Below are 144179 nucleotides of genomic sequence, written 5' to 3'. Positions count from 1 at the left end.
TGTTCATAGCAGTGTTAGTTGCTCAGTTATGTCTGACTCTTTGCGACCCCACAGACTAGCCTGCCAGGGTCCTATGTCCATGGGATTCTCCAGGCAAGGATACTGGAGTGGGTTGCCATTCCCTTCTCCAGAGGATCTACCCAACCAAGGAATCAAACCTGGGTATCCTGCGTTGCAGGCGGATTCTTTACTGTCTGAGCTACAGGAAAGTTCCCTGGCCCTCAACTGCACACCACAGCAGTCAGCCCATAACTGTCTTTTGGCCCCAGCACTTTTAGCTAGTGTCCAACCTCGCGGCTATCTGTCTCTTTGGCACAAAACGGCTGCTGGAGGACCAGCCTTGACCAGCCACCATGTCTTCATTTCTGAGGCAGGAGAAAGGACAAGTGAAGGGCAAAAGGCCCCTTCAGCTGTGTCTGCTCTAAGCAGCCTCCCCAAAATCCACACAGTTGTTTTGGTCTCTTCCAATAGGACTATAAAGAAAGCTGAGCGCCGAAGAATTGATGCTTTTGAACTGTGGGGTTGGAGAAGACTCTTGAGAGTCCCTTGGACTGCAAGGAGATCCAACCAGTCCATCCTAAAGGAAATCAGTCCTGAATATTCACTGGAAGGACTGATGATGAAGCTGAAGCTCCAATACTTTGGCCACTTGTTGTGAAGAGCTGACTCATTAGAAAAGACCCTGATGCTGGTTAAGACCGAAGGCAGGAAGAAAAGGGGACAACAGAGGATGAGATGGCTGGATGGCATCACCGACTCACTGGACATGAGTTTGGGTAAACTCGGGGAATTGGTGATGGACAGGGAGGCCTGGCATGCTGCAGTCCATGGGGTCCCAAACAGTCGGACACGACTGAGTGACTGAACTAAACTGAATTGAAGTACAAGAAATCATAAGGAATATTATGCAGCCATTAAATTCATAAATTCTAAAACTTTAAATGCATGGAATAACTACTCCTATTAAGTGACTGGTAATATAAAGTAATCCCATTTTTTAACTCTATATAAGTTTGGATGATTTTACACAGATATGTTGAGTTACAAGCTTTTAATTTTCTAAAATCTCTTATTGTTAATATAAACAAAGAAGTGCCATCAACTTCTTTAGCTGGATAAACTAATGTCTCCTCACCAGACACACAGAGCTGGGATGCAGACAAGAGAACCCAGCACGTCCCCCACCCCCTCCCACTGCAGGGCCCCTGAGACAGCAGCCTCCTGTCCTCTGCTGTGGACCCAGGGTCTGGTACTCAATCAACACTCCCTGAAATAACGCACTTGGGAAGTGGCCTATTGTGTCATAGACAAGACAATAACTTCCACTAGAAGGCACTTCCAAAACTCTGAGTCTTACAGAATTTGGTTTGCTGTAACAGCAGGACTGTGAAAGTCTGTTAAGCTTGCAAGTCGGCTTCTTTGGTAGGCAAAAAGCTGGAGCCCTGAAGCACTCATGCCATATCTCATAAGGCCACCAGAGGGCAGTGTGTAGCTGCTTACGACAAACACACCAATGCAATCCAAAAGTGGTCCTTTCCAAGTTAGCCTTCTTCAGGACATGTTTTATAAACTTACAATATTTCTTTCAGATATATCCATTTTCTTCTTCAAAGTTATTTTGAAGTTAATGAAAATCCACTATAATAACAAATGTAAAGTTAATTCAGTTCAGTCGCTCAGTCGTGTCCGACTCTGCGACCCCATGAATCGCAGCAGCCAGGCCTCCCTGTTCATCACCAACTCCCGGAGTTCACTCAAACTCATGTCCATTGAGTCGGTGATGCCATCCAACCATCTCATCCTCTGTCATCCCCTTCTCCTCCTGCCTTTAATCTTTCCCAGCATCAGAGTCTTTTTCAATGAGTCAACTCTTCACATGAGGTGGCCAAAGGATTGGAGTTTCAGCTTCTGCATCAGTCCTTCCAATGAATATGCAGGAGTGATTTCCTTTAGGATGGACTGGCTGGATCTCCTTGCAGTCCAAGGGACTCTCAAGGGTCTTCTCCAACACCACAGTTCAAAACCATCAATTGTTTGGCGCTCAGCCTTCTTCACAGTCCAACTCTCACATCCATACACGACCACTGGAAAAACCATAGCCTTGACTAGATGGACCTTTGTTGGCAAAGTAATGTCTCCGCTTTTTAATATGCTGTCTAGGTTGATCATAACTTTCCATCCAAGGAGTAAGCATCTTTTAATTTCATGGCTGCAATCACCATCTGCAGTGATTTTGCAGCCCCCCAAAATAAAATCTGCCACTGTTTCCACTGTTTCCCCATCTATTTGCCATGAAGTGATGGGACTGGATGCCATGATCTTAGTTTTTGAATGTTGAGCTTTAAGCCAACTTTTCACTCTCTTCGCTTTCATCAAGAGGCTCTTTGGTTCCTCTTCACTTTCTGCCTTAAGGGTGGTGTCATCTGCATATCTGAGGCTATTGATATTTCTCCCGGTAATCTTGATTCCATCTTGTGCTTCATCCAGCCCAGCATTTCTCATGATGTACTCTGCATATAAGTTAAATAAGCAGAGTGACAATGTACAGCCTTGATGTACTCCTTTTCCTATTTGGAACCAGTCTGTTGTTCCATGTCCAGTTAATGAAAATCCACTATAAATAACAAATGTAAGGTGACCCACTGACTGGGAATTGTCCCTTATAGCGCATAAAGATGTGGAAATGTATGCATCCAACCTCCTTCTCTGTCCTCCTTTGTCTCTCTTCTCTTCCTCCATCCATCCATAAGTATCTATCTGTGTAAAACACCTTTGACAATCTATGCATCGCATAAGATATTTTTCAATCATGTTGTCACATCTGTGTGAACTGAATTTTGGGGTGACAAGGGGTCTGCTCATAAGACAGTAGAAATGACCCTGACTCCCGAGGAGACAAAACGAAGGTGGGCAGTAGGTGTCCGAGGGAGTTGGTAAAGTGGGAGATCTGTTCGGGACAGCCAAAGTCAGGACCTCACTGTCTCCTGGCCCTAACTGCTATGGCTAAAACTACCAGGGCTATGTTGCATAGGAGTGGTGAAACCTAGCATTCTTATAAAGTTCCTGATTCTCGAAGGAACACTTGTCAGTTTTTAACCACTGAGTGCGACAGCTCTGGGTTTTACATATACGGCATTGATTATGTCAAGGTAATTTCCTTCAAACTTGTTGAGTGGTTTTTATCATGAAAGGCTGTTGAGTTTTTTCAGTTGCTTTTTCTGCACTAATTGAAATGGTAGTGTTTTTTCCCCTTCATTCTGCTAATGTGGTGTGTTACACCAAAGCGTTTTCCTAGGTTGAAGCATTCTTGCATTCCAGGAATAAACTCCACTTTTTCATGGTATATAATTCTTTATGCTATGAATAATTATTATATAAATAGCTGTAATGCACTCCCAACCTCAGCTCAGGCTTTCTGAACCCTGGTAGGTTGGCAGGTGATATTCAGGACACAACACTGAACCGCAGAGGTTTATGTCTTCTAATCAGTCGTGATTATTGTTAATAATCCCTGGTTATTTTACACAGTCAAGGACTGTCTAACTTAGCCCAGCACTCACTCCTGTCCTGCCTCCATGTCTCTATTCTGCATCCCTTCCTTATGGGATGCATTTACTTCTTCAAATACACCGTTCCTCATGCTCAGTGAGAGCGTGAGAGAGGCAAACACTCTTACTCTTTTTTATCTGAAAAGATCCTTATTTTGCTTTTATTTCTGAGTGGTTGTTTAGAATGAGAAGCATCCGTTTCCCTTGGAATCTGAAGACGCCATTCCCTGTGTCCTGCCCTGAACTGTGGCTGCTGACTGGCCTGCTGTTCGTTCTCATAGTCATCAGGCTTCCCTCCTCTGTAATAAAGTCCTCAACTGTCTTTAATATTCTACAGACCATTACTGTAGGGCAAGGGCAAGTTTGTTTTTAGTTTTTCTGCTCAGGACTGGAATCTGCAGATCCTTGTCTTTCAAACATTCTAAAAACTTCAAATTCTGTCCTTTCACCACTCCACACATTTCTCATCCTAAAATCGCATGTACATTAGACTCTCTATATACGTATTTCATGTGTCTGATTGCTCTTGCCCTCTTTTTATTTTCCATCACTGTATCTTTCTGCAATATTCTGGGTCACTGGTTCTATCTTCAACCGTGTTTAATCTGCTATCTAATCCATCCAATAGAGTTCTAATTTCCATGGCACTGGTTTTCAGTTCTAGAAATTGTTTTTAATCTTACTTTGTTTTTTCTAATTTTCCTGTTGTTGTTTTTTTCATAGTATCCAATTCACTTATGGTTCTACCACGATTTTTAGGCCTTTAACCAATTCCTAGGAATTTCTCTGATAGCTTTATCAAATTATCCTAGTTCATGATGGTCTTGGGGTTCTTATCCTCCCATTTGTAGTAACTGCTGACTCTTTTTCATGGGGAGATCAAGGCACATTTTGGTGATAGTGGATCCTTGCTGGCTTTGCGTTCAGTCATTTCTGTTGTGTCTACCTCTAATTGACCCCATGGACTGTAACTCACCAGGCTCCTCTGTTCATGGGGATTCTCCAGGTAAGAATACTGGAGCGGGTTGCCATGCCCTCTTCCAAGGGATCTTCCCAACCCAGGGATTGAACTCGTGTCTCCTGCATCTCATCTCCGGCATTACAGACGGATTCTTTACCCACTGAGTCACCTGGGAAGCCAGGTTTATATACATACATACATATATACATAAATACATACATATATATGTGAAAGTGTTAGTTGCTCAGTTAGAAGCCAGGTTTATATACATATATACATACATACATATATATGTGTTTATATATATGTGTGTGTGTGTGTGTGTGTGTGCATGTGTGAAAGTGTTAGTTGATCAGTTGTGTCTGAGTCTTTGTGACCCCGTGGATTGCAGCCCACCAGGCTCCTCTGTCCATGGGATTTTCCAGGCAAGAACACTGGAGTTGGTAGCCATTCCCTCCTCCAGAGAGTCTTCCCAACCCAGGGATCAAACCTGGGTCTCATGCATTACAGGCAGATTTTTTACTGTCTAAGCCATGAGGGAAACCCATATGTATATATGGCTGTTAAGGACATTTTGACTTATGACCATTTTTTAAAGTGCTGTTTTGGTTTTTAATCAGAAAAGGACATTGAATTTTCTCCAGTGCATTTTCAGTCCCTTTGGAAATGGACATATAGAATTCTCTGTAAATAATATTTCATTCCTGTTCCTCCCAATATAAAGACTTCACTTATCATCCAAGTTAAAACAAAGTGGCCCCCCTTCCCCACTCCATCCCTTTCCTCTGTTTCCTAATGTTGATAGCACTTAGAACCAGACACTGGCTGCCTGACTCACAGGCTTCTTATTCTGTTTGGGCAGTTGTAACAAATACCACGGACTGGGTGGCACCCAAACAACAGAGATTCCTTTCTCACAGTTGTAGGTGCTGGGAGTCCAAGATCAGGTGCGGCAGGTCCCCGTCTGGTGAGGCCCACTTTCTGGTTCACGGGTTCATACTTCTGGAGTGTCCTCCCCTGTCAGAAGGGACAAGAGGGCTCTCGGGCCTCTTTTACAAGGACACTCATCCCTTCATGACGCCTCTGCCTTCTGACCTAACCACCTCCCAAAGGCCCACCTCCTAATACCATCACCTCAGGGGTTAAGATGTCAGCGCAGGACTCTGGGGCACATAAATGTTCAGTCCACAGCACAGGCCTAGTGATTATCCCCTCAGAGGAGTCTCTTCCTCCTCACCCAGAACCTAGATGACAGTTTCCTCAGTGAGTGGAATGTTTTCTACTCAACCTTCTATTAGGGGCACAACCCACCAGCAGACTTGGCTTTATTTGTGTGTGTGTGTGTGTGTGTGTTGGGGGGGGGAGCGGTCTCCATCTCTGATCCCTACCTCCTCTCCCATCAAAAGGCAGGGAAGCTGAGTGCCTGATGAACTATGGAATGAGGTTCATGACATTGTACAGGAGACAGGGATCAAGACCATCCCCATGAAAAGGAAATGCAAAAAAGCAAAATGGCTGTCTGGGAAGGCCTTACAAATAGCTGTGAAAAGAAGAGAGGCAAAAAGCAAAGGAGAAAAGGAAAGATATAAGCATCTGAATGCAGAGTTCCAAATAATAGCAAGAAGAGATGAAAAAGGCTTCTTCAGCAATCAATGCAAAGAAATAGAGGAAAACAACAGAATGGGAAAGACTAGAGATCTCTTCAAGAAAATTAGAGATATCAAGGGAACATTTTATGCAAAGATGGGCTCGATAAAGGACAGAAATGGTATGGACATAACAGAAGCAGAAGATATTAAGAAGAGGTGGCGAGAATACATGGAAGACCTGTACAAAACAGATCTTCACGACCAAGATAATCATGATGCTGTGATCACTAATCTAGAGCCAGACATCTTGGAAAGTGAAGTCAAGTGGGCCTTAGAAAGCATCACTATGAACAAAGCTAGTGGAGGTGATGGAAATCTAGTTGAGCTCTTTCAAATCCTGAAAGATGATGCTGTGAAAGTGCTGCACTCAATATGCCAGCAAATTTGGAAAACTCAGCAGTGGCCACAGGACTGGAAAAGGCCAGTTTTCATTCCAATTCCAAAGAAAGGCAATGCAAAAGAATGCTCAAACTACCACACAATTGCACTCATCTCACACGCTAGTAAAGTAATGCTCAAAATTCTCCAAGCCAGGCTTCAACAGTATGTGAACCGTGAACTCCCTGATGTTCAAGCTGGTTTTAGAAAAGGCAGAGAAACCAGACATCAAATTGCCAACATCCGCTGGATCATGGAAAAAGCAAGAGAGTTCCAGAAAAACATCTATTTCTGCTTTATTGACTATGCCAAAGCCTTAGACTCTGTGGATCACAATAAACTGTGGAAAATTCTGAAAGAGATGGGAATACCAGACCACCTGACCTGACTCTTGAGAAACCTGTATACAGGTCAGGAAGCAACAGTTAGAACTGGACATGGAACAACAGACTGGTTCCAAATAGGAAAAGGAGTACGTCAAGGCTGTATATTGTCACCCTGCTTATTTAACTTCTATGCAGAGTACATCATGAGAAACACTGGACTGGAAGAAACACAAGCTGGAATCAAGATTGCCGGGAGAAATATCAATCACCTCAGATATGCAGATGACACCACCCTTATGGAAGAAAGTGAAGAGGAGCTAAAAAGCTTCTTGATGAAAGTGAAAGAGGAGAGTGAAAAAGCTGGCTTAAAGCTCAACATTCAGAAAACGAAGATCATGGCATCCAGTCTCATCACTTCATGGGAAATAGATGGGGAAACAGTGGAAACAGTGGCAGGCTTTATTTTTTGAGCTCCAAAATCACTGCAGATGGTGATTGCAGCCATGAAATTAAAAGACGCTTACTCCTTGGAAGAAAAGTTATGACCAACCTAGTTAGTATATTCAAAAGCAGAAACATTACTTTGCCGACTAAGGTCCGTGTAGTCAAGGCTATGGTTTTTCCAGTGGTCATGTATGGATGTGAGAGTTGGACTGTGAAGAAGGCTGAGCGCCAAACAATTGATGGTTTTGAACTGTGGTGTTGGAGAAGACTCTTGAGAGTCCCTTGGACTGCAAGGAGATCCAACCAGTCCATTCTGAAGGAGATCAGCCCTGGGATTTCTTTGGAAGGAATGATGCTAAAGCTGAAACTCCAGTACTTTGGCCACCTCATGTGAAGAGTTGATTCATTGGAAAAGACTCTGATGCTGGGAGGGATTGGGGGCAGGAGGAGAAGGGGACGACAGGGGATGAGATGGCTGGATGGCATCACGGACTCGATGGACATGAGTCTGAGTGAACTCCGGGACTTGGTGATGGACAGGGAGGGCTGGTGTGCTGCGATTCATGGGGTCACAAAGAGTCGGACACGACTGAGCGACTGAACTGAACTGAACTGAACTGAACTTCACTCACAGGCCTTTTCCATTCTCTCCTCTGAGCTTGCCCAGGTGATCACATATCTGGGTGTTTATAGCACAAGGGTATTTAGACTGCCTGGTCTACATCCTGCCTGGACCAGGAGCTGTCACCTCCCAGCAGTTACAATCTCCCTTGTCCACAGAGAGAGCATGCGTAGGCCTTGAGCAAATAGTACTCTTTCGTTGGGTTTTTTTTTTTAATGTATTTTTTAAACGCTTTCTGTACATAAAAAACAATTCTGGTCCCCCATTTTTTCTTTTAAAATATCCTTTGTAAAACAAAATAAATTTGAGAATTCTGAAAAGATGGCAGTGTTCATGGGAGTATAATTTTGTTGACCAGAAGCCCCACATAAATGTTGTTGTTGTCCAGTTACTCAGTCGTGTCTGACTCTTTGCAACCCATGGACTGCAGCACGCCAGGCTTCCCTGTCCCTCACCATCTCCTGGAGCTTGCTCAGACTTATATCCATCGAGTCGGTGATGCCATCCAACCATCTCATCCTCTGTCATCCCCTTCTCCTCCTACCTTCAATCTTTCCCATAATCAGGGTCTTTTCCAACGAGACAGTTCTTCACATCAGGTGGCCAAAGTACTGGAGCTTCAACTTCAGCATCATTCCTTCCAAAGAAATCCCAGGACTGATCTCCTTTAGGACGGACTGGTTGGATCTCCTTGCAGTCCAAGGACTCTCAAGAGTCTTCTCCAACCCCACAGTTCCAAAGCATCAATTCTTCGGTGCTCAGCCTTCTTTGCAGTCCAACTCTTACATGCATACATGATGACTGGAAAAACCACAGCTTTGACTAGACGGACTTTTGTTGGCAAATAATGTCTCTGCTTTTTAATATGCTGTCTAGGTTTGTCATAGCTTTTCTTCCAAGGAGCAAAAGCACAGATGGAGCCATGAGACATTTAAACAAAAACCCAGCAGCAGTATTCACAGCAAGACTTAATGACAGAGTATTCCCCTGATTCCACAAAGTACAAGTGGGGGCACAACAGCCGTGACCCTCCCCAGCGTCACCGTGAGTGCGGCGAAAGTTGCAAGAAGGGGCAGTGTACCGGGACCACTGAGGCCCTGCGCATGCTCAGTACGGGAGGCGAGCGAGCCCGCACCGCCCCGTTCCCAGCAGAGTCCCACGCATGCGAGGTACAAAAGCCAAATGAGCTACGGCAGAGCCTAGGTGCAGGATGCTGGCCAGGGCTTGCAACTGAGCCTGGACGGACTTTGCAAACTCCACTCTGAATGAGTCAGAGTCTAAGGTGAGGCATGAAAATCTCTGAGTTCTCACTGAGCCCTTAGGGCTTTATTGGGACTGAACCCCACAGTAGCCATGAACTATAAGGAGTGGAATCAAAATTAAGTAGGATGGGAACAGTGAAGATCACGGGCAGCAGAAGCTCCTACTCCGGGTTAGAAGCGGGAGAGGCAGGAAAGGCGCTGGCCTGCCGCACAAAATCTCATGCGCACCAAACCACTCAGTTATCAGGATAAATGAGATGTTAATGGAATAATTTTTCAAAAAGAAAATTAATGCCAGAAACCTTGATGAGCGAAATGTCAAATTTTTAGATAAAGGTAGTACTTTGGCCACCTCATGCGAAGAGTTGACTCACTGGAAAAGACTCTGATGCTGGGAGGGATTGGGAGCAGGAGGAGAAGGGGACGACAGAGGATGAGATGGCTGGATGGCATCACTGACTCGATGGACATGAGTCTGAGTGAACTCTGGGAGTTGGTGATGGACAGAGAGGCCTGGCGTGCTGCGATTCATGGGGTTGCAGAGTCGGACATGACTGAGCAACTGAACTGAACTGAGAATTAATAACAGTTTGATGCTAAACCAACCTGGAGCCTTGAAGCAAAAGGAAAAAAAAAATAATGGTCCCATCTTTATTACTGTGTTTTGGTAGAGTGTTCCAGAGCCCTTGAATCTACTAAAGAACCAGCTTCATATAGCAAAGTAACTAAAGAGACATTGCAGTAAGGATGAGTGTGTGCAGTAAATGTATAGTTATTCATAGAACTAAGATTAAATGAGAGTTAAAAAGAGATTATACTATGTAATTGAGTGTTTTGGGTCCTTGAACTCATCAATCAACAGAAATTGTTAAGACACCACAGAAGGAATTCAGGCAAGGTTTTACTGAGACTTGTGCTATAGGATGAAGGAGCAGAAACAAGTAACAGGTGCTCTTGTTTGCTCTTAGAGGAGGGCAGATTGATTCTTTAAATGGGATAAGGGTGGGGTGCATCGGTGGGTCAGGCCAGATGGCTGGCTCAGGGAGTCTGCCCGCCACCTTGGTGTTGCCACGTGCAAGGACCATACGCGGCTCTCAGCTTTTGCTCCTGACACCTCAGAGGTGGCAGTGGGCTGGCACCTTTTTGTATCTTCCTGTTCATAACGGCACGTGCATGCAGTTATTTTTGTCCCTTAGAGGTTTTTTGTGTTCTGTCGCTCCAGGAGATGTTTGTTAAGGTGCTAGTGCTCAAGTAGTGGGACCCAGGTCCTAGCCTCTCCTAATGTTCTGAGAATTGTGCAAACAAAAAATTGGAAAGGGAGAAAATAATTGAAATGCCATACGGAAAAAGTTCTGCCTGTTTTCAGAAGTCACAACTAGTTCTGATATTATATTTTTCCTAGGATATCATAGGGTCGGTTTTTTTTTTCTTGAGGTATAGTGACACATAACATTGTTAGTTTCAAATGTACAAACATAAGGATCCAATATTTGTATATATTATGAAATAATCACCAAAATAAGTCTTGGTAATATTGTCACCATACATAGGTATAAAAACATTTGTGATAACTTTTAAGGTCAGAAAATCAGTTTTCACCCCAGAATGAATTAACACTGAACGTTATCCCAGCTAACATCTCAAAAACACACACACACACACACACACACACTTGACATTATGTTCACCTCAATGAAAGTGCACATCAATACCTAAAATTTCTAAGATACCTAAGATACCAAAAATTTTCTCAAAATTTTTGATCCTGAATCTGATGAAGCCACTCAGTAGAGTTGAAAATCTGCAGGAACTGTAGAATTCTAATCTACAGTGTCTCAGGGCCACACTTGGGGGACAGAAACAAGGAAGAAACGCAAGGAGCGTAAGGAGTATAATAATCAGGACAGTGAGTCTGTTTGGAAGTAGAGAGGCAGGTGAGGTTTGGAAGAGGCACAGGGAGGGTGTTCTGGTGTGGACGGAAAAGTACAATTTCTTGGCCTGGATGGTTGTTACAAGGGTATCCTTTTTTTTTTTTTTTTAATGTAGATTTACAACTCACTTCTGGTATAAAACATAGTGATTCGAAATTTTATATGTAAAGCAATTATCCTCTAATTAAAAATAAATTATTTAAAATGTTATAGATTATACTCCATTTAAAGTTATTTAAAATATTGTCTATATTCCCTGGCTTGTAAAATATATCCTCGTTGTTTATTATTTCAATCTCAAAATATGTATACTGAGTGAAAGCAGCCAGATACAGAAATGTTATTCATATGAAATATGCACACTGCTATATTGAAAATGGATAACCAACAAGGACCTATTGTATAGCACATGGAAAAATGAATACAGTTTAACATTAGGACAAAAAAAATTTTTTTAATGCAGTGTTATTTTCAGTGGAAGAAAGCAGGTTAGTGGTTGCCTGGGGATGGGAGGGGAGGAGGGAAGCGTGGATTACAAAGGGGCATGAGGAAATTTGGGGAGGGTGATGGATATGTTTATCTTAATTAGGCTGATGCTTTTCTGGGTATATACATATGTCAAACCTCACTGAACTGTACACTTTGAGCACGTGGGTTTTTGTACCTCTTTTGTATATCCATGAATCTGTGAATTAAGAAGCACAGAGTGAACAATTATAATCAGCATTTTCCAGTCTGATAGTAAGATACCCTGGGGTGCTATGGAAAGTATATCCTCCTGGCCTCGCTGCTGAGTCCTCTGTGAAGCACTAGGTAAGTTGTGCTCAAGAATGTAGGGAAACCCTGGTATGAAGTGAGTGGTAGCTAACAAAGAAACTTCCCTCCTCTTTAACCAAACCGTCATCCGGTGAAGCCAAATGAAACTCCTATCAACAACAACCAGGGGAACACAAGTCTGTGATATCCCGGTTTCATACAAGGAAGTGATGGTTAACTAATATATAACGAGATTTTGTCATCAATCTCTCCTTGAAGAAGCTTTCTCAGCCCCCCAGCATTTTAGATCATTGGATTAATTGTGAGAAAGCTAAGCGGGTGAGTGAAATGACTCTCCATAGCATCCATGTGATTCCATTTATCCAATCAAGAGTCTGTCTCCTATTAAAGAAACACAAAGGATCTGTGCTTAGCATTTCATTTTTTTATGTTTTATTTATTTATTCATTTTTATTTTACTTTACAATACTGTATTGGTTTTGCCATACATTGACATGAATCCACCACGGGTAGCAATTCATCTTGAAGGGTATTTGCTGGTTCCTGTTGTGGAAGAGATATTTACTGCCAGGTAAAGCATGCTGACATTTTTAGATATTTGTATAAAAGTAGTGGTCTGGTTGGCACTCACTAAAATGCTCTTTTTATTATGACTAGGTAATGGCAGGGATGTCTTTTGAGATTCACTGAGCATTGCAATCCTCAGATTGAGTTTTCTGGCATGCCCTGTGTTGGGTTTTCTATTTTTCTTAATTTGTGGCATTCTTTGTATGTTATTGATTTGAACTTACTGTGTTGTCTATGTCAAAAATACATTCTTCCACTTATCACTTACTATAATCTGGTTTATGGTGTCTTTTTTGGTGTCATTTCTGGTGTCTTTTTCCCTTTATGGTAGCAGTGCTTCCCATTTTACAGTAAAAACTCGAACTTCTTTTCTTTATTTAGCAAGACTGAAACTGGACGAAGAATTGAAAGTAAAGTTTTAAACATTAGAAATGGAGGAGGAATTTAATATGGAAAGCCTACATAGCTAAATGGAAGGCAAATGCTGTGTTTAATAGATACAATGAGTAGCTAGTGTTTGGAAAGGGAAAGTGTTGTCTTTCTATTTGGAAATAGATGAACTCTGTCAAGCAATAAGAAATTAGTTTTTGAGTAAGACAAGAAATACTGTACCAAAAATGTATTATAAAAATAATGAACAGCTTCTTGCCCATATACTTGACGTGTTAGGCTACATGAATAATTTTCTGGCCAACAAAGGTAAACAAAATTCAGTCAATCAATAGAAAGAACAGAAACTCCAAACAGACCACTTTCTTAAAAGAATTTTTAAAGTGGGTCACGCGTTCACTTAGGCATGGCCTGAGATGCTGATAGCCCCAGCATCCATAAACATCCCCACAACAATACAAGGGCCTTAAGTCTAAAACATACACGTGAAATCCCTAACACATACTTACTTTATACATAGTAGTTTGTGTCTCTCCATCCTTTACCCTGCCCTGTCCCCCATATCCCTCTCCCTACTACAAACAACCGGTTTATTCCCTATATCTGTGAGTCTGTTTCTGTTTCGTCATATACTTTCGTTTGTTTTTTAGATTCCACATATAAATGACAACATACAGTATTTGGCTTTCTCTGAGTTCACTAAGCATAATATCCTGCAGGTTCATCCATGTTGTTCCAAGTGGCAAAATTTAATTCTTTTTATGGCTGAATAATATTCCCCTATATGTATAAATATATCTATTTTATCAATTCATTGTTGCTGGATGCTTAGGTTGCTGCCATATTTTGGCTCTTGTAAATAATGCGGCTGTGAGCACTGGGGAGCATGTATCTTTCTGAATTTGTGTTTTCTTTGAACATATATCCAGGACTTTAGTTTATGGTGAATGACCAAACAACTGCCCGGATTTCAGCAGCACATTGCTCTATATTCCCCACATGGTAGTGCTGCCTGGGTGGTCACACTGGGAAGACTGCACTTCTTCATGTGATCATTCAACAATCCAGAGTCTCCCATCCTGGGTCTCTTCTGTCCCTAGGACCTCATGCCCATCTACGTCCGTCAGCAGAAGGGGCCAAAATGTGAAGAAATGACTGTGGGAGGTGATAGTGGGCCCATCAGCTCCTCTCCTGCCCCATTGGCAGCGACATGGCCCTACGGCCACAAAAGAGGCTGGGAAGTCTTTCAGCTACACTCCAAGAAGGGGAGCAGACGTTCATGGACAGTTAACATTGTCAGTACTAAAGTTTCATCATCTCTCCTAGGAAAAATAAAAATGAGAGAAATCCCCTAAGGAAAGTAAGTAAAAAATGGGCCTGGTGTGGCTAACAGAGACCAGAAATAAAGTAGAGCCAAGCAGGGATGACAGACCTGGGGTTCCGTGCTGTGCTCTGAGATTTTAGAAAACCGCAAACAAAAACTCTGACTCCTGATTCTGCCTGGGGCCCCACCTGGAACAGCCCCGGAGCTGAAGCTCCAGTGACAGCCAATCTTCACAAACTGCGCTCCAGCTGCGAGGACTTGGGGCCAGGCTGCAGGGGCCAGGCAGCCCTCTCACACGTCTCCCAACTGTGTATTCTGTGGATTTTGCTTTTTAAAACTCCTCAGTCCCATCACCTTCTGGGAAACTACTTTCAGTTACAGACAAAAGATGTGTACCCCCGGATTGCAAACCTGCCAACAATAAACTAGTCTTTTGCCTCCAGACAACCTTGATGGTTTCTGACTTATTTCTAATTTTAGGAGGACATCAGCAATAGTGAGTAGCTCATTTAGATCTCTTTGTGTTTTCAAGTCTTTGCTGACTGTTTGCCGTACACCACTCACTGTGTGGAGAACGGCCTGAGAACTGGCTGAGCAGCGTCCTGGGCTGGGAGGAGCTCTGAGGGGCCATTCTCCAGGGCAGTGCGCAGGCTCCTCACTGCAGTGACGCCTCTTGTTGGGGAGCCTGCTCTGGGCACTCTCGCTTCAGTACTTGCTGCCATGGGCTCAGCACTCGCGGCTCCCGGGCTCTGGCTCAGCAGCTGTGGTGCACAGGCTTAGCTGCTCCATGGTGTGTGGGATCTTCCCGGACCAGGGATGGAACCCCTGTCTCCTGTATGGGCAGGCAGATTCTTTACCACTGAGCCACTACGGAAGCCCGCAGTTGTTACTGGATATTTACCGTGTGCAAAGTGCTGTGCTGATGGTGGCCTGAGAGTTGACTGAGCAGCATTTTGGTCTGGGAGAAGCTCTGAATCCGCAGAAGGAGAGAAGACGTAGAATGAAGTGCCTTGCTATCCTAGGAGAAAAGGATGAAGAGAACCTTCTCTGCAAGTTCAGGGAATGAGTCTAGATTAGGAAGCTTCCTGGGGATGATGGGATTTGGACTCCATTTGCAGACATGAATCAGATACAGTTGTGGAGGAAGCTGGCTGCAGGCACTATAGAAATGGGTCCTTTAAGTACAAGAGATCATAAGGAATATTATGGAGCCATTAAATTCATAAATTCTAAAACTTTAAATAGATGGAATAATTACTTGTAGTAAGTGATTGGTAATACAAAATAATCCCATTTTTTTAACTATAAATTTGGATCAATTTACACAGATATGTTGAGTTACAAGTTTTTAATTTTCTAAAATCTCTTATTGTTAATATAAACAGAGAAGTGCCATAAACTTCTTTAGTTGGATAAACTAATTTCTCCTCACCAGACACGCAGCACTGGGATGCAGACCAGGGAACCCAGCACGTCCCCCCCCCCCCCCCCAACTGCAGGGCCCCTGAGACAGCAGCCTCCTGTCCTCTGCTGTGGACCCAGGGTCTGACTCGGGGGCTCAATCAACACTCCCTGAAACAATGCACTTGGGAAGTGGCCTACTGTGTTGTGGTAAAGACAATGAGTTTCACCAGAAGGCACCCCAAACATTGAGTCTTGCAGAATTTGTTTTGCTCTAACAACAGAACTGTGGAAATGTGTAAGTTTAAAAGTTGGTTTCTTTGGGGGACACAACGCAGCCCTGAAGCACTCATGCCATATCTCACATGGCCATCAGAGGGCAGTGTGCAGCTGCTTATGACCAACACACGGCTCCATTCCAAAAGGGATCCTTTTCAAGCTAGCCTTCCTCGGAGCATGTTTTAGAAACTTATGGGCTTTCTTATATTTACTTGCTTTTCTTCTCCAGTCTCCTTTGGAAAATAGTGAAAATCCACTACAACTAATATAAGTAGAGCCACTGACTGGACATTGTCCCTCGTGATAACATTGTAAGCATTTAAAATTATGTGTCCAAACCACACCCCCATCTGTGTGTGTAAAACAGCTATTGACAAACTAAGTGATGTAGTAGAGATGTTTTTCAATCGTGTTGCTCCTTCTTTGTGATGTGAATCTTTGGGTGGCAAGTGCTCTGCTCACGAGACAGTGGGAATGGCCCTCATGCCCTAGGAGACAAAACAGGAGTCGTTTCATCCTTAGGTCTCAGTGGGAGCTGGTGAAGCGGGGAGATCTCCTGCCCAGCACAGCCAAGGTCAGGTCCACACTGTCTCCTGTTCCCAAAACACTGAGTCTGCTGCTTCCCCCCCCCCCCCACCCCGCCCCAGGAACTTTGCTAAAATCCTGTATATTCTGAAGGAGGATCATGGTCAGAATAATGAACAATGGCTATAATAATTGGGGGAGAGAGATAAGGTTATGCATTTTCAGTTCTTTATTTTGAGTTAATGTTTGTAAACATTATTTGCAGGGGAGGAGGCAATGGCAACCCACTCCAGTACTCATGCCTGGAAAATCCCATGGACGGAGGAGCCTGGTGGGCTGCAGTCCATGGGGTCGCTAAGAGTCAGACATGACTGAGCGACTTTACTTTCACTTTTCACTTTCATGCACTGGAGAAGGAAATGGCCACCCACTCCAGTGTTCTTGCCTGGAGAATCCCAGGGACGGTGGAGCCTGGTGGGCTGCTGTCTATGGGGTCGCACAGAGTCAGACATGACTGAAGAGACTTAGCAGCAGCAGCAGCCTCATTCCTCTCAACATGGATGTTACATTTCTCCCAGCACATTTTGTGGACCGTTCTGTCTTTCCCCCATTGAATTATCTGCCACTCTTATCAAAAATCATTGACCATGTACGTGAAGGCTTGTTTCTGGGTTCTGAATGCTATTCCACTGAGTGATAATGCTGTCTTTATGCCAGTACCAAGCTATTTTGGTTATTGTAGCTGTGCGATGTTCTGAAACCAGGAAGCGTGCGTCCTCCCAACATGGTTTTTCTTGCTTAACATTACTTGACTATTTGGGGGTCTATTAGAGGTAAAGTATTTTAGGATAGGCTTTTTGATTTAGGATGGAGTTTTGAAGGGATTGCATCAAATTATCAATTACAATGGGTAGTATTGAGATCTTTAGCAGTAAATTGTCTAAACCATGAAAATGCAGTTTGTCTCATATAATCAATCTCTTAACAAATTAGGCAAGCTTGTCTTGCAGTCTTCACCTCCTTGGTTAATTACTAAGTAGTTTATTCTTTCTGACGTATTTATAAATAAAATTGCCTTAATTTCCTTTTCAAGTCTATCATATTTGCATATAGAAATGCAAATGATATCCAGTGTTGACTTTCATATTATTTGCTGAATTATCATTTATAACATTATTTTTGTGGCTTCCTTAGGATTTCTAAATAGGAGATCATGTCATGTGTGAACAGAGATAATTCTGCTACTTTTAAAATTTGAATGTAAGTGATTTATTCATTGATTCTGTTATTAATGTGTTTCCTAACTGCAGTGGCTAAAACTGCCACTTCTGTGTTGCTTAAAAGTGGTCAAACTCAGCATGCTTACATGTTTCCTGATCTCAAAAGAAAAGTTTTCCGTCTTTCACCACTGACTGTGAGGTCGGCTGCGCGTATTCTATACATGGCGTTAATTACATTATGATTACCTTCAAACCTAGTGTGTTGAGTGTTCTTTTTTAATCATGAAAGTATTGTTGAATTTCTTCAATTGCTTTCTCAGCATTAATTGTGGTGATCCTGATATTTTTTTCCTGCATTCCATTAATGTGATGTATTACACCAATGCATTTCCCTAGGTTGATGCATCCTCTCAATCCAGGAATAAATTTCACTTGTTCATGATTCTAATTCTTATTATATAAATAGATTCAAGTGATTAATATCTCAATAAATATATGAGCACTCCCAGCCTCAGCTCAGGTTGTCTGAACCCTGGTATGTTGGCGGGCAGTTGCCAGGATTCAACACTGAATCACAGAGGTTTATGTCTAATTCCTGACTGCTGTTTTACACAGTCAATGACTGTCTGACTTAGACCAGCATTCACCCATTTCTTGCCTCTGTGTCTCACTCCATTCCTTCCCTCTGGGATTCATTCACTTCTTAAATACGTCCTTCCTGCCTCTTAATGAGAGCCTGAGAGATATAAACTCTCATAATCTTTTTTATCTGAAAAGTTCGTATTACATTTTTATTCTTGAGTGAGAGTCTAGAATGAAATCTATACAGACATTTGTCCTGCCCTGAACTGTGATTGCCGGCTGGTCTGCTATTTGCTCTCACTGTTGTCTGACTTCCCTCCTCGGTGATAAAGTCCTCAATTGTCTTTAATTGATTTAATTGACTGTCTTCAATTAAATCAGGAAAGGAGTACATCAAGGCTGTACATTGTCACTCTGCTTATTTAAGTTATATGCAGAGTACATCACGCAAAATGCCAGGCTGGATGAAGCACAAGCTGGAATCAAGATTGCCGGGAGACATATCAGTCACCTCAGATATGCAGATGACACCACCCTTATGGCAGAAAGTGAACAAGAACTAAAAAGCCTCTTGATGAAAGTGAAAGAGGAGAATGAAAAAGTTGGCTTAAAACTCAGCATTGAGAAAACTAAGATCATGGCATCTGGTCCCATCACTTCATGGCAAATAGATGGGGAAACAATGGAAACAGTGAGAGACTTTATTTGGGGGGGGCTCCAAAATCACTGTAGATGGTGATTGCAGCCATGAAATTAAAAGACTCTTGCTCCTTGGAAGGAAAGCTATGACCAACCTAGACAGCATATTAAAAAGCAGAGACATTACTTTGCCAGCAAAAGTCCATCTAGTCAAAGCTATAGTTTTTCCAGTGGTCATGTGTGGACGTGAGAGTTGGACTATAAAGAAAGCTGAGTGCCGAAGAGTTGATGCTTTTGAACCATGGTGTTGGAGAAGACTCTTTAGAGTCGCTTGGACTGCAAGGAGATCCAACCAGTCCATCCTAAAGGAAATCAGTCCTGAGTGTTCATTGGAAGGACTGATGCTGAAGCTGAAACTCCAATACTTTGGCTACCTGATGCCAAGAGCTGATTCATTTGAAAAGACCCTGATGCTGGATAAGATTAAGGGCGGAAGGAGAGGGGGACAACAGAGGATGAGATGGTTGGATGGCATCACCAACTCCATCGACATGAGTTTGAGTAAGCTCTGGGAGTTGGTGATGGACAGGGAAGCCTTGCATGCTGCAGTCCATGGATTAGCAAAGAGTTGGACACGACTGAGCAACTGAACTGAACTATCTTCTACAGTCCCTTACTGTAGGGCAAGGTTCGAATATATTTTTATGTTTCCTGCATAAGACTTGGATCTGCAGACGCATGTTTCCAAAAATTCTGAAATACTGAATCTGTTCCTTCACCAGCCCTCCCATTTCTCATCCTTATATCCCACTTGCATTAGACTCTCTCTGTATGTATGTGTGTGTGTGTGTGTGTGTGTGTTGTCATGTTCAGGACATTTCTACTTATTGGCACTTTTGTAAAGTGTTATTTTGGTTTTTAATCAGAAAAGGATATTAAATTTTCTCCTATGCATTTTCAGACCCTATGGAGATAAACATATAGAATTCTTCTTAAATATCATTTCCTTCATTTTCCTCCCAAAACAGAGACTTAACTTATCACCCCGGTTAAAACAAAACATCCCTCACTCTCCACCTCAACCCCCTTCCTCTGTTTACTAATATCTGTAGCACTTAGAGGCTAGTATAGTAATGCTCAAAATTCTCCAAGCCAGGCTTTAGCAATACGTGAATGGTGAACTTCCAGATGTTCAAGCTGGTTTTAGAAAAGGCAGAGGAACCAGACATCAAATTGCCAACATCTGCTGGATCATCGAAAAAGCAAGAGAGTTCCAGAAAAACATCTATTTCCTCTTTATTGACTACGACAAAGCCTTTGACTGTGTGGATCACAATAAACTGTGGAAAATTCTGAAAGAGATGGGAATACCAGACCACCTGACCTGCCTCTTGAGAAACCTATATGCAGGTCAGGAAGCAACAGTTAGAACTGGACCTGGAACAACAGACTGGTTCCAAATAGGAAAAAGAGTACATCAAGGCTGTATATTGTCACTCTGCTTATTTAACTTATATGCAGAGTACATCATGAGAAATGCTGGGCTGGAAGAAGCAGACGCTGGAATCAAGACTGCCAAGAGAAATACCAATAACGTCAGATATGCAGATGACACTACCCTTATGGCAGAAAGTGAAGAAAAACTAAAGAGCCTCTTGATGAAAGTGAAAGAGGAGAGTGAAAAAGTTGGCTTAAAGCTCAACATTGAGAAAACTAAGATCATGGCCTCTGGTCCCATCACTTCGTGACTGCAGCCATGAAATTGAAAGACGCTTACTCCTTGGAAGGAAAGTTATGACCAACCTAGATAGCATATTCAAAAGCAGAGATATTACTTTGCCAACAAAGGTCCATCTAGTCAAGGCTATGGTTTTTCCAGTGGTCATGTATGGATGTGAGAGTTGGACTGTGAAGAAAGCTGAGCACCCAAGAATTTATGCTTTTGAACTGTGGTGCTGGGGAAGACTCTTGAGAGCCTCTTGGACTGTAAGGAGCTCCAATCAGTCCATCCTAAAGAAGACCAGTCCTGAGTGTTCATTGGAAGGACTGATGCTGAAGCTGGAACTCCAATACTTTGGCCACCTCATGCGAAGAGTTGACTCATTGGAAAAGACTCTGATTCTGGGAGGGATTGAGGGCAGGAGGAGAAGGGGACAACAGAGGATGAGATGGCTGGATGGCATCACCTTACTCGATGGACTTGAGTTTGGGTGAACTCCAGGAGTTGGTGATGGACAGGGAGGCCTGGCGTGCTGCAATTCATGGGGTCGCAAAGAGTCGGACACGACTGAGCGACGGAACTGAACTGATAGCACATAGAACCAGACACTGGCTGCCTGACTCACAGGCTTCCTATTCCGTTTGGGCAGTTGTAACAAATACCACGGACTGGGTGGCACACAAACAACAGAGATTCCTTTCTCACAGTTGTAGGTGCTGGGAGTCCAAGACCAGGTGCGGCAGGTCCCCGTCTGGTGAGGCCCACTTTCTGGTTCACGGGTTCATACTTCTGGTGTATCCTCCCCTGTCAGAAGGGACAAGAGGGCTCTCAGGCCCCTTTTACAAGGACACTCATCCCTTCATGACACCTCTGCCTTCTGACCTAACTGCCTCCCAAAGGCCCACCTCCTAATACCATCACCTCAGGGGTTAAGATGTCAGTGTAGGACTCTGGGGCACATAAATGTTCAGTCCACAGCACAGGCCTAGTGATTATCGCCTCAGAGGAGTCTCTTCCTCCTCACCCAGAACCTAGATGACAGTTTCCTCAGTGAGTGGAATGTTTTCTACTCAACCTTCTATTAGGGGCACAACCCACCAGCAGACTTGGCTTTATGTGTGTGTTAGGGGAGGGTGTGTCTCTCCCCACCCCTTCCTGATCTTTGCCTCCTCTTCCATCAAAAAGCAGTGAAGCTCACTCACTCACTTCAATCCATGGACCAGCGGCAGGACCCCACCCTGGCAGCTGGGTCACAAACTTGCACCTGGTTTTCCCTTCCCCTCTTCACTCCCAGGGCCTTTTCCATTCTCTCCTCTGAGTTTGGCCAGGCCATCACACAGCTGGGTGTTTGTAACAAGGCTGTTTAGACTGCCTGGTCTACATCCTGTGGGGACCAGGAGCTGTCGCCTCCCAGCAGTTACAATCTCCCTTGCGAGCAATCGCAGCAATAGACCTTGAGCAAACAGGACTCTCTGGTGGTTTTTAATGTATTTTTGAAATGCTTTCTGTACACACACACACACACAAATTCTGGTTTTCCATTGTTTTCTTTTAAAATATTCTTTTTAAAACAAAATAAATTTAAAACAAAATAAATTCTGGAAAGATGGCAGTGTTCATGTAAGTATAGCTTTTGTTGTCCAGAATCCCCTCATAAACACAGATGGATCGATACGATATTAAAACCAAAACCCATAGGCAGTATTCACAAGACTAGATGACAAGGTATTCCCCTGTGACCACAAAATACAATGGGTGGACAACAGCCGTGACCCTGCCCAGCATCACCGTGAGCGTGGGGCAAGGAGAAGAAAGCGTGAGCGGACCCCCGAGAGCCCTGCGCATGCTCAGTACAGGAGTGCCGGGAGCCAGCGCTGCGTTCTTCCTCAGACGGCCCGAGGCCCGCGCTGCGCAGGAACTAAATGACCCACAGCAGAGCCTAGAACTTGTGCAGTGCGGGAGCCTGGCCAGGACCTGCTGCTGAGCAGGAGGAGGACTCGGCCAACTCCACACTGAATGAAACAGAGTCTAAGGTAAGGCATGAAAGTCTTTGAATTTTCACACTGCATGCTAAGTTGCTTCAGTCGTGTCCAACTCTGCAACCCCTTGGGCCATAGCCTTCCAGGGTTCTCTGTCCTTGGGATTCTCCAGGCAAGAATACTGGAGTGGGTTGCCTTGCGCTTCTCCAGGGGATCTTCCCAACACAGGGATCAAACCCGTGTCTTAGTCCCCTGCATTGGCAGGCTGGCTCTTTACCACTGGTACTACCCGGGAAGCCTGGTGCCAGAAATCCATTGGGACTGGGTTCCCACAAGGGACATCAGCTATAAGAAGTGGAATCAAAATTAAATAGGATAGGAGCAGTAAAGATAAAGGACAGCAAAGCTCCTACTCAAGGGCTAGAAGCAGGAGAGACAGGAAAGGCACTGGCAGCCTGCACAGAATTTTAGGGACTCCAAACAACTCAGATATCAAGATAAATGAGATTTTAATGTAACAAAAAAAAAATTAATGCTCAAAATCCTTGATAAGTAACATATCAAACTTTTAGATAAAGGCAGAGTTAGTAACAGTCTGAGGCTGAACCATCCTGGAGCCTTGAGGCAAAAAGAGAAATCTGTAATACCGATAACTGTCTTTACTACAGAGGAGTGTCCCAGAGCCCTCCTTGAGGAATCTAGGAAAGAAAGAACCAGCCTCAGAAACCAAAGTAACTAAAGAGACAGTGTGCAGTAAACATACAGGTATTTGTAAAATTTAGATTAAACGAGAGTAAAGATATTATACTATGCAACTGATAAGATTCGGGTCCTTGGACTTGTTCATCAACAGAAATTGATACGGTGCCACAGGAGGAATGCAGAGAAGGCTTTATTGGGATTTTAGTTTGCTGCAGCACGAGGGAGTGAATACAGGGAACAGGCACCCTTGCTCACTCTCTCAGGAGGGCGGGCCGGTTCTCTAAATGGGATAAGGGTGGGGCGGATTGTTGGCTCAGGGAGTCTGTGCACCGCCTCAGTGGTGCTGTGCGCAGGCATCATGTGCAGTCCCCTCCTTCTGCTCCTGACACCTCAGAAGTGGCAGGTGGTCTGGGCCTTTTGTATCTTATTATTCCTAATTGCATGTGAATGCAGCTATTTTTAGTCCCTTAGACGTTTTTTTGTGTGTGTGTTGTGTTGCTCCAGAAGATGTTTGTCGTGATGCAAGTGCTTAGGCTGAGGGTCCAGGTCCCAGCATTTCATGTGGCTTCATGTTCAGAGAATGTAAACACGGCACAAAGGAAAAATGAGGGAGAGGGAGGAAAGAATTGAAGTAGCACGCAAAAAGTGCTCAATGTTATCAGAAGCCACAACTGGCTCTGATAGGTTTTCCCTAGGATATCACAATGGGTTTTTTCAGGTAAGTTGACTTCTAACATGATTAGTCAGATGTACAACATAATATTTTGTTATTTGCATATATTGTGAAATAATCAGCACAGTAAGTCTAGATGAGATCTGTCACCATGCATGGGTATGAAAACTTTTCTCTTGTGAGAATTTTTAAGGTCTCTTAGCAACTTTCAAATATACAAGATAGTATTATTGACTATAGTCACCATACTGCGTCTTATAGCTCCATGATTTATTTATATTAAAACTGTTAGTACCTTTTTAAAGTGAAGTCACTCAGTCATGTCCAACTCTGCGACCCCATGGACTGTAGCCTACCAGGCTCTTCCCTCCATGGGATTCTCCAGGCAAGAGTACTGGAGTGGGTTGCCATTTCCTTCTCCAGGGGATCTTCCCCACCCAGGGGTCGAACCCAGGTCTCCCACATTCCAGGCAGACGCTTTAACCTCTGAGCCCCAGGGAAGTACCTTTTTACCTTCACTCATTTTGCCATTTCACCTCCTGCCTCTGGCAACCCCAATCTGTTCTCTGTATCTGTGACCCTGGTTTTTATTGTTGTTGGGTTTTTTGTTTTTTTGTTTTTTTGAGTGGGGAGGGATGTTGTTTTAAGATTTTGCATACAAGTGAGATCATGCAGTATTCACCTTTCTCTGAGTTATTTCACTTAGCATAATGTCCTCAAGGTCCTTCCACGTCGTCACATGGTGTGATTTCCTTCTTTCATTTGGCTGAGTAATATTTGATTGTATATTTATATCAAAGTTTCTTTATCCATTCATCTCTCATCGGACACTTGGATTGGTTCCATAGCTTGGCTATTGCAAATAATGCTTCAGTGAGCATAGGTGTGCATATATCTTTTCTAAGTTACTGTTTCCCTTTTCTTCAGATAAATACCAGAAGTAGAATTGCTATGTCTTGTGGTAGTTCTATGTTTAATTTTCTGGGTAAACTCCATACTGTTTTCCATAGTGACTGTACCAATTTACATTCCCATAAACAGTGCACAGGGTTCCTTTGTCTCAACATTCTTTCCAACAGTTGTTTGTTATCCTTTTTGATACTAACCTTTCTGATAGGTGTGAATTGGTGTTTCATTATGGTTTTGGTTACCATTTCCCAGATGATTAGTGATGTTGAGCATGCTTTCACGTACCTATTGACCATATGGATATCTTCTTCATAAAAATGTTTATTCAGACCTCTGCCCATTTTTTAATCAGAGTATTCATTTGTTTGTATGCTATTGAGTTGTATGAGTTCTTTATATATTTTGTATATTAACCACTTATCAGATACATGATTTGCAAATATTTTCTCGCATTCCGAGGGGGTCTTTTCGTATTATTGATTGTCTTCTTTGCTACGCAGAAGCTTTTTAGTTTGATATAGTCGCACTTGTTTATTTCTGCTTTTGTTTCCTTTCATTTTGGAGTAAGACCCAAAAAATCATCACCAAGACTGAGGTCAAGGGGCTTACTATCTGGTTTTTTTTTTTTTTCAGGAGTTTTATAGTTTTAGGTCTTACATGCAAGCCTTTAATCCATTTTGCATTAACTCTTGTGTATGGTGTAACACAGTGGTCCAGCTTCCTTCTTCCACATGTGGGTGTCCAGCTTCCCCATCACCATTTGCTAAAGATACTGTCCTTCCCCCATTCTGCATTCTTCACTATTTGTCGTAAACTAACTGGCCATCTATGCATGAATTTTTGTGTAGGCTCTCTGTTCTGCCCCAGTCACCAGTGTGTTTGTGTTTAGGACAATATCATACTGTTTTGATATTTGCACTTTTGTAATATAGTTTGAAATTAGGAAGTACCTCCCTATTTATCCTTCTTGCTCAAGATTGCTTTGGCTGTTGAGTGTCTTTTGTGTTTCCATACCAATTTTAGGATTGTTTGTTCTATTTCTGTGAAAAATGCCATTGGAATTTTGATAAGGATTGCATTCAGTCTGTAAATTGCTTTGGGTAGCTTGGATATTTTACCTAATTATTCCAATTCATGAGGATGGAATATCTTCCCATTTAGTCCTGTCTTCAGTTTCTTTCATCAGTGTTGGCTTTATTTATTTATTTTTGGTTGTATAGTTTTACTTATTTTTTAATTGAAGGATAATTGCTTTACAGAATTTTGTTGTATTCTGTCAAACCTCAACATGAATCAGCTATAGGTATACATATATCCCCTCCCTTTTGAACCTCCCTCCCATCTCACCCCTCTAGTTTGATACAGAGCCCCTGTTTGAGTTTTCTGAGACATAGAGGAAATCAGCAGTGTTTTTAATGGTATTATAGATATTGTTAATCTGAACTTACAATGTGCATCAGTTGAGATTAAAAAAATGACTGATTGGGTATTCTAATTCAGTTATTTCCTGTGACCTTGAGAACACAGTGTGGAAGATTTCCAGTGTGGAAGGAAGGAGACATAGATGTCACAGAAGAGATAAAGTAAAAATCTTACAGTTCTCAATTTGAATTGGATGTACCTTTATAAACTATTATTTTATCCCATATGTAATATCTAGCTCTTCCCACTGAAAAGACCTAGAAACAATGGCCAAAGTAGAAGCAAGGAGCATCCCTAACATTTCAGTGTTCAGTATTTAATATTCAGTATTATTTCCTACTAAAAGAAACCAAGGCTTCTTGGAAAAATGACTGATTCTAGTCCTGGGCAGGAAATATACAAGATGAACTTAAAACATCTTGCTAAACCAAATATCAGAAAGCATTCAGATTATTAAGGTCAGTTCAAAATGACTTAAGAGCAACATGAAGAGGTTCCAACTGGTGAAAGATGGGACAGTTTGAATATCAATGTATGTAATAACTGTAATGTATTAAAAGCCATCAAATATGTTTTAATCCTTGACTTTATCATTTTTAATTAATTTATCATCTTTGAAGGATGATAGGGTAGCAATTCATTCTCTTGATAATGGATTAAGGAAAAGTAGGAAACATCTATCCTACCCTTCCTCTATAAGCTGTTCTACCAGGTGAACAAGTAGTAGATGAAGAGAAGAATGTCTTCATAAAATTAATCCAGGTGATAAATGAAAAAAAAATGATGTAATTAGACTATTATCATTTTTCACCCCAAGTGGATTAATGAATGTAAGTATTGGATATCATCTCTGGTAGTATCTCAAAAAAAACAACAAGACACCTTGAATTATGTGCCCCTTGATAAAAGAGCATATCAAGACCTAGAATGTCATCAAAAGTCTTAATTCTGAGTTTGATCAAGCCTCTGAATACGCTTGAAAATTGCAGGAAATGTAGAGAACAGAGGGATGTGTTGAACTGCACCCTAGAATACAGTCTGTAAAATTATACTGAAAAGTTCCATAGGGAGGAGGGCTCAGGTTTTTCCATGGATACAGTGTAAAGAAAGAGAAAGGGTTGGAGAAGGAACCTACAGACTAAAAGAGATTTAAAAGACATCGACAAAATGGGCAAGTCTAAGCTATAGGTCTGGAGAGCATGATTTGGTGATTAAAAAGTATAAACTCAAGGAAAGTCATGAGTATAAAAATCAGGATAGAGAATACTTTTGGAAATAGGGAGGTGATTGAGATTGTGAAGAGGTACAGGGAGGGTGTTCTGGTACAATTTCTTGGTCTAGGTGATAGTTACAAGGGTGTTCTTTTTTATTGAGATATGTGCTCAGGATTTCATCTTGAAGGTTTGCTGGTTTATGTTGTGAAAGAGATGCATTTAATGCCAGGTAAAGCATGCTACAAATTTTTAATATTTATACAAAAGTATTGGTGTGATTGGAACTCACTGAAATGCTCCTTTTCTTACAAGATAGTAAGGTCAAGGATAGCTTTTGAGATTTAGTGAGCATTGCAGTTCCTCAGTGTGTCTGCCCTCTGATGCCCTCTTGCAACACCTACCATCTTACTTGGGTTTCTCTTACCTTGGGCTTGGGGTATCTCTTCACAGCTGCTCCAGCAAAGCCCAGCCACTGCTCCTTACCTTGGACGAGGGGTATCTCCTTACCGCTGCCCTTCCTGACCTTCAATGTGGGTTGCTCCTCCCACACCCCTGGCCTCGGGCACCACCCCTGGCATCCAGCATGGCTTAGCTCCTCTTGGCCGCCGCCCCTGGCCTGGGACGCGGGGTGTCTCCTCCCGGCCACCCCTGACCTCGGACTTGGGTAGCTCCTCTCGGCCATTCCTGCGCCGTAGCAGCCTGGCACTCTCGGTCGCTGCCCCTGACCTTGGACATGGGGTAACTCCTCTCGGCCGCGCTTAGTGCGCCGGGTCGCAGCTGCCCGGCCGCCCGCACTTAGTCAGTCTAATCACTCTAGGACCACAGCCTTGAATGAAACCAAACCATGCCTGCGGGGCAACCCAAGACGGGCGGGTCATGGTGGAGAGGTCTGACAGAATGTGGTCCACTGGAGAAGGGAATAGCAAACCACTTCAGTATTCTTGCCTTGAGAACCCCATGAACAGTATGAAAAGGCAAAATAATAGGATACTGAAAGAGGAACTCCCCAGGTCAGTAGGTGCCCAATATGCTACTGGAGATCAGTGGAGAAATAACTCCAGAAAGAATGAAGGGATGAAGCCAAAGCAAAAACAATACCCAGCTGTGGATGTGACTGATGATAGAAGCAAGGTCCGATGCTGTAAAGAGCAATATTGCATAGGAACCTGGAATGTCAGGTCCATGTATCAAGGCAAATTGGAAGTGGTCAGACAAGAGATGGCAAGAGTGAACATCGACATTCTAGGAATCAGCGAACTAAAATGGACTGGAATGGGTGAATTTAACTCAGATGACCATTATATCTACTACTGCAGGCAGGAATCCCTCAGAAGAAATGGAGTAGCCATCATGGTCAACAAAAGAGTCTGACATGCAGTACTTGGATGCAGTCTCAAAAACAACAGAATGATCTCTGTTCATCTGCAAGGCAAACCATTCAATATCACAGTAATCCAAGTCTATGCCCCAACCAGTAATGGTGAAGAAGCTGAAATTGAACGGTTCTATGAAGACCTACAAGACCTTTTAGAACTAACACCCAAAAAAGATGTCCTTTTCATTATAGGGGACTGGAATGCAAAAGTAGGAAGTCAAGAAACACCTGGAGTAACAGGCAAATTTGGCTTTGGAATGCAGAATGAAGCTGGGCAAAGACTAATAGAGTTTTGCCAAGATAATGCACTGGTCATAGCAAATACCCGCTTCCAACAACATAAGAGAAGACTCTACACATGGACATCACAAGACGGTCAACACCGAAATCAGACTGATTATATTCTTTGCAGCCAAAGATGGAGAAGCTCTATACAGTCAACAAAAACAAGACCGGGAGCTGACTGTGGCTCAGATCATGAACTCCTTATTACCAAATTCAGACTCAAATTGAAGAAAGTAGGGGAAACCGCTAGACCATTCAGGTATGACCTAAATCAAATCCCTTATGATTATACAGAGGAAGTGAGAAATAGATTTAAGGGCCTAGATCTGATAGACAGAGTGCCTGATGAACTATGGAATGAGGTTCGTGACATTGTACAGGAGACAGGGACCAAGACCATCCCCATGGAAAAGAAATGCAAAAAAGCAAAATGGCTGTCTGGGGAGGCCTTACAAATAGCTGTGAAAAGAAGAGAGGTGAAAAGCAAAGGAGAAAAGGAAAGATATAAGCATCTGAATGCAGAGTTCCAGAACAGCAAGAAGAGATAAGAAAGGCTTCTTCAGCGATCAATGCAAAGAAATAGAGGAAAACAACAGAATGGGAAAGACTAGAGATCTCTTCAAGAAAATCAGAGATACCAAGGGAACATTTCATGCAAAGATGGGCTTGATAAAGGACAGAAATGGTATGGACCTAACAGAAGCAGAAGATATTAAGAAGAGGTGGCAAGAATACACGGAAGAATTGTACAAAAAAGATCTTCACGACCCAGATAATCATGATGGTGTGATCACTCACCTAGAGCCAGACATCCTGGAATGTGATGTCAAATGGGCCTTGGAAAGCATCGCTACGAACAAAGATGGTGGAGGTGATGGAATTCCAGTTGAGCTCTTTCAAATCCTGAAAGATGATGCTGTGAAAGTGCTGCACTCAATATGCCAGCAAATTTGGAAAACTCAGCAGTGGCCACAGGACTGGAAAAGGTCAGTGTTCATTCCAATCCCAAAGAAAGGCAATGCCAAAGAATGCTCAAACTACCACACAATTGCACTCATCTCACATGCTAGTAAAGTAATGCTCAAAATTCTCCAAGCCAGGCTTCAGCAATACGTGAACCGTGAACTTCCTGATGTTCAAGCTTGTTTTAGAAAAGGCAGAGGGACCAGAGATCAAATTGCCAGCATCTGCTGGATCATGGAAAAAGCAAGAGAGTTCCAGAAAACATCTATTTCTGCTTTATTGACTATGCCAAAGCCTTTGACTGTGTGGATCACAATAAACTGTGGAACATTCTGAAAGAGATGGGAATACCAGACCACATGACCTGCCTCTTGAGAAATCTGTATGCAGGTCAGGAAGCAACAGTTAGAACTGGACATGGAACAACAGACTGGTTCCAAATAGGAAAAGGAGTACGTCAAGGCTGTATATTGTCACCCTGCTTATTTAACTTCTATGCAGAGTACATCATGAAAAACGCTGGGCTGGATGAAGCACAAGCTGGAATCAAGATGCCGGGAGAAACATCAGTCACCTCAGATATGCAGATGACACCACCCTTATGGCAGAAAGTGAAGAGGAGCTAAAAAGCCTATTGATGGAAGTGAAAGTGGAGAGTGAAAAAGTTGGCCTAAAGCTCAACATTCACAAAACGAAGATCATGGCATCTGGTCCCATCACTTCATGGGAAATAGATGGGGAAACAGTGGAAACAGTGTCAGACTTTATTTTTCTGGGCTCCAAAATCACTGCAGATGGTGACTGCAGCCATGAGATTAAAAGACACTTACTCCTTGGAAGAAAAGTTATGACCAACTTAGATAGTATATTCAAAAGCAGAGACATCACTTTGCTGACTAAGGTCCGTGTAGTCAAGGCTATGGTTTTTCCTGTGGTCATGTATGGATGTGAGAGTTGGACTGTGAAGAAGGCTGAGCACCAAAGAATTGATGCTTTTGACCTGTGGTGTTGAAGAAGACTCTTGAGAGTCCCTTGGACTGCAAGGAGATCCAACCAGTCCATTCTGAAGGAGATCAGCCCTGGGATTTCTTTGGAAGGACTGATGCTAAAGCTGAAACTCTAGTACTTTGGCCACCTCATGCGAAGAGTTGACTCACTGGAAAAGACTCTGATGCTGGGAGGGATTGGGGGCAGGAGGAGAAGGGGACGACAGAGAATGAGATGGCTGGATGGCATCACTGACTCGATGGATGTGAGTCTGAGTGAACTCCAGGAGATGGTGATGGACAGGGAGGCCTGGCGTGCTGCGATTCATGGGGTTGCAAAGAGTTGGACACGACTGAGCGACTGAACTGAACTGCAGTTCCTCAGGTGTGAGTTTTTGTTATCCCTCTGTCAGTTTTTCTATTTTTTCCCTTAATTTGTGGTATTCTTTGTATGTTATTGATTTTAGCTCTTTGTTTTATTTATGTTGAAAATATATTCTTCCACCTGTCACTCACTATTGCCTTGTTTCTGGTGTCTATTTTCTTTTAGGGCAGCTGTGCTTTTTTTTTTTTTTTTAGTAAAAACTTGTACTTTTTCTTTATTTAGCAAGATTGAAATTACATAAAGCATGCATTCAACCTAGGAGTTGAAGACAAAAATTTTAACACTTAGGGAGGAGGAATTTAATATGGAAAACTTAAAACAACCTTGCTCCTTGGAAGAAAAGTTATGACCAATTTAGAAAGCATATTAAAAAGCAGAGACATTGCCAACAAAGGTCCGTCTAGTCAAAGCTATGGTTTTTCCAGTAGTCACGTATGGATGTGAGAGTTGGGCTATAAAGAAAGCTGACTGCCAAAGAACTGATGCTTTTGAACTGTGGGGTTGGAGAGGACTCTTGAGAGTCCCTTGGACTGCAAGGAGATCCAACCATCCTAAAGGAAATCAGTCCTGAATATTCATTGGAAGGACTGCTGCTGAAGCTGAAGTACTTTGGCCACCTGATGTGAAGAACTGACTCCTTTGAAAAGACTCTGATGCTGGGAAAGATTGAAGGCAGGAGGCAAAGGGGATGACAGAGGATGAGATGGCTAGATGGCATCACTGACTCAATGGACATGAGTTTGAGTAAACTCCAGGAGTTGGGAATGGATGGGGAGGCCTGGCGTGCTACAGTCCATGGGATCACAAAGAGTTGGACACAACTGAGCAACTGAACTGAAAACCTTTCAAGCACACGTTATGCTTGATGGATACAACTAAATCCTGGTTTTTGGAAAAGGAAAGTTATGTTTCTTTTGGGAAATAGATGAACCCTGTCAAGTCAATAAAAAAAAAGTTCATTAGGAGTAAGACAAATACTGTACAAAAAAAAAATCATAAATAAGATAATGAACAACTTGATATCTATGTCATTGACACGACACATTAGGCTTCATGAATGAAAGTGAAATTCGCTCAGTCGTGTCCAACTCTTTGCGACCCCATGGACTTATAGAGTCCATTATTTTCTCCAGAGCAGAATACTAGAATGGGTAGCCTTTCCCTTCTCCAGGGGATCTGCCCAACCCAGGGATCGAACCAAGGTCTCTGGCATTGCAGGCAGATTCTTTACCAGCTGAGCCACAAGGAAAGCCCAGGCTTCATGAATAATTTTCTGGAAATCAAAAGTTACTAAAATTGAAAAAAAAAAAAAAAAAAACTTTGAACAGACCACTTTCTTAAAAGAATTTTAAAAGTTGGCCTTAGATTCACTTAGAGATGACCTGAAAACCAATTTCTTTAAGCTGTTGGAAAGTTTGCAGTTATTTTAGAAAGGTAGCTTTACCCTAGCCCCAGCATTCATTAAAAACCCCCATGACAAAACTGGGGTCTTGATTAAGTGTAAAACATATTTGTAAAAATTCCTGACAACACATAGTTTATTTTACACATAGCAGTTTGTGTCTCTCAATCTTTTTTTCCCACCTTGTCCCTCCATCCTCTCCCTACTGGTAACAACTAGTTTGTTCTCTACATCTGTGAGTCTGTTTCTCTTTATTATATAAATTCATTTGTTTCATTTTTTAGATTCCACATACAGTATTTGTCTTGCTCTGACTTATTTTACTAAGCATACCTCCCAAATCTATCCATCTTCTTGCAAATTGCAAAATTTCATTCTTTTTCATGGTTGAGTAGTGCTGTGTGTGTGTGTGTGTGGGTGTGTGTAGGTATAAGGCTTTTCTGGTGGCTCAGACTGTAAAGAATCTGTCTGCAATGCAGGAAACCCAGGTTCAATCCCTGGGTGGGAAAGAGCTCCTGGAGAAAGTATGGCTACGTATTCCAGTGTTCTTGCATAGAGAATCCCATGGACAGAGGAGCCTGGCGGGCTACTGTCCCTGAGGTTGCAGAGAGTCAGACATGACTGAGCAACTAACACACACACATATATGTATATATACACACACATACACACATATGTAGTTTACATATATTTTTTATTTATTTATCTGTTGCTGGACACTTAAATTGCTTCCATAGCTTGGCTATTGTGAATAACGCTGCTTTGAACATTGGAGTGCATGTATCTTTTCAAGTTGATATTTTTGTATTTTACAAGAGTTTCTTTTTCCCCATATCCTTGAGAACATTTGTTATTTGTTGTCTTTTTGATGATAACTATTGTTGAGCATCTTTTCGCGTGCCTATTGGCCATCTGTGTGTCTCTTTGGGAAGATATCTATTCATGTCTTATGCATATTTTTAATCAGGTTGTTTGGGTTCTTGATGTTTACTTGTATGAGCTGTTTATGTATTTTGGATATTAACCCCTTATTGATCATATTGTTTGCAAATAGTTTCTCCAGTTCAGTAGTTTGTCTTTGTTTTGTAGATGGCTGTGCAAAAGCTTTTAAGTTTAAGTAGCTCCCATTTGTTTATTTTTTGTTGTACTTCCCTGGGCTTAGGAGAGAAATTATTTTTAAATTGTTACAATTTATGTCAAAGAGTGTTCTGTTTGCTTTCTTCTAGTTTTATGGTTTCTGGTCTTACAGTTAGGTCTTTAATTCACTTTGAGTTTATTTTTTGATATAGTGATAGTGTTCTAATCATTCTTTTACATGTAGCTGTCCAGTTTTTCCCAGCACATTTATGAAGAGCCCTGTCTTTTCCCCATTGTATATTCTTGCCTCTTTTGTTGTAGATTAACTGACCATTTACTTATGGGTTTTATTTATGAGGACACTCTGTTCTGTTCCATCGATCTATTTGTCTGTTTTAGTGCCAGCATCACAGTGGTTTGATTTCTGTAGTTCTGTTGTATAAAGTCCAGGAGCATGATACCTCCGTATCTGTTCTTTTCTCTCAAGGTCGCTTTGGCTAGTTGGAGTCTTCATTTCCATACAAATTTTAGAAATATCTGCTCTAGTTCTCTGGAAAATGCTGTTGGTGTTTTGACGTGGATTGGATAGAACCTGTAGTTCGCCTTGGTAGTATGGTCGTTGTAACGATATTCATCTTTCCAATCCATGAACACAGTGTATCTCTCCATCTTTTGATATGATCTTCAGTTTCTTTCATCAGTGTCTTATTCTTTTTGATGTGATAGCAATTGGGATTGTTTTCTTAATTTCTCTTTCTGATAATTCTTAGTGTACAGAAATGTGAGAGATTTGTGTATGTTAATTTTGTATCTTGCAGCTTTACTGAATTGATTGATGAGCTATGGTAGTTTTTTGATGCTGGCTTTATGATTTTCTATGTATGGTATCATACCGTCTGTGAACAGTAACAGATTTTCTTCTTCCTTTCCATTCTGTATTCCTTCCATTTTTTCGTTTTGTTTGTTTTTTGTCTGACTGTTGTGGCTAGGATTTCCAGTACTGTGTTGAATAATAGTGGCAAGAGTGGGCATCCTTGTCTCGTTCCTGATCTTAGAGGAAACGCTTTCAGCTTTTAACTCTTGAAAACAGTGTTCAGTTCAGTTCAGTTCAGTCGCTCAGTCATGTCCGACTCTGCGACCCCATGAATCGCAGCACGCCAGGCCTCTCTGTCCATCACCATCTCCCGGAGTTCACTCAGACTCACATCCATCGAGTCAGTGATGCCATCCAGTCATCTCACCCTCTGTCGTCCCCTTCTCCTCCTGCCCCCAATCCCTCCCAGCATCAGAGTCTTTTCCAATGAGTCAACTCTTCGCATGAGGTGGCCAAAGTACTGGAGCTTCAGCTTTAGCATCATTGCTTCCAAAGAAATCCCAGGGCTGATCTCCTTCAGAATGGACTGGTTGGATCTCCTTGCAGTCCAAGGGACTCTCAAGAGTCTTCCCCAACACCACAGTTCAAAAGCATCAGTTCTTCGGCGCTCAGCCTTCTTCACAGTCCAACTCTCACTATATGTGGCCTTTATTGTGTTTAGGTATGTTCCCTTTATACTTACTTTCTGGAGAATTTTTATCATAAATGTATGTTGAATTTTGCCAGAAGTTTTTTCTGCACCTATTGAGTTGAACATATGATTTTAATCTTCAGTTTGTTAATGTGGTATATCACATTGACTCGAAGATACTGAACCATACAAGGTTATTCTTTCTGCAGTAATTCACTAAGCTTCACATTTGTTTTTGTGTCATTTTCTATATATTGGATATTTGATACAGACGAAGGTGTTGGAGAAGACTCTTGAGAGTCCCTTGGACTACAAGGAGATCCAACCAGTCCATTCTGAAGGAGATCAGCCCTGGGATTTCTTTGGAAGCAATGATGCTAAAGCTGAAACTCCAGTACTTTGGCCACCTCATGCGAAGAGTTGACTCATTGGAAAAGACTCTGATGCTGGGAGGGATTGGGGGCAGGAGAAGAAGGGGACGACAGGGGATGAGATGGCTGGATGGCATCACGGACTCAATGGACGTGAGTCTGAGTGAACTCCAGGAGATCGTGATGGACAGGGAGGCCTGGCGTGCTGCGATTCATGGGGTCGCAAAGAGTCGGACACGACTGAGCGACTGAACTGAACTGAATTAGTAGGTGGTGCTAGTGGTAAAGAACCCACTTGCCAATGCAAGAGATGTAAGGGATGGGGGTTTAATCCCTGGGTCAGGACGATCTCCTGGCGGAGGGCACGGCAATCCACTCCAGTATTCTTGCCTGGAGAATCCCATGGAAGGAGGAGCCTGGTAGGCTGCAGTCCACAGGGTTGGACATGACTGAGCTACTTCACTTTCACTGGAGCAGAATAGAGAGCCTAGAAAGCCTCAGAATAATATGAAACCTTGATATATGACAAAGGTGATGATGAAGACTGTATTAGTTCCCGCTGGCTGCTGCAACAAATTAGCAAAGGTTATGTGGCTTAAAGCAACACAAATTGTCACGTAGTTCTGGAGGTGAGAATTCTAAAGTGTGTTCATGGGGTTTTGTTCCTTTTAGAACTTCTAGGTAAGAATGTGCTGTCAGCCCTTTTCCAGTTTCTAAAGACTGCCTACCGACCTCTGCGTCCGTCCTTGCGTTTCTCTGACTGTAAGTCTGTTCCCCCCTCTTGTGAAGAGCCTTCTGACTGCACTGGATTCACCCACATAATCCAAGATAAGGTCCTTCGTCAGCACCTGCAAATTCCCTTATGCCGTAAAAGGTAACACATTCTCAGGTTCCAAGAATTAGGAAGTAGACATCTTTGAGGAACCGTTATTCAGCCTACCACAAAGACCCAATAGAGACGGAAGGGCTGTCAAGCTAGGACAATTGGTTATTCATATGGAAAAAAAAATGAAATTGATAGTGAAAGGACAAAGTCAATTCAAAATCAAACACTTAAAATACGAAAGCAAAGTTTAATACTTTTAGAAGGTAATACAGACAAATGTCTTTATCAATTTAAGTAGAGAATTGTTTACTAAATAATATTTTTGAATTCTGGGAGCTCCCTGGCTGTCCAGGGGTTAGGACTCGGTGCTTTCGCTGCTGCAGCCCCTCGTTCTGTTCCTCGATGGGAAACTAAGATCCTGCAAGCACGTGGTACGGCCACAAGAAAAAAATTCTAATCATGAAAAAGACTCATAAAGCAACTACATTAGAATCAAGAACTTCTTTTTGTTAAAAGACAGTGAAGAAAGTGAAGAGTCAGTCTACAAGCTGGGGGCACATATTCATAACATATCTAACCAACAAAGGAACACTATTGAGAATAAATAATTATAACAATAAATAAGGAAAAGATAACCCAATAGAAAAATCGACAAAAGACCAGTGGCCCATAAATATGCTCCAGCTCATTAGTAATGAAGAAAATGAAAGTTAAGATGACAATGAGATATCATTTTATACCCATCAAATTAGAAAAAAATTTAATACTTCAGTGTTAGGGGAAATGTGGAGCAATGGGATTACCTTTAATGCAGGTGGGAGTATAAATTGGTACAACCACTTGGAAAACAATTTGACAGTGTTTTGCAAAACTGAATATGACCACATCCCATGAGCTATATATTCCACTCCTTTGTATGCACCCTAGAGAGACCCTTGAACAGGTGCAGAAGAAGGTATTTGCAAGATGGATCCTAACAGCATTCTTTGAAATAAACAAGTACTGAGAACAACCTGTATTTCCATGGGTGGGATAATGCATAAATAGTGAAAAAAGATCACGTAGCAGAATGTTTTCCAGCTGTGAAAATGGATGACCTACAACTACATGCAGAAATAAAGATGAATCTTGGAAACATAAAGTGAGTAGGAGGAAAGAAAAAGAAAGCCTAAGAAGACACACAGTGTGAGACTTTTTATAAATCTCAAAAGCAAGCAAGTGGAGCAACATGTTGTTTAGAGATACATCCGTGTTAGGTAACGTTATTTTTAAAAGTATGAGAGTGATAAACACAAAATTCAAGGCAGGAATTACCTCTGAGGGAAAGGCAGGGAGGGAGTACTTGACTTCAAGGGTAAGCTGCTCCAATATAGGAATCATGTTCTAGACCTGAAATTTGGGGTGGGTTTGCAGGTATCCCTTTTATTACTATTGTAATTTATGTATACATCACATTTTTAAAAAATAACTCTTGGGTGATTAAAAATAAATATTAATGTCAAGCAAACGATTTCATTAAGAGGCAAGCCAGAAACTAGGAAAATAAATTTGTAACACATCAATCTGACAAAAGAACACCTACATAAGAAAAGTACAAAGAACTCAATGAAAAAATGGGCAAAAAACTTGAACAGGCACTTTGTAGGGCTGCCCTGGTAGTCCAGTGGTTAAGAATCTGCCTTGCAATGCAGAGGATACCAGTTCTACCCTGGTTTGGGAGGACCCCCGCACGCCTTGGAGCAACTAAGCCCGTGCTCTGGAGCCGGTGAGCCACAGCTACTGAAGCTTGCGTGCCCTAGAGCCTGCACTCCGCAACAAGAGAGGCCATTGCAATGGGAAGCCCGCGCACCCCAAGCAGAGAGAAGCGCCTGCTCGCCGCAACTGGAGAAGCCCTGAGCACAGCAGCAAAGACCCAGTGCAGCCAGAAATAATTAGTTCAAAAAAAAGGTCTGAACAGGCACATCACAAAGAGCCATCCAAGTGGTGAATAAGCATTGAAAAAGTGTTCAACCTCATCACACATGTGGGAAACGCAAATTAAAACCTCAGTGAGATACCAGCATGTACCAGACAAGACAGCTAAAACATAGAAGTCTGACAATATTAAGTGCTGAAAAGGATAGAGAGCACCTTTCACGTTCAGAGCGAGAGTAGATCACCTTATTCTCTCCTGAAAACGGTTGGACTTTGTCCACTGAAGCTAAATATATGCTCAGCCCTATCATTCAGTAATTTCATTACCAGGTATTCACCCAAGAGAAATAAATGCGTATGTCTACAAAAGATATGGATGAAAATGTTCATGGCAGCCTTATTTGTAATAGCCCCAAACTGGAAATGACCTACACGTTCATCAACAATGTATGTAAGTGTTGATATATTTGCATAATAAAAAGAACAAATTACTGACACAACATGGACAAATCTTTGACATTATGTGGAGAAAATGTCAAATACACACGTGCTGTATATTTCCGTATGTATGACGTTCAAGAGCAGGTTAGTTAATCTGTGATGGAAGAAGTCAGAGTAGTGGCTGCTTCATGGAAAATACACGAGGGAACTTTGGGATAAAAATGTTCTGGATGTTGATCCAAGTGGTGACTGTATGGTGTATACATATTCATGGGATTCCATACACATTTTATATTGTTGAACAATTAAGATTTGTGTATCTACCATATGTAGGTGATACGATTCAAAAAAATTCTTCATGTCCGCTTTTAACCCAGTTTCTCCTCCCCAGAATGCCCTGTATAAGAATTCTGGAACCCTTGACATTTTGCCTGAGGAAAGCTGCTTGAATCGCAGTGAGCAAACACAGCAAATAAACTGAGTATTATTAGGGACACAGTATGGCTCACAGATAAACAAGAAACCAGCTGAACATTCCTATCAACCAGTTGAGAGGAATGTATTTTTCTGATGGAATAGAGATAAGTAGAACAGGAAAGCTGACTGCCTCATGAATTCATTTGTTTATTCAACAAATACTTTCTGAACTTCGGCCGTGTGCAGACATAGTAGGAAGTTCTCTAAGGATCAGGCCATCTTATCTATCCCTCAGCAGCAGAACTAGCTTCATGCTACCCTAGTTTGTTCCCTCTGTACTTGCCTCATTCCTCCACCTTTTCACCCTCTTCTCTGTGGATCTGTTATGTCTCCTGACTTTAGGTTGCTTGGATTCAACCTTGGCCTATGAATCTTTGCAACTTAGGCTCTTCCTAATAAAGCTCTGTCTCAGTCAGCTATAGCTGTGTAACAAAGAATACTAAAACTTAGTAGCTTAAAACAACAGTCCTTTGTCAGTTATAATTCCGTGGGTCAGAGATTTGAGTAGGGATCAGGAGGCATGGCTTCTTCTCCATGTCAACCAGTATCATCTATGAGTGAAAGTTGCTCAGTCATGTCCAACTCTTTGGGACCCCATGGCCTATACAGTCCATGGAATTCTCCAGGCCAGAATACTGGAGTGGGTAGCCTTTCCCTTCTCCAGGGGATCTTCCCAAACCAGGGATTGAACCCAGGTCTCCTGCATTCCAGGCGGTTTCTTTACCAGCTGAGCTATGAGGGAAGCCCGGTATCATCTGGGGCAGCTCAAATAAGGGCTTCTCTCTTCTCAACATGCCTGCAGGCATTACTTTAACGCATCATTTCCTTTCCCATTGAGCTCTTGTGAAAGTTTCAGATAATGGCTTCCACTGTCCCTAAAACAAACATAAAAACATGTCAAACCACAGCCTTGGGCTTTGCACCAGTATAGGTATCCTCTGTGTGTCTAAGATAACTTGCTTAAGGAAATACACAAAGGTATCATCCGTTCTATAATTGGGAGATTAAGATTTTTTATTTCTTTTACAAAAGAAAACTTTATTTGGGGGTAAACTCATATCTGGACAATTAAGTCAGTCCTCTCTCTTGAAACTGTTCCCGGCTATACCTAGCTTTCTCTTGGATATCTCATTCCAGCTACATCTTCAAAAAAGTATCATAAAAAATGTAGATGGAGCAAAACAGAAATAAATGTGAAAGGGTGCAGATAAAATACGTCAATCAGCCTTCTAAACAAGTAGAAAATTTCAGGAAACACCCATGGAGCTCACGCAGGGCATAACTGCCCTTTAGAGCTTGCAGACTCAGGGAGCATCACTGATACAGGACAGGCTTAGAGAGCTGGGTTACAGTACTGACTTAGTCATTATCTGCTAACTGTGATCCCGGCCTTCTCCAGGCCTCAGTTCCTCCTAGTGTGGATTCATGAGGCAGTGCATAAAGCCCCGAGCACCATACAGAGCACCTTGTAGATAACACAATAGCCGATTGGCTTCTGCTGGGCCTACTGGAGCAGCGCAGCTCTGTAGACCACTGGCTGTGCCCAACAACCACTTATCAACTGTCACGTAACCATTCCCTGGTAGGCTGTCCCCACTTGGCACTGCCTCTTCCAAAAGAATTGTTCATTTTTCTACTACATGAGGCTCTACACTCTTGTGGTCCAGCACTGGTGGGTCATTTGACCACATAGATTTGATGAAAACATCATATTAACTTGATGGATAGAAGAGGGCTGCTGCTGCTGCTGCTGCTGCTAAGTCGCTTCAGTCGTGTCCGACTCTGTGCGACCCCATAGACGGCAGCCCACCAGGCTCCACCATCCCTGGGTTCTCCAGGCATATACTGTTAAATACATCATAAATAATTCATTAACTTCCAAGCAAGGCTGAAAGTAAGCCTCCAATAGCTTTTTACCTTCACAATGCCTTAAAATTTATCTAAAAATTAGCTTGTTCACACTTTGTAAATTCTTCAAGGATAGATTTAGGGCCCCAGAACTGAAACATCAGCTCTTGTGGAAGTAGCCAAACACTGACCACTGTGCCAGGCACAGCCTAGATGCCCAGTAGAGGTTAGCAGTTTACCTTAGAACATCACTCAAAACGCCACCCTAGGTTGGAGAGGCAAGATGAGGTAGTCAGTAGAAAACTAACAGGTGCTTTAAAAAGATGGTCTACTTTATTCCATTTTAGTTTCTCTTGTGTGATTTTGCCCAGTCACTTACTCCTAAAACCCTAAAAGTTAATGTTGTATTTAATATTAGCCCACTTAAGCTATTTCTGGCTGGTCGCGGTAGGTTGCGCAGTCATTCATGCTTACCATTTCAGAAACTGTTCAGTGATCCAAAGGTTAAAGGCAGGAAGTGGTTTATTCAGGGTCTGGCACAGACGCAGTGAGTGTTCAGTATAGGTGAGTTCTTTTTATGAAAACTGCTTACATTTTCATCTTGAATGACAGCGACAGAATAAGTTGAAATAGCAGACATGTGCTTAAGTAATATTTGATTTGTTATTTTCCATGATGTGCTGTATGCCAAGAGTACTAATAACCTCAGCACTGAAACCCCAAATACTTATTTTTGTTTCAGTTTAGTCACCAGAAATTATTTGATGCTCCATGTGGCTAATCATGTAGGAATTCATGCTCAAGTACTTCAGAAACTGTTCCATGCTCTAAAGGTTCAACTCAGGATGTGGGTTACACCCTGAAGACAGTGCCAGCCTCCACTCACTTTATAATTTAAGTTTTATCTCTGTCAAAGTAATATATGTACGTACCTTGAAGTCAGAAGTTTTACAATGGAAAAGTTTACAGTGAAATACAGCAGTTCCTTTGGCTCTCCTCCAACGCACCCCCACCAGTTCCCCAGAAGCACCCACTTCCTGTTCTTTCAGCTGTTTCTTCCGCCCGTTACCTCTTCATTTCTAAACAATATGCTTATACTGCTATTTCTGATTTTTTTCATCAACTAGCCACCCTGGAAGACTGAGATTCCCTCTCCCATGGCCCCCACCCGACACTTCTCCTCCCAACTTACCTATTACCACCAGTTTTGGTGAAATCAATATCAGTATTCAACATTCATAATAACTATTATGTAAATATTATTCCCAGATGACTTGTATATATCTTGATTTCAATTCTTTAATCAAGTTCCTGCACAAGACCTTTGGTAACCAAGCTAATAATTTGCTTGGTTTTCTAAATACCTATCTCTAACTTATCCCAAGTTGCCAACTGGAATGTAAATTGCTTCTCAGTACATTCAAACTAATGAGATATCCATCAGCCTAATTTTTTTCTTAACTATGTCCCTCCTAGAGTCCTACTGCTTCTAATTACCGTCTTCCTTAGAACTTTAAATGGTTTCTTCTTTGCTCTAAGAAATCAGAATTTATTTTAGAAATTGGTTGAGATATAGTTATTTTAAGCTAGTTTCATCAGGACCTTGAGCATTCAAGCTTCGTGCTCTCAATAAACTCAGTCTGGATGAGGAAACCCATGAACCAGAAAGATGCAGAGACACTTGCAGGGAATAAAAACAAGAGGTCATCCCAGGTGGAACTGGGTGGGTGCTCACCTTTGGGGTCAGGCAGATGTGGGTTTGAATCCTGATTCTGCCCCTTGTGGGACCTCTGGTAACCAACTTAACCTCCCAGAGCCTCAATTTATTTCTCAATGAAATACAGATACTACTCACCTTTCCAGAATGTTGGAGAGATTATATCAGAGAAGAGACATGGGAAATCACCTACTACTACTTTGGACCATAACAGTCCCAGGAAAACTCTCCAAATAAAACACAAGGTTCACATACCTTAGGCTTTGTGCCATCATTAATTTCATATTGCAATCATTCTCCCCCAGAGCACCATACAAACTTTGGGCTTTTACAGTTTTGTAGCTAGTGGAAGCTCAGTTAAAAACCTTTTTTCAGCCTATGCCTCGAGGCATGTAGGATCTTAGTTCCCTGACCAGATATCGAACCTGCACCCCCTGCATTGGAAGCATGGAATTTTAACCACTGGACTGCCAAGGAAGCCCAAGATGCTGTTTTACTGGAAGATAAACCCTTTGTTGCAACTCATCCCCATTTCAGAGTTCAACTCAAGTTTCGCATGTCAGAAATTTCTTGCAGTGGTTATGAGAAAAATTGCCTCAGTAAAAATTCTGATCTTTCATATTTTAAAAGAATTCTTGCCTGGAGAATTCTGTGGACAGAGGAGCCTGCCAGGCTGCAGTCCATGGGGTTGCAGAGTCAAACATGACGAGCAACTAAAAAAATTATCAGGTTTCAAATTAGCCATCAGATGGTATTTGTTGGTAGGTCGCTCAGTCCACTCTTTGTGACCCCATGGACTGCAGCATGCTGGCCCTCCCTGTCCATCACTATTTCCCGGATTTTGCTCAGATTCATGTCCACTGAGTTGATGATGCCATCCAGATCACCATTAAGTCTCTTCGCATCCTCTGCAGACAGCAACTAGGTAGCAGTGGCAAAAATACCAGCTGTGGGTCTGTTCATTTGATTTTTCTGGCCTTTCAAATCTATTTTTTTTAATTTATATGAAATGAATAAATGTTATTTTTTTAAAAACCCGAATGAATCCTGATTAAACAAAATTCACCTTGACATCTCCCTTCATCTCATCTTCCCACAGAAAAATCATTGTTGTGTGTTTGATTAGTTGTAGCCTTCTGGAGTTTTTCTGTCTGTGCATTCTTAAGCATGATTGGGCTACCCTGATGGCTCAGATGGTAGACTCCACCTGAAATGCAGGAGCCCTGGGTTCAACACATATATTGATATATTATATATATATATTCCTGGATTCAATTTACTTACATGTTTTAAAGGAATTTAGTGTCGATGGTTTTCAATGGGGTAATCCTGCAATTTTCCTTTTCCTTGTTGTCCTTGTCTTATTTTGTTACCAGTACTTCATCAGGTATTTATAGGGGTCTTTTTCAGTGCTCCAGAAGAATCTGTGTAAAATTAGATTTCTTGAAAACTTAGTAGAAATACCTTTCAAAATCATGAACTTTTGTGTATGTTATGGAATCTTAAAATGTTTTTTTAGAAGTTATAAAGCTCTTTTGCTTTCCATTTTGTTTTATTCACTTCATTTTTCCAATTTGATAATTTATATTATCAATTTCATTAACATATCTATTCAGAGTATTCAATTAATGTCTTTTAAATTCCTATCTCTGTACTTTTGTATTTTTATAGTTAATTTTTAATATGTATTCTTCCTTCTTGGTCAGTGTCCCCAAAGTTAATTCCCCTTTTCAAAGTCTATTTTGGGCTAATTTTAAAAGTTTTTTCTATTACCTTGTTTCTCCTTATCAAAGGTTTATTGTATTGCCCTTGATCTATCTTTAAAATGGAGACTTGTCTTTTAGAATTTTCAGTCATTGTTTTTCACATACTAACATTTAAAGTCAAACATTTATCCTTAGTATGGTTTTGATACATCTTAAGACTTTTGTTGTTAGTCCTAATTTTTAAACATTTTCCACCATAACTTCTCTAACCCATAAGTTGTCAGGTTAGTTTTAATTTTCTAAACATGAAGAATTTTTTATTTTTGTTATCGTCTTCTAAGTGAACTGTTGTGAATGTTTTCACCTTAGTTTTGCCAGTCCTATAAATTTGTGTCAGTTGATTCATGCTATATGTAAGCTTATTTGGCTTCTTCCACTCAGCAATAAATATAAGATTTATCCACATTTCTGATTGAATTAGTAGGTCATCCCCCTTTATTGCTAAATTCTGTTGCATAAATACAATTTATCCATTGCCTGCTGATGGACAAACATTTGTTTCCAGTGTTTGGCTACTATTAATAAAATGCCTATGAACATTTTTTCACAAATTTGTTGTGAAAAATTTCGCCACAACCATCTGTTGAATGCTTTAATTTTTCCTGCATAGAAAGCAAATGCTGAGTTGAAAGAGAAATGTATCTTTACTTTTACAAGCAACTCCCAAAACTGTGTTCCAAAGTGGTGTTATGATTTTCACCAGCAACACTGACAAAGTTCCAACTGCTCATTTCTGCAACATATTAGTGTTATTGGTTAAATTTTGCTGTTTTGCTGAATAGGTAGTATCTGTAATTTAAAAGTGCATTTCCATGATCACTAATGATGCAGTGTTTTTTAAATGTGTTTATTAGTTACTCATGTATCATCCTTTGTTAAGGACCTATTCAAGTCCATTTAAAAATGGAGCTGTTCTTTATTGAGTTGTAAGTTCTATATTCTGGATAAAGTCCTTTGTCAAGCAAATGATTTGTGAACATTTTCTCCCAGTCAGAATGCTTTTTCACTTTCTTACGATGTACCTTTATGAACATGCATTTTTTTTGATAAATTTAATCAGTTTTCATTGATTTCTGCATCTTGTCAAAAAAATTGCCACTCCCCAAATGATGTTCTTTGATGCTTTTAAAAGCTTTGTAGTTTCAGCCTTTACACTTAGATCTTATGATCCATCTGGAATTTTTGTGTTTGGTAAGAGGTAGGGTCAAGGTTTATTAAAAATGGTTATCTAATTGTTTCAGAATGATTTGTTAAAAAGTACTCCACATTAAAAATCGCTTTGGTGCCTCTGCCAAAAATATTTTGGCGATGAATTGTATGTGCATCCATTTCTAGACTCTGTTGTATGCATCTAGTTGCCCTAATGCTAATATCACATGGTTTTAACTACTGTAGTTTTGTAGCAAAACTTGAAGTTCAGAAGTATATGTGAAAGTCACTCACTCTTTGTGAGCTGTAACTTGCTGGGCTCCTCTTGTCCAGTGTATACCCTTCTTCAGGATTATCTTGCTCCTTTCCGTCCTTTGCAGTTCCATGTGAACTTTAGGTCATTTTGTCTCCTTAAAAATACTTGCTGTTGTAGGGAGTAAGGTATCGTGGACTTAAGCAGCACCTCAGATAGCTCTGAAAAACTGCTCCAGAGGTTGTGGGGGGAAAGGACAGTATATATGTGATTCTGGTGAAGGGCGAGTACACGCAGTCAGGCACACATTTTTCCAGGTTTCTGCTAGTCTCATGAAGCTTTCTGCTAGTCAAGATGAACAGTTATCACTGTGAAGGATTTTAGTGCTTTTCTCCATATGAGGAGATACAACTGGGCTAATAAAATCAGCTCCTGACATATCTGAAGACCTGTTCTGCCAGTGCCCCCAGTACCCCCAACACCAGCACAGAGCATCTCATTTCTGTGCACCCTGAACTTTTAGTGGGTGTTGAAAATCAGCAGCTGCAACAGCACATGACTTAGTCCTTGTAGAGACAGATGGCAAGTGCCAGTTTGCAGTTGACATTCTATTTACCATACCCTCTGTTATACAACTCTGGATAGCAGACAGGTCCCTTTAATCTAGGTGGTATACAGGTATGGTTTTCCATTTTTGTTCCTTAAGCCAATGCATGACCTTTGGAGTATTCAATTTGCAGACATATAAGCAAAGAAAACAGAGGTTTGATCAAAACATTCAACAATATTCAATTTTTCTTCAGTTTAAAGACTTTCTATATCAAATTACTTATCTATGCATTCTGTGTGAGATCATTAACTGGCAGTGAACTGTGCAAACCTCTTCTGGTCCTTCTTTCTAGTGTATAAAAACTTGTTTGGAACTCTTTAATGATCACTTGTTTTCCCCCTGCTTTATTAGTTACTACCAAGATATTAATTAGAGATTTGCTGTTAAACTAATTCAAACCCAATGCCCTCAGTGATATGAAAAGGTATTATCTCAATTGTTTAAAAATTATCACACTATTCTCCTCTGTTCTTTACATTTTAATTTCCTGATGGAATGAAAATTGTTTGATAAAAGCTACTATTTACCAAGTCCTGTCTGAAACACTGTGAACACTTTACAGGTACCATCTCGATCTTCACGGCACTGAGGTTAAGTACTGGGTTGGCAAAAAAACCCCATAAAAACCAGAACAAACTTTTTGGCCAATCCAGTACTATCCCCTATTTCTGGTTGAATAAACAGAAAAAAAGTTCCGGAATTTGCTCAAAGTCCATAAACATCAGCAGTAATATTCAAAATTTATGCATGTGATTTAAGATCTTTCTATCTCCTTAGCCTGCACTCTTAAACATGGTTATATACTTGCCTCTATGTGTATAAGAGGGAAAAGCAGACAGAAGCTCCCAGGACAGATCATTTCATCCAGGTTTACAGTTAAAAGCATTCAGTAGAGGTTGAAGAACCCACTTGAATAAATACAGGAAACTTAAAGGCTGACAACTGAAGAAGAAACTGGAAAACTAAAAAGCAGTTCTCAAAACTCAAATGAAAGGTCATATTCAGAGGTGCAAAAGGACTAAAGCAACTTAGTAACATAACAAGGGCACAGCTACTCAACTAGAAAACCACCATCCCTCGTATGTGAGTTGCTGAGTTGACATTACATTTAGATGAGTATTATTAAAAACACAGGGATATACATAGTGTTTAACAAAAACTGGTTAAATTGTTCTGTGCATTTTCAAAGTGTGAAATTCACTTAAGTGACACACTGTATTTCCCATTAGTCAGCTCTATCAAGTTTGTGAGTCTTCCTCCTCCAAAATAGTTCAATAGATTTATGTTAAAGACAACATGTGTATTGAAAGTAGCAATTTTATTTGAGTTAAAATTATTTACAAAAACCCAAAGACATACTTCATGAAACTGGTACAAACTATTTTTTTCCTGCCGTTGGCTTTTGCTCCAAAGATCACAGCTGAGAAATACTGTATAAAATAAAAATAGGATTGGATTCAGAAAAGTACTCTACCTTCTAGTTTCCAATTGGTAGTATTTACAGAAATATTTACAGTGGAAAAAAAGGTTACTTTAAAACTTTAGTTAATTTGCAAGTCAGCCTCAAGTACCCTAAAATGCAGAGTTCTCTGAGGGTTAAACACACACAAATGCACTGCGTTTGGTGAGGTGATTTCTCCCCCACCACTCCCCACCAAAATCTGCATCCCTATCAGTGCTTGACAATTAGTTATTATTTAAAAAAGAAAACAAAACAAGAAACTGTTAAACACTGAGGTAAATCAATTCTCAAATGATTACCAGTGTAACAGAAAAATGTAGTTCGCCCTGATTGTTCTTATCCAAAGGTTTTATAATATCCCTTACCATTCAGCCACAAGTCAGTTTTACTAAAAATCTCCTTTTTCTAAATCCAATGATTAATAAATATCAATGTATTTTAAAATAATTTAACTAATTCAATTTTATGGGTATCATTCACCAATAAGCATTTTAAGTAGTTTGCTAAGCTAGCTTGTATACTCAGGGCAAACACAGCCTCAGTCTTTCCCAAGTTACACTGGCACACTATGCTCTTAGAAGGTGATGGGTGGGGGGCTGGGGTGGGTAGGAGGAAGAAGAAAACAATTTGACTGGAATCAGTTACTTCCTTATAGATTGCCCAACAATCTGCATTATCAAAAATAGGAAGACAATAAAAGGCAGCCACTGCATTAAAAAACATTACAGCTGGCACTGATCCAAGAGCCCCGATTTGTCACTTTATACAAGGAAATAACAAAGTCTAAATGGGTAAAAATTAGACTTTTAGCTATTTTCCCCAATACACACCAAACTAATATTTTTATGGCTTCAAGTTTTACAAATCCAATGAAGAAACATGATATAACTACCTGAAAGGTATTTTAAAGTATTAAATGAAAATCTCTGGAAAGCCTGTATTCAGGCCCAATCAGTAAAAAAGAAAAAATGTATAACCAGTGGTCTGAACAATAATTAATACAATAAAAATTTGCAATGTTGTAAAATTAAATATATAAAATATGTTACTGTGTGCTCCAAACAACACACTGTTCTATGAACTAAAAGAATCTGGATGAAGAAAAAGGATCTTCTCTAAACCAACAATTTAAGGCTTTGCGTTTATGCATTTGATCCTGTCACTCTTATAGAAGAATATACATGTTATCTGGAAACATGAATTCCACATTGGTGTTTTAGCTTCCTTATATTTACTGTATTGAACATTAGAAAATATATCTAGAGAGTTCTCCCTCAAAACTTAATCATGTTTCGAGAGTCTCCCCTGACTTTAAGGGTTAAACTACCCTGGGTTTGTCTGTTTTGCTTCATCCTTTAACAGGGCACATCATCTTATATTCCCTCAAACTGTTATTTGTTTGCTTGCGTCTATAGCTATGACTTACTACGGTATGATAATGAATATGGTCATGGTCTCAAAGGTGAAAAATACTTCAACAACCCAAACCAAATCAAGAATAAAAAAATATACTAATCCCTTGTGTCTTTGGATTCCATCTAATTTTAAATATAGACAGTAGTTCAGGGAACAACAACAAAAAAATTCACAAAATTATTAAAAGCTTTATTTACGATTGGAATCATTCAACAAAAAAGCAAAAGCAAATGAGCCTGAAAAAGGAACTAAGCTGTTGTCTAGAATGTCCTCAGAACATTCAATACCTCAGTAGCTACGCTGCCTTTGCACCTGGCTGGCATGACAACAGTGGCTCAACATACACAGCAGTTGCACTAACAGCAGCACAAGTTTCCCCTTAGAACTTGCCCAGAACAAAGCAAGAGAACAAGGGGAGAGTATAAATTCTGCTAAAGTGTGTTTAAATACTGCGTGGAACTGTTAACAGCCTGAACCTTTTCCCTCATTTTTGATAGTTGCAGATTGATGTAGTAACTGTCATTTAGCAAATGCAGAATGCATGACGAAGAAGAAATCAGGTGGCCTTAAAAATCCAAGTATGAATGATACTGATGAATGTTCTTGGTGTATCTTCAAGGACTTCTTCCGTGACTTTTCTTTGTCTAAGTATAGCTCCAGCACTGCCGAGCACCTGAAGCAAAGGGCAAGCAGCTAGCAGTGTTCCAAGTACTCAATCACTCTAGAGATGGACTTCTGGCCCGTAGTTCCAACAGCACACTGGAAAGGGGAGGGGCGGGGGCAGGGGCGGGGGCGGGGGCGGGGGGGGGGGGGTGATGGGCGGTGGGAGTGGAGGGGAAGTCACAGTTAATTCTCCAAAGCACTGCATCAGAGCTTAAACTATTTAGCTTTATTAAACCAAACATTATGACCCAAAACAAGGTGAGATCAAACTATGGCTTTCATAATACAGTATCAATATATTTGGCCCTAATAACTCAGTTACCTTAAAGAAACCACACAATTATTAAAAGAAAATCATTTTTTTGCTTCTGTTCATGATGGCCATAATACTTGTATTTCTACTGTCATTTCTTAAAAAGCATTTATTGAATTTTTCTTTTAATTCAGTATTTATGCTTTGGTTTTCTGGTTGCAAATCATGTGGGATCTTAGTTCCCTGACCAGGGACTGAACTTGCACACCCTACACTGAAGGTGCCGTCTTCACCTCTGGCCTGCCAGGGAAGTCCTGCATTTCTACAGTCATTAGTGTATCGTATGTAAAACCACAGAAGCTGCAATACAAGTTACTTACGGTAAGATTCATGAAGCTCAGGAATTTTTTGAGCATCTCTGTCATTATTGAAAAGTCCCCTTCTGGCAGATACTCCCGCACAGTGGTCACATTGATCTAAGGAAACAAACCAAAGGAACACTGGTCAGGTGGCAGAAAACATGAGTTTGAACCTTGCACTGTGTAGCTGGTTTTGGCACACATCCTGTTTCAAACTTATACAAGGTCCTTAAACTCCTTGGTTAATATGCAATTTCCTTTTCCACACTCCAACTTTTGTGAGCCTGTGAGTCCATTCTCTACCCCACCCTATCCCATCCTCAGAAAGAAAGGAAAAAGATAAAGCTGCCAAAGACTACAAAGAAACATTTATGTGCATATTTACTTTTGTAAATGCACAGAAAAATGCCTGAAATAACAAAATGTACTGTAGGGGGTGGGGCAGAACGAGCAGGGATAAGAATAGCAAGGAAATGCAGACTGAGAATGTATCCATAAAGCTGATCAGGAATATAAAGAAAAAGATCAAGGAAAATTCTTCATGTAGGCTAGGAATCAACTGTATCTTTCCAAAGGAAATCTAGTATCATCTATAGAAAAAAAATGTATGCAATGTCAGTACAGAAGATTAGGATGTTTCCCTCCGTTATTAGCAAGAAGCAGCCAAACTGTATATAAACCAGTTTATTGTAAGAAAAACACATGGCCTGCTTAAAATGTTGTTTTATTTCAATACATATATAAAATGCTTTAAAGATTCATAAAGAATAAAAGGAAAAGCTCTTCTAAGGAGGCTCACCTATAATAAAAAGCACATACAAAAAGAAAAAAAAGACGGGAAGAAGGACGCTTTTGATTTCATATTTGTTGATGAAGACATGGAAGAGTACATATTATCCTCTTAGGAAATTTGCAACCAATCCCCTCTCTCCCACTTTTACAGCTACTCAGTAAAAGCTTGCAGCTCCAATCCTGAGGGATTTTGCCATCTTTCAATGCTGTATTTTGAACACACACTGAGGCTATATTCAGGGGCACATCGTGAGGGCAACAGCTAGCTGCAGAGGTAACGCAAAGCTGGGTTTAAATGCACCCTAACCAACTGCACGGAGAGGGGCAGGGTAGCACGGTGGTGGGAAGACTGGATGCTGGCTATGAAGACGGCTCAACAGAAAAGGGTGCCTCTCTCATTCAGAGTAAAGAATTAGATCCTAGGTTTCAAGTGAAAGCTTCTCAACAACCCAAATCAAATCCTTTTCTATCAACAAATTACGAGTACAACACAGTAAGTAGCCAAGGCATGGGAAGGAGAGTCAGAGCATTTACTTTAAAAGTGTGCAATAAATGGTAGTGTACAGGAGGTAAGAAAAGGTGTGAAGCGGCACGGCCTACTTCAGAAATTTAGAAACGCAACCAAGGGGTGTGACAGACTCTAATACTGGATCAACTATGCTTCAGTAAAATAAAATATTGGAGAAGCATTTAAGTTTGGAGTCTTACAGCAGTAAACAAAGCTATCATTTCCTAAATGACAGTGAGTCAAGAAAGACTGGCGGGTTGGAGGGTTAACATGATCCAGATGTGCTCTTAAGGAAGTTAGCTATGGCGGTGGTATGCAGGATTTCAGGAAAGGAGAGTTGAGAGCACCAAGAACAGAAAGGCCACAGAGAAGACTGGCCATTAAAACGCACCAGATGCCTACCCGGCAATGGAAAGTGACACCAGGGTCTCCTGGGCTTCCTAGGCATGCTGCGCTTTACCTTAAAACAGCCCTTACTGCACATAACCACCTGATTCTCGTCTTTCCTCCACTTAAACACTGGGCAAACCAATGTCTTTTACATTCTGTGGAATCAGCTAGTTTTTCAGGGTTAATCATAATGACCCCCAAGGTAAGAAAGACATCCTGGGCTCTATAAATTCACAATATTGTCTACAACCTAACCTCTCTTGAGACATGAGAGAGAAATAATTCACATCTGAAAAAAACTCAGAACACAACTGAAACCAGGGTGTATGCAAAATATGTAAAATTCTTTAAATAGCATACCCACTCTTTTTTGGGGGGTGGGGGTGGGGTGTGCTTTCCTCCTCCTTTTTGCTTGGTATGTGCTTCCCATTTGCCCTTAAAATCTCTGAATTTTAAGGAAATAAGGACAAAGGCTGAGCTTGAAGAGAGTCCAGGAAAGGAAATAAAGATTTGCGGGGCCTCTAGCACCACGGTAAGAACTCTGGTCTTGATCGTGAAAGCAGTTGTGCCAGCAAGGGCCAGCAACGAAGTGGGCCAGTATGCAATCAGCTCAGAGCCTTTCTACAATATGGAATAAATGAACAAGAAAGATCCAGAAAAACACACCAGACTTAAGACAAATAAGGTACGCAGGAAGAACAAAAATGACAATGGATAAAACTTGATGGCAAAAATGAGGAAATGTGGGTGGGCAGACAGAAGCCCTTCATATCATGATTACGTTCTTTTCTTCTAGCCCTCTAGTCTTAAGAAAAGGGAAACTAGCCATCCCACTATACAACAGGTCTCCATTCTTTCTTGCATCCTGAACGCCCTTGCTTGTAGGGGGAAAAAACCCACCTCTCTTTTATTTTAAAATTTGGCTCTTCTACTGGGCCTCTCTGTTAAAAAAATAAATTTAAAAAAATCCCACGTGTCCTCCATTTTAAAGCAGACTGTTCAAACAGCGAGAAACGTCCACTTCTGTGCTGATTCAGCCCAACTGTGTACACATTCACATCCTTTTCGTAGTTAAAGTGAAAGTGAAGTCGCTCAGTCGTGTCCAACTCTTTGCGACCCTGTGGACTCTAGCCCACCAGGCTCCTCTGTCCATGGGTTTCTCTAGGCAAGGATACTGGAATGGGTTGCCATTTCTTTCTCCAGGGGATCTTCCCGACCCAGGGATCGAACCCGGCTCTCCTGCATTGCAGACAGACACTTTACCCTCTGAGCCACCAGGGAGAGCCATGATTTTTCATAGTTAAATCATGATCTAAATCTCACATAGTAATCCCATTTTCCTGGCCAATGAGTAGATCAAACAAAAGCATGCGAGCCAATCTTGGCCAAGGTAAAGGAAGTCTACTTTCTGCGTTGGGTGTGGAAAAGTCCTAGGGAAAAGAAATCATTGCTCTTTAAACAAAGAGAAACAAACAGGCCACATTCTTCCGCTGGGCACTATTTAACTAGGTGAGACACAGAGTCAGCATAGGTGCATGAAGAAAGCTAGCAAAAGACAACACGCAGAGGAGAGCAGAGTTTAAAGGTAGAAATTATGAGTCCTTGGTATCACTGAGGCGAACCTTTTCCACCTAAGCCAGCTGAGCACAGGTCTTATATAGTGCTTTTACTTCAACCAAAGACATGTGAGTTGATTCCTCTATCAATCTGGAACTTTCTCATCAAAACCAATATACTCTTACTTTGAAATGTACCTTCTAAAGTTCAACAAATATTTAAAAGTTTTTAACAGGAGGGAAAAATAAAGTAACAAGTTAAGTAAGTAACGATGTGAAGTGGCTCCAGTGAAATTCTTTTAGGATAACATAAAACAACACAGAACTCTTACTTACTGGACTCTCCTGGCAGAGACACCCAAGAAGCAGTGCTGTGTATGAGGCCACAATGCAATCCTCCATGTGTTTGCCAGCATGCTGAAGGGCTGAAAGTATTAAAACAGAAAACTAATAGTGCATGTGCATATATATATATAAACCAAAAACTACAACAACAAAAGCACCTAGAAAACCAGCAACTGTGTCATCTTTACTTCAAAACTGCTAAACGTTGATAATGGTGCTGCTGCTGCTCCTGCTGCTAAGTCACTTCAGTCATGTCCGACTCTGTGTGACCCCATAGACGGGAGCCCACTAGGCTCCCCCATCCCTGGGATTCTCTAGGCAAGAACACTGGAGTGGGTTTCCATTTCCTTCTCAAATGCATGAAAGTGAAAAGTGAAAGTGAAGTCGCTTAGTCGTGTCTGACTCTTCGCAACCCCATGGACTGCAGCCCACCAGGCTCCTCCGTCCATGGGATTTTCCAGGAAAGAGTACTGGAGTTGGGTGCCATCACCTTCTCTGGATAATGGTGCTAGGAAGATGTAATATCCACACAAGTTAACCAAATTAAAAAAAAAAAAAAGACAACCCACAAATGGTAGAGGAACCTTAATATAAAAGCTAAAACCATAAAACCCTTAGAAGAAAACACAGGACTAAATATTTGTGCCCTTGGGTTAGGAAATGGTTTCTTAGATACACCACCAAGACCACAAAAGACAATATAAAAAATAGGTAAGTTAGACTTTATCAAATTTAAAGCTTCACCTTCAAGAAGACAACTCACAGAATTTATCTGCAAACCAGGTACTTGGTAAGAATCGAGGCTCTAAAAATTCTACTCAATAACAACAAAAGATAACCCAATTTAAAATATGGGCAAAATATCAAAACTGTAAACACCCTTAGGAGTCATGTTACTTGGCTGCTTCTCTTCACAGACAGTAAAGAGAGGCCCAGGGAGGAAACACAGACCTTCCAACAGTACACACATGCCATTCTCACCGCTAGGTGAAGACTGCTACCAAACAGCAAAGCCTGTGTGCACTCAACCAGAGAGGCCATAAAACAGCAAGATTATGACCACACATGAAGTAAAAAAATGTTTTACAGGGGAAAAAACACACACACACATCTTTTAAAAAATAAAGCAGTCAAAGAAAATACACCTTTATTGAGGTCAAGTTCTTCATCGTCCTCCTCCTTCTTGTTTTTCTCTTCTGTACCATCAGTCTTCTCAGTTGATACCCACTGTATTTCTCCACTTGTTTCTTGCCACTCTCCACTCTTATCATGCTGAGTGGTGGGCGCATCTTTGATCAATTCATCTGTTTTACTTTCTGCCAACTGTGCTGCTCGTTCTCGCTCAAGGAACAGCTGATAAACATTTTTGAAGATCATTAAAAAGGGATCACCTACCAACATCAATGTACCCAAATATAAGGCTGCATTTGCTTTTAAACATCATTAACCTTAAGAAGCATACTGTCTGGTAAAAAGGCTACATATCAGTAAAAGCCCTAGCTCTACATCCAACTGAAGACAAAACAAAATTATAAATGCTGCTGGGACTCAATTAAGTAAATTATCTATCGATGATGTATGCATTCTATTTTTAAGAATGAAAATCTCAACATGTTCCTTTAATTTGGATAATAACGGGCAGGAAGTTCAAGCAAAAATTACAAATTAAAAGTTAAAATTAAAACAGTTAAAAATTCTTTAAATCCAAGCAGCCTGGATAAATTAACAGGAAGGAAGAGAGGACACTGAATAAAGTTTCATAATATTTGGGGAAAACAAATGGCTTCTTTAAAAGAAATTTAAAGAAATAAAAACCAAAGAAAGTAGAAAACAAGTTCTCAGAGAAAGACTGAGAACTAAATCTCAACTGCTATATTAACAATAAAAGTATAGTGCTTGCTTCAGCAACACATATAACAGAGAACATTAGCATGGTCCCTGTGCAAAGATGACACCGATATACAGACTTGTTGCCTACAGGGAGGGGGATGGGAGAGGGAAGGACTAGGAGTTTGGGGTTAACAGATGCAAACTATTACATACAGAATGGATAGACACAAGGTCCTACTCCACAGCACAGAGAACTATATTCACTGTGATGGGATAAGCCATAAGGGAAAAGAATATGAAGAAGAATGCGTATGTATAGCTGAGTCACTTTGCTGTGCAGCAGAAATTAACACTGTAAATCAACAACATTTCAATTAAAAAAGTCCAAGTACAATTGTCAATGGAAGTATACACCAAAAAAGTCTAAAAAGGGAACATACTAAAAACTCTTGCCTTCACTTACTTATTTCCCTGTGCTGGCACAATGTTGAATGTACACAAAGCGTTTCATATATTTGCTGACATGATCTGGAGAAACCCTAAATTACTGATGACAGCTATCAGAAAACTAAATGCCAACTAGATCTCAAAAACTTGCTGAAATATACAGAAGAATGGTATGTAAACTTTAATACCCTTAAGAAAGTAAATGTATTTTATAGTTTTTTCAGTTTTGACTTCTAATTTAGTAAATATCAACAGATAAAGCACACATAAACAAAGCTCCTTGGAGTCCCCAGTAATTGTTAAGAGTATAAAGGAGGGTGGGCCAAAAAAAAAGGGGGGGGGGGGGCCGGGCAAAAAAAAAAAAAAAAAAAAGAGTATAAAGAAGTCCTGAGATCAAAATGTTTGAAAAGAGAATGACGGGCATCTAGTTGCAGATTATTTCCTGAAAACACAGTTCACAAGCACTTCTAGTTTCAAAAAGACCAAAAGGATTAAAGGTTAGCTAAAATTTCAGAAAAAAATGAAAAGGATGGTTCATTATTACTGTCACTTAAGGAAATGACAAAAGTAGCTTGCAAAAAGATAAAAACTGTAATGCCAGCACTGTCGAAAAAACCTCAAAAACTCACATATAGTTTTGGGAGGAAGTATAAACAAGGGGAAAGGGAGTGTTTGGGGTGGGGTGAGTTGGGGACATCAGTTTTAACATATTAGTACCTATTCTAACAATTTCTAAGTTAGGAAATTACTCCAAAGATATACATACTTTGAAAAGTATGTCCCAGTATTCAGATGCACACAGTCCTGGGCACAGATCAGACCAGTAAATGCTAGAGGACTAAGGCTAGAAGTTAATTCCTAATTTGTTGTTAATAATCTATCTTTGATTCATAAACAAATGGGCCTTGTTTCTGCTTTTTGCTAACAGTGTCTAATGAGTGACTGTCATAGCTGAAAACAGCAGAGTAAATGAAGTAATGGTACACATTCTAACCTCTCACTGAACTGGTAAAAATATCAGAGGGAGAGAGGAGGCTGAAGGGAGACAGAAGATGCAAGTGATCAAGAACTTGGACAGATGCAACGAACAAAGGGTTAGGGTTAAGCTGTTGCTTACCTGCACTAAAGCCTGAACTGCATGAACTTGTCCAGCTATCCTTAAACTATCATCTCCTTCTCCACTACAGAAGGAAGAATCAAAAGAACATGATGTTTCCATGTTGACAAGACAGTGCCGATTTCGAGCACTATATTCCACTAGATTTATCAGTAGACCTAAACCCTACAAAAATGAAAACATGCATGTTACCACAGGTGAGGATTAAAAGCAAATGAACACAATATGCGTAACCCTTCATGGCAGCAAGAAAGCAACCCAGTGCTCTACCATCTACACGGTTAAACCCAGTATATAAAATGATCACCTTCCCAATCAAAGACGTCGTCTGCATCATCTTACTAGATCAAGTATGCATGTATGCAACAAGCCACTTAGACTCACCAGCACTCGAATATCGAATCTCTGCTCCTGAGGTAGGTACTTTGGAACCTGAAGCACGCAGTTCATGGCTGTGCCAATCAAGCCATCCTGCTCTCCTGTTTTGGTGCTGCCCCATTCTGAAGTGGGGAATGGGCAAAGTGTGAAATTGTGACCAACTATTAACACGAATATTAAAAGTTAAAAACACATAGCTTAAAAAAGAATAGTCATTTCTTTATTAAAATATATTGTTGACTGTAATATTTCTAAGCCAAGCCACAAGGCAGGTTCTAAAAATATCAGCTCTTAAAAGCAGTTAAATCTATACATGACTAAGTGAGCTCCATGACAGCAATCCAAAAACCACCACACTGAGAGAAGAAACAGGGGGACTGACGTATTTCTGCATGTGATGCTGTGCAGCCTATCAATGAGAATATATGCGGAAGCGTGACTCACCATTGTCATTGGTTAAGTTGAGCAGCACCCCGATGATGGCCCTCATGCAGTCTTCCACTGCTTTGCCCACGTGGTTAGTTACATTCTGCTGAGGCAGAGGCTTACTGTCAGGTAAGCATATACTGTTCTCAGCACGGTTATACTGCTTAATCAGCTCTTCACAATGTTGTAATGCTCTTAAGAGAAGACAAAATACAGACTATTACGCTCAACAAAAATAGTTATATTAAGAACTTCTACTGACTTGGACCTTAATGCTTTAAATCTGTCTTAAAGGCTGTCAAATTAATCTTTTTCTACTCAGATGTTATGTGAACTATTTAATCATGTATCAAACATGTCTGATATCACATTAGGTGCTAAATTTTATTTTGGAAAAACCTGTTAATATAAATTTTTCTAAGCAAAGTGAAAATTATAAACTCGATGCAAAAGTTTATACTACCAACAGCTGTCCCCAATTTTTCCAATCTCTCCAACATAACAAACCTACTACCCCACCTCACCCAAGGTAAAACCATTAAAAGCCAGCACTGGACACTTCTGAATTTCATTTAGATGTTTGTCCTTTAGAATGTGAACTCTCAGCAGGTAGAGGATATTATTTATATTACTATTACATAATAACTTTGTATAAACAGATACTAAATACTTCATAAACATTAGAACATTTTTAAAAACATGAGGTCATTTAACTGACATGTTTGTCTTCTGGCAGTCATGCAAGGGTATCAGCTACATCTAAGGATTCACAAGATACTACCCAAAGTAACAAGGAAATGTAATCTTTAAGTGGTTCTAGTATTTCTGAGACTCTCTTTAAATCACCGAGTCCATTAACTTAATATCTATGAGATAATGATGAAATACACAAATTGAGTTGATTCTTTATGTATACCATGCAAAATCCTTAAAACTACTATGTCTAATTCCCCTCTAGATGCTTCTTAAAAAAAACTCTAATTAGGAAGGTATTTGTGTCTAACCTAAAATAATGTGCTCAGATGTTTGGGGATGTTCGCCAGGATTACCATGCTGTTACTGTTAACTGCTTAAGTAGCACTGAACTGAATCTGTTGGGAGGTGAGAAGAGATAGTAAGGGTGTATTGTTTAATTACTCAATATACCATCCTTGCATTTATCAGCATTCTACTGAAAGCTTCAGAAAGTCTGAGGAGTGGTCTTTCACAAACATCCAATTCTAATGTCTACTGACACAAGTTCCTAATCACAAAAGGTTCCTAATGTTTTAGAAGGCATTTGTCAGGAGTCATTAAGTATATAGGAGACATTTTAAAAATAAGATACAAATTTAACTTGCACAAATACTCTTTGGTGAGAAAGTAAAACATAGTAATAGAACAACTAGAACACATACCTTAAAGGTATTAAGCATGACACAGAATTCACAAATACAGGATGGAGGGAAAGCCTACAGACTAAAACAAGAATACTGGGAACTAGAGACTATTAGAAATTTGGGATTATGGAAAAAACTGAATACTGACTGGACTTATAATATGAAGCAATTGCTAATTTTTAAGAGATGAAAATGCTATTGTGGTTATATTTTTTATTTTTATTTTTTTCCTCGATAATTACTTTTTTTCATTTCATTTTTTTTAACATATTTTTTAAAGAGTCCTCTTTTCTCAAGTATTTATGGATGAAACTATATGAAATCTGTAATCTGCTCCAAAATAATGTAGAGGGCAGAATGGATAAGGTTATATATACATGGTAACATGACTGGCCAATGTTTGATGATCACATTCAAGCTGCATGTACACTGGGGCTTATCATATTATTGTCTACTCTTATCTCCGTTTGAAATTCTCCAAAACAAGAAGTTAAAACACAGATAAACTTGAGTCAGGCTGTAGTGGGCCTTTGATACTAAGGACTTTGGACATACATCCAAAGACAAGAAATCACACAGATTTGGAGTTTGGGATTATTTTTACAAAACAAAAATCTGAGGAAGGTTAACCCACTGTGGTGTAACGTTGGACAGGCTAGAGGCCAGAGTACCAGGGCAGAGATATCAACAACTAAACAGACTTATTAGTAAGAAGCTGCTGTTAATAAGCTAGAACCAAGACTGGAGACATACTTGGAAACTTTATAAACACTGAGGTGATATCATTAGCCCAGTGTCAAGAACGCTGGGCAGAGTGTGAAATGAAGGAAGCTACATATAGATCTGGGAAAATAGGTATAAATAAACAGCAGAAAGCAGCTAGTAAAATTCATTTACAATAAAAATAAGGACTAATGCTTACTACTATATGCCAAGCATTGTTTTAGGCTTTACATATGTATATTAACTCCTTGTATATATTGTACATAATCTATATTATATACAATATACAAATGATATTTTAAAATCTTTTTTAGAATTAAAATATTATTTAAAATATGTATCATATTTAACTTAAAATATATTAACATACATACTAATTCTTTTACTGCAACAACCTTGGGTAGGTAGATACAATTATTACCCCCCTTCTGTAAGAACCTGTAAGTTCAGAGCTATTATAGGGCTGATGTTCTGAAGTTAAGATCCAAACTCAAGTCATTCTGGCTTCAGAATCTGTACTCCTAACTTTTGTACCTTACTGCACTGCTTCTTGTTCACAAAACTGGACAGACAGAAGTACTTTATGGAGAAAGGAGACAATGGCACTTCCTTTAGAGTCAATCCAAATGCTTTAAATAAACAGCATGACATTTCAGAAAAACTTACTTAGCTGATGAAACAATGAGTTGTGAATCTTTATAGGCAATCAAGTAGCTTTGATTCTCTGGATTATGCACTGTTACCTAAAAGGGAAAATTTTGAAATTTTGTGGCAATACATAACATTCATTCATTCACATACAACACAAAGCGCTCTAAAAGACATAAAGATGAGGAAAAATTAGCCCTTGTTGTCTAAAGGGAGAAACAACCCACATGTTCTAAATTTAAAATAACAGAGCTACTGCTTTATTACAAAATCAAAACACCACTGTTATAACTACTTGCTCACCATTAATATATTCTGTACTACACATTCATTGTAATGAAGTACCAAGCACTTTAAATGTCAGAAAAGTGCTATCACTAACTTAATAAACTAATATTTTAAAGTTCTTAAGTAGATTCATTTAGACTTTTAAAAAAATTAGATGTTTATTTAACGTACTTGACACTCCAGAAGAAAAAGGGAACAATGTGAGTTTCATCTGTGCCAAGAACTTTTCATTCACACTAGATTATTTTCCCACAGATGTTTCTACACTGAACTAAGTCATTCATAAAAGTCAAAAAACAAACTGACTGCATAACAATCTCAATTTAGATGAACAAAAGTGAAACTCTAGAGATATAAAAATTATGACAGTCTCACACAGAGAGCACATTTAAGATTAGATCATTTTCTTTAAATAGCTGTCCATACTTACACTTTCTAAAACTCGTAAACATCTCTCTGCTCCCCATAATGAGGCTACTAGTTTCTCTTCATCCTCATCTCTACTTAAATGATCCACACATTCTTTCACTAGGAGAGAGGAAATGGACATAGATTAACATGTCTCATCACTTCAATGCTTACCCCCTTTACTAACACTAAAAGTCATCTGTATACATGCTATTAATGTGTTGGAACCTCTCTGAACACTTATTCTAAGTTTTATACAGTGAGATGCTGAAATGTATGAGACTCTAATTTATAATGATTAACTTTCCAATATCAAACTGTTAATGGCCTTTTCTTTAAAAGTTAAAAGATTTTGAAGATGCTACTAGAAGGAAGAGATCTTTTCAAACTGATGCAATTATTCTTTGAAATATATGAACAGAGTATTCAGGTTTTAAATAAAAAAATGTTGTATGTGTAATATATCATACCTTTATCTACAATGTGATCCAGACCACCCAAAAGCCGCAGTTCTTCTTTAAACCAGTCCCCTGCTCGTTTAGAAGTAAGGGACAGCAAAGTCTCCATAGCTAAATGCCCAGTCTGAAAATCAGAAGCATCATTATTGAATTTTGACTCTGAGTAGTAATTCTGAGGCAACAATTCTAGAGATTGCATTTTTAAAAAAGGAAATTGCATGCTACCAGCCCACAGTGTTTTTTTTAATACAGTAAATGGTTTTTAAAAGTAAAACTAGTTTAAAACTGGTATCAGAATAGTCTTAAGCTAAAGCAATGTTTTTATCCATTGGCTTGTTTTCAGAGAAAATCCATTATTTAAAGTAGTCTATATCACTTGCCAGTTCGATAAAATATATACTGGTACCATCATATAGGCTCAAGGGCGAATCAAAAGGTATATTTAACTGCAGATCAATACACTAGATTAATTTACCACAAAGGTTGTAACAAGAAATACTCCAGAAACAAGGTGTGGGTGTGTCAAAATTTCTGTCTGTTGGTAAAAACTGGTATCTTATTGCTTTGCTTTATGTTTTCTAACTATAGCAAATGAGCTTATTTTCACATATTTATCAGTTACCTGTAATTCTTTTACTCTAAGTCCCCTGTCAAATATTCTTCTCTTTATATTCATGTAAAGTAGCTTGTCTTTTTCTTACTGTTCTATATATTTTCTTATCTATTCTGAACAAAATTACTTTTTTTTTTTAGGGTTTCATATTCACCAATTTCAAACTTTATACTACACGGTTAGTAGCTTGGATACTTTGGCCTCTATGACAAAATTATATATAAACAATGATTTAGGACTACTACTGGAGGAAGCAAAGAACACTCAGAGCCATATTTATAAACCAGGTTAGGTTTTTTTCCATCCCTTCATTTGCCTTCAATGATTAATTTTACTTTTTAATTCAATTTCTTTTAAAAGGGCAACTTGGTTCCTGTAACAATAAAGGAACTTTAATAAAACAAAAGAAATGCTTTAATGTAACAAAGGTGAAAAGACCTGGTTATCTTCCCAAAGCTCACTGCTTTGAAAGATGCAAGTTTACAGTATGTCTTGCTGGCCCATTTTGAACTGAATATAAATTAAATATTTAGAAATGCAAAAAACAGATCTCATCAGCAAAAATCTTAATATTACTGATTTAGAAGAGATTTTATTTTATACCTTACAGATTTTATTCTGTACTTTAAAAAGAACAAGGTTGATGTCCAAGGTGACAAATATAGATCTAGAATTCAACACCATGAAAACAGATATAATTTTGCTCAGTTCTCATCCTAAGTCCTTGAAAGAGTAATGTAATAAGATCAGTTCGGGCAGGGTTAGCTCATGAGTCACAGCAGTGAAAATGAAGACTAATGAGGCTTTCTTTGCTTAGGAAGAAAAGGACATAGTAATTTGATGTTAATACAACAAACATTTGTAAGATCTGATGCAAAAAAAAGCAACTTAATGGTTTTTTTTCTATAGGCATAAAAAGGACTGTTTCGTATTTTAGGCTATATTCAGTATATAATATGCTAGTATTTTAAAACAGCCTACAATTCAAACATTTTATTTGAAACTGGAATAGTTCTCAAAGAGTTAAAACACAACCAAATCACTAATCAGAGTACTATTCAGCAACTGTGAGCTCTGTTATTTGAATTATATTTTAATATTATAATATTAATATTTAAAAATATCTTTCCATGGTACATCAGGAATAGCAACATATTTCAAGGGAACAGGTTGAGTAATTAATAAAACAATGTGTAGGAGACAGTCACTGTACAAAGCAATGTCTACTGTTACAATTTAAGACGAACACAACACCCAAGAGTAGCTGAAGCTGGGGGGGCACGCCACATCCTAATAGCAGCAACTGTGTGTTCTCGTTTTAATCACGTGAATTAACTACTTTAATACAGCACAGTTATTATACTGCTATTTACCATCCTAGTAAATTCAATAAATGATGGGAGAAAATTCAACAAGCAAGTTTATCATCTTTATTTAAGAGCAAATGCCTGGAAAGAACCTAAATGTTGGGAGAGAAAATTATGATGATGATAGTAACAATAATTTTTAAAAGCTGTATTTATTCAATTATGCAGCAAATAAAAATTATAGGCTCAAACTTATTGCTTTATAGCATTAAAAAACAGTATATGTTCTAAAAATGTTAAAAGTATGAATGTATTTTAAAATTAGGATACAAATAGTTTGGTGAGGTAGAAGGATTGTTTATCCACACTTTGAGCATAATAGCTATTTTCTAATCTTAATAAGAGAAAGTACTAAATACATGTCAATTTTGTATCCTATCTTTTAATGTTAACTTGCTTTCCCCCTCAACTCCCACTCTACCCGAATGTATTCCCTACTCTACCTTAACTAAGAAGAGCAATAATCCTAAGTCATTATATGGCTAGCACAAAGCATTCTGTAGTTTCTGAAAGCAAACATTGCAGTCTTCGGTTTAGTGGACAGTAGAAAAACCAATAATTATATAATGTTGGAATTGTCTGAAAGTCAAGTATATATAAATAAATAATCTTATTTTTTCAAAATGACAAGGCCAGTTATCTTCCACTGGCCTACTAATCTTTGGGGATATTCTTGATTCTACAAGTTTTTTAAAAAGCCAGAGGAAAGTAAAACTAAAATCAACCAAAAGCAACATAATCATTGTCAACTTGGGGAGTTGTACTGAGCACAAGCATAGCCATGGCCATGAGTGTGAGGGACACTGCTCTACGGAGGGGTTCACGCCTGGGAATCCTCCTTTTGAGTCTTGGTCCCTTGCAGCAGTTAATCAGACATCCTGAGATACTCTGAAATAAATGAATGCTCATTGAATATGGCTCTTTCTGAAGATCCTTTAAATCTTTATTCCTAAAACCCATATAGTATTAAGAATTCAAGTTTCTAATAGCCTAAATGTAGTTCCTACATTTAAAAATAACTGACATTTTCATTTTACAACCAAAGGAAGGAACTCACCGTTATATTTTCTAGATCAAGGTGCTTATTGTGTACAGTTTCACAGAGCCTTCGAATTTTTTCTTTGATTTTGTTCATGTCTTTCTCATTCAGCAGCTTAGCTGAAGAAGCATCTTGCTCCAGTTCTAGAAGTCGAATCATCAGATCTAGGCTCGCTCTATCAAGATCCATGTTTAAACGATCTCTACTCAGTATGTACATGAGGGCAGCTGTACAAAGGGACAGATTCTTCAACAGACCCAAAAAGGGGAAGAAAAGTTAATGTAAGCGATTAGTGACAATTTCGGGCAACAAAAGACTATTTTGACATTTGTTTACATTTAGAAACCTTGAAAATGTTTTATTCAGTGAAAATCTCCCTCTTAAAATATTCTAGGGAAATGAATACATACAATAAATACATAAAGCACCACAGCTTAAAATTTTCCTTTCTACAGACATTCCCTATAGGAATGTCTCAGAAGTGTTTAAGTGGAATTATATTTTTTCTGGCCTTTCTGTGCTAAATGAAGAGTTCACAAGACATTTTTTTCAGCTATATAATCCTACTTTATAATATACTTCACTCTTTGTTCTTTATCATATAGTGAAGTCAAATTTCCATTTAAAATCAATAATGTAAATGTGTTTTAAAAAATAAACACAGCTGGGTTTGTGTTAATACATAAACTCAGGATGCTCGAAGAAACATATTAGACTCATATGTTTAAAATAAACCTATCAGGTCTGGTTGAACCAAGTAGTTTTTTTAAAAAATCATTAATATAATGTGCTCTCAAAATCATTCAGATCAGGTGGTTAGCGCATTCAGCTTACAAAATCTACATGTACTGAAGGTGATATAGATAAGCATTAACAGAACAAAGAGGTCTATGTTAGAATATTCCCAACATTTGAGATATTCTGTACTTAAGCCTTTTTTCTATGTATCTATTCTAACTGAAGTGTACTTGATCTTACACGAATTTCAATGCACAGAAACACAATTAACTATCTAATATTTAAACTTTAAATCTCCAAAATTCAAACTGGGTTTCTAACTAACTGCTTACAGAGCAAAATATGTTTGGAAATAAGGCTTTGGAGATCCACTGCCGCTAAGAATATATATTAATGCTTTGGTCCTCTCATAACTTCATAAGAAAGCACATTAATTCTTATTTCTCTTCTCCCTCATTGTTTTGAACCTGCTAAAACTTGGTAACTGACTTATCTTCATTTGGGCTTAAGTGTATCGCTTTCAGTTTCAGAAGACTGAGTATTAGATTCTGTCACCTAATCTATACTTCGAATATTATTTTCCTGAACAAAAATATAATAAAGCCATTTCAAATTACCACCACTGATGATTAGTAATGATTTTTTTTCTAACTTTGAAAATGTTAAACCTTTTATATGTAAATATGCTCTATTTTTTATGAGAAAGTGTCAAGTCATAATGAAAATGAGGATGTGATTCCTTTTCACAATGGGATTCAACATCCAAGCAAAATACTTAAAATTTTAATATCTAAAGTTTTTATTCATGTTATTAATATCACAGAGGTAAAAGTTGTCCCCCTCGCCCCAGTACTTTCTCTTTTTTTAATATAAATTTATTTTAATTGGAGGTTAATTATAATATTGTATTAAAAATATGGAACGCTTCACGAATTTGCGTGTCATCCTTGCACAGGGGCCATGCTAATCTTCTCTGTATTGTTCCAATTTTAGTATATGTGCTGCCGAAGCCAACACCCCAGTACTTTCTGATTCAAGGTAATCAATGCTTACAGAACTAAGTATTCAGTATGGTACGTATGTCATGCCAGACAATGGTTAACAGTATAAACTGACAAAGAGGAAAAAATGTTGAGCAAATAGTCTGAAATTATTTATTAAGCAAAAAATCCTGGCATTAAGTTTTTCTAAATATTTAGCAAATACGGGGCTTCACTGATGGAGGTGAAGAATCTGCCTGCCAATGCAAGAGATACAGGTTCAATCCCTGAGTGGGGAAGATCGCCTGGAGAAGGAAATGGCAATCCAGTTATTTTTGCCTGGAAATCCTATGGACAGAAGGCTGGCAAGCTACAGTCCTTGGGGTTGCAAAAAGAGTTGGGACACAACTTAGCTACTAAACAACAAAAACAAATTTAGTAAATATAAACTAGGATTCTAAAATAATGCTTCTCAACCCCAGAAACTTAAAATACCTGATGATGCTGGGAATCATCCAAGGTTTTAAAGACCATTGCTACCATTCCATGTGCTCGCAGGTGCATTCGAAAACTGGGCATGGCACATTTAGTAGCCAAGCTAATAACACTAGAAGAAAACAGACTAGGTCAAGGGGACTGAAAATAGCCAGTGCATTTTCTTTTTTTAATTTGCTAATACCTAAATAAACAACAGAGTGCTCGGGGGTTGGGGGTTTATGTGTGTCAAAGCATTGCCCATGCAGATCACAATATAAAAAGACATGGGCAAACCAAATTCATTAAATACTTACTGATGCACAGTATGTGATTAGGTACGCTATATTAAAAAAACACAAATAATACATGATTGTCTTCAGTGTATCCTTTATATTACTGCTACCATTAAAAGCAAAAACATCTCAGGTATCTTCCATGTTTCTGATCCATAAAAAGTATAAATATATAACTGGACATATTCCAAATGACTGGATAATTCAATCAAACCAAGATATTCAAACCATTATAGTATGCCAAAGATGATCCAAATCAAAACATGCTTAAATCATTTATCACTTGCTTGTATAAAATCTGGTGCTAAAAAAGAAAAGATTCTTTGGCATAACACTGTTAAACATCTGGAAACTGAAGCCCCCCTATGCTATGCTAAAATGCTATACCATCCAACTTTCTTTAGTCCATGTAGGATCAAGTCCCTTAGAAGAAATCAATCACATTTTAACATCACTGGCTATAACCTACACCTATGATAACAAAAATTGCAAATGTTTGGCTCCACTGAGCTAAAAAATTTTAATGAGAAGGAGCATGCATACAATTTTCAAATATAAAAATAAGATCTTACCTAAGGCAACGTGTGTTTAGAGGCTGTGTGCTCTTTAAGCCACTTAACAAGTACTCAATGTCATCAGTGAACTCTTGGTTTTCACCAAATTCCACCACATCATTGAAGTGCTTCACGTGCTGAACAACAGTATACAACTGCCGAGAAAAAATAAGGCCACCTCTTTTGTAACTATGAAGTAGCATATTTAAATCTATGAACTTGCTCTGCTTTATTTAAAAGTGTATAAAGTAAGTTTATTAGATGGCAACCAACAAGTGTTTTAAAAACATTGGTAGTAGTAGGACGAGGTAAGTTCGTGGTTCAAAACTCAGTATCAGTTTACTGCTAAGTGCTCAAGACATTAAAAGGCTAAATTACATAGAAAATTCTATCCACATGCAGTAAAACTGTACATGGATGCTTACTTCTTTGTCTTCTTTTCTGCATTTCAGTGCAGTAACTATATCTTGGTAGGGCTGAGTAGGTATTGTCACAGTTTTTATCACTTTGGGTGGTGGTGCAGGAGCCTTAAAAACTCCATCATCTTTTTGATTTTGCTCCTTTGAAGACAGCCTCACCTATTAATAAAGGTATTAAATTAGTTGTTCTAAATAAATATATAAAAATAGTAACATCTCATCTACTTGGTAAATTTAGCTTGAGAGTAATAAAACCCCAATTCTCCCCCTCAAAGGTAGGGGGAGGCCTCTGAGGTCATAAGGGATACTTCAAAAATTCCATGCACTATAAGGTAAGACTTATATGTGTTTTACTCACAAAAGAACCACTCAGGAACTTATTCTGGTCTTTTCAACCTAACATTTCATACAATTAGTTATCCATCTCCAGAATCATTAGAAGGAATAAGGAACCAAAATGACATAGATAAATAGCACTGACAGAGAACGCAGGACAGACACAAAGAGGAAAATGACGACAGATAGACAAAAGAACTTTTAAAGTACAGGAGTCCATAGTTCATGGTAGAAAAAAACCAGCCATAAGAGCATGCACAATAATACCTAATATGCACAATAATGGTTTAATACTAGTAAAAGGAGCTTAATTAATGTATCAAGAAGACAGAGAACTGTACGTTTTAGGATGATCTCTATTCCTATTTTTTACTGTCTATAAAGAATCTGTTCTTTGATAGCTCCATATGACTGAGGTGTCACTATTAATCTGTAGTTATTAATGTATGATCCTACCAGTTATTCTGGAGCAAATAATTAGCTAAAAATCTTTTTCAAATGTGTTTTGAACTGAAAGGTATTACTATAATGCAAGAAAAAAGTTCTGCTCTAAAAAACAAATTAATCACTCAAAGCCACTTTAAGATCAGTGTAAGATATACTGATATAGCTCTCAGTCATTTAAAAAAATCCATAAAATGTGGATCAAGAACTGTCCAGTATTTTTAAGGCTTTCATTCATAGCCTAGTAACACCAGAATTTCTGTTGTCCTGCCCACAATCATTACTTTTCCAGTGAATTAAATTAAAATCATTAAATTCTGGTGAAGAAGCTGAAAATAAACTATTAAACAGAAAAGCTAGAGACTTTCAAATTATGAATGAAGATAGAAACTACTTAATATTCTTCATACAAACATGAAATTAAAAAGTACAGTTCACTTACTGTGACACTCTGAGGTTTTGCTACTGGTGGCGCAGGTAGTTCTTCTGAGTCTGGATGATTCCAATGTCTAGCATTATATACGGCTTTTGTAGGAGACTAGAGGAAACAAAAATATCAACTATTTCCATCTTACTCTGCATCCTTATAAGATTATCACATTTTAAAACTAAAAATCACGAAGAGTAATTTATATAAATTGGATTCTTTATCATTAGCACCAACTGGAAAGCCAAGATACACAATATCTGATTTATATTACCATTACGCTCCTACCATGCCAATGGCAGGTATGGAGCCACTGTCCTATTTTGACACAAAATCAACAATCAGTGTTCTGGGCAACTGATTACCATCCAAGAAAAGAAATTTAAACCTCTTGTTTGGCTTATATTAACTTACTAATCAATACAGTTAATTCAACCTATTCTTTATTCCTCATACTACTGATTCATGCCCCACATTCTTCCAACAATGAAAATCAGGCAGCTTACAAGAAGGGATAAAAGTCCTTATTCATTCAGGTAAACTGGTGAGTTTCCAGATGAGTGTCATTATTCAAGTTTTCAGGTTTTATATAAAGGTAAATACGGTATGTATACCAAATATTACATATCACAGTGGAATCTAATTCAGTACTACATACTAAAATACATGCAAAATGTATAAAAATGCATACTGGGTAGGATAAAGATGTAAATCACCCCACCCCACTACAAGTTAGTTTACTGCCAAATCAATATACTATAAACTTCATGAAAAAGACCTTTCAGCTTTAATACTTAGAATTAAAAAACTGAGTATAAATAACTATGAGCCTGCATAATCAAATCCACAGAATTAAATCTGTATTAAAAGGAACAAATCTTCATTTTCAAAAGGAAACTGATTAAACAGACTGATAACATTTTCTCCATCATTTACAAAATGATGTTAAACTATGTCCTTTAAACTTCAAATAATCTCATTAGAGATTTTTTGTTTGTAAGAGTATAATTAATGATCTTTGTATTTTCAGTATTACAAATAAAAACCAAAGGAGTACAAGAAAAGAAACATACTTCAAGGCTGGCCAAAAAATCTACATAAAAAATTAACCATCTTCCCTTACTAGCCTCAATGAAGTAACATTACTGGAATTGAGCATCATACAAAGTTATTTTATATAAATATTTCCTTCAAAATAACCATGCTATGACAAACACAACTGTGTAAACCCCAGAAGAACTGGTTTTTCAAAAGATAGAGTTTAAACTAATTCACATACTAATTTTGTTAGAAAACCTTAATGTGAAAAGGAATCTACTGTGAAACTTACATAAAGCAGAAAGTCTCACTTGTACTGTGTATACAAACACATCAGTATTCTTATATATTAGCATACAGTAATGCAGTATTAGTAAACTAAAGCAGTTTATGCAATGACTTGATCAGGCCTTGTGACACACAACCACATAGAGCAGACTCAACATCAATTTTTTAAACCTCTATTCCTTACTGTTTTTCTCTCAATACTTATATAACTTACATGCCTGCTAGTTGTTAGATCCCTCATTTCAGCAACCTCAAATAGCCAAAGCGCAGCCATAAGCCCGGGAAGATAACAGACTTTTTAAAATAATACATGCCTCAAACCTGAAGCACTTATTTTTAAAAAGCATTGATTTCAAGTAAGAATATTTTGGATAATATAAAGGTTATCTGGTTCCACCAGTAACAAAATAGCAGAAGTCAATGTTCTAAAGTAAACAGACCCTGGAGATTGGGACTACCACATATAAAACATACACACTGCTACACATAAAGCAAATAGCGGATAAGAGCCTACTGCGCAGCACCGGGAAGTCTACTCAACACTCTGTAATGGCCTACGTGGGAGAAGAGTCTAAAAAAGAGTGGATATATGTACATGCATAACTGATTCACTTTGCTCTACACCTGAAACTACCACAATGCTCTAAGTCAACTATACTCCAATAAAATCTTTTTGATTAATAGCAAAATATAGATATATATTAAACAGACCCCCGTCTAGTTAACTGCAAGTGGCAATACACCTAATAGTTACAAAGGAGAGATAGCAACCACATGGTATGGATTAAACTCCAGATAAATAGTAAGTTCTACTACTACTTGTTACTAAATATTTTCTCATCTATAAAATAGCATTCATAACAGTATCTAGTCAAGGCTATGGTTTTTCCAGTGGTCATGTATGGATGTGAGAGTTGGACTGTGAAGAAGGCTGAGCACCAAAGAATTGATGCTTTTGAAGTGTGGTGTTGGAGAAGACTCTTGAGAGTCCCTTGGACTGCAAGGAGATCCAACCAGTCCATCCTAAAGGAGATCAGTCCTGGGATTTCTTTGGAAGGAATGATGCTAAAGCTGCAACTCCAGTACTTTGGCCACCTCATGTGAAGAGTTGACTCATTGGAAAAGACTCTGATGCTGGGGAAGATTAAAGGCAGGAGGAGAAGGGGACGACAGAAGATGAGATGGCTGGATGGCATCACTGACTCAATGTACGTTAATCTGGGTGAACTCCAGGAGTTGGTGATGGACAGGGAGGCCTGGCGTGCTGCGATTCATGGGGTCGCAAAGAGTCGGACACAACTGAGCGACTGAACTGAACTGAACTGAACTGAACAGTATCTACTGCAAAAGGGTTGTTATGAGGATTAAATGAATATATGTAAAACACATATTAGAGTGCCTGAAACAGTATGTACTATACAAGTATTATCACTGATAGTACTAATTATAATAACTATTATGTGATGATGTGCAAGTATGGGTTCAGCATCTATATAAGAAAATTGGAGTGTATATATATACACACACATCTACTCACATAACAGAGGACTGAAATAAAAGGGATAACTGACATAAACATACTCTAATAACAAATACTATTATAAAAAGCAGACTGGGATATACTGTTCTAATTCATCTCAAAATTCAATAATATCCCTGATAAATACAGAGGCAAAAATCATCAACAAAATACTAGAAAACTAAATTCAACAGCACATTAAAAGGATCATACATTCTAACTATATATAGGATTTATTCCTGGGATGCAAGGTTGGTTCAACACATGAAAACTAATCAATGTGATACACCACCTTTATGGTAAAGGACAAATATCACATAATCATCTCAACTGGTGCAGAAAAACCACTAAACAAAATCCAACTCTCTTTAATGAAAAATACTCAACAACAGAAACTGAAGGAAATTATCTCAACAGAGGTCATATTTTAAAAGGCCCACAGCTAACATCATACTCAACAGTGAAAAAAATGAAAGCTTTTCCTCTGAGATCAGTAACAAGGTAAGGATGTCCACTCTCACTGATTAAACACAATACTGAACATATAACAAAAGTAATTTGGCAAGAAAAAGAAATAAAAGGCATCCAAATAAAAACACTTTTTCTCTGTTCACAAATGACATAATCTTGTATATAGAAAACCATAAAGATTTCACCAAAAAAAAAAAACACCCCATTAGAACAAATAAAAATGTATTCAATAAAGATGTATTTGAGCAATCTCTTAGAGGACAAAGAGAAGAGGCTGGCATGCTGCAGTCCATGGAGTCAGACACAACTGATGACGGAACAGCAACATGATACAGGGCTCATATGCACTTACACACACCAACAGAGGACATCTGAAGCGGAGATAGAAAGAAATTCCATTCACAACAACAACAAAAAGAATACAATGCTCAGGAATAAATTTAACCAAAGAGGCAAAAGATCTGTGTGCACCGAGGACTACAAAACACTGAAATTAAAAGACACAAAGAAATGGAAAAACACCCTTTGTTCATGGATTAGATGACTTAGTAGTTAAAATGGCCATACTATTCAAAGTGATCTACAACTTCAATGGAATTCCTGTCAAAATCCTAGCGGTAATTTCTATAGAAACAGACCAAACTTAAAGCTTATATGGAATCTCTAAAGACCCAGAATAGCCAAACAATCTTGAGAAATAACAAAAAGCCCAGAGGCCCCACATTCGCTGATTCCAAAACATTACAAAGCTACAGTAATCAAAAGAGTAGGGTACTGATGCAAAGACAAATATATAGATCAAGTGTACAGAATATAACACTCAGGAATAAATCCACATATATATGGTCAAATTATCTTCACCACTGGGGACAGTCTCTCCAACAAATGGTGCTGGGAAAACTAGATATCCACATCCAAAAGAATGAAACTTGACCTTCATCTTACACCATACACAAAAATATGTTTAAAACTTAAAAGTAAGACCTGAAGCTAAAACTCCCAGAAAACATGGGTGTGTGGGGGGATACGTAACGGTGGTTATAGCAATGACTTCTTGCCACGAAGCACAAGGAACAGAAGCAAGCATAGACAGCTAGGACTGCATCATGAGAAGCCGCCGCACAGCAAAGAGAACAATCAAGAGTGAAACATGCAACCTACAGAATAGAAGAAGAATCTTCAAGCCGTCTGTCTGATAAGAGATTACTATCCAAAATATATAGGGAACTCCTATAAGTCAATAGTGAAAAAAAAGAAAAGAAAAAGAAAAACAGGCCACAGACTTGAACAGAAGAACTCTGAGCACCGAAGAATCGATCCTTTCTAACTGTGGTGCTAGAGAAGACTCTGGTGAGTCCCTTGGACAGCAAGGAGATCAACACAGTCAAGCCTAAAGGAACTCAACCGTGAATAGTCATTAAAAGGACTGATGCTAAGGCTGAAGCTCCAATACTTTGGCCACCTGATGCGCAGAGCTGACTCATTAGAAAGGACCCTTATTCTGGGAAAGACTGAGGGCAAGAGGAGAAGGGGACAGTGGATGAGATGGCTGGATGGCATCACCGACTCAATGGACATGAATATGAGCCAACTCTGGGAGATGGTGGAAGACAAGGGGAGGCCTGGCATGCTGCAGGCCATGGGGTCACAAAGAGCTGGACACAACCGAGCAACTGAACAACAAATATGATCCCGCAATCCCACTTTGAAGTATTTATTCAAAAGAATTAAGAATAGGATCTTGAAGAAATATTTGTACTTCCATGTTCAATGCAGTATTTTTCAAAATGGCCAAAAGGTAGAAATAACCTAACTATCCATCAACAGAGAATAAAGAAAATGTTACATATCCATACAACAGAATATTATTCAGCCATTAAAAAAAAAATCCTATCATATGCTATAATATGAACCTTCAGGATGTTACTCTAAATGAAATAAGCCAGTCACAGAAAGACTTAATACTGCATGATTCCACTTACAAGAATTCTAGTCAAACTCATAAAAATAGAAATGGTTGTTGCCAGGGGCTGGACAGAGGCCAAAATGGGGAGTTGCTATTCAATGGGTATAAAGTTTCAGCCAGGCAATTCTACTAGAAAACCATGGTACAATATTGTGCTTACAGTTAACAATACTATACACTTAACAATTTCCTATGAGGTAGACCTCATGTTGTAGTTTTTATCACAATAAAAAAAAAGAACTTTGAAAAGCATTTGAAGCTTAATAGTATACAGAATAAATACACAAGTTATATTCAAAAGATACACTCATGAACATTTTGTTTACTCTGTTCAATAAGGTGGCTTAGTAAACACTATTATTTGAAAAGTTTTGACAAGGTTTTGCCATTTTAATGCTAAAGACTAATCTAAAAATTTGAGTGAATCCAATGAGAACTGTTGTTCCCTACTGTTAATTATTTCAAAGTTTTACAAAGTTAATATAGGGTTTATTATAGGGAGCAGGAGGATTTAAGGATACACCCTAAAATTAAAAAAATTTTTTTAAAATGCATGTGGTTAATACACACAGACCAACACTGCCTCTGAGCTCTTCACATCACTCCAAATAGTCTAACAACTTCACATGCACCTCCGTGCGTGTCACATACCGTACCGCGCACAGTATCTACAAAAATACCAGACAGCAATCGACTTTCCGTGGAAAACAACAATCTCTCTTACGATTTAGCAACCTAGCTGAATTGTAACTGAGTCCTTCGACTGCACTACCAGGCTTGCTTAAATCTTCTTTATTTTTTTTCTGGTTTGAAAACTAGATGTATCATATTAACTAGATTCCTTAACTTTTCAGTGTTAAAGTTATTTGTGGATTCCATTTCTTCTGAAATCTACTCCAAAGAATACTTAACCAAAAAAAAAAGTAAAAAGCTCTTCAGACTATTCTAACATCCTAAAGATTGGGAATCATTTTAGCATATTTCAATCCCAGTAATCTTAAACATACTAACATACTATTCCTTTGTTTCAATTCTCCAGGGGCATGACAAATAAGAAGAACCTCAAATGTAACACTGTGTTACAGCTAAGGGAAAAATATGCCAGTGACAGACACATGGCCCATTTATCTATGAGAGAGAATTCAATTTCTACAAAAACAATGGACAAAAATTGGTTTTTACAATTATAATGCAAGGCTATGGTTAACAGATTGGCTTGTTGAATCACAATTAGAGGTAAGAAGAGTTCTTTCATGAAAAGCTAAGAAGAAATAACAATATTATGGTATTCTTTATTGAGCTGGCTCTCAAAGGGGGAAAAAACTGAAATAACTGCTTTTAAGCCATGTGAACTTTTTAGCAGTACCAAATTTATTTCTGAGTTTTAAAGAGTATTGTGTACTAAATGAGGACAAGTACAGTAAGCTGATTTGAATTCATCCAGCCTTACCCACACAAGGATATAACACAACTGCACTCTCACAAGTAATTCTATCAGCACGCGCTACGACTGAATGGTTTCTGAAAAAGCAAAGTGCCGCAGAGCACAACGGTGCATGCGTCGCACTTTAGTGACAATCCAAAGGGAGAACATGCATCTGGATTTGACTTTTTATTAATTCTTCAGGTTTCTCTTTGTTTAAGATGGGCAGTAGAGGCAGAGAGTATTTGAGGAAGAAAGTTTCACAAAGATTAAGGTACCTTTTGGCTCTTTAGAACTTTCTTTTAAGCATAATGATATAATCTCAGATTGTCTTAAACTATGATCAAAACAGCCTTAAAGTAAAATTTCCTAATTTGTTTACATATTCTGGGCATAATTTGAGGAAAAACTGCACCCATCCCTAAACTAAAACCAAGAATGTCTCTACTGCTAAGAACTAGACATTCAGAAGTGTTAAGATAGTGCACTAAGCCAAGGTATAATCCACACGTACATGGGATGAGTAGAGCTGAAAATTTTTCCTGATTCAATTAACCCTACAGATAAACCTTTCAAGAGACAGTTATTTTTATGAATAAATTGTCAACTCCTATCCACAAGAACAATTTATCTGCTACTCAGTTGTTTTAACTTCAAAAGTATCTGTAACAATTTTGTAAAATTTTATAACAGATATTGCCACATCAAAATATCATCTTAAAATATCATAATTTGAGCATAAGCTCTAAAAATTTTAGTAAAACTTTATAAAAACAGGTACTTGCACATCAGAATATCACCCTGAAACAGCATAACCTGAGCATAAGCTCTAAAAAGTCCAAATAACAAAGCATAAAATAAAATACTAGACACTCTGAAAACTACTACTATTAAGCCTACAGCTCAACAATTATTAAAATAAAAAGATACTAGGATGAGCCAGGATTTAAAAAAAAGAAAAATCAGCTGAAATAAGCATCAGCTTTACAAGTAAAACTATCACTAAATATAGAATGAACCAGTTGTATTAGGGAGATGACTTATCCAATTTAGAAACACAAAAAGAGAAGCTGAAAATATCCTGAAATACAGCTAGATAGAGAATATTCAATCTCCCCTTCATTTAGCTGGACACATGCTTGCCCTGATTTTCCAACATCCCTTGCTGCATGTGTGGCATTATGACCAGGTTCTGGTCAATGACACATGAACAGGAGTGCAGGACACCTTCTGGATCCTGGCCTTCTAGGGATGCTGACTGCCTCCCCTTCCCATCTTCACTATTCGTATTCTTCAGTACTCTCTAGAGATGGTAGAATACCACAACAGAGGAAGATGGGTCCCTGACAATATAGCAATTTGAAAACAGTCCAGAGATAAACAGCCAAGGACCGAGAAGCCAAAGAAAAATAAGCTAGCTACTGAAAACTAATTTGAGATTTCTTTTACATTAGCTGAGTCAAATGCTACTGAAATTAGTTAGGAATAAATAATGATAGGAATCTGATAAATACATAAAATTTTGCCAACACCAGACTTGTGTATATGTATCCTACACACATATAATCTTAAAAAGAAAACAATCTGAAGGATATAAACATCTGCAAGAACAGAGCAAGGAAAAAACACAATCTAAAGTCGACTATTCTTTTAAAAAACCTGTTAATATATATACTCTGAGGACGAGCTCTATGAACTTACATGGTGCGATTTCTAAGAATTACTACTGAACAAAAATTTTAAAAGAAAGCTAAGTGCAAAAGTACACATATAGATGCTACCTTTTACTATATAAGAAAGGGGAGAAATAAGACAATTTATGCTTGTTTTTATACAAAGAAATAGAGACAGGATAAAGCAGAGAACAATTAACAGTTCCTGACCAGGGGTGGGTGATGGGATAGAACACTGCTCAACAAAGTGACCCTTCACTGAATTTACCTTTCTGTAAAGTACTGACTTTTGGAGGCATGTTAATGTTGTGCATAGTCAGTCAAATAAATAAATACAAATAAAAGGGAGAAAAAAACCTCAAAGTGAAAGCAAACCAGAACAAACAAACCTACTCACCATTCAATGAACAGCAAATACAATGAAGGGAAGACAGAGAGCCCAAGAGACGGGCAGACAGAGCTAATCTCAGTAACTTATGAGCACAGTATTTATCTTTACACCTCAAGACAGGGAATGTAGGGTAGGACAAGTGCAGGATTACAAATAAATCCTAAACACATTAGTAGAGTTATTTATTGCAGTGGAATGGCCAAAGCAACTCTGTAACTATTTTAGACCTATTACAGGTTTGAGTAAAAAGTGTTGATACTGTTGGGAGTAAAGACAGAAGGCCAGAGAGAGAACCCTGTAGGGATGGGCTAATATTGAAGTCAGTGTGAACTCATGATTTCTAGAACAGATATGTGCAGGATATCTCTATGCATGTGCATACTTATGCTGGAGTCCGTATGTGTTTAGCTGCATATTTCCTACCTCCATCTCCAAAAAGGGCCAAGAAGTGAAGACCATGTCTACTGTCCCAATCTTGGTCTCTGCTCCTCACTAAAGGGAACACAACTCCTCAGAGAATGGGCCTGATTCCAGGGCTGGAGCAGAGCACATATGAGATGAATCTCAAACACTGTGTTATGCCAGAAAGTAAGAAAGAGCCCACAGAATGATGGGGTATGTCACAGTGACAGAAGAGCCACACTCGCCACATCAGGACAAATGTACTTATAAAACAAATAATGAATTATGAGCCATTTTTTTTAAAAAAGGTAGTGATTCATGAGTCCAAAATGACAGAAATAAAAGAACCAAATGAATAAGTAAATAAAACAAATGGGGAAAAGGGTGGGTTGATGCTTACAGCAGTGCTGAGAACTGACTAAATGATTATTTTGCAAGCAGCACAGTTAAACACTGAATCAGAAAGTATCAGAAATATCAGCATGCATATTAAATCAAAGAGTATGAAGAACAAAGTAGTTGAACAGTCTCTTCAAAGACTGCATTTTAGTTACAAGAGGAAGAAAATAATTATACAGCAATTATATAAGGGCCTACGCCTTTAACTGGGTGATTATAATTAACATCCATCCAGAGGTGGCACACTGAACAGAATACATCATCACTTACACAGTATTTCAGCCTAGAATGAATAACCTGAATCTAATCATGAGCAAACTTCAGATTAGACCAAAATGAGAAGCTATTTTTTAAAGGGAGGATCGGGGGAATGTCAGTGTCGTAAAAAACAGACTATAGAAATGTTCCTAGTTAAAAGAGACTAAAGACACAGCTAAACAAAATACTCACTGGCAAAACTGGCGCAGCAGATCAGGCAAAAAGACTGGGACAATGTAAACTGACCAGAGATGATGTGAACATTAACTAGAAAATACACACTGCATTTAGGAGCAAAGGGCTAATGATACATATGCACATACACAAACTCACCCTTAAATATTCAGAACAAATGAAGAAGCAAATATTAAGACAATCAGGGTAAGGAATGTTCATTGTACTGTATTATTTTTGTGACTCTTCTGTAATTTTAAAATAATTTCCAAATATAAACTATTTTAAAAACTATTTCCAAATAAAAATATTAAATTTTTTTTAAAAATTCCCTCAGAAAACTTGTAAAATAGAAAAGATATAAATCATCATTCTATCGGTTAATATTTTAATGTCCATGAAACAAATCAAATTCAGATAAGAGTAAAAGAAAGAAATCAAAGAGTAATAAAAAGAATAATTCAACTTTAATATAGGCAACTGCTACAAAATGCGAAGGAATAAAGTTATCCTTTATTTATGTTCTTAAATAAAATGTTAAACAGTCCATCATAACAAATGAAAGTTCAACAGCAATACTTCTCAGTTGAAGCACAGAAAAAGATGAGAACATAACCTATACCTTGCCCAAAGCTAGTAAGAGTCTTCTATTTTTAATGATTTTTCCCTAAAAAGCCAATGGGCCACTGACAATCTTCTTTGCCCTGGCGTCTAAGAAGCTCACAGTGCTATTTGTGGTAGGTCCCCAGGAAATCCATAAAGTCCAAAGGGCTTGAATTCTGGCTTCAACTTATCTCATCTTAGGGCTTCCCTGGTGGCTCAGACAGTAAAGAATCTGCCTGCAATGCAGGAGACTTGGTTTGATCCCTGGGTTGGGAAGATCCCTGGAGAAGGGAATGGCTACCCACATTCCAGTATTCTTGCCTGGAACACCCCATGGACAGAGGAGCCTGGAGGGTGCAGTCCACGGGGTCACCAAGAGTCGGACACAACTGAGTGACTAACACATCTATACCTTTTCTTACCACAATTTCCTCCTGGTTATTTTTCAACCTGGTTCTACCAAATTCACCTCTGTACACTATAAAAACAGATCTAAAAACAACACAGATGACAGAATGAGGTGACAAAAGATACTGAAAATAACTAACCATATCCACATAGGTAAAAAGGTAAGGGAAACAATTATGTTAAGTAGAAAAGGAAGATATAAAATAGACCCAAACTAAACTTTCAGCAAAGAAAATTACTAATAATTGGGATTAATAGCTGACTAGGCAGCAGGTAGCTCAAACGGTAAAGAATCTGCCTGTAATGAGGGAGACCTGGGTTCAATCCCTGGGTTGGGAGCATCCCCTGGAGAAGGGCATGGCAACCCACTCCAGTATTCTTGCCTAGAGAATTCCATGGACAGAGGAGCCTGGTGGGCTACAGTCCACGGATTCACAAAGAGTCGGACACAACTTAGCGACTAACACACACAGACACTGTTGAAGAACCTGAAAATGGTCAACAGAAAACTAAACTATCTAACCAAATGAAACCAAGACTGAAGAATTTTAAAAAGATGGACAGAAGGCAGCACACGCTGGGAAAAGTTTCACCAAGCCCAACAAATAAATGAGAAGGGAAAAATTAACTCCCTTCACAGATAGCACCACTTTGCCCTGAACTGCTCAAATACTATTTCATTTAAATTTCACCTTAACTCCCCAGTTCCCCCAAAATCCTATAAAAACTTTCTTTGGTAAGATCCCCCGTGAGTGTCTCCGCTGTGCAGTATCCTTTACCGTAATAAGTCAGTAAGCCTGATTCTGTTAGACTACAGGCTATCTCTGCTGATTTCAAAGTAAGACCAGTCCCCAGAGCAGGGGAAAGCACCAAAAACTATTAGAAGAATATTGGCTAAAATTTCCCCAAATCTGATGTTGAACAATTGTCAAATATAAAAGAGCAAATATTTAGTACTATACACATTCTTTGGCTTCCCCAATAGCTCAGTTGGTAAAGAATCCGTCTGCAATTCAGGAGACCCCAGTTCGATTCCTGGGTCGGGAAGATCCCCTGGAGAAGGGATAGGCTACCCACTCCAGTATTCTTGGGCTTCCCTGGTGGCTCAGCTGGTAAAGAAACCGCATGCAACGCAGGAGACCTGGGTTCGATCCCTGGGTTGGGAAGATCCCCTGAAGAAGGGATAGGCTACCCACTCCAGTGTTCCGGCCTGGAGAATTTGGACTGTATAGTACATGGGGTCACAAAGAGTCAGGCACGACTAAGCAACTTTCACTTCACTTCACTATACACATTCTTTGCAGAAAGATACTTCCAAAATCTTAGAAATAAACATATATGAACACTTCCTGTAGCTCAGACACTAGGAACTTAATGCTAGGGAAAAAAAAATATATGGTCACCATCCTCAAAACACTCCCAATATTATACATCTGATGGTAACTTATGGTCATCATTAGTATGAAGTCATAGGAATATCAATAAGTTCAGCAAAGTCTTCTAGATGTCAGAAGCCCAATGAACTCTAAATAAAATGTATTACAAATTGGAAAACCAAATTCCAAACTATAAACACCCTAAAACACACATTCTCTCTCTCTCTGTATGTTTAAGTGTCAAATGTATGTCAGAAATCCCATGCTTTTGATTAACTCATGGCTATATTTTCTCAATTTGAACTTCATTTTCTGGGAAATAAGCCATAGTGAAATATTTTGAATTTTCCAATTTTAAAGGAACTTGAACTAAAGAAAACAAAAAGATTAATGGTACTTTTATGCCTTATTAAAATCCTCCCAGAATAAAATATTAAAGGGAAAAAAAACACCAGAATTAGATCACATAGAGAAAATAACTTACATTTTCCTACATCTTTATAGAATGTAGATCAATGATTTAAGTACCTGGTTTAATGTTTAAGTTAAATACTACCTATATAAAAGGAAGAGAGAGATGCTTGCTTTGGAATAAATATGAAATACTAGGACTACTCAAAAGTTTCCAAGGGGAAAAACATTCTATTAATACCTCACTAAGACATTTACCTTTCTCCTTTCCATACCCCCAATACCTAGCACTGTGAAATGCATGTAGTTATGTGCTGAATTAAAACAATGACAAAGAAAAGCAAACTAAAGCTGACCCTCTTCCACACCCAGGTTCAACCAGAACACACTCAGCTTCAACAGCTCTTTGACTCACCGACCTGGGGCTTTTTTATTCTTATGCTCTGGCCAACAACCCTCTCATCAGCAGACCAACGGCTAGTGTCTCTTTTTCAGGCTTCACATTTGTCTATGTCTCAGGTTTCTAGTCCATGAAGTGAAGTCGCTCAGCCGTGTCCGATTCTTTGCGACCCCGTGGACTGTAGCCTACCAGGCTTCTCCGTCCATGGGATTCTCCAGGCAAGAGTACTGGAGTGGGTTACCATTTCCTTCTCCAGGGGATTTTCCTGACCCAGGGATCAAACCTCGGTCTCTGGCATTGGAGGCAGACGCTTTAACCTCTGAGCCACCAGGGAAGCCCGAATATAGTAAATCTCACACTGTTTTGATAATTGAATCCTGGGATGGTCAATGAATCCCCAGACACAGAACAAAGGTAACCAACAATGTGAAGAAAAATAAGCTGCTTCATCAGATTCTGTTAGAGAAGGATACTATAAATGAACATCTGTTCTTGAGTAAGAGGTGTCCTTTAAAAATCACTTCAACTTTAAGATTCTAATTTTAAACTGATTGACAACCTATATAAACTCATTTTATAAAACAAAAGAAAAAAAAGTTTACAAAATTATAAAAACTATATTTTAAAACTGCAGCTTTACACAATTTTAACTTTCAAACACAGCTAAGTTTATTACCAAGCTGATAATCAAGTTTTAATTTACTTACCAAAAAACCTACTATCCTATGTCATATTGAAAAACAGAAGGGAAGAAAAAAAAATAAAGTCCAAAATGTTCCTTTGAGAGTCAAACAAAAGACACTACCAGATGGGCCCAGCATAAAACCACAGGGAAATGATGAAAGTGACGGTATAAATATTTGAGAACTGAAACTAGACTGGCATTATGTTTAGTTTCATCAATGACCCAGCAATAATCTTAACTGGCAAAATAAGACAGCCAAAGCCCAAGGTAAAATAAAAGCACGGAAGGTTAGTTGGGATGATTATATGGATAATCCCTTAGGAAGAGAGCAAACTGGCAACAGCTGAATGGAAAGGTATCAAAATCCAACAAAGAGCAGATCAGGCAAAAGAAATGATCTAAGTTTCTCAGCACATATATGGCAATAACAAATAATGGAATTCAGGGGAACTGAATTCAGGGAAACTGGTTACAGCCAGTGATCAGAATAGGATAGCACTGAAAAAACAAAAATTTAAATTACCAAATGATCAAATAAAACCATACACAGAAAGAACAGGTACTTAAAACCAGGTTTATTTCAACCTAATCCCTCAAACCATGTCTTTACTTTTTCTGCCTTCCAAGTGACAACTTTTTTGAATAATCATTTTAAGTATGTTCTTACCAGAAATTTTCTTAACCTTTCTCATCTTTCTGACACATTTTTCCAGCCAGCCCTCAATTCTGTTATAAACAACCCTTCTTTACATTCCTGGTGAAGTTGGGGAAAATTCTCACTGCCAGCAAGCTTACAGAAAGTTAAAGTTTTCTAACATGGGAAGATAGGTAGAGGAAAGTGGGACCTCAGCTAGTGGCACTAAAGTTGAGGAGTTGGCCTGTGTGGTCAGGAAACTGGCTATATACAAAAGGTTATTAGGGATACTGGGAACCAGATTCCTCAATACTGGAAAAGAGGAGTAATATGTGGAAAGCGGGAAGGCTAGAATAAAACATGGTGTTGAATTAGAATTGGAGGATCTAGTGTGAACTGACGGAGAAGGCAACGGCACCCCACTCCAGTATTCTTGCCTGGAAAATCCCATGGACGGAGGAGCCTGGTAGGCTGCAGTCCATGGGGTCGCTAAGAGTTGGGCACAACTGAGCAACTTCACTTTCATGTGTTGGAGAAGGAAATGGCAACCCACTCCAGTGTTCTTGCGTGGAGAATCCCAGGGACGGGGGAGCCTGGTGGGCTGCCGTCTATGGGGTCACACAGAGTTGGACATGACTGAAGTGACTTAGCAGCAGCAGCAGCAGTGTGAACTGATGTTTCTAAAAATACACAGATAGGAAATTATGTGTCTGTGTGGTGGGTGCTAGGGGTGAGAGAGAGGAAGAAAATGCATATATTCACGTGTTTCCTTGCTCTACTGACTCAAAGTAGGCCTAGAAGCAAAGACACCCCAGAAGAAATGTCCATACCTTGGGACCAGATTTTATTTTTAAAGATCATTCTAAACTAAGAAAACAGGGGTCTCTGGAGAAATAGCTAATTCCAGGTCTGGGAATGTGTATCACAAGCCCTGAACATCTTAGTGTGTCATTAGTAAGGAAATGCAAAATGGTGGATCATGTTAAAAGCCAGTTTGAAAAAACACCCACAGGCCAAATCTAAGAAAACCTGAGTACTGAAATAATGATAGTACTACTATTTAAATAAATAGCAGTAACAAATGACTGAATAAAACAGAAATCCACGTTCATATTGACATAAAGAAATTAATATATAAATGACTGTGTAATAATGAATACATAATATATATATAAGAATATATAAATACATATATTCTTTATTATACATGAACGAGAGGGGGGGAAAAAATCTACCTTACAGTAGAAGGCCAACTAATAACAACTATGGAAGGAACAATACAATTAAAACAAACAAAAAAAACCTCAACAACAATCAGAGTAGATTGATTCATGAAAAACTCAATGCTAAAGCTAGTAGGTAGGGTTTCTCTGGTGGCTCAGTGGTAAAGAATCCACCCACCAATTCAAGAGACACTTGTTTGATCCTTGACCCAGGAAGATACCACATGCTGCAGAGCAACTAAGCCCACGAGCCACAGCCACTGAGCCTGTGCTCTGAGCTCACATGCTGCCGCTTCTGAAGCCCAGGCGGCCTGGAGTCCACGCTCAGCATAAGAGCAACCACCGCACTGGGAAGCCTAGGCACTGCAATGACAAGCAGCCCTGCTCACCCCAACTCGAGAAGAGCTCACACAGGACGACCCAGCACAACCAAAAATAAATTAAATTAAAAAAAAAAAAAACTAGTGGGTAAAAGCTTGATAAAGAGCTGAAGAACCAGACAGACTTCAGGGGATAGTTAACATACATAGTTATGATACAGACTGACATTGTGTGCTACCTGGTATGATGCAGTAAAAACAGAGCATCTCTTCTGAGGCATTTCCACCAATCACACATAACCTAAGAAGACTCTTAAGAGTCCCCTGGACTGCCAGGAGATCCAACCAGTCCATTATAGAGGAGATCAGTCCTGGGTGTTCATTGGAAGAACTGATGCTGAGACTGAAACTCCAATATTTTGGCCACCTAATGTGAAGAGTTGACTGATTGGAAAGGACCCTGATGCTGGGAGGGATTGGGGGCAGGAGTAGGGGGCAACAGAGGATGAGATGGCTGCATGGCATCACCGACTCGATGCACATGAGTCTGGGTGAACTCCAGGAGTTGGTGATGGACAGGGAGGCCTGGCGTGCTGTGATTCATGGGGTCACAGAGTCGGACACGGCTGAGCGACTGAAATGAACTGAACCACAAGAAAACATCAGATAAGCACAAATTGAGGGACATTCAACTGATCTTAACACTTCAAAAATGTCAAAGCCATGGGAAGACTAGGAAAGACACAGATATTCCAGACTGAAAAAGGATGGAGATTTGTGACAACTAAATACAACATGTGATGCAGGACTGGATCATGGGAGATTGGGGAGGGGTGGGATTTGTTCTGTTATAAAGGCCATTATTCAGACAATTGAGAAAACTGAACAGGCTATGTGGATTATTACACTGAATTACTGTATCAGTGTTATTAACTACATGGTTTTGATGGGTATACTATGGCTATGGGGCTTCCCTGGCAGCTCAGACGGTAAAGCATCTGCCTACAATGTGGAGTAAAGTACTCTCATTTCTATAAACTAAGGTATTGTGCTGGCCAACTCAATACCTGATGCTGGGAAAAGATTGAAGGCAGGAGGAAAAGGGGACTACAGAGGATGAGATGGTTGGATGGCATCACCAACTCAATGGACATGAGTTTGAGCAAGCTCCGGGTGTTGGTGATTGACAGGGAAGCCTGGCATGCTGCAGTCCATGGGGTCCCAAAGAGTCAGACAAAACTGAGCGACTGAACTGAACCCAATATTTGGGAGTAATCAGCATTAAGTCTGCAACTTATTCTCAAGCCATACACGACAGGGGGCCCATTTGAACCCCATAGGACATTTAGTAGTGTCCAAGACATTTTTGGTTGTAAACAGGGGCATGGGGGTAGGGGAGGAATGGGACCAGCCATGTGTTGGACAGAGGCCAGAAATGTTGCTAAATATTCCCCATGTACAGGGCTACCCTCCATAACAAAGATTTACTCAATCCAAAACAGCCAAGAAAGCCTGATAAGTAAGAAGAAAAATTTGCCACTCCAAGACGTGGGCCACCTTTCCACCACTCAGAAAGGAGGTCATTAATGCCTTTAATCAGATTAGAGAAGACCCAGATACTCTCACTGACCTATCAGTCCTACCAGTGAATACCAGGGGGTATTCCTCTTATAATGGAGAAATGGAGCAACTGCTGAGAACACTTTCTACACCCACTACCTAGTGACCCCCTCCTTTCCTTTTTCTCTGGAGATCTGGGGGGTAACCTACATAAAAACTCCTTGAAGAACTGAGCTTGTCTTTTTTAACATCAAAAACATGAATCATAATTTCTTATATATGAAACAAATCTATTCTTTTCACTGAATTTATAAATGCTTTACACTTTGATCCCATTTATTTGCTCTATTCCTTTATACTCATTGAAACTCAATAGGTTAAATTTCAGTTTTTTCTGTTTCTCAATGGTTCTCTCCTAATTCAAGTAGTTCTTTAGCTGTCTTGAAGACAAATGGATGACCTATTTCTTATTAAGACCTAAGGATTTTATACTGCTTAGCTTCTTGTTGCTCTCTTGCTGACGTAGGCTTCTAAATCTTTAGATATTTTCATAAGGATACATAATTTCCATGGGATCTAAAGCATTATTATTACTTTTCATTAAAGTACTATAACACTCAGGATCAAAGTCTCATTTTTGAAGCTTACTGACCCACCTAAACAGTAGTAATATCTAAGTGAAAAAATTCTGACACAATTCCACTTAAAAAGAGTTTGGGGCAAACTCTTTCAATAGGAGGTTAAAAATGAAATCAAAAGTTTACTGAAGCCTCTTTGGGGATTAAATCAGCACTACTGTTTTAAGGCAGGGCTTTACCTATATTACATCTTTCAAATGAGTTCAAACTCATAGCTCTTCTGGTTTCATAAACTAATAATGATTTTCTTAATTTTCTTCTGACATTATCCGTCAACAGTAAATAGGTCTTCTGCCTACTTGGTTGCATGACCTGATTTACTTTAGGCCAGAGAGATTCCTTCATAATCGGGTCAAGTACATGTACACTGCTGCCTTCTAGCTCATGCTAGTAGCAAAGAAATGAATCCAATATGAAGTTTAAAACTAAGTTAAAGAAATGAAATTAAGTACAAATGAACTCGAATACTGCATTAAAATACACAAGATAAAAATTACTTCAAAACTTTTAAACACTACAGCGGAAACACAACACTATAAAACAACTATACACCAGTAAAAATTAATTAAAAAAAAAAAACCTTTTGAACACGTTACTATTACTTCATCCTTAGAGAAATAATTTAAAGACAAAAGGAACTAGAAAGAAATCATAAACTTCTTTCAGTGTATTTACTGTTCACAGTAATACGGGTATTATAATTCAAAAGTAATGTGTGCTATAGAATAAACCGAGAAAGCGCAGTACAAAATTCTGAAATGTTAAATCTGAAATGAAACTATCAATATCAACTCAGTTTATTTTCAATATATTTCATAGCTCTATCCAAGGAACAAGTCTAGAAGCAATGAATACACACAGCACTTAGTTCTGGGTTTCTAAGTACTAAGCCCCACAGAAAGAACTGATCTTTAGATGAATGAATGATTCCATGACTAAAAGTAAAGTCTGGGTCATCATCTGTGCAGAAAGCAAAAAAAGTGCTCAAAGATGATGGGGCTATATTGAAAGGATGCAAGAAATAGCCTGAAATGGTTGTGCTGGCCAAATCTAATAGGGAATAGAATATTCACAGGGCACCAAAGTAACACCCAGAAGCTTACTAGTTAAATTATAAAAGGAAAAATAAACTTTTATTTTTGAGGATCCAGTGATCACAACTGGATAGCTGTGTAGGTAGCCATCTTTCCCGTTCAGTAGGTAGTCAATATTAAGTAGAATAACCAGGTGTTACACAGCTTCCAATGTGATACAACATACACAATATTACTTTTGAGGTATTCTTGCCAAAACACGTTTAACCTCAGCCTAATCAAACATACAAACTTAATTCCAGTGTCCTACGACACTATACTATTTTAATACAGTGGGGTAAGGACTTATATCATCAGGAAACAACCAGTTAAATTCTGAATGTGAAAACACTCTACAACACAGATATCTTGGGCTCTTAAAAAAAATCACCGTCATGGGGAATTTTAAAAAGATGAAGAGGCTGCTCAAGATTAAAGAGACATAACAAGCAAATCAGTTCAGTTTTGGGGGAAAAATATATGTCTCATTTTAGAGACAGTTGAGAAAAACTGAATATGGACTGAACATCAGATTATATCAAAGAATTACTAATCATATAACCACAGTTAGGTATGAAGACTGTCCTTTTTCTTGAGAAATGCATGTGATCTACAATTCCACAACTTACTTTCAAATAGACAGGGTAAAATGTTATGTAATACACATGTGAACATGCATGCACACACACATACACACATGAAAAGAGGGAAGGGGAAGGTGCCTTTGTGTGTAATTATAACAACTGGAGAGGTCAATCTAGGTAGAGGAATATGGTATTCATCACATTGCTTTTTTATATCTTGTGTAAATTTTAACTTTTTTGTAATAAAAAGCTGAGGGAGGGGGAAATAAGGTAGGATACTATAAATCAGAAATTTTCAAACTATGGTCCATGGAAACTTTCAGACTGTCTACAAAGAAAAATCCATTTTCAGAAAAATAATATGTTGCCTGCCCTTTTCATTGTGTTGATATTTGTAGGGATGGTGCAAAAGCAATGCTGGGTAAAGCTGTTGATATCTTAGCATGAATCAAGGTAGGGGCTCTGAACTGTATATAAGTAGTTATATTCTTCAATGCCAGTTATAAAATAAAATGCCAGTTTCAAACTAACATACATTGTAAAGCAACTACACCCCCCAAAAAAATAAACAATCAAAATAAAATGCCACTGTCACATAAGAAAAAAGCCCTTGATGAATTAGGTAAAATTACGGATTTAAATTGTAACCCTTAAGTGCACTAATGATCTATGTAAGAAAAATCAGTGTATGAAAACACTTCTGTTGCATACAAAGTGTGGTTGTATCAAAGAAAAAACACTATTTACTGCTCAAGTTTCAAGCTGAACTAGCTACTTTTTTTCTGAACACCATTCTTTATTTGAAAGACCGACAAACTGCTTACATAGACCTGGGTGTTAGGCAGACATTTTCTCAAAAATGAACAAAGTAGGCCTGTCACTGCCAGTCGTTTTCCCTGAAGTGTTTTCTGCCAATGAAAAAAATTTCAACTTTTAAGCAAAAACTAAAATTATGGAGAACTTTTATCTACTATTTTGAACTTGACAGCTTCAGTTTGACAATGATATTTTTGATACTGTATAATACAGTGTGTCATCATATGAAAGCTGGGATAAACCAGTGTAATCAGTATTTTCCAAAAGACCAGTGTATGACGTTATAAAACACTCATGTGTAAAAGATTCATTCAAAGGCAGGACAGAACAATAGATTTTAATGTAACAGTATGAAAAGGTCACTGGCAAGGTTTTAGATTCCAAGCTTCAATTAATCTTTACGTAACTCCTGCTTGTTGCATTTTGATGTAGTATCAAAGCAGAATGTCCATGATTACCTGAAAAAGCTATTTAAAATACTGTTAAGCTAGAATGTCTTCATACTTTTCAATTAAAACAATACAATAAAAAGTACTGAATGTAGAGGATATGAGAATCTAGCTGTCTCTTAAAAGATGTTTATTGGTGTACAATTGATTTACAATGCTGTGTTATTTTCTGTGCTACAACAAAGTGACTCAGTTATACATATATATTCTTTCTCATATTCTTTTCCATTATGGTTTATCACAGGATACTGAATATAGTTCCCTGGGCTAAGCAGTAGAACCTTGCTGTTTATCCATCCTAAATAGACTAGTTTGCATCTGCTAATCCCAAAGAACCAGAGATCAAACTGCCAACATCTGTTAGATCTTAGAAAAAAGCAAGGGAATTCCAGAAAAACATCTACTTCTGCCTCATTGACTATGCTAAAGCCTTTGTGTGAATAACAACAAACTGTGGAAAATCCTTAAAAGAGATAGGAATAACACACCCCCTACCTGCCTCCTGAGAAGCCTGTATGCAGGTCAAGAAGCAACAGTTAGAACTGGACATGGAACAACAGACTGGTTCCAAATTGGGAAAGGAGTACGTCAAGGCTGTATACTGTCACCGTGCTTATTTAACTTACAATACTGAGTACATCATGCAAAATGCCAGGCTTGTTGAGCCACAAACTGGCATCAAGATTGCTGGGAGAAACAGCAACAATTTCAGACCTACAATGACACAACTCTAATCACAGAAAGCGAAGAGGAACTAAAGAGCCTCTTGATGAAGGTGAAAGAAAGTGAAAAAGCTGGCTTAAAACTCAACATTCAAAAAATGAAGATCATGACACCCAGTCCCACCACTTCATGGCAAATAGATGGGGAAACAATGGAAACAGAGACAGACTTTATTTTCTTGGGGTCCAAAATTATTGCATATGGTGGCTGTAGCCATGAAATTAAAAGATGCTTGCTCCTTGAAAGACAAGCTGTGACAAACCTAGCCAGCCTATTAAAAAGCAGAGATATTACTTTGCCAATAAAGGTCCAAATAATCCAAGCTATGTTTTTTGCACTGTCAATGTATGGATGTAAGAGCTGGACCATAAAGAAGACTGAGTGGCAAAAATTGATGCTTCCGAATTTCAGTGCTGGAGAAGATTCTTAAGAGTCCCTTGGACAGCAAAGAGATCAAACCAATCAATATTAACAGAAATCAACCCTGAATACTCACTGGAAGTACGGATGCTGAAGCGCCAATACTTCAGCCACCTGATGCAAACAGCCAACTCATTAGACTGAGGGCAGGATGAGAAGGGGGTGAAAGAAAACAGATGGTTGAATGGCATCACCAATTCAACGGACGTGAGTTGAGCAAACTTCAGGAGATAGTGAACGACAGGGAATCCTAGCATGCATGGAGTCATTAAAAAGTCAGACACAACTTAGTGACTGAACAACAACAATCCTGAAGAATCTAGCTGTCTTTTATTAACCCAAACTTTATAAAAAGATTTGCAAAAAATGTAAAACACTGCTACTCATCTCACTTCTTGTTTTAAGAAAATAATTCTCACTAAAATGCTACACTAATAATGGATCATTATTATTATTTTAAGTGAATTATAAGTATCTTTGATATACATTTTCATTTTTAACTTGGTAAATACTGGTAAATAGTAACATATAATCAAAATAGTTTTGGGATTCTCAGTAAAATTTTTAAGACTGTAAAGTAATCCTGAGATCAAAAAATGGGGTAACTTTCACACTAGAAATCAAAACATGCCATACACAATTTTAGAAATCAAACTCTCACCTAAGAATTAAGGACCACAGTCATTACACCACACTACCATAGGCCCTGACTCCAGAGCAAGTTAGCTCCATTGAAATTAGCATTAAGAACTTTTTTTTTCCCCTGCTGGGAGGTGGGTACATGGGGGTACAAAAGTATAACACAATCACTCTGAAAAGATTCCTAACTGGCTCTTCAGAGGTAAAAGAATTAAAAATAAAATGAGGCCAGATAATATAGACACGCTCATTTTTTAGTTGCTTAAAAGTAGTTCAATCTACAATAACAAAACTACAATAACATTATATAAGCTATTTAAGTAAAGGAATTTTTAAATACAAAGGTCAAGTCAAGCAAATTATTCTCAATACCTATGCAGGACCATATTTAAAAGACTTATAAAATGCCTAAGAATGAACTTACCCTTAACACTATATACAAAAATCAACTCAAAATGAATCAGTGACCTAAATGTAAAAGTTGAAACTATAAAACTTAGAAGAAAACACAGGTCAAAAGGTAGACATCCTATTTCACAATGATTTTAAATGTAACACCAAAAGTGTGGGTAACAAAAGAAAAAAAAAGATAAATTGGACTTCACTGATATTAAAGCACACTATCAAGACAACTCACAGTATAGGAACATTTATGTGCAAATTATATGAGGTGTTAATATATAAAGAGCTCCTATAACAACCAAAAAACCAAACAATTTAATTAAAAATTGGGCACTAAATAGACATTTCTCTAAAAAGGTGTACAAACGTCCAGTAAGTACATGAAAAGATGCTCAACATCATTAATTAGTAAAATATAAATCAAACCACAATGAGATAAAATTTCCCACACATTAGGATAGCTATTATCGGAAAACTCAGACAATAACATGTTGGTGAGGATGTGGGAGAATTGGAAACCTTATGCACTACTAAGAATATAAAAATGGTACAGTCAAGGTGGAAAAGTCTGGCAGTAAAACAGACGTGGGCGTCCCTTGTGGCTCAGTGGTGAAGAATCTGCCTGCCAATGCCAGGAGGCACAAATTCAACACCTGGTCCATGAAGATCCCACATGCTGCAGGACAACTACTTGTGGTCCAGGTGCCACAACTGCTGAGCCCATGTGGCACAGCTACCGAAGCCTCAACACTCCAGAGCACGTGCTCCACAAGGAAAGCCACTTCAGTGAGAAACGTGTGCACTGCAACTAGGTAGCAGCCCCTGCTTGCCACCACTGAAGCTCACACAGCAAGAAAGGACCCAGCACAGCCCAATAAATATTTAAAAAAAAAAAAAAAAAAAGACACACACCTACCATATGTCCTAAAAATTCCACTCCTAAATATCCAAATCAATTGAAAGCAGAGACTCAAAAACAGCCAAAAAGTGAGAACCACCCAAGCGTCCTTCTACAGATGAGTAAATAAACAAAACGTGGTATATACATACACTGTAATATTATGCAGCCATAAAAAACAAACAACATCCTGATATATGATACATCCCTACAATAGGGATGGAACACCTTGACAACAACGCTTAGTGAAATAAGCCAGACACAAATAGACAAACATTGTGTGACTCCACTTACATGAGCTACCTAGAATAGGGAAACAAGAAAAATAGTATTTACCAGGGGTTGGGCAGGTCAAGGTGGAGTTGTCATTTAATGAAGCTATTTGTTAATGGTTAATGTCACTGAATTGTATACTTGCATATAATAAAAGAGCATGTTATGTATGTTTTACCACACTACAAAACATGGTAACAATGCTTTTACAAAATGACTTCCATATAGCCTTCGAAAGACAAAATTATATTGCCATGATGTTTGTTGGTTATTTTTAAATTAAAAAATTAAGAGTTAAGCCCTCCAACAACAAAAATACAAATCACTGATAGGGCTTTACTTACCCGTTTGGGGCCACTAAAAATCTTTCTGGTATTTTCCTTTGATTTATCTCCTTGTTTATTTGGAGGTTTCTTCACACTTTCAGGCACACCAGGCAAGTCCTCTGTAAAATCCAAGTTTTCTGAAATGGTAATCAAAACTAGCTAGCTTTCTATTATTTCAAATTATCTACCAGACAACTAATGAATATTTTGGGGAGAAAGAAGCACACTGTGGGGAGGAAAAGATAAAATAAAAACAACACAAAGCTGACGAAATACTCCAATGATATTATTCTCACTCTCCCATACTCACTCCCTGCTTGCACCCTCCTACTCTAGAAGAAAATCAGAAACTTAGTTGCAGTGTATGTGCTCCAGTTTTATCAGCAAAATCAATTCTTTTCCAGAATAATTTGTTCTTCAACGTTCATATAACTGCTCGTTATCTATCAACATTAAAACTAGCAGTCTAGTTTAAACTACACACACGCACACACCAACAGGTTAGATATGTACCTGTAACATTTTTCTACAATTAAAGTACACTGAATCATGCTGGCCTTCAAGGAATGCCTGTTTAACATCTACAGAAGCCACATTAAAAAAAAAAAAAAAAAAGATACAGCTATCCTTGGCAAAAGATACAGAATAACCTAGTACAATGTAGTTCAGTGGTCTGTGGCGTTCTCACAAAAATCAACCAAAGAATTCTATTAGTTTCCAAATGGTTGTATTTTTTCCCTAGCCTAAACAAAAAAAAGAGGGGGAAAAAAAGGGGAGACTTTTCTCTATTCTAACTCTTAAAACTGTCTGCTGTTTCAAACACTGTATAAAGACTTAGATTCCAACTAATCAATCAAATGGTCTCTAGTTTGTAAACGTTATTTGCTATCAACTTGACGTTTCTGAAAGGGAGTCTAATGATTTAGGATAACTTGCTATCAAGGTTAGCACAGAAACTAGGTAGGTTGTAGCAGGACAGGAGTTCAGGTTTCAGTATTCAGTTACTAATCACCCTCCTGAGAAAGCAACTGTAAAGCTGTCTGCCCAGTCGTAGCTCAAGTGACTGGCAAAGATGCGGCAGACTTCATTTCTTCAGAAGGGATTCAAGACAACATGGGATGAATTCTGAAAATAGTCTTATTTTTTCTAGTGGGGAATAAGGCAGGCTGCTAGGGGGTACTCTTGTATAATTCTAGTTTTGAAAATAAGAATGATTCTAATCTAGCAAAATTATTTTTAGGCCTACTGAAGCAAAATGGTAAGTAGTCTCAAGTATGACATACTCTATGAGAGACACGATACATAGAAACACTATGATAGCTCTAATTCACCATGATTCTTGTTCTATGACCCTAAAAGGACAAAAGCTTTAACAAGAAAACCAATATACGAAAAATGTATTTGGTTAAATATAAATAAATATAAGCCCCTGTATCGCAGAGGCTTTCATATACTCTTCCTCAACAGTCAATTCACATCATAATGTTCTTGTCAAGTAATGACTTACTCATAGCAAGGCTAAGCTATTTCTTTTATCTTTCCGTGGAAACTATCAACTCCTCAAGTCATTATGAGTCCTACTATCTTAAGGGACAAATTAATTTCACTGATAAGAATGCAAAACCATTTAGTTAGCATCTTTCAATTTTATTAAGTCAACTTACGAGAGTGATCCTTAAGATTAAGATTTAATCTCAACTTTATAAATTCAAGGTATTTCCCTCATTTCAACCATCTAGTATCAATACAATTCTATATGACCAAAGTCTATCCTTCTGTCTCCACTGGGTTTAGTTTTTCCAAGCTAAAACATCAAGATGTTTGCTATCTCTGGATACACACAAATATACACAATTTTAAAATTCTCAAGTGCCAATGGCAGAATTAAAATACAAATATGAAAAGACTCCTCAATTTACAAATTGGTTCCTTACAAGGTGGGACTTTATTTCCATTTAAAATGCTGTATCTTTAGATAAGGTAACCTTTGGCACTAAATAGGTATTTCTGTTGAAATTAAATGTAGCAACAAGTTACAAGCTATCAAGGAGAAAACTAAGTAACTATTATTTAAGCCTGAAAAACACATTTAGTTTTTTAAGTCTTACCTGCATTATTAGAACTAGACTGACTGTCCTGGGAATTATCATTGCTTTCTGGAGGAGGCTGCAAGGAGGGTGATGGAGCTGTTTTAGTTCTTTTTTTGCTTGTCTTTCTTTCCACCTGACAGTCATCATCTTCATCATCTTCACTTTCACTGAGATCATCAAAGCCAAAATACTTAATTTTGTAGTTAGAACTCCCAGAACCTCCCTCATCACCTCCTGTCTCATCATGATCTTCAAACCCAAAAAATTCAAGTTTAACATCCTTTTTAGATTTAGTATTACTAGCTCGAAATCTAGTAGTGGTCTTAGATGTCGCAATATCTGCTTTTTTTCTTAGCCGGCCAGCTTCTCCCAAATCTGCAGGGGTTGAAGCAGTGAACTCATCCATGCTGCGTTCCATAGTATCCTGTATGGTAACATTACAAACTGACAAGCAAGATGGATGTAAAACAGTATAATCTCTAGTCCGTCCAACCGTCCCTCTAAAACTGGTCCCACAACTTACACTGCCTTTCTTTGCCTGGTTCAGGCCATCTTTACTTGACTCACTGTTTGCTTTGGCTAAGGCCTGACTGGTGCCGTCCATCAGCTTATCAAAATTCGACGCTCCTTGTGCGGATTTTGCTTTATTGGCCCTACAGTACGTCCTACAGTTGCTTGGCCTAAGAACACTTTGCATCATGTCTTCCTCAATGGCTTCATTTAGATTTTCCAATCGATTTTTAAAATCCTCATCCTTAATCTCCAAAAGAGGATCACTATCCAGATTTAAAATACAATCTTCGGATCTGCTGTCTTCAAAATCATTATCCCATTCATATAAACCAGTTCTTACAGATCCCTTGATTGATGATGTTTCTGATGGCGATTCTGACCTTTTCCCAAGTTGGGAATTCCAAGTATCATTTTCCTTGATTTCATCAGCTTTGTATCCAGAAGCCACTGTAGTTTCTGCATTGTGTTTCTTAGTACTGTCTTCAGCATTTTTGTAAATATGGTGACTATTCTTTTCATGTTCTTCACTAAAGTTCTCCACTTTATCTATAAAAATGAAAAATAGGTCAAAGGATAAAAATATGAGTGGTATCAATGTAAAAGTTAATAAAAGGGACATTTGGTTAATTAATAGAAGTCATTTAATTTTGAAATAATTACAATAATTTTAAATTGTGGAAAAAATAAATGTTTATGTATCTGACAATTTATTCTTCTACCTTTTCAGTATATAGCTCTCATGTCTTCTACTGACCTCTCCCTAGGCATCCAAGTCCCTTTAAAATTGTCACCCTCAATTTAAGAGATTTCAGCAGTGTTAAACAACAGGATCAATTCAGAATGACATACACATAGTCAAACCTTCTCAGAGGTACAATAGATTTTTCAAACAAAAATGCTTAAACTAAAAATTATTTAGAACCTAAACAATGTAACTTGGACTGCAAGGAGATCCAACCAGTCCATCCTAAAGGAGACCAGTCCGGGGTGTTCACTGGAAGGACTGATGCTGAGGCTGAAACTCCAATACTTTGGCCACCTCATGCAAAGAGCTGACTCACTGGAAAAGACCCTGATCTGGGAGGGATTAGGGGGGCAGGAGAAGGGGATGACAGAGGATGAGATAGCTGGATGCCACCACTGACTTGATGCACATGAGTTTGGGTGAACTCCGGGAGTTGCTGATGGACAGGGAGGCCTGGCACCCTGCAATTCATGGGGTCGCAAGAGTCTGACAGGACTGGGCGAGTGAAATGAAACAATGTAATACAATTAATGAAGACATTCTGGCAGTGCCTATTTCTCCTGAGTAGAGTTGCCCATATGGCATGTCAGTTCTGTCTAGAAACCTGTTCCAGATTCAGGTTTCTGTAGTCAACTCTGCTTTTCATTCCTTCTTCTGATCATGAAAGCCACATAATTTCAACGCTTTTTTTAAACAGTGCCTCTGATGCCTAAGTTTCATGGCTACAGTGGTTATTTATCCATATCCTGCTGCACGCTCAGTCGCTTCAGTCATATCTGACTCGTACCCTATGAACTGTAGCCTGTCAGGCTCCTCTGTCCATGGGATTATTCAGGCAAGAATACTGCAGCAGACTGCCATGCAATCTTTCAGGGGAATCATCCCGACCCAGAGATTGAACCCAGGGCCTCCTGCGTCTTTGCACCGCAGGCAGATTCTTTACCACTGAGCCACCAGGGAAGCCCTTATTTATCCGTATCAGCCAGTGGTAAATCACGAATTGCCTATTCATTTTATAGCTGGGGAATCCATTTTTGTTGTCTTTAGTTTTGACATTAGAAATATTTTTTTAATCTTTCTAAATAAGAGATGGAAATGTGATTCAAATCGGGATTATAATTAATTCTTCAAGTACTTGATGGTAGAAAAACCCAGGTTCAATATTTATGATAAATTAATAAAGTTACGAAGAAAAAAACCTACAAAAAAACCTACATTTATCAAAGTTCTTTACAAAGCTCAATTAACAAACCATCAAATACAAGCAAAGGGATGCTTCACATGAATTCACTACACAATTACAAATCTCAATTAACAAATCATCAAATGCAAGCAAAGGGATGCTTTACATGAATCCACTATACAATTTTTAATGCTACCCAATGGTTGTAAATGTAATTTATATTTACTTACTTTTAGAAAGCATCTAATTTACAGGTATACATGCTTTATTCTTAGATATTTCCCAGGCAAAGGCAAGGAACTATAGTTTTCATAATCTCAGAAGTATCATATCACTAAGCATAAAATACTGAAAAGCTAACAATTAATAGCTGACTCTGACATCTGAAACATTTTTAAAAGGGGCTGAAACAAAGCCAAGTTTAAAACCAAACCTTAAGAAATGATACCACTGCTTTTATAACAAGTGGAAAGAATACCAGTAGCTGAATCTGGAGACCTGTGTAGGGCTCAGAGAAGACCCTTAACTTAGGGAGTTTTCCTGAGGGTTTCAATTTCTTCCTCTGTTCAAAAGGGAAGCAACTGACCCATACTACTTTAGAGCATTATTAATGGAATTATTTGCTAACAAATGCCTATGGCAATGCTTTGTATGCTCAGCTACAAAGATGTGTATAAGATGTCATCAAATATCATACCACACCATTTTTATAGCTACACAGCATTGTCTTAATGTTAAAATTTATTTAAGCTATTTCTAATTGTTTTATGTAAAAACATCCTTTTGACAAAAAAGTTTTACGATAACAATAAACTTTATTATTCACATTTTTAAAAATTACTACTTCAAGTTTTACCTACCACTCCCATTTCCCCTAAAATCAGAGTATTCTCATGGGCTGCCTTTCACATGTAAATCTAACTCTGTTGTGAGCATCCCTTGATATATTCAAGTGCAAAGACTAATAAAGAGCTCTACAGAATGAAGTACTGTCACTAAAAGTTATGTCACTAGCACATATAATTTATTCATGTATTCAATTACATAGCATAATCTTACAGATGAATTATAAGAGTATATTATATAATTTTTAAATTTATGAAATACATTACATAGATAAAAGCTAAGTAAATCAACAAAGAGTTCTGCCCAAGAAAAGCTATCTAAGTTTTCTACAACAGTATTCTAATATATAAACTGAATACTTTCTACAGTCCTTCACCATTTAGGTCTTCAACAAATATTCTCAACTATACCTTCAGAAGAGAGAGCAAGGCTATCCTGTCCTAAAATGCAAAAGAGCAATTACTTTCAACTATCCTTCCTCCCCAAACGGACCCCAGCTTCACTGTCACATAAATTAAAGTTATATCTCAAAACATCAAGGCAGGGAGAAAGGAAGTGAAAATTGGGTTTTCTTTTTTCTTTCTTTTACAATGGCTTGTACTGAGACAATTTTAGGGCTTCTGTAACATTTCTATTTGGAAATCTTCCTTATTTCCAGTTCTTAGATGGCTAAACTGTTTTCCATATGCCAAGAGGTTCACTCACACCACCTCAGCAAGAAAGCATACTCATCTATCTTTGCTCAAATGTCCAACCCAGTACGCACCCTCAACTCTTTTTTTTTAACAGAGAAGGTAAGTATTAACTGTTTTAAGCTAAACCACCTATGTAAACAGAAATGCATTTCTAACAAAGATAACAGTTCAGAAATTAAATGGGTAAGTGCCAGCTCTGCCACTTACTGACTAAAATGACCTTTGGCAAGTCACCCTAAGAAGTGGGGACAATTTCTTCATCTGAAAAAATGAGCTAATAAAAATCTGTCTCATGGACAATTTGAACAGATAAAAGAAGATAACGTAACTAAGGATACTTGCAGGTTAAAGAGCACCACACAAATGCAAACTATTGTAACAACTCTGCCAAAATATAGAGTATATTTTTAATAACCTTTTAGTGAGACATTTCTTAATGGAATTTAACTTGTACGTTCATCAATATTTCCTTATGACCCTGTGTCTATCAGCTTCAAGCAAGGAATCCAAAATTACATTTTAAAGCCTACTGTTCCTCCTTAACCTAGAGGGTGAAGACTGGATTATGGAGAAAGTTTTCAGAAGAAGACTTAGCCTAGCACCATCTTCAAAGATACTTAATAAACGCCTTTTAATGTCACTAGATTTTAGCGTCTACCCAGTCTTTTATATATTAGGTAGCATATGAGGGAGGGAATTTAGCACAGTAAAGACTACATGGAATTTGGAATCTGAGAAACATGGTATTGAACTACACACCTAAGACAGTAATTAGATGTGTAAAAATTTGGCAACTCTTATTTCCTCTCTAACCTTCATTCTGGTTATCTAAAAGACAGTAAGCAACCTTACACAGAAGTTTAATTAAATGTCTACTATTTCCTTAAGATTCTTAATTTTGAAAGGAAATAGAGGATTCCTTTTAAAATAAGAACACATCAGTACTTACAATAATGTGAGTATACATGGTCTTATAAAGGAAAATACTCAGGTGAGATAATTTAAGGCTTCCATGAATGAATTGAATGCTGAAACACTTAAAAAGTGGGAAGGGAGGTTTGATTAGAGATTTATGAATGATCTCATGGTTTCTGCATATCTCATAAAACTGAAAAAAAAAGTCTGTGCACAGTTTTCAGGGAGAGTATCTATAATTTTAACAAGTTTTCACACACTCCAAAATATATTTTTTAACTGATAAAGGACAAGGGAAGGAGCAAAATATCTGTGGGAAATCAGTATATGTTAATTGTAGAACTTCGTATCTTTATGGGAAAGATTATTCAATAACATGTTCTGAAACATTTATCTTCAACCATAAAGCAAAAGAAATTTCACCAAAATTAAATGTCCATTAAAAAACCACTAATGTGCTCGCTTCGGTAGCACATATACTAAAATTGGAAAGATATAGAGATTGGCATGGCCTCTGCACAAGGATGACATGTAAATTTGTGAAGTGCCCCACATTTTTACATTTCTCCAAAGAAGATGCACCACTATCAAACACATGAAAAGATGCTCCACATCACTCATTATAAGAGAAATGCAAATCAAAACCACAATGATCAGAATGGACATCATCAAAAAATCTACAAAGAATATATGCTGGAGAAGGTGTGGAGAAAAGGGTACTCTCTTGCACTGTAGGTGGGAATATAAATTGATACAGCCACTATGGAGAACAGTATGCTGCTGCTGCTGCTAAGTCGCTTCAGTCGTGTCTGACTCTGTGCGATCCCATAGACGGCAGCCCACCAGGCTCCCCCGTCCCAGGGATTCTCCAGGCAAGAACACTAGAGTGGGTTGCCATTTCCTTCTCCAATGCATGAAAGGGAAAAGTGAAAGTGAAGTCACTCAGTCGTGTCTGACTCTTCGCGACCCCAAGGGCTGCAGCCCACCAGGCTCCTCCATCCATGTGAGTTTCCAGGCAAGAGTACTGGAGTGCGTTGCCATTGCCCTCTCCAGGAGAACAGTATGGACGTTCCTTGAAAACTATGGAGAAGGAAATGGCAACCCACTCCAGTACTCCTGCCTGGAAAATCCCATGGCTGGAGGAGCCTGGTAGGCTCCGTGGGGTCACGAAGTCAGACATGACTGAGTGACTTCACTTTCCTTTACCATGTATGCTACAGCAGCTGGGCCTCTCACCTGCACAGGTAACAGATGTAAAGCGTATGTTTTCTGTTTAATATTATCTTGGACTAGCCGTTCACAAACTTCCTTAGGAATCACGGTTCCCTAGTCAAGAATTTGCTTGCTGCAACTTCAATCACAATGGCCTCAGGCTTAATAATCTTATCCTTTTAAAAAAAAACAAATAGTTATCTCTTTACCTGCTATCACTAGCATTATCATTCATAAAAATTAAAAAAAAAAAGAGAAAACTACCATATGATGCAGCAATCCCACTACTGGGCATATACTCTGAGAATACCATAACTCAGAAAGATACATATCTCCTACAGTCAGTCATAAAGAGTAAGGTCAGAAAGAGAAAAATATCATCATTAATGCACATATATGCAATCTAGAAAACCAGCAGAAATAGAGGGCGAAAATGGTAGGAACTGCCAGGCAGAAAGAGACAGACCCAGAGAATGGACTTGTAGAGGGCTGGACAAACTCAGAGAGCAGCACTAACCTACACTATCTGTACAGCAGATCCCTAGGGTGAAGCTGCTACAGAGCACAGGGGCGACACATGACGACACAGGGGCGACCTAGAGGGGCGACACATGGGGGTGGCTGGGAGGCTCAACAGGGAGAGGATGTATGTATACCAACTGCTGATTCACTCTGTTGTACAGCAGAAACTAACACAACATTGTAAGGCAATTATACTCCAATTAAAACCATTTAAAAAAAAAAACACTATTTAGGGAATTTCCTCCCAGTCCAGGATCCTGTATGCTGCAGTGTGTCCCCCGCCCCCGCCCCCGCCCCCGCCATCACAGAAAAAGAAAAGATGAAAAACTACAATGTTTTTTAAGAGAACTATCCAGACCAGTGGGGCAGGGGAATTACAATGCCTACAACTCAACAATAAGATATCGAATAAAATAAAAAACAAAAAAATGATCAAGCAATTTGTCAGTCCCTTGATTTAAAAAAAGAATATTCAATAAACATATAAAATATATTAAAAGACATTTAATTCATTAGTTAGTTATTAGGAAGATGCACATTAAAACTATAATGAGATGCTACTGCACAACCACCAAGAGTTAAAATTCACAATGCCAAGTATTGTGGAGAAAGTAAAGCAACTTCAACTGGCCACAGCAAGACCGGGAACCACCACTTTGGCATTACCTACAAAGCTAAACTTAACAGTTACCCTCAGTTGAATTCAGTTCAGTTGCTCAGTCGTGTCCGACTCTTTGCGACCCATGGACTGAAGTAGACCAGACTTCTTCCCTGTCCATCACCAAATCCCAGAGTTTATTCAAACTCATGTCCATTAAGTCAGTGATGCCATCCAACCATCTCATCCTCTGTTGTCCCCTCCTCCTCCTGCCTTCAATCTTTCCCAGCATCAGGGTCTTTTCAAATGAGTCAGTTCTTCGCATCAGGTGGCCAAAGAACCGGAGTTTGAGCTTCAGCATCAGTCCGTTCCAATGACAACCCAGGACTGATCTCCTTTAGGATGGACTAATTGAACCTCCTTGCAGTCCAAGGGACTCTCAGGAGTCTTCTCCAACACCACAGTTCAAAAGCATCGATTCTTCGGTGCTCAGGTTTCTTTATGGTCCAACTCTCACATGCATACATGACTACCGGGAAAACCATAGCCTTGACCAGACGAAACTTTGTTGGCAAATGCCTCTGCTTTTTAATATGCTATCTAGGTTGGTCATTTTTCTTCCAAGGAGCAAGCCATCTTTTAATTTCATGGCTGCAGTCACCATCTGCAGGGATTTTGGAGCCCCCAAAAAATAAAGTCTGACACTGTTTCCCCATCTATCTGCCATGAAGTGATGGGGCCAGATGCCATGATCTTAGCTTTCTGAATGTGGAGCTTTAAGCCAACTTTTTCACTCTTCTCTTTCACTTTCATCAAGAGGCTCTTTAGTTCTTCTTCACTTTCTGCCATAAGGGTGGTGTCATCTGCGTATCTGAGGTTATTGATATTTCTCCCGCAATCTTGATTCCAGCTTTTGCTTCATCCAGTCCAGCGTTTCTCATGATGTACTCTGCATAGAAGTTAAATAAGCAGGGTGACATTATACAGCCTTGATCTACTCCTTTCCCTATCTGGAACCAGTCTGTTGTTCCATGCCCAGTTCTAACTGTTGCTTCTTGACCTACATAGATTTCTCAGGTGGTCTGGTATTCCCATCTCTTTCAGAATTGTCCACAGTTTGTTGTGATCCACACAGTCAAAGGCTTTGGCATAATCAATAAAGCAGAAGTAGATGTTTTTCTGGAACTCTCTTGCTTTTTTGATGATCCAACGGATGCTGGCAATTAATCTGATCTCTGGTTCCTCTGCCTTTTCTAAAACCAGCTTGAACATCTAGAAGTTCACAGTTCAAGGACTGTTGAAGCCTGGCTTGGAGAATTTTGAGCAATACTTTATTAGCGTGTGAGACGAGTACAATTGTGCGGTAGTTTGAGCATTCTTTTGCATTGCCTTTCTTTAGGATTAGAGTGAAAACTGACCTCTTCCAGTCCTGTGGCCACTGATGAGTTTTCCAATTTTGCTGGCATGAGTGCAGCACTTTCACAGCAGCATCTTTTAAGATTTGAAATAGCTCGATTGGAATTCCATCACTTCCACTAGCTTTGTTCATAGTGATGCTTCCTAAGGCCCACTTGACTTCACATTCCAGGATGTCTGGCTCTAGGTGAGTGATCACACCATCGTGATTATCTGGGTCGTGAAGATCTTTTTTGTACAGTTCTTCTGTGTATTCTTGCCACCTCTTCTTAATATCTTCTGCTTCTGTTAGGTCGATACCATTTCTGTCCTTTATTGAGCCCATCTTTGCATGAAATATTCCCTTGGTATCTCTAATTTTCTTGAAGAGATCTCTAGTCTTTCCCACTCTATTATTTTCCTCTATTTCTTTGCACTGATCACTGAGGAAGGCTTTCCTATCTCTCCTTGCTATTCTTTGGATCTCTGCATTCAAATGGGTATATCTTTCCTTCTCTCCTTTGCTTTCACTTCTCTTCTTTTCACAGCTATTTATAAGGCCACCTCAGACAACCATTTTGCTTTTTTGCATTTCTTTTTCTTGGAGATGGTCTTGATCCCTGTCTCTTGTACAGTGTCACGAACCTCTGTTCATAGTTCATCAGGCACTCTATCAGACCTAATCCCTTGAATCTATTTCTCACTTCCACTGTATAATCATAAGGGATTTGATTGAGGTCATACCTGAATGGTCTAGTGGTTTTCCCTACTTTCTTCAATTTAAGTCTGAATTTGGCAATAAGGAGTTCATGATCTGAGCCACAGTCAGTTCCCAGTCTTCTTTTTGCTGACTCTACAGAGCTTCTCCATCTTTGGCTGCAAAGAATATAATCAATCTATCTGATTTCCGTGTTGACCGTCTGGTCATGTCCATGTGTAGAGTCTTCTCTTGTGTTGTTGGAAGAGGGTGTTTGCTATGACCAGTGTGTTCTCTCGGCAAAACTCTATTAGGCTTTGTCCTGCTTCATTCTGTACTCCAAGGCCAAATTTGCCTGTTACTCCAGGTGTTTCCCGACTTCATACTTTTGCACTCCAGTCCCCTATAACGAAAAGGACATCTTTTTTGGGTGTTAGTTCTAGAAGGTCTTGTAGGTCTTCACAGAACTGTTCAACTTCAGCTTCTTCAGCGTTACTGGTCGAGGAATACACTTGGCTTACCGTGACACTGAACGGTTTGGCTTGGAAACAGAGATCATTCTGTCGTTTTTGCGACTGCATCCAAGTACTGCATTTTGGACTCTTGTTGACTATGATGGCTACTCCACTTCTTCCAAGGGATTCTTGTCAATAGTAGTAGATATAACGGTCATCTGAAATAAACTCACTCATTCCAGTCCATTTTAGTTCACTGATTCCTAAAATGTCGACGTTCCCTCTTGCCATCTCCTGTTTGACCACTTCCAATTTGCCACCTAACATTCCAGGTTCCTATGCAATATTGCTCTTTACAGCACTGGACCTTGCTTCCATTACCAGTCACATCCGCAACTGAATGCTGTTTTTGCTTTGGCTCCATCTCTTCATTCTGGAGTTATTTCTCCACTGATCTCCAGTAGCATATTGGGCACCTACTGACTTGAGGAGTTCATCTTTCAGTGTCCTATCTTTTTGCCTTTTCATACTGTTCATGGGGTTCTGAAGACAAGAATACCGAAGTGGTTTGCCATTGCTTTCTCCAGTGGACCACATTTTGTCAGTGGTCCTGTTATCCTATGACCCAGCAATTCCATTTCAAAGTACTTATCTAACAGAAATATATGTATACATGCACTAAACAGCTTATTAAACTTAACCATATGAAACTTCCACTTTTAAATCAAGTATTAGCAATTCCACATGGTTCAACATAATAGAAGTACACTTAAAACATCATTCCAAAACCAGGAAATATAAATATACATTAACAGTACAATCAACAGAGTGACGGAGAAGGCAATGGCACCCCACTCCAGTTCTCTTGCCTGGAAAATCCCATGGACGGAGGAACCTGGAAGGCTGCAGTCCATGGGGTCGCTGAGGGTCGGGCACGACTGAGCGACTTCACTTTCACTTTTCACTTTCCTGCACTGGAGAAGGAAATGGCAACCCACTCCAGTGTTCTTGCCTGGAGAATCCAAGGGACGGGGTAGCCTGGTGGGCTGCTATCTATGGGGTCGCACAGGGTCAGACACAACTGAAGTGACTTAGCATCTTAGCAAAAGAGTGATCTATTAATACAAAGAAATACTGCAGAGCAATAAAAATAATTAAAACTACATTTCTGTAGGAGTGTATTACTTAGAACAATAATTACAGAGAACAATTTGGCAATACTTTTTAAAATTAAAAATGTACATGTGAGAAATAAACTGACTCTGAAGCAGTTTTATTTACTCTACAAAAAACTTTCCATGAGTATGAATAACGTAAGTAACAAGGAAACTCACTATAACATTGTTTCCTGATTGCATACAGCCACATATGTGAATACTATGTAGCTGATAAAAATAATGAGGCAAGTCTGTATCATGTACAGGTAAGGCCGATCTTAGGAAAAAAGGATGAATGAAGGGTAAGGGGGAAGTCTTCCATACCTCTTGAATTTTACACTGTCTACAGTCTATTCAAAAGCGTTAAAAGTAAAAATTAACAAAAGCACATATTAATTACCTTAAACTGTAACAATGATATTATAGTTATTTTTGGAGTGCCAAGATATTAAAGAATTATATTTATGTATGAAATTCAGTGTCAATTTGCTTCAAAATAATCCACTGGTGAAAGGGAGTAGGTGGTGATAAAAATGAAGACTAGCTATGAACTTATGTTACTGAAGCTGGATACACACACATACATCTATCTGTATTAACTGTATGCTAGTCTCTATACAAACAGCATATATACTACATTCACCCTTGGAAGAAAGTGAAGATTATCTCCTTTTACTCTTTACCAAATCCAGCATTATACAGATGAAGAAAAGGCAGCCCAGAAAGGCCAATGACAACAAAGTTGCCAAATGAACCAATGACCAACTGACCTCCCAAAAAGAACCATACCAAATTCTAATGTATTACACTACCTCTACTGGTGGCTGCTGAAAACTTAAATACTAGATAAACCATCTTAACCCATATTAATAGAAGTCTAGATGAGATGAAGCTAAAAATCTAACATGCTGGACAGACTGTAATGAGTATCACACGATATGCAGATACCTAAATTTAAACAAAACCTTTGACTTCTAAGGAGACTGTACAGATCAGGGAGAAGTGGCTTTGGAGACCATGACCCATGAAATGCAGTTGAGGTAACCAGAAAAGTTTAACCTGGGGGCAGGGGAGAGGTGTGTCACTGTTACATGGGAAACTGCCTTTCAATATCAGCATGGCTGTCATGCAAAGAGGGAACAAACTTATTAAATCTATAGACAACATTCAATTCACAGAAACTATAAGGACTGATAAGCAAGAGCATTAAAGATTAACTAGAGCTGTCCAAAGAAGGGGATGCCTAGGGAGGAGAGTGTACTCTATTGTCAGAAATACTTAATAAAATGGAACTTGTTCAAAACAACTCACTTCTGCCCTGCAAAAAACTGTTAAGGGAAAGCAAAAACAAATCACAGGCTCAGAAAATATCTGCAATAAATGTCTGATACAATACTTGTATCGGAAATAAAGAACTCTTAAAGTTCAATGAGAAAATAAGCAACTCAATTAAAAATGAGCAAAGAAATGTGAGGGTACATCAAAGAAACTATACTGATACCAAAATAAGCATGGAAAATGCTCCTCATCAATCATTAAGGAAATAAAAAAGGCTTATTTCCTTAATATAGTGGTGTAGTAAGAATTCTTATGTATCAGTAAGTCAATCAATGTTCCAGCAGAAAAAGCAGGTATAGACACAAAGTTCAACAGAAAAAGAAGTAGAATGAATTAATAACTTATGAAAAGATACTCAATTTCATTTACAATTAAAAATCAAGAGTAAACATTATATATTAATTATATCTCAATAAAGCTGGAAAAAGAAAGTAAAACAAAGCTGAACTATATTTATACTTACTAAGCCCTCAGTATGTGCCTGATACTGTCCCAAATACTTTCCATCCATTAATTCATTTGATCTCATAGCAACCATCTGATGTAGGTACTATTACAAGTTCACAAGCCTTTCTCCACAATTGCAACATCCAAAACACTCTGAAAACACAGTTTTCTGATAATGCCTTTTGAAGCAAAACCTGACCTCATCTAAGTAAGGCTATTGATAGTATTTTCTTTTTCTGAATAAAACTTGTCTTTGAATAGAGTGCTGCCGAGCACCTGATGGGGGTTCATATTAAAAAAACATACTTTATAATTCCAAACTAACCCCAATTCCAAGACAGATCTGGCCTCGAATGTTTCAGAGAAGGAAATGTGAACCTGTCTCCCATTCTGCACGAGGGACAGTAGATTTCAGCTGCTAGACAGTTAACAGAGACACAATTATTAAGTGCTGTTTACTGTCTAAAAAATAAAGCTATTTTTTAAAGAAAACAAAAACACTGGAAACAACCCAAAGTCTGACATCTACAAGGAACTGGCTAAGAAATTACAAAAATATACGTAGGGGGAATTGACATACCATGAATGCAACAGTATTTTTAAATAAAAAAGAGGAGGAGGCCTGAAAGAAAACTTCCATATATTGTCAGAGATTTATTCCCGATACATATTAAGTGAAAAAGCATGGTATTAAACAGCAAGTCATCATTTTGTAGATCTAATACACACACAAATCTGTAACTCCTTGCACTTCTTGCAGATACACAGCATATGTCAGAAAGGGTAACAAAAGTAATTTTGAATGGTCAATCACTCCAAGAACAACTGGCACAACTGGAAAAAGGAGGTGGGGAAGCTTTTAACCACTATAATTTTGTACCATGTGCAGATAATTTACATTAAAAAAAAAAACTGCACATATTCTAAAGTAGAAAAAATTAAACCCCCAAAATAAAGACGACATTTTTTTTTTATCTTTCAGCTAGACAAACTCCAAAGTTCAACAGAAAGATGCTAGGGGAAAAAAGTCAGTGTCAGTGGGAGATACTGCAATATCAGCTGAATATTTAAATATTTATGCTCTTTCAATTCCACTTCTAGAAACATCTTCTACCACTGTATGTGAGAACATGACGTTCAAACATGAAAGTAGAATGATGTCCCATATAACATTGTTAATAACAAATGACCACAAAACAGCCAAACTATTCCTAGGAGACTTAAGTATGGTATATCCATATAATAGAAAACCATGAAGAAAAGGTAGATTTATAAACACTGACGTGTATATCTTAATGATTTTTCTGTACACACATACATACACAGTATACACCACACTGTCATTTATGTGTTTGTATTTTTAGGGATATATCGATTTACATGCTGTGCATATTAAAGATTATTAAAATATATATAAGAAAGTGTCAACAGCATGCTTCTATGAATGGAAACTTATTTTTCACTGTCAACAAAGGTGTGTGGCTATTTATAAGGGGCACCTAAGAAGTCACAGGAAAAATATGGCACATCTTCCTCAGTGGGTCAGTTTTACTCAAAGATTTGGAAGGTAAAAAGTACTGGAAAAAAATGCTAAGTATTTCAAGTGGTGATTTCAATTATATTTTATAATTTTTTCATTATTTATAAAACATACCTATCAAACACAAAGTCTATATGTAATGTTAAAGATAAAACAACTCCAAAAGAACCATTCAGCTGGGTCCACTGCACAGAATAGTCCAACTCAATTCTCATTCCCTATCAACAGCTGCCTACAGAGAACTGTATGGCCCCCTGCCATTGCCCACCCACACGCCAAGAAGCTTGTTTGTTCCCATGGCCTCCTGCTCAAGCTGCCTATCTCTGCCCACCCTTGCCGGAGATCAGGGAACACATCCACAACCCCAAGTCAAGCCTCAACCAATGAGCCACACAGAAAATGAACTCTTTCAACTATATACACAGACTCCTGGAGTTACAGAGAGGTATTCCAGAACACACAAAGGCACAATTAGACTTTAGGGACACTCGTTTCTAAACCCCACCTTCCTCATGTGCACGTGCGCTCAGTCACTTCAGTCGTGTTCAACTCAGACCCCAGGGACTGCAGCCCACCAGCTCCTCTGTCCGTCGGATTCTCCAAGCAAGAACACAGGAGTGGGTTGCCATTTCCTCCTCCAGGGGATCTTCCCAATCCAGGGATCAAACCAGTGTCTCCTATGGCTCCCGCACTGGCAGGTAGATTCTTTACCACTGAGCCACCAAGGAAGCCCAAGTTTTAGGGACATTCATTTCTAAATCCCCATCTTTCTCATATACTGTGGTCCAAAAACTGATGTACCAATCCACCTGGGATTAATAATTATTCTCCCACATTACAAATAATGGCATATCACTCACTTCTTCCTAATCTTACTATGAACATGGCTCCTACTCTGGCATGACAGTAAAGAAATAATATGATACATTATTGGCATCCATGCTTAATAAGTTACTCTAATGTCCTGAAAACAAATCCATTGCATGTCAGGTGATTCTAATCATTTATTGCTTTCCAAATAGAAACTACTATAGCAAAACTCTTTCCAATCTTATTTATTAATATAGTACCTCCATATTTACATGTATTAAAAAATAGGAAGAGACTGATGTTAGAGCTTTATCTTATTCAAGCAATAATATTTATCCATATATACATGAACTAATTGAAAACAGCTTTCAGTTCAGTTCAGTTCAGTTGCTCAGTCACGTCCAACTCTTTGCGACCCCATGAATCGCAGCACGCCAGGCCTCCCTGTCCATCACCAACTCCCGGAGTTCACTCAGACTCATGTCCATCGAGTCAGTGATGCCATCCAACCATCTCATCCTCTGTCGTCCCCTTCTCTGCCCCCAATCCCTCCCAGCATCAGAGTCTTTTCCAATGAGTCAACTCTTCACATGAGGTGCCCAAAGTACTGGAGCTTCAGCTTTAGCATCATTCCTTCCAAAGAAATCCCAGGGCTGATCTCCTTCAGAATGGACTGGTTGGATCTCCTTGCAGCCCAAGGGACTCTCAAGAGTCTTCTCCAACACCACAGTTGAAAAGCATCAATTCTTCGGCACTCAGCTTTCTTCACAGTCCAACCCTCACATCCATTCATGACCACAGGAAAAACCATAGCCTTGACTAGACAGACCTTTGTTAGCAAAGAAATGTCTCTGCTTTTGAAAATGCTATCTAGGTTGGTCATAACTTTCCTTCCAAGGAGTAAACATCTTTTAATTTCATGGCTGCAGTCACCATCTGCAGTGATTTTGGAGCCCCCCAAAATAAAGTCTAACACTGTTTCCATTGTTTCCCCATCTATTTCCCATGAAGTGATGGGACCAGATGCCATGATCTTCGTTTTCTGAATGTTGAGCTTTAAGCCAACTTTTTCACTCTCCACTTTCACTTGCATCAAGAGGCTCTTTAGTTCCTCTTCACTTTCTGCCATAAGGGTGTTGTCATCTGCATTATCTGAGGTGATTGATATTTCTCCCGGCAATCTTGATTCCAGCTTGTGCTTCATCCAGCCCAGCGTTTCTCATGATGTACTCTGCATATAAGTTAAATCAGCAGGGTGGCAGTATACAGCCTTGACGTACTCCTTTTCCTATTTGGAACCAGTCTGTTGTTCCATGTCCAGTTCTAACTGTTGTTTCCTGACCTGCATATAGGTTTCTCAAGAGGCAGGTCAGGTGGTCTGGTATTCCCATCTCTTGAAGAATTTTCCACAGTTTATTGTGATCCACACAGTCAAAGGCTTTGGCATAGGCGATAAAGCAGAAATGGATGTTTTTCTGGAACTCTCTTGCTTTTTCCATGATCCAGTGGATGTTGGCAATTTGATCTCTGGTTCCTCTGCCTTTTCTAAAACCAGCTTGAACATCTGGAAGTTCATGGTTCATGTATCGCTGAAGCCTGGCTTGGAGAATTTTGAGCATTACTTTACTAGCATGTGAGATGAGTGCAATTGTGCGGTAGTTTCAGCAATCTTTGGCACTGCCTTTTTTTGGGATTGGAATGAAAACTGACCTTTTCCAGTCCTGTGGCCACTGCTGAGTTTTCCAAATTTGCTGGCATATTAAGTGCAGCACTTTCACAGCATCATCTTTCAGGAGCTGAAATAGCTCAACCGGAATTCCATCCCCTCCACTAGCTTTGTTTGTAGTGATGCTTCCTAAGGCCCACTTGACTTCACATTCCAGGATGTCTGGCTCTAGGTGAGTGATCACACCATCGTGATTATCTGGGTCGTGAAGATCTTTTTTGTACAGTTTTTCTGTGTATTCCTGCCACCTCTTCTTAATATCTTCTGCTTCTGTTACGTCCAGACCATTTCTGTCCTTTATCGAGCCCATCTTTGCATGAAATGTTCCCTTGGTATCTCTAATTTTCTTGAAGAGATCTCTAGTCTATGCCCATGGGGCCACCCAAGACGGGCAGGTGTTAGTGGAGAGGTCTGACAGAATGTGGTCCACTGGAGAAGGGAATGGCAAACCACTTCAGTATTCTTGCCTTGAGAACCCCATGAACAGTATGAACAGTATGAAAACAGCTTTACCCATATCTTTAAGAGGTACACTTCCAATAAACTTTGCCTTTAAAATGCAGTTGACTAATTATATGCTAATAATTAATCAATTTAACACTAATTTGATCAATTATATACTAATAATTGTGGTGATAACAATCAAGAAGAATTTTCAAATACTTTGAACATTAGAATCACAAAAATTTTTTAAAGTTTACATTTAAACTTATATATGGGGCTTCCCAAGTGGCACTAGTGATAAAGAATCCACTTGCCGATGCAGGAGACATAAGGGATGCAGTTCCATCCCTAGGTGAAGATCTCCTGGAGGGGGGTACAGCAACCCACTTCAGTATTCTTGCCTGGAGAATCCCACAGACAAAGGAACCTGGTTGGCTACAGTCCACAAAGAGTCAGACACAACTGAAGTGACTTAGCACACAAACTTATACACAAAAAAAGTATGTATTTTGTACTACAAAATTATGAAGAAATGACCATTAACAGATATGTTCATTAGGGTAAAATCCTAAAGGGGAAGTGGGATAGAAATACAATTTCAAGGGATTTCCCTGGCAGTCCAGCAGTTAAGACTCCACACTTCCAAGGCACAGGGGTCCCACATGCCACATGGCCAAAAAAAAAAAAAATACAATTTCAGAGAAGAAAAAGGGTGCTGTAAATCTTCCGGTTGTTAAAAACTTCCTCTCGTTTTTTTAATGTGACTCCATGCTTCCAATGCAGGGGTCATGGGTTGGATCCATGGCTGGGGAACTAAGATCCCACATGTCAAATGTCAAAATGTCTTTCAAATAGTGAATAGGTTATGGTATATACAATGGAATACTCCTCAACGATAAAAATACTGATTCATACAATATGGAATACTTAAAAGTATTATGCTAAATCAAAAGCCAGGCTGAAATTGCTACACGCTGAATGACCCTTTGTATAGGAAATGTTCGAAAAAACAAAGCCTCAGGGCCAGAAGACTGATCAGTGGATGCCAGGGTTGGAGGTGGAAGAGGGACCCACCACAGAAGAGCTTCAATGCAGCTAACCCAGGTTAGGCTTTCCCTAAAGTTCCTCACACACCTTTGTAATTAGCCATTCTAAAAATAAATCTCCTGTTAAGAACCTAACTGGGGCATGCCATGTTTCCAGTTGGGACCCTGACGGATAAATCAAAATGCAAACTTACCATCTACCTCCTCCTGTACTGTAACACTCAAAACATACCCATACTTCTTTCCCATCTTGTATTCAACAATCCACTGCCCCCCACCACCCCACAGCTTTTAAGTTCAGAGTATCCAAGCCTCAGTGATTAGCACATTCACATACACCTGGGGCTCATGCCCTCTACCATTTCCTTGCCCTAACTGAAATAAGTGAAGTGAAGCTGCTCAGTTGTGTCCGACTCTTTGTGACCCCATGGACTGTAGCCTACCTGGCTCCTCTGTCTACGGAATTTTCCAGGCAAGAGTACTGGAGTGGGTTGCCATTTCCTTCTCCAGGGGCTCTTCCCAACCCAGGGATCAAAGCCGGGTCTCCCGCATTGCAGGCAGACACTTTACCATCTCAGCCACCAGGGAAGCCCTAACTGAAACATAACTAAGAATGCCACTTCTCATGCAGCCCCTTCCAGCATCTCAGAGAAGGATGGTTTGCAGTTACTCACATGTTGGCTCTCCAGAGCCTTTTATGAAACTACTACTATTCCCCTCTCTTAGAAAAAGTCCATTCCTCTGAGGCATGTGCCACCTATCTAGCTACCCTATACTATTCCTCTTACCTGTCGTCTATCAGCCTCTTATTCGTTTATCTAAGGGTTTTAAACCAGATCTATCACCCCCCTGCCCTGCCACTTCTGCTATTATCCTGAACTCCGCCAAATTCCAACCCCCTCACCTCCCAGCTCCTTATTCTCCCATCAACTCTTCTACATTCTTAGTCACCTGTTCACAATTTCATCCAGGAACTTATCATATCCTAAAATGCTTCATAAATGCTTCTTAAATATCAGAATAAGACAATCCATAATTACTACCGACTGACCAACTTGTCTAAGGAATCCTATTCTCGACTTTTATTAAGACTCTCAGTATACTGACATCTCTTCTCTTTCTCCTATCCACCCACCCCTATCCAGTTAGTCAAGTCTAAAGTGCACAGCTCATCATTTCAATCACTCTCTGGTCAATAACCTAAATTCTCTTTCTTCTCTATCTGTTCATTCCATGTCTAGTCAGACAAAATGCCAATCCAGCCAAATTCTCATTATTCTAGCCAATATTCTCTATTTTGTACAGATTCTGGCTAATAGGGCCTACTAAAGGAGAGGGAAAACACACATTCTCAAGAGTTTTCGGTGATAACAAACTTCAGTGAAGGCATCAATAATGTCCAGAAATTCTACTCTCTCTAGACATCTTTCCTTTTCTACTTTCTCCAAAATCTATTTGAACACTTTGCCTCTCCCCTCCAGCCATCACACACATCCTTTTTTCTTTCTCCCTTTCAGAGATGACTTCCTTTGTCACTTTATAAAAAGAAAGGATGGCGGGGGTGCAGAGGGGAGCAGTTTTGGTTCACAAACAACCTTATCTTCCATCCTCCCATTAAACTCACATTTTCACCCCCCTTTCCTCCCAGCCAAGAAATGCAGTGTCCCTTCTCCCAAGATCACTCTCCCCCTCTGGGCTTTGGATCCTATGCTTCCTCTCTTATGCAATCAAACTTTCCAGAACTCCTTATATCTCTCCAGCTGCCCCTTTTCTTCTCTCCTTCAAACATCTTTAACAAGTTGTGTACACCTGCCAAGCCCATTTCCCACTGAGTACACACTGCTCACTGTGTACTCACTGATATTCATTGTATTAGTGATTACCTGCACTTGCGTTATTGCTCAAACCGAGAATGAACCTCCTTTCACTAAGAAAATCTTTTAGATTTTAAACCAGATCTATCACCCCCCTGCCCTGCCACTTCTGCTATCATCCTGAACTCTGCCAAATTCCAACCCCCTCACCTCCCAGCTCCTTATTCTCCCATCAAGTCTTCTACATTCTTAGTCACTTTAGTAGAACTAAAGTTCTACTTTAAAACAAATCTATTTACTTGAAACTACAGTGTCTCTCTCAGAATTTGCATACTGCTAAATTTCCACACAGAATTTTTAGAAATTAGAGGTCAGCTTTCTTCAGTTATTTATAAATGGCTTGGCCACCATTCTTACTAAAAAGAAAATTATTTAAACAGAGGCAAGAGGTAACACATAATTTGCTATTTGTCCAAGTTTATTTCCAACTTCAGGAGAAAACTCGTACAGTGACAGCCTGTTATTTTAAATATAAAGCTTTAAATATGATCAAATTAAGTTCATTCACATCAGAATACAGCAGCACTGTATGAAAAGAACACTTTAGGTGTTTCTCAGATCTTCTACTTAATAGTTCAAGTTATTCAACTTCTTTGAAATATGCTTTACCTCCTCTAAAATGGGAATAAAGCCTGTCTTAAATAGTTGCGATTAAAGATCAACTGATATGAAGGGCTTAGCACAAAGTAACAACAGGCATCTTACCCTCTTCCTTTAAAAGAAGCTGATTTTAGGAATGACAAGTATATTCTGTATGACAAATACATTCAAGATCTAAATGAAGGTAGGTAACTCTTACCAACGCTATACTTGCAGAATTCTTTAATCTTCATTAATCACCTGTACTTTATCCAGTGAGTAGATAACAATCTCCTCTCAGGTCACAAGTCCCTGGCCTACTTAAAGCTTTCAGGAATAGAACAATTCATTTCCCTTTCTAAAAACAATCTTCAGTTCTAAATCAAAGTTCCTAATTTCCTGACAGTAACAGCCCTCTAACTTATACAAATACTCAATACAGTTTTAAGCAAATTGAAAAAAACAATTGGCTACAAAGACAGGCATGCAAATTAAGAGCCTATGCCATAGTTATCTCAATATTTGGCAGGGTATGTAGACTGAATCCCAGCTGGCTAGCAAGCAAAGTGTGCCAAGTAGAAATACAAGTCTTTGAACACTTTATTCTAGAACCCAGATTTAAAACCTGTAGCAGAACACACAAAGATGGAAAATAGGAGTATCTGTATATAAAAGGCAAGAGAAGCTTTCTTTTACCCCTAATGCACATAGTTCTGGATGCCAAACTTTATAAGAATACTCCAAGATCTCTCAATAGGCTAAGTTTTTAGGTCCTGTTAAGTCATTTTAAGTTTCACATTTGTCTGAGATTTCACTGGCTTTAATGAAAACTTCAGTTAAAGTATCTACAGATAAAGTTAAGATATCCTAAATCCGCTTTAAAATAATCCAGGAGACATAACAGTGTATACAACAGATGGAACAAGATTTGCCATATATTGACAACTGCTGAAGCCAGAAAACAGGCACTCGAGGTTCTTTTAATGTTCTATTTTTGTGTGTCTAAAAGTTCCACACTAAAGTGTGTGTGTGTGTTTTAACTTAAGATTAGGATGTTTCAGCAACTCAATCCTTCCCTGCAGTTCTCATTTAGTTTGTACTCTTGCATGGGCAGTAATCCTGACGGGTTCCCTTGCCCATCAAGCATTTGGAAAACAGCAACCACTATATTCCATCATGACCTCACTCTGGATTTCATCTTTAAATAAGCCACAATCTTAAAAAGCACTATCTGGTATAAAACATTTAAAACAAAGAATTTTAATAGTACCTAAAAGTTAACCATATACTGCCCTATAAAGAGATCCACTTTAAAACTTAAGGCCAGGAAAAATGATGTAAGCTTGTGCTTGGATAAGTCCTTTTCACTGATGTGATATAATTCTGCAGCAAAAAATGGTATGAATGAGCAAGAATATCCCACTGCAAGGGTACTAAAGAACCTAACTTGTGCACTTTGAACAGAATGATCATCATGTTTCTCACAGGTTCTTAAATAAAATGCCTGTATATGACCTCCAAAGAATTTCGGAGACCTAGATGGCTACACAGCACTTTAATCTAAAGTCCAAAATTTCATCATTCTCAAAAGATCTCTAATTCAAAAAGAAGTTTTGGAAACACTTTAGATTTATATAGACCCCTTTTATCCAAACCTTAGATCTGAATCTCTAAACTTCAATTAAAATCAGAAGGCTTTCTGAATACTAGTAAAAGCAACAACAAACTGACAGACATAATGCAAAAAAAAAAAAAATCTAGGCACAGAAAGATGCCCAAATTTTAGAGGCAAAAAAGGAAGGTCATAAAGTTTGGAAGTATTCCCTGAACTTATTAACATAAACTTATAAAAAGTTCATCTTTTACATGTTAGGGATAGGGTAAGACCATCAGAATTCAAAGTCTCCCTCGAAGTTCCCTTCTTATCCTACAGCAAGCTACCAGGTGTGCTGTGGTCAAGGGAGAGGAGAAGGTAAATATTCACAATGCTACACCATTCCCTTCCGACTAAGGCTGCCTTGTGAAGAAAGAAGAGCAAGATGTTCTTGAACATCTATTTTCTGTATTTTAGTATACACTTTCCCCTCACAAACCCCTTATAATAGACTTTGGATTCCCAGTCAGTCCACAGGCTCAACACCAGAACTACAATTTAGCTACATTAGACTGGCAAGCTAAAACCTCATTTTCACAGAAAGAGTTGTTTCCAGTTCTCACCGAACAACTTCAAATGGCAGTCTGGACATGTGTAGGTTTAACAACAGCAAGACTGTATAAGCAATTGCTGCCTTTGAACATCTCACTTCCGAGTTCCTGTTCCCCCATACCTAAACATTTATCCTATTGATACCCTCTGCCTGCCAGTGATGGCCCTCTCTTTTCCAAACATAGTGCTTGAGAAATCTGTGTCCGTGTACCTTAACGCACTTCACCACTTCTCTATCCTCATCTTCCTTTTTCCAGCCCATCTGCCTCATACTGAGGACGGAAACACTAGATAACTGACATGGAATAGAATTTCCAGAGCCTAACACAGTGGAGGACACAGACTAGGTGGTCAAAGTTTTGAAAATTCAATAAATGAATCTCATTCCAATTTTGCCACTACCCAAACTGGACTGTTACTTAACCTCTTTGAACCTCATCTATGAAGCTAAGAAAACTGAATTCAAGTTAATTTTGGCTCAATGGTTCTACGATTAGAAATCATTTTTAAGAGCTGATCTGGGAAACTGCTTTTCTGCTCATTTTTAATAAAAATTGAACCTAACCTTAAGTTATGAACAACAGCTCAGGAGAAATGTGGGCAAAGGAAAAGAAGAGCCAAATCAGAATTAACCAGGAGATCAAGGGAATGACAGTAACAGCTGGCTCATTCTCGCATCCAAGGGTGAGAAAGAATGAAAAATGTTCAGCATTTTTTTGTGGAACAACGCTAGGCAAAGTATTTGAGGTGCCTTATAGAAAGATGGTGTCTCATAGGAAGACCCCAAACGACAAATTCCTCTCAAGAAAACTAGGTTACATCTTTTTAAAATGAGCACTATGTAACCTTTTATTATCACTAAACTTTCCCAAGAAGTCAAGAACTAAGGTTTGTTTTAGACAAAAGTGTAAGCCTTATTGCTCAGCCCTATACTGATAAAGTCCACAAGCTATCTCCCATGCCATCTCAAATCTAAGCTCTACAGTCTTTTAATTAACTGCACTTTTTAAAATCATTTATTACTGTAAATCTCAAACCCTTTACAAAAACGAGTAAAATATATTGTTTTAGGGATAAACACTAGATGCCAGATCTACAAGCTAACATTTTAAAAATACAACTGGTTTTGTAGATGAAAATCTATTAATACAAATTACTACTGGCACCAAGCCCCCAACTAATTTCGATTTGCAGTCAAGTTCAATTCTACATTTCCACTTAATACCTCCTTAATCTTTCTAGTTTTGAAAGAAAATCTAACACCCCTAAACTTAAACCTTATTGTAAATGCCCATCTCATTTTCATTTATCAGTAACCATCCAAATCCTCCACAGTAATAGAAGTGAGATACTGTGCAATCCTAACACAACAAAAAGAGATGTTTCTTAACGAGAACTGGAGTAAGGACAAATGAAAGATCATTCCCAAAATGTGCAGTCTGGAAATTCCCAAGTTAAGTAAAATTTCAACTCCTAATTGGTTTCTTGAATTTCTTAAATCTCTTCTACAAAAGTATCTTTGGTCCCCATTAATTATAAATGCAGAAAGAAAATTTAAGAGGTGTAATATTTCAGAATCTAAGTCAAAATTATTTGACTAAATTAAACAAAACTCTCCTGGCTCAGAATAAAGAAAATCATTGTGAAGAAGGAAAAAAAGGAAAATCAAAACTTACCTGAAGTCATTAATTTAGCACAGCTACTTCTGCTTGCATCATCTTCTAAGACACGGTTTGTGCTCTTTTCTTTTCCAAGCAAAGAATCCTCCAAACGTAAGCATTTATCAGATACAACACTGTCTTCACCCATCACATGACTAATTTTACTATTAGCTTCAAGTACAGAAGTGACGTCTTCCAACTGAGCAGCTTCACTAGATTCTGTATAAGAGGAACCTTTAGCTAAATTCTTTGAAGAAACTGGCAGAGATTCATCATCACTATCAAATCCAAAAGGATCTCCAGTATTTTCTTCTTCTACCTTAGGTTTCTTCGGAACTTCTTGGATATCTGGTTTGAAATTGGGCCTCTTCTGTCCTAATTTAGCCATAAATGTGGTTTCTCCCCACTTTGTGCTAAGGGTGGTCCGTTTGTTGGAAAAGACTTCATCAAACTTTGAACTTCCATTTCCTCCTTTCCTACTATATGTTTTCCCAAATCTGGATGTCATTTTGACACCTGTTTCATATTCTCTGTGGGAAAAAAAAAGTAAGAAAATATATAGTCATCAAATATTTAACAAGCGTTAATACTGAATATAAAAATAAGAAAATAGGGATTCTCCCCATACAGCTTTTCCACATTCAAGATACAAATCTTTAAAAACAGTTAAGTAAATAAGGGGAGGGAGTATAGAGGCGCTCATCTTTTATCCTATATACTTATATCAATCTTTTTTATGAGTACATATTCGTAGGCTATTTTCAGAACAAGAAAGCCTAACAATATCGCTTTTTTAAAAAAAAGTTTCAAATGAATCTACTATCAATTTTACCATAAAAAATAACCTCAATAGGCTAATTACCCTTAATATAAAACATTAAGCACAAAATGTTATTTTTCAGGATCTTAGAGATGTTAAATAATTGACTAAATATAGTTCTTTGAAATTTCAGAGCACTTACTCATATGAGGGCTGAAAAGTCAGAAAACTGGTGCTATTTTCTCACATATTAGACCTGCTACTTTTAATCCAACCTCGAAGATCCTGAGTTTTGGTCTATCTAACATAATATAAACTATGACTTGAAAAATATTCCGTTCTTGGTCATTTCCCTTAGTGCAAGAAACCATACTCATTCTTTCTCCCTTCCTTGTCCTCATAGTGCTGTGCTCATTTGCTGAACTACATTTTCTGAAGCTAGTGAACGCCAGCATATTACACTGACTGGTCCAGTGATCATTAAAAGAAAAAAAAATGTGAATTTATGTTCCTCTGATTTAAGACAGGATAAAATGATTTATCTACATGCTAACTACTAGGACAAAAAAATTTTCAGGACAGTAAATAGAGTCAAATAAGGTACTTTTTAAACATTATCAGTCCTTATCCATTACTCACACTTTGACCTTCTAAAGTTTAAATATCAATAAATTAAATACAACCAGGAAAAAAAGTGAAAAATTGCCTAAGGGCTTGAAAAAAACTTCATACTCTTGAAATTTACAATACAACAATCAGAGTGACATTTTTACCTATATTTTTAATGTTTTTATCTATTAGTTTAAATGTTTCCCTTTATTAACTCAATCCTCCCAGTTTATAGGGAATCCCTATATATTCAGCAGAGGAATTTGCCCACTCATATTTTGGTTAGAAGCCAATTCTAATTGGACAAAATAATACTTAATTTAGTCATTATACCCATCTACTTTTAAGAGAAAACTGTTTCTAATTTGTCTGAAGACCTTTTAATATGTCAAAAAACTTTTTTCTGAAGGATATCTATTTCCCCTCTTACTGTAGATTTACACTAAAGAATCCTGTCTTTCTTGTTAAGCATAACCTAAAGAAACTAAGTGTATTTGGCAGCTACAAGAAACACAAAATAAGTCATTTCTTTCCATTCCTCCTTGAACGTGCAGCCCTAATCTACAGACCTACATTTACATCTACACCAACAAAGCTAAAATGTTTTGGATACACTAGCATGGTAATTACCTAAAAATGCTGACTAAAGGCTAAACCAAAAACCTAGACTTGGACTACTTTAGGTCCACACCAAAAAAACTCATGGTAAAAATGGTCCTAGAACTATAAGCATTCACTGTGACAAGCTGAAAGTCTGCCAATGAATACCTGACAGCAAGGAGTTAATTATTTTAACTGATAAATTATGCTTTTTTTTCTAAGAACCTATGCCTTAGACAAATATATATTGAAATTCTGATGCAATAATGTCAGTGATTATCCAACTTTAAGGTGTGTGGAATGGAAAGTGCAGAGACGAGAATAATTTGGTTAAGAGTAACTGTTGAGTCTGAAAGATGAATACACGGGAGTTCATTATATAATATCCCCTTTGCTGGTTTTTATACAGTTTTCCATGTCCTTTTTTTTTTTAAGTCACCAGACAGACAATTGTAATGGCATTATCTGAGTAAGACTAGAGTGTAAAGTATGTAGAAATTCAAAAATAAGTGTGTAGACGTATCTGACATTATTATTTCAAGTATATTCAAGTTAAGAACACAGGCTATCTTGCTCAGGCTTCAAACTCCAAAGATTACCTTACCAAAAAGGAAAGAATGATTCACAACTAAGTCTTTTTGGTTGTTGGGCCTTTGCCTCAGCCCAAAGCTTGTCGAATTTTCGGGGAAGTGCGCTGGAATAAAGAAGTCCTCACACTTAACCCCCAATCAAATCCAGAGTCTTTCAGATCTCCACGGGCTTAGGGGCTTCCCTGCAGGAATGAAAGCCGGAAAGGCCAAACCTCACCACCCAGAAATCCTCACCTGCGGGCGGTGGTGCGCTAGGAGGTGGCGGGGACAAGCGGCCCCCCTCCCCCTGGAAGCTCACGCAACTTTTCTCCTCCCTACCCCCACCTCCCAGGAAAGGGATGTTGCTTCCGACGCCCCGGAAGCCTCTGCCACCGAATCCCCAGGGTAGTGGAAGGCCTCAGCGGCGGCCAGGGGCAGAGGAAAGACAGCAAAAGATTTCGGCCTGAAACCAATACACTTGACCGCGCCTGGGGAGGGAAGTAAATCAGCCGTCGCCCAGAAAGAACTCAGAATAAAGGGGAAAAGAGGAAAAAGAGTTCTTCAGACCGTTCCGCTGCCCAACTTCCTCAGAGACCGGGTGGGTGAGACAGAGGACTTCCACCACCCCCTCCCAGACCCCTGCCTCCTCCACCCTCGGCAAGCTCCGGGCCTAGGCAGCCGCTCGAGACCTCACTTACCCTCGGCGCCTGGCGGGTGCTTTAGCCTCGGGCCGCCTCCGCCTCTCCCGCTCCCAACGGCCCACGGGCGGGCGCCGGAGCCCCGCGCGGGAGAACGGGGCCGGCTGGTGAGCGAAGAGAGGCAAGGGGCTCCGCCACCGTCAGAACCCGCGACTCCGCTCTCTGTAAATAGGAAACCCGGTGGAGGGGGGGAGGAGTGGCGGCACCGCAACTTCCCTCCCCGCCTCGAGCGCCGCCGGCCGGGCCCGGGCCTAGGCCTCCCTGGCTGTCGCCGCCGCTGGAGCTGGGACCGGAGCCCGCTACGTGCCCCCGATGGGCCGCCGTCGCCTCCTGCGCCGCCGCTTCCGTCGGTGAATGGTCAGCGCTAGAGTTTGAACAGGGCCCTGAACCATCTCAACGCCATTTGCGCTCCCGGCCCCCACCTCCTTCCTCCAACAGCCGCTCGCTCCGTCACTCCGCTTCCCACAGGCCCCGCGCGGCCGCCCGACCCCGCAGCCAATCGCGCGGCTGCTTACTCAAACCGCCGCGCAGGCGCCGCGCCCCGCATGCTCCGGCGCCCGCCATTGGTCCGGCCGTGGGGCCCGACGGGAGTTGTAGTCCCGGTCCGAGAGGTCTAGGTGCTGAGAGCCCGGCGCGGGAGCGGGCAGCGGGCGGAGCGGTTGTGGCCGGCCTGGCTGGCCTCGCGAGCGAGCGAGCCAGTTTCCAGCTCCTAGCCTCGCCGGGAGACGCAGGTGCCGCGGGGGAGGACTGGGGGCTCAGTGCAGGCAGCTGTGTCAATCGTTTCCCCTCCAGGGACTCGCCGGTGTCTGGGGACGGTGGGTTGTGCAGCTGCGCCGGGCCTGCTGGAGTCGCCGCCTGGGAGCAGGGAGACCGGGAGCTCGCGGCTCGGAGCGGCTCTTGACCCAGACTGGCTGGTGCTGACCCGGCGCAGTTAATGACGGCGGGAACTGGGAGGCCCGAGTAGCAGGGCACCCGGTCAATGACCGCACCCCAAAGTGATGTCGGTCTGGCTTTTTAATGCGCTTCTAGGATCCCCTCGATTCTTATGTTCGTCGTTCTTTTCTCCCTCAGTCTGTCCCGAAGCCATTAAAAGTGACCTCTGAGAATATTGTAGGGAATTATCCAACCTTGTTGGATGTGATGACGGTAATGTGGTTAGATTAAGGAGAGAAGGTGGGGGGAATGGCAAAATACTAAAAGTTTTGACAGATAAAATGATCAAGTGGCTGGGAAATTAACTCCTACAAAACACCGATGGAGGGAAAATAAAACAAGCCAGTGGGGTGTTTTTCATTGCTGATGCTGTGTTACTCATGAGCTTATTCCAATTTCTCTGCTTGTATATCTGAAATTTTTCATAATAAAAAATTTTATGAACCAGTGATTTGTCTCTGGGGAAGGCAAGGAGGTAGATGATGGGAAGAAAGAAAATTTATTTTTCTCTATACAACATTTTGTGCTGTTCGAAGTTTTTTCCTTGTCAATGTATTACCTATTCAGAAAATAGTAAAGTCTTGTGATGGTGTTCTAAGACTACGGTGGGAAGACAGCCTTTGGAAAAAGAGTAACACAATTGGTTTCCTCCTAAGAGAGTTTCATGATTATTTGGGCTCCGATGGCCCTGCTGTTTGGTGAGGGGGGTGAATGATGATCCACTTGGGAAATTGGAAAACTGCTCATTGTTTTCAGTGAAAAACCCACCTCTTCTTCCACAAAAGTTAATTTGCTTTGAGTGCACCCAGAAATTACCAAACTGCTTCAATATATTTGCAAAATCCAGACAGACAAAAAATAGTTTAGACATCCTTGTAGCCCTTCCCAACAGAAATTTACGGTTGATTTTAGCTTGACTGAGCTGTTTTACTTTTGCACAACTGGTTGCAAAATTTACATTCTGACATTTACAGTTTCTGAAACACATCAATACTTGATTGTTCAAAACCAACTCTTAAATAGCTTTATTCTAATGGAGGTTATAACAGGTTTGTGTGTTCCACAGCATGTGACTTTTATTTGGGTCAGTTTTGTCTTTTTTAAAAAATTGGCATAAGCATCTTGTTTTATCAGTTGGTTTGAAGCCTCCCAGCAGAGGTGCAAACTGCACTTACTATAATTATTTAGATGACATGGTGGTGGGTGCTAATTAAGGGGTAATTATCATCAGAGGCAAAGGCTAAGATCAAAAAGCTGAAAGTGGTGGCGAGACAATTGCAGGATCTTTCTGTAAAAGAGTACTGTGAACCCTCTGGGACCAAACGATGCCCTCACACAGCTCATTACACCCTGGCCTCGCTGGCGCTTGGCACTTAGCTGGGTCAGTGACTTTGCATGAACCTTAAGTGGGAAAGTAAAATTTTTAAAGAAATAGCTAGTCTGTAAAACTCCTTTTGAGAACTTTTGGTGCGGTAGGCATGTTAAATAAATAATGGAACTCAATGTTAAATTCTTGCTACTTTAAAGAATGATCCCCAGCAGCATAATCAGAACCTGGAAGTTTGTTGGGAAAAGCAAGAATCTCTGAAAAGCAGAATCCTTTAACAAGATTCCCCCAGGTGACTGGTCCACAGATTAAAGGTTAACGTGTTAGTTGCTCAGTCATGTCTGACTCTGCTACCCCATGGGCTGTAGCCCTCCAGGCTCCTCTGTCCATGGTATTTTCCAGCCAAGAATACTGGAGTGGGTAGCCATTCCCTTCTCCAGGAGGTCTTCCCGACCCAGGGATCAAACCTGGCTCTCCTGCATTGTAGGCAGATTCTTTACCATCAGAACCACCAGGGAAGCCCCAAAGGTTAATAAGTATTGTTTTAAAGTATATCCATAGCATTTGACGACACTCTAATTTCTTTTTGTTAGGAGGGGGGAGAACATTAAGAACATACTATGCATTAGATACAATACCAGTCTCTTGAAGTCTTTTACATCTATACGTGTCATCCCTATTCTACAAGCGAGGTAATGGAGATGTGGGCATTTGCTCAAGGTATTGTAACTAATGAGGGAATCAAACTTTTTCTTAGGCATTCAATTCACATTACTTACAGACCTTAAATCTGATACTGCTGAAGCCCAGCTGAAGAATTGATGCTTTTGAACTGTTGTGCTGGAGAAGACTCTTGAAAGTCCCTTGGACAGCAAAGAGATCAAACCAGTCAATCCTAAAAAAAATCAACCCTGAATATTTGTTGGAAGGACTGATGCTAAACCTTCAATACTTTGGCCACGTGATGTGAAGAGCCAACTCATTGGAAAGGACTGATTCTGGGAAAGGTTGAGGGCAGGAGGAGAAGGGGGCAACAGAGGATGAGATGGTAGGATGACATCACTGACTCAATGGACCTTGAGTTTGAGCAAACTCCGAGAGATAGTGAAGGACAGAAAAGCCTGGCGTGCTGCAGTTCATGGGGTTGCAAAGAGCTGGACATGACTTCAGTTCAGTTCAGTTGCTCAGTCGTGTCCAACTCTGTGCCCCCATGGACCACAGCACACCAGGCTTCCCTGTCCATCACCAACTCCCAGAGCCTACTCAAACTTGTGTCCATTGCGTCAGTGATGCCATCCAACCATCTCATCCTCTGTCATCCCCTTCTCCTCCCACTTTCACCCCATAGACTGTAGACCACCAAGCTCCTCTATCCATGGGATTCTCCTGGCAACAATACTGGAGTGTGTTGCCATGCCCTTCTCTGGGGGATCTTTCCAACCCAGGGATCAAATGCAGGTCTCCTGCATTGCAGGCAGATTCTTTACCATATGAGCCACCAGAGAAGCTCTTCTGGACAAGACTTAGCGAATGAATAACAGATCTGGTACGTGATTTGAAAAAATTGTATGTGTGTGCATTGAGTCTGTAGAAGTTTGCTATATGAATACTGAAAAGAGCCGTGCTAGGGCTCTCCACCCTCATATGACCCACACTAAAGACAGGTGGAGAGTTTGCTCACTCCAAGGCCCCTCCTGGGGGCAGGTCAGACTCTGGATGTGCAGGCTGGACCACCACTTTACCCGTTCCCTCCCTGGTTCCACTGAGGCAAACAAACTTGGCCATGGCGTGGAGTTCCATGCCAAAGAGAGTGAACTGGACTGCAGTGTGGATAACACAAGGACAAGCAGCTTTTTGTTTTATTTTTTAATTTTATTGCGTTTGGTTTCTTAGTTCCCTCAGCTTAGCCTCCTGCCCATCCCCATCCCCTGGGTCGGTTCTCTTCACTTCATCTGAATCTGCTCACATACACACCCAGTAGGTGTTTTTCTCTTTGCTATTATGCTTCTATGCAAAGCTCTTAGATGTCTGCTTTTTGTTTTCCATTAAATCTCATACATACCCCAGAAACAAATGGACTTGAGCTAAGTGTGTACCCTTTGATACCGCAGGCTGGCCTTTGTGCCACCTCTAGTGGAGGACAGCATCCCTGCTACCTTGAGTTCCACTCAGATGGACTCTAGCTGAAAAGAGAAACATCCCACAAAGAAAAGTAATAGAAGAATCCATTCTGCCACTGTTGTGCCTTTGCTTCAGCCCTGGCATAGGAACTGTCCAAACTGGAGTTGCTAAATAGAGCTGTGCAGTCTTTTTCTGATAATGTGTAGTAAAATTTATTACAATTTATATAATTCAATTCAAAGAACTACACACATTGGCTGGAGGAAATTTTTCCTTTTCACAGAATGTGGAATAAAATTATCTTAACAAATCATACACTTAACATAGTGGTTGTGACACACCTGTGTCACAAGCTGTGGGGTTAACCCTGCGTTTATCACTGATCCTCCCCAACACTTCTCTCTGTTCTGTGAATACTGGGTTGATAGGCCTTTTCAACTAATCTCCCCCTGACCAGCCTATTTTAAAATTGTGACACACCTATTCTCAAATGTTCCCCATTTCCCCCTTATTTTTCTTTGGGGCATTTATCTCCTCATCCAACATATCACATGTTTTGTATATTTATTTTCTCTATGAGAGCATGGATCTTTGCTGAGTAAATAGCCCCATTTCTTTCTTTTGTGTCAGATTATATCCTGAAAGGAAAGTGACTTGAAACTAACTAGTTTCATATAAACTGTGACTCTCTTAGTTGTTGACTGAGTTTTCCCAAGGGGAAGGGGGCTGCTTTCTGGAGCTACCTTTTGTTCTTGCTTTGGATAGGTTTTCATTTTGAGAACTGAGATGATGAATAGTACTATAATCCCAATTACCTTGTTTTCTGGGATAATTGGAGTATGTTCTCGGGAGGTGGTGACATCCTTTGGGGAATAAACTGCTGTCTAGGTAATTGAAAGACAAAGCAAGGGAAATTCTTTGGGGACAGGCTGCCTGATGAGGATTGGTATCCAGCCATCTCTCAAGGACTGGCTATTTGACCCTTGTCTAGAAACAGCCCTCTTCTCCCCAGGATCCTCTCCCCGAATGCTCTATGATACACCTCCCCTCAAAAAAAAGCCTCCTGGTGCTTTCCATCATCAAAACTAAAATCACAAATCCTTACCATGGCCTGTAAGGCCTTGCATGTTTTGGCCCCTGAGTACTCTTATCCCTTCCCACTTTGCCAAGCCTGCCTCTGTCTACAACTAGAACCTGCCAAACCAGCTCCTGCCTCAGGGTCTTCCCTCCACTGGTCCTGGAGATAAGCACAGGACTCACTCCCTCGCCTCTGTCTCTCTCAGGTCTTGGCTCCGGGGTCTCCTCAGAAGGGCCTACCCTGTCCTACGGTTCAACTTTGTACTGCTTGCTTTAAACCCCTCCCCCTGCCATCCCCCACTCCATATCCTTTGCCTCGTGTCTTTCTCCGTAGAGTTCATGTTTGTTTTACATATTAACTTGTTTATTCACTTCCTTCCACTAGAATATAAACTCTATGAGGATAGGGATTGTTGACTTTTGTTCAACAATTATTGTAGTTGAACAATAATACCTCACACAGAGAAAGCATGCCGAAAATATTTGTGGACTAAATACCTCATAAATTATGTTGAAGTCTTCTATGTCTTCACTTGTTATTTTATGTACTTGACCTATCAATAATTGCAAAAGTTACTTTGAAACCTCTCATGGTAAGAGGAATTTTGTCAAGGTTTTTCTACAATTCTACTTTTGTTTTTATATTTTGAGGATATTTTATTGGGCACAGACAAGTTCAGCATTGTTATAACTTCCTGGCGGTGTTGAAAGCTTTAAGTAATATGGGAGATGAATAGCCAAAATCGCCTGAATTTTCCATCCCTCCCTATACATACCTCTCACGCAATGTGACTTTGCAGCTCCTCCCAGAATCTGGGCTGGCCTTGTAACTTGCCTCTGCCAAAAGAATGTGGCAGAAGTGATAAACAGTTCTGAGCCCGAGCCTTCAGAAACCTTGAATGCTTCCACATTTTCTCTTGGATCCCTGCCTCCACCATGAGAACAGGCCTGGGCTAGCCTGCTACCGGATGAGAAGACATATGGAAAAGAGCTGAGGTCATCCTACACCAGTCGACAGCTAGCAGATCCCAAACAGGCAAGCCCAGTCAGAATCAGCATAGCCACCCACCTGACCTGCAGCTACTCACAGTTGCATATGTGAGCCCACCTAGGACCAGACAAACTGCCCAGCTGGCTTACAGACTCATGAGCAATAATAACTAGTTATTATATTAAGCCGGTGAATTTTGAAGTGGTTTGTTATACAGTTTTATTGTGTCAATAGAGAACTGATGGTTAATGCCTCCTCATTTCGGTCTCAGCCCCGGAAGAGCTTTCCCGACTACCCTGGCAATACAACTCTGCTTCCCAGTCTCTGGATGGTATGCACTCAGTCTCTCGGTCGTGTTCAACTCTTTGCGACCCTACAGACTATAGCTTGCAAGGCTCCTCTGTCCATTATATTTCCAGGCAAGAATACAGCAGTGGGGTGCCATTTCCTCCTCCAGGGTCTTCCCAATCCAGGGATGGAACCAGTCTTTTAATGCTCCTGCATTGGTGGGCAGATTCTTTACTACTAGTGCCACCTGGGAAGCCCCAGTATAATAGAGGTGTGTTATTTTCTCAATGACACTTGCTGCTCTCCAGAATGATTTGTTGACTTCTTTACTATCTGTTTCCCACACCAGACTGTCAATGGTGTGACGTCAGAGACCTTGCCCACTCTATTTCTCTTCCCTGTCCTCACACCCTAGCACACTTCTTCACTGTCCAGCTGTGTGTCCACTGGACACTGGAAAGATGGCCAGTCCAACCCGAGATGTGCTGGAAATATAAAACACTGGGTTTTGGAGGCTTAGCACAAAAAAAGTATAGAAAGTATCTCAATTTTTATATCGATAAAATGCTGAAATGAAAATATTTTAAATATGCTGTGTTAGGTAGAATTTGTTATTAAAGTTAATTTAATTTCCTTTTTACCTTTTTAAATGTAGCTATTAGGAAAAGTCAATTTGTGCCTTGCACTGTATTTCTTTTGGACAGATAGAATCTATAGAAGTTGCTATAAAAGTTCAGTATTTATTGAAGAAAAATGCAAAAAATATATATTTATGAAAAGAAATGAGCTATCAAGCAACAGAAAGACATGGAAGAACCTTAAATACATATTACAAAGAGAAAGAAGCCAGTTTAAAAAGTCCATATACCACTTAACTCCAACTAGGTGACATTCTGGAAAAGCAAGATGAGTTGAGATAGAGTGATTGCCAAGAGATTTACAGGGAGGGAGGAGGAGTAATAAATGAGTGAAGCAAGAGATTTCAGGTTAGCGAAAATGATTCTATATGATACTGTAATGGTGTGTACATGATATGCACGTGTCAAAACCCATAGAACCATAAGACACGGGAACACTAATGTACACTTGAGACTTTAGTTAACAATGTATTGATATTGATTCATTAACTGTAACAAACACACCATGCTAATGCAAGACAATAATGAACTGGGGGTGGGAAGAGAGGTATATGGGAATTCTCTGTATTATATGCTCAATTTTTCTGTGAACCTAAAACTGTTCTAAAAAAAAAAAAAACTATTAAAAAAAAATGAATTCACACACAGCCACCAGAGTGATAATTTGTAAAACATAAATGGAATAAACCACTTACCTCTTTTTACAAACTTTTGGTGGCTCCCCACTGTCTACCCGAAGTGAGTTCACATCCATTGGTATTTGCAATGACATTGACTGCACCTCCCATTCTGCTTCCTCTTCTACCTGTATCACTACTCAAGGCTCTCAAGCCTTCACTGCAAAACTCATTCAGTCCCCTCTGCCTGAAAAGTCTTTCTTCCTCTCCATTTGTGAGACCCTATCATGAATCATACACTGTCTCATATAAGTCAATCATTCTCTATTTCATGTTTCCATACTTCTCAATTAAAAGTAGATTCAGAAACCAGGCATGTGGAGTTTGTGCAGTTTCAAAGTTTTGTACCTCTTTCTAGCAAGTTTGGAAAATGGGCATGATGGGTGTATGTATTAATCTTGGAAGTGTTGAAAAAGAATTCTGATAGCCACAGGTGGACTCGAGTGGAAGCAGAACAAGGCTATTGAATGTCAGTGAAGATCTGCTTGGGCTCACCTCCTAGGCAGGAGGTAGTGGGATACCCTGTTGGGAGCAGGATCCATCCCAATACAGTGAGGTGGTGTTCGCTGACTGTCTGGCTACAGTGACAGGAGACAGGCCTTTGGGTTGTCACCTGCTCTGAAAGTCAAATCTGCCTCTGACTGCTGTTCACCCAAGCTAGGATGCCAGGGTGATTGGGTTTCATGTATTTCACTTGCAGGGCAGATGATAGCATAGTAGTGACATTACCATCTCTACTATCATACAGTAGAACCTCAGAAGAGTGTGTTGGAGAAGGAAACGGCGACCCACTCCAGTACTCTTGCTTGGAAAATCCCATGGGCGGAGGAGCCTGGTAGGCTATACAGTCCATGGGGTCTCGAAGACTCAGACACGACTAAGTGACTTCACTTTCACTTTTCATTTTCACACACTGGAGAAGGAGATGGCAACCCACTCCAGTGTTCTCGCCTGGAGAATCCCAGGGACGGGAGAGCCTGGTGGACTGCCATCTATGGGGTCTCACAGAGTCGGACACGACTGAAGTGACTTAGCAGCAGCTTAGCAGAGTGTGTGAGAAAACAAGTGAGCAGGTTTTCAGGTGCAGAGTTTACAATGCAGATTTCCCTACCTCTCCTTTTCCGGGATTTTGGTTCTGTTATCCAACCATTATGCTGATGGGAAACTTAATGATTTGCCCAAGGTCACCCAGCTACTTAGATGTCTTTCTCCAAAGGTCACAGGCATGAAGCATGTACTATCCTGAGCCCTTAATATCAGGCCACGAAGATGAAAACCATTCCTTTGCTGTCATTTTAAGCCAGAGGTCCAGGCCTACCTGGAGAAGTAAGAATCTGGTTGAGATTTTGGAGGTGTTTAGAGTAAGAGGCAAGGTTGAAGTCAGCAAAGGACTAGTCCTTGAAAGAAGATAGAATCACAGGGACAGGGGAGCCTGGTGGGCTGCCATCTACGGGATCACACAGAGTCGGACACGACTGAAGTGACTTAGCAGCAGCAGCAGGGGACCCTAGGAGATATGTATCTGTGAACCCTGAGGGTCAAGGGGCAGACAGGTGTCTATAAGATTAGGCTTATTCACTAGTTTGGGGCCACAGTGCCTAATGTTAACCAGGTGATATACAGTCTCTTCCCACCTTGTCCACTGGGTCCTCTGACAGCATCCAAATGCTATTGCTGGGACAGAGAGTGGGCTCCTCTGTTCTACACCGTTCTTCTTCCCTTCCCTGTGTCCCTCAGCTGGCCAGGGAATCCACAGCTTGAGGCAGAAGAAACGCAGGAATTGGGGTTTCTAAGAAATGCTTATGAATAACCTGGACCGGGATTTCTTCTGGTGACAAACTCCAACTCTTGTGTGGGAGCCCTCCTACTCCCTATTTACCCTAACCTGGCTGGCCCATAGTTTGGGCAGCTCTGAGAGGCTGGGCTGAGCGGCCTCTCCCAGGAGAGTGGGAGGTAATTCTTTCTTTTGTGTGACTTGCTTCATTATGTATGAGTGTTGCTGGCTCCCATAGTTGAAAAACGGATCATTCCTCTGGTGGGTTTTCCCAGCTTGAGGGAAAAGAAAAGCCTTTGAAAGACCAGGTAGCGCTTGCTTTAGAGGACTTAATCGATTAAAGAATGTTGAAGTTAGGGAATTGTGGGGGCCTGGCAGCGTTCTAGGCCCACAGTAGCGCCCCGGTGACCTCTACAGCCCCTCTCCAGCACACACAAGCCCCCGGCCCTTGGAGTCATACCTGCCCAATTGGAAGCCCCATTTCCTATGCGCCTGCCCCAATTTGCTCTCACCTGGAGAGGACGAGTGGGAGTAAGTGATGTACCCGTTCTGGAAAGAAGTGCGTCGATGACTTGAGTCACCTCATCACAAATTAATCCATGAGAAGAGCTATGAACAGTGACTGGCAGACTGTCGATGCTCCCCGAGTGTTCGCGGGTACCGTTATCATCGCTAGCAGCTGGGGTGAGCAAAGAATCCAATTTGATCTTACTTTGGCAATAACCCGATAACTATCGAATGTGAAGAGGGAGACACAGGCCAAGACTTTTAAAAAGCACCGGTTGTGACAACCCTCTGTGTCCTCCCGGTGCAGAGCCGGACTTTTTAGGCTCAGGCCTACGGGCCAAAGACACACATCCTCGCGGTGATCCGGTGTTACCCGACGACAGCGGGAATTCCAGCGGCCGCTCGGCCGCAGAGCCTCGGGAGCCGTTCCTGCCTGGCAACGCGTGGGCGGGGCCTAGGCTTGGCTCCGCCCTAGCACGGCCCCGCCCCGCCCCGCCCCGCCCTCTACCTGTGGCCTGGATTCCTCCCAGGCTGGGGCCCTCAGCCTGAAGGGTGCAAGTAAGGGTCTGTAGATTGGGAAAACGTCTCTCTCCTGGAATCGGTGCACAAAGGAGTCTTTCTAAAGCGACTGGAGAGGCTGTGTGATAATCTACCGGCGTTTGTCCTCGTACACCTGCCTCTCTCTGGAACCAACAAATGTTTATCCGGTTCTCACCCAAGTCAAATGCCGGTTTATTAAGCCCAGAGGCTTCAGCCTTCTTTTAAGGAAATTGATCCAGTCCTAGAGGGAAGCTTCAAAACATTAACATTTCAAATGAATGCGCTCCGGAGTTGTGGGGGAGGGATGAGGAGTGGGGGCGGGATTCCTCGGGCAGCTTCTCTCCAGGGGCTCCGCTTCGCCAGGGACAAGGCCTGGTATTTACAAGACAGAAGGCACCGCTTGGGCCGCCTTTGTTGTGCAGATGACCTTGCGGGCACTTCCTGGACTGATCGATGGCCCAGTGAGTACGCGGGGCCACTCGGCAGTGGCCCGGGGAGCGAATGAGGGGTGATAAACCAAGGTGGATCCTTGGGCTCCAGTGGGCCTTTCGCTCTAGCACGCCGGCTCTGCTGACCCACGCGCTGCTCTGGAGCCGCTGGGGACCGACTAGCAGCGGCAGGATTGGCCCCTGCACCCCCACCTGGGCTTTGATCTCCTTATCTGAGGCTTTTGAGTCCAAAAGGGCTTAGCAACGACGGGCATTGTGCCAGCTCGGATGAAGTGGACACCCCGCCTCCGTGCCTACCGCCCGCAGCGTCCTATCAAGGTGCAGCCTGTGAGGCTCAAGATGGAAGTGTGGGAGCGAACTCGCGGTCTGCAGCAGGTCCTAGGAGTCAAAAGGCAACGCGCTGCGCCCGTCTAGGAATGCCCCACGCTACCGAGGTCTCTACAGGTTTGGCTGCTGTCCCCTTTCTCCCAGACTCACAGCTGCATTGCTTTCTCAGTCCTCCCGAGACTGACACAAAAAAATCTGAGGCCTTTGGCCCGTGATCCCTTCTCAGTCCCCAAAACCCTTCGGTGACCCCGACTGCATTCCACAAACTTGTATTGGCAATTATAATTAGCTGTGTGCCCTTTGGGCTTCCCCAGGCCTTGACTTCCCTTGAGACCAGGTGTCCCCTGGATAATGAATCCGGGTCTACTGTACTCACCTTAAGCTGTGCCCCTCATTCTCTGAAATCAGGGAGATACCTCCAAGAGGACCCCCGGGTTGTAGAAGAGTAATCAATTGTCAGTTTCAGTCAAATGGAAAGGATAATACCAGTCCCCTTTCCCCCTCCAGGAAGGGTTTTAGGAGGCCCCGGTGAGTTAGGGGCCACTCGACTTGAGGCCAGGTTGATAAACTAAGTTCCCATCCCAGGCAGCTTGAGTTTTAGCTTGCTCTGCCCAGAAGTAGCAGTGAGCCTCAACGTTTGAGAAAAGGATATATGCTCTGTTAACTGTGTTCTGGAAAATGCACATGATCTCTCAGCTTTGCAGCCAGTTTCAGGATTCAGACCATGGAACGCGTTGGGGCCCACGTGTAAGAATCTCATTCCAAAACCTTCCCAGACACCGCTTCCTTGTTTATTCCCTTTCTGCTGTCAAGATGGCACACTTGTTATTCCCTAGCATGCACCTGGGCTGTCTAGCTTCAGCATCTTTTGTTAGCAGTGAGCTGCCCACAGGAAAGCCACCCCTTGCAACTTTCCCACCCCTCCCACCCTCCATCACAGCCAGGGGTCATCACCTCATAACTGCTACACAACTGCTTGAACCTTCTGACCTAGAGCCAGCTGCCTCCTAGCCTTTCTCTTCATTGGGTTTGTCTCCCCATGACCAGCACACACCTGGAACCAGGCCTTTACTTTGCTCTTTTTTTGTCCCCTCTCCTCTCACCTTAGACCAGAGCTGAATGGAGGATTGCTTTGATAGCTTCACCTTCAGAGGTAATCTCCCAAATGCTGCTTTTGGTGTAGATGTCACCAAGGATGGTTCAGAAGTCTTCAAAAAACACAGAAAATAATGTCAGACACTTGGCAGGACTCTTCTGCCTAGGACAAGCGGAGGGTTGGAGAAGTACTTTGGGACTTCCCAAACTGAGGGCTCTGCTAATATTCTGTGGGCTTCTCAGGCTCAGTGGAGTGGGACCATCTGCAGGATGCTGACGGAGGACTGGTGTGTGTCAGGCAGCAAGCTGGTTTGGGTTGAAAGTGAAAGTCACTCAGTTGTGTCCGACTCTTTATGACCCCATGGACTACACAGTCCATGGAGTTCTCCAGGCCAGAATACTGGAGTGGGAAGCCATTCCCTTCTCCAGGGGATCTTCCCAACCCAGGGATCGAACCCAGGTCTCTTGCATTGTGGGCAGATTCTTTACTAGCTGTGCTAGCAGGGAAGCCCAGAAGCATGGGGTCTAAATGATGACGGCCATCGAGTCTGCACTCAAGAGGCACACCGTGAGCTGCTCTCAAGGCTTGAAATTTCTGCCAGCTTCACCCCACTATATTAATTTCTCCTTTTGTGCACCTTTACTTTCCTCTCTTTGGTCACTTACTACTGTCAAGTGTTAGTTTTATCAATGCCAACCTGAGCCAGGCTGCTGCTCACCTGAAAGGAGGTCACCAAACAGATGATGATCAGCATGACATCCAACCCAACTCTCAAAGGATGCCTGGAAAGGGATTCCAAGGTTGACCCTAGAACTCAGAGTTTTTTAAAAATTTAATTTGGGGTTTTGATTGTTTTATTGGAGCAGGTTATAAAAATTACACCTGGTTCTCAGCTCTCGGTTTCAAATACTATTCTCCAATAAAAGGAACCAGGGTACCTTGGAGCAATAACTAATTCTAGGACTGTGGCAACAAATGTATTAATACAAGAAAACTCTGGAGCATCTTGTAGCACCAGAAAGTAAGAAAGTGCTGGAAAACAAAGCTCCACAATTCTGGAGTGTCAAGGGGACATAGAAGCCAATTGATAGAGCTCCCATTGACTAAAGCTGGAGCAATTTGAACAGTAAAAGTAGTACTGAATGATAACCCATGTAATTTTATTTATATGTTTTATTAAATATAAAATAAATATCCATGACTCCATGCCGATATATGTGATTGACTAAATAAGTGGGAAAGAAAAATCTCCTATGCAGAACTCTGAATAACACATGGTGCTGATGTGAATTAGCTAAATCTTGAATTTTTTTTTTTTTTTTTTTTTTTGCATAAAAGGCTGTTCCCGGGTTTTATGTTGTAATCTGACCTGGGGACATACTGGGTCTGATCGCTATAGTTCAGTAGTTCTCAGTCTTGACTGCAAGTTAGATGCTCTGGGAATTGTTAAAACCCAAAGTAAATTGAACCCCAGAAAATTAAATCAAAATTTCTGGACATGAAAGCCAGAAACAGTGTTTTCTAAGACTCTCCAGGTGATTACAGCCTTCCCTGGTGACTCAGACAGTAAAGAATCCACCTTCAATGCAGGAGACCTGGGTTCGATCCCTGAGTTGAGAAAATTGCCAGGCTACCTCCAGGTTGCCCTCCTGAAGGAGAGCATGGCAACCCACTCCTGGATTTGTGCCTGGAGAATCCCCACAGACAGAGGAGCCTGGCAGGCTGCAGTCCATGGGGTTGCAAAGAGTCGGACAAGATTGAGCGACTAAGCACGGTACCGGTGATTCCACTGTGTAGCCAAGATTGAGAATCATAGTTCTCACAGTAAGTCTAGATACAGCACCAGATGGGGCTCACCTCCTCTTGCAGGTAAGTCACTTCAGAGTCTCTAAGGGGTCTTCAAGCAAAGTCACTCCTCAGACAAACAAGGGGGAGAGTGGTTAGAAGTAGAGTGAGCCACATTTCACTTTTGAGAATCCTCATCACTGCCTTGACTTTCAGCATAGAAACTGATTTTATGATTTTAACTGATCATGTAATTTATCAAGCTACCACTCAAACTTTGGGTCTGACTTTTGGCTACCTCAGCCATGTGGCTACAAAAGGTGAGAGATTTTTTTAAGCACAATTCCGGGTTATATGATTTCATTTCAGAAAGAATTCTCAGTCACTTTGAGCAAGTGGTTTTCCTCCTGTATTCTCTGAATGGAAGCAATCCTTTTCCCTGATGTCATTTTTGGTATTTTTTAACATTCATTTATTTATTTGGCTACACCGGGTCTTCGTTGTGGCACGTGGGATCTTGGATCTTCGTTGTGGCACGTGGGATCTTGGATCTTCGTTGTGGCACGTGGGATCTTGGATCTTCCTTGTGGCACGTGAAAGATTAGTTGCAGCACATGGGAGTGCAAAGCCATAGCCACTGGACCACCAGGGAAGTCCTTGGTTTTGTTTTCATTAAATAAATGACTTCACCACTAGGTGAGGAGCGTAGAGGACTATATGTACCTTGAAATTATGAGCTAGCTATTAATTCCTTGTGGAAGGAAAGCAGTGGGCAGAAGGTTCAAGGGAAATTTAATGTGGCTGTTCTCCCTAGATCTATTTGCCCTGACCCTCTTGTAATAGTTTTAACTGGTTTTGATTTTCCGGGTGTCACCAATTTCTTCTCAATTTTTTTCATATTTTTCCAAATTCTTTTCTCTGTATATATATTTAAAGGAATAGAATATTTGTAAATAAAGTTTTTTATCCTAACATAAAAAAAAAATTATGACAATTTATTTCCTTTAACCTTGGAAAGGAAACCTCTGAGATTTCCTCTAACAATCTCAGAATTACTTTATTTTCCCCAGAATCATTTAAGAGTAAGTTGCTGCCATGATCATCCTATAATACTAAAGTGCAGCGTTTTTCAACCAGCATTCCTCAACTGAATGACAGACGAGGAGAAAATGATTCGAGAGACTATTTATTCCAGCTCTCCCAAGGATGGCACATAATTGGTATTATTATGTTTCAGTTTAGTTCAGTCGCTCAGTCATGTCCAACTCTTTGCGACCCCATGGACGCCAGGCCTCCCCGTCCATCACCAACTCCTGGAATCTACTCAAACTCATGTCCTTTGAGTCGGTGATGCCATCCAACCATCTCATCCTCTGTTGTCCCCTTCTCCTCTCTCCCTCAATCTTTCCCAGCAACAAGGTCTTTTCAAATGAGTCAGTTCTTCGCATCAGGTGGCCAAAGTATTGGAGTTTTAGCTTCAACATCTATCCTTCCAGTGAACACCCAGGGTTGATCTCCTTTAGGATGGACTGGCTGGATCTCCTTGCAGTCCAAGGGACTCTCAAGAGTCTTCTCCAACACCACACTTCAAAAGCATCAATTCTTCGGCACTCAGCTTTCTTTATAGTTCAACTCTCACATCCATACATGACTACAGGAAAAACCATAGCCTTGACTAGATGGACCTTTGTTGACAAAGTAATGTCTCTGCTTTTTAATATGCTGTCTAGGTTGGTCATAACTTTCCTTCCAAGGAGTAAGGAAGGCTTACTTCAATTTCATGCCTGCAATCACCACCTGCTGTGATTTTGGAGCCTGAAAAATAAAGTCAGCCACTATTTCCACTGTTTTCTCATCTATTTGCCATGAAGTGATGGGACCAGATGCCATGATCTTCGTTTTCTGAATGTTGAGCTTTAAGCCAACTTTTTCACTCTCCACTTTCACTTCATCAAGAAGCTCTTTAGTTCTTCACTTTCTGCCGTAAGGGTGTTGTCATCTGCATATCTGAGGTTATTGATATGTCTCCTGGCAATCTTGATTCCAGCTTATGCTTCTTCCAGCCCAATGTTTCTCATGAGGTACTCTGCATATAAGTTAAATAAGTAGGGTGACAATATACAGCCCTGACATTGAAACCAGTCTGTTGTTCCATGTCCAGTTCTAACTGTTGCTTCCTGACTTCATACAGTTTTCTCAAGAGGCAGGTCAGGTGGTCTGGTATTCCCATCTCTTTCAGAATTTTCCACAGTTTATTGTGATCCACACAGTCAAAGGCTTTGGCATAGTCAATAAAGCAGAAGTAGATGTTTTTCTGGAACTCAGTTGCTTTTTCGATGATCCAGCAGATGTTGGCAATTTGATCTCTGGTTCCTCTCCCTTTTCTAAAACCAGCTTGAATGTCTGGAAGTTCACGGTTCATGTATTGCTGAAGCCTAGCTTGGAGAATTCTGAACATTACTTTACTAGCGTGTGAGATGAGTGTAATTGTGCGGTAGTTTGAGCATTCTTTGGCACTGCCTTTGGCATCATTATGTTTAGGAGAGAGTTAATTCATACTATATTATGGGTGCTTAGGATGTTAGAGCTTACTCCTTTGAAAGAACACTAAGTTAGGATCTAGTTCCTATGATAAGGCAACCTTTATCAAATTCGGGAAATTAACATCACTACCATCTAATCCTCAGACCCCATTTAGGTTTTGCCAGATGTCAGTAAAATCGTTTAGAACAAAGGATCCAGTGAAAATTGGTACATTGCTTTTAGTTTTCATGTCATTTTAATCTCCTTCACTCTGAAACAGTTCTTCAGTCTTTCCCTCACTTTTATACCCTTGACATCTTGGGAGATTATAACTCAGTTATTTTTTTGTAGCTCCCAGTTTGGGTCTGCTATTTCTTCATGATTAGGTTTTGGGTTATCACCAAAGTGATACTGTTTCCTTCCATGTGTGTCCAATCAGATGGTGCATTGTTTTGATGTCACATTGCTGATGATGTCCGCTTTACCCACTTAAGTAAGATAGTGTCTGCCAGGCCTCATCACTGTAAAGTTACCTTTTTCTCCTTGAAATTAACAAATATTTTGTGGATACTTTGAAACTGTGAATATCGCATTCCTAATTAATTTATTTATTAATACATACAAACTCATGCTTTCCTATTTTAATTAGTTGTACTTTCTTAATGTCATTTCTTTTGACTGGCTCAAACTGTCCCAGATTTGGCCAGCAGGAACCCATTCATGCTGGCTCACAGGTCCTTTTGACATGTCTCCAACATTCTTTGAGCAAATCCTTGCCTTCTGGTGCAAAAAGATGTTTTGAGCTCTTCTTGTATATTTCCTGCTCTAAGCCTGGAATCTGCCATTTCTGTAAGGAACACTGGTTCTTTTTTAGGGGAAATGGTATTTCTGGGTGCTAGGTATGCTCATTGCTATTAGGATTCTCCTCTTCGAAGCCTCCTAGGCAGCAAATAGGAAGCACACACACATACACACACACACACACACACATCTACCTATCTATCTATCTAGAAAACTATGAGTTAACACTCCTACATTCAATAACATAACATTTATGTTATTTTTTCCCTTTCCATATTTGTAACTCACTCTTTTGACAGTGAGAAACTCCAATTATCCTTAATATACTCACTTATATGATCAATCCCCTATATGTAAACTTTATTCCACCACTCCACCCACCCCGCAAAGCACAGATGCCTTCCTCAAATCACTTCTCCTCTAACTCCCCACACCAGTCTGTCTCTCCACATGTCTTCTTCATCCTGCTTGGGCTCTGGAAACTCATGCCAGCTTCCCCTTCGTGTGCGCCCTTCTCACCCTGCTCAGACTGTGAGAACCCACTGGTATGGGTACAAAATACGTCTGTGAATTCTCTGATATGCTTCCTTTCAAAAGGCAGAAACAAATTCTTTCACTGTGGCCTGGATTTAGCAACTCGCTTCTGTTGAATGAAATGTGAAGGAAAGGATGCCACATGACTTTCTCAGCTAGATCATAAAAGGATCACTTCTTCCTGACTGACTCTCTAGGATCACTGACTCTCGGGAAGCTAGTGAGGACCCTTCAAGACCTGTGGAGGGGTCACATCTGGGTGGGCCCATATGGGAAGAAAAAAAAATTGTTAGCATTGGCTTCCCAAGTCTGAAATGAACCACCTTAGAAGCAGATCCCCCAGCCTTAGCTGAGACTTCAGACGATTTCAGCCTCTGCCCGTCAAGTCTGCCAGCCAGGACTCCAAACGTCAAGGAACAGAGACAAGCCATTCCTACTGTGCCCTGTCTCAATTCTTGACCCGTGGAAATTGTGAGCTATAAAAGATCGTTGTTCTAATGTACCGAATTTGGGGGTCATTTCTTATGGAGCAAAAGACGACTTGTCAGTGTCATGCCTAGGCTAGGATGCTCTCACTGCGTGACCTCTGCAGGGCTGTCCTTTCCACCCTTCTTGGGCTCTAACACCTACGCAAGGCCACTTTCCTGTGGTAACGCCCTCCTCGGCCAACT

The 144179-nt window shown here is 39.8% G+C and overlaps 1 protein-coding gene and 2 non-coding genes across 3 annotated transcripts; 1 reads left to right on the top strand and 2 right to left on the bottom strand.

Moving 5' to 3' along the window:
* Positions 1-49840: 49840 nt before the first annotated feature.
* Positions 49841-125316, bottom strand: WAPL (WAPL cohesin release factor). The gene is made up of 19 exons (XM_052639576.1): positions 125121-125316; positions 121900-122414; positions 97299-98339; positions 95209-95327; positions 70343-70438; positions 69127-69279; positions 68720-68856; positions 67873-67984; positions 65678-65905; positions 62653-62764; positions 62205-62302; positions 61505-61581; positions 58755-58930; positions 58317-58432; positions 57933-58097; positions 55684-55891; positions 54530-54618; positions 50969-51064; positions 49841-50431 (listed from the first exon to the last, which is right to left on the bottom strand). The coding sequence occupies exons 2-19, from the start codon at positions 122390-122392 to the stop codon at positions 50366-50368; spliced, it is 3582 nt and encodes a 1193-aa protein (XP_052495536.1). The 5' UTR covers positions 122393-122414; positions 125121-125316; the 3' UTR covers positions 49841-50365.
* On the bottom strand, positions 67308-67414 carry LOC128049071 (U6 spliceosomal RNA). The gene has a single exon (XR_008199444.1). It is a non-coding gene; the product is annotated as a U6 spliceosomal RNA (small nuclear RNA).
* Positions 102633-102736, top strand: LOC128049093 (U6 spliceosomal RNA). Its single transcript, XR_008199464.1, has one exon. It is a non-coding gene; the product is annotated as a U6 spliceosomal RNA (small nuclear RNA).
* Positions 125317-144179: the final 18863 nt, after the last annotated feature.

Source organism: Budorcas taxicolor, chromosome 5 (assembly GCF_023091745.1).
Source record: "Budorcas taxicolor isolate Tak-1 chromosome 5, Takin1.1, whole genome shotgun sequence".
Classification (NCBI taxonomy): Eukaryota; Metazoa; Chordata; class Mammalia; order Artiodactyla; family Bovidae; genus Budorcas; species Budorcas taxicolor.
Note: the sequence above shows the minus strand (reverse complement) of the source record. Positions and strands in the feature narration are given on the sequence as shown.

Excerpts from the sequence above, each read along its gene's own strand:
- WAPL (XM_052639576.1), bottom strand. The coding sequence starts at position 122,392 with ATGACATCCAGATTTGGGAAAACATATAGTAGGAAAGGAGGAAATGGA. Across the intron at positions 62,765-65,677 it reads TTGATCTAGAAAATATAACG|ACTGGGCATTTAGCTATGGA; the intron begins GTGAGTTCCTTC and ends TCTGATTTTCAG. Across the intron at positions 58,098-58,316 it reads GATTCGATATTCGAGTGCTG|GGTTTAGGTCTACTGATAAA; the intron begins GTGAGTCTAAGT and ends TCATTTTTGTAG.